General features: G+C 42.5%; 3 protein-coding genes across 5 annotated transcripts; 2 read left to right on the top strand and 1 right to left on the bottom strand.

Moving 5' to 3' along the window:
- Positions 1-73,337: 73,337 nt before the first annotated feature.
- On the bottom strand, positions 73,338-76,398 carry AKAP3 (A-kinase anchoring protein 3). Its single transcript, XM_074901142.1, is given in 8 exon segments — positions 73,338-73,551; positions 73,673-73,772; positions 74,607-74,805; positions 75,307-75,517; positions 75,606-75,718; positions 75,721-75,850; positions 76,059-76,193; positions 76,318-76,398. Coding segments are annotated over 8 exon segments (1,125 nt in total). The 3' UTR covers positions 73,338-73,395.
- A 9,668-nt stretch (positions 76,399-86,066) lies between these two features.
- NDUFA9 (NADH:ubiquinone oxidoreductase subunit A9) lies at positions 86,067-109,910 on the top strand. Of its 3 annotated transcripts, none has more exons than XM_074901843.1 (13): positions 86,067-86,179; positions 90,252-90,422; positions 91,226-91,323; positions 91,515-91,606; positions 94,586-94,727; positions 95,856-95,958; positions 96,610-96,677; positions 96,829-96,905; positions 101,557-101,652; positions 103,601-103,667; positions 106,187-106,368; positions 108,259-108,290; positions 108,387-109,910. In XM_074901843.1, exons 1-11 carry the CDS (start codon positions 86,122-86,124, stop codon positions 106,355-106,357), a joined length of 1,143 nt encoding a protein of 380 aa, XP_074757944.1. In that variant the 5' UTR covers positions 86,067-86,121; the 3' UTR covers positions 106,358-106,368; positions 108,259-108,290; positions 108,387-109,910. The 3 variants fall into 3 exon arrangements, with proteins under 3 accessions (XP_074757944.1, XP_074757943.1, XP_074757942.1); XM_074901842.1 differs by having other exon boundaries at positions 108,382-109,910; XM_074901841.1 differs by lacking the exons at positions 108,259-108,290; positions 108,387-109,910 and having other exon boundaries at positions 106,187-106,467.
- A 4,872-nt stretch (positions 109,911-114,782) lies between these two features.
- On the top strand, positions 114,783-136,817 carry GALNT8 (polypeptide N-acetylgalactosaminyltransferase 8). Its single transcript, XM_074901220.1, has 11 exons — positions 114,783-115,076; positions 118,209-118,497; positions 121,229-121,395; positions 122,477-122,660; positions 124,583-124,780; positions 127,555-127,669; positions 131,064-131,249; positions 132,761-132,898; positions 133,731-133,826; positions 134,403-134,570; positions 136,221-136,817. The coding sequence occupies exons 1-11, from the start codon at positions 114,881-114,883 to the stop codon at positions 136,398-136,400; spliced, it is 1,917 nt and encodes a 638-aa protein (XP_074757321.1). The 5' UTR covers positions 114,783-114,880; the 3' UTR covers positions 136,401-136,817.
- Positions 136,818-144,179: the final 7,362 nt, after the last annotated feature.

The raw sequence follows: 144,179 nt of genomic DNA, 5'->3' as shown, positions 1-144,179 counted from the left end.
AAGACTGAGGTCCTGAGCTTAAAGGCAGCTCCCAAGGGAAGAGGAGAGTCTCCCAGTGAGCTTTCTCCCAGTTCTTTCCCACACAGCTCTTTCCCAGCAGCCAGATCCGAGGTCACACGGCTGCACCACAGCTGAACTGCCCTTGGGCACAGAGAGCCGAACCCGGGGGTTGTGCACTGGGGTCTAGCAAGCAGCTGGATGTGTGCAGAGGTAACACTGTTCTACTACTTCCATAAACCTGCATTGGAAATGGTGGGACCTGCTCTCGTTCAGCTTTGCGACAGCTCTGGCAGTAGCTGTCCTTGCCCAAGAGATGTCCTTTCATGCTGAAGCTGTATGATGGAAGCAGCCACCCCTGTAGACACTCTCGGTTGAGCAAGGCTTTGGCTTCCTGCACTGGCATCCTTTCCCAGTGCTCTGTTTGCTCACCCAGGCTGTGAAGATCAATTACCTCAAAGAGATGCCCCGTCCATATGGCAGCCTAAGGTCATGCTCGCGTGTGGCTGTGCAACCAGTTCTGTGGATATCAAAAGCTAACTCTGTGATCTGCTTCCCTTTGGCTTGCCCCTATCCCCTGTGGAGACCAATCATGGCATGCACCTGGAATAGATGCAAATTTAGGCAACGTGCTATTTGACCAACAGTCTTGTATACGTCTCATTCAAACACGTGTCAGCAGTTTTACTCTAATCCCACTTTTCTTCAGTGGTCCTGAATGTTGTCCATGATGCCAGCGTGTGAGCAAGCACAGTCTTAGCAGAAGGCTTATCTCTTAGCGTTTCCCCCTGAGGGCACGTTTCTCCCAGATAAAAGTGTCTTTCGATCTGGCAGGCTGAAATGAAGAACTCTTACGGTGCTCTGACTCCTCACTGAACAGATGGCAGGGGTAGAGCACAACTCGGTGCAGGATCAACACATTAGAAGGCCGGGATATTTAAGCAACTTTTCCACTGCCTCCTTATGAGCAATGCTTATGAAATATCAGATCAAAAACAATAAATTCTTGTCTCTCCTACTGCAAAGCAGCAGAGTCGAGCTCCCACTCAGATAAATGCTAGACTCTGAGAAAAGTTAATGAGCAAGTTTTTGAGCTTTTTTTTTGTTCTTTACGCAGTCCCAGTGATCCAACACAAGGCAATTTGGTCAGTTATGGACCACACAGTTAGGTTAGCTTTAATAAAATTGTTAAACTGCAATGTTTGGTACTGACAAAACAAGACAATATCAAAAACTGACTAGAATTCAGAGACCAAGTGACATGAACAGAACCCAAGTGAATCTGCTCGTCTTCCTCCTCCTCGCACCAGCAGCTCATGCTTCCTAAAAAAAAAAAAAAAAATAAAAAATTAAGATTTTGGAAAAAAATAACAGGGGCCAGGGTATGTATGCTATAAAATCTTTCTCGGGTTGCTAAAGCAAGTAACCTGTGGAGATTTAAAAAAGGAAAAAAAGGCTGGTATACTGAACTGAGATAGGACTGTTTTTTCATCCTGAGTGTAGCAAGCATCTTTTGGGCCTGCTGTCATTAAGAACTGCAGTGATCTGTTAAAACCCGTTGATTTCAGGTGTTTACAGCTTTCCAAATCCTCCCGTCTCAGTCCAGGAAAAGGTGAATTTTTATAGAAGTTTAGAATCCCAAACATGCAATTTTGTCAGGAGTTTTTGAATAAAGCAATGCTTCTTGCATCAAAAGGAAAGGATGACCTGCTTTTGCTTTGGGAATAATAAAAACTAGGCAAGATTTAAAATTCTTCATAATAAAGACATTCCCAGGTGTATTGCCTTCTTTTTGCTGACCTTCTAACTTCCTGGGTGTGGAGTATCACCACCTCCTGCACAGTGAGAGTGCACAGACAGACCACATCTGTGAGGCTGGATTTTGCTTTCATACCGGTGTAATTCTGAAGGCACACTGGCAATCTTACTGGGCAGGGGGAGCAGAATGAACCCACTGTATTTAAGCTGAGTTACTAGCACAGATGGAATAGCACAAATACATGGGCCGACTGCATGTCCAAAATGTTCCTTTTGTTTTTGATTGAGTACAAGTTGCTTTTGATGCATCCAGCCATCTCTCCTTCGGCTGGAAATTTTCACAGAATCACAGAATTGTCTAGGTTGGAAAAGACCTTGAAGATCATCCACTCCAACCATAACTGTGGTTCTCAGTTTTCTTTCACTTCTCAGCATCATTGATTTAGGAAAACGAAAAGTGCTCTGATTTTTGTCAAGTTTCACTAGTCCTAGCATTTCCCAACTAGCAATATGTGAGTTCCTCAGAATTTTACTGCATCATCAAGTTCTTCATATGGTGGTCCAATGTATCAAGTCTAGTGAAGTACTAGCCAGAGGCATGAGTATACAGAGGTTTACTACAGATGTTATAAAAATCTTCAGGCTTTGGGCTCCCTCCCTCTGAGCAGTTGCTCATGTATCAGGTACTCCCACACCATGTGATACCCTTGCTGCCATATCCCTTCTGATGCTGTGTTAGTCCCAGGGTACAAAATGTTTGTGAAGTTTCTAGATCAAGCTGCTTTTACAATGATTTTTTTTTTCTTTTTATAAGCACATACTTGAAAATTAAATAACTATTTACTTTTTTCCGAAGGGACATACTGTAAAAATACTTTCTTTAATTATCCCATTTTTCTTCGTGTCCTGAGCTCAAAGGAGACCTGTCAGACAGTTATTTCAGATTGAGAAAACTCCTTCCATAATGTGATTCAAAAAGCATGTTATGTCCGTCCAGTAAGATTAACTGAGGTAAAAGAAATAATTTAATTGATGAAGCTTCATTCCTTTAACTTGCAAATGGTGATCATATATTTTTGCTGAATTTCAGCTTCTGTTGGGAAATGCAGTTTCACTGATGTGCAGAGTGCTTTTCTCCATGGTGTCAATTTTGTCTTAGGTGTGGAATGGAATCCTTGTTTCCTGACTAGCTCCAGAAATTATCCCATTGACTTATTTAAAATTTATTTATATCAGTGTTATGATCCATATACATACCCGAATGATCAGCAAAAACATTGTGCTGCAAATATTGGAACTTTAAGATGGTTTACTGGAAAAATGTCATCAGAGCAAATGCTCCCATTCCCTGAGGAATGTAAATTCTGCAGTTAGGGTTTTAGAACAAATCACAAATGTGCATTCCAGCTGGTTCACGAAACTCTTCTGTAGCATTTGCTTAGAATTTCCCCTTCAACAGAAAAGATTTTCCATGAAAAGTTCACTGTACTGATTGCTATGAAGACCAAGCATGGAGGAGATGCAGAATTGAAACTGATGTGCTGGAAACAGTGAATGAGAATTTGCTTTAAAATTGCTACGTTTTTCCTGAAAACACAAAAATCTTTCTCTCAGGTAGATGTAAATCAGTCTTACTTCATTACTTCATGAATGCCAATCGAGATAGCTATCAGTCAATAAGTAACAGCAACAAAAATTGCTGTTAAACTAGTGTACCTAATATAAATTCACAGGATTTGCTTTTCTTTTTTCTTTTTCCTTTTTCCTTTTTTTATTTTTTCATGATGTGAGCCACTTTATTTTGCCTCCAGTTCAAAACTTGATCTAATTCCAGGAATGTCTAAAAACATTTGCAATATCTTTTCTGCTGGGAAAAAAATCTCTCAACTTACTGTTAGCTCCCTGCTCCAAAAATAAAATGTACAGTACGTAACAAATTTGGTCTGACAGCATTTTCCCAGCTGGAAGGATGGAACATTTTAATTGGTGTGTAAATAAATAGAGGTTTGATCCCGCTCTTAAACATATATTAATAAAAAAAAAGAAAAAAAAAAAAAGAAGAAAAAAAAAAAAAGAAGAATTTTGCTCTTGCTGCTAGTGTGCACAAGAACAGCTCTTCCTTTCTAACAAAAACAGCAACAAAAAAGCCCTCTTCATTGAAAACAGTTTAACAGTTAGGTTTAACACACAAATAAATGGAAATCCTGTTGCTGTTGCTGCTGAGGAAGGCCTGTGAAGTTCTCTCTGTCTCTTGACTTTTCCATACCATTCTAGTTCATAAGTCATCATTTCAAATTACTTTAAAGTTTGACATGAGAACCTTAAGTGTTGGTGAATCATGAAATAAGTATCTATTTAGCAAGAAAAAGCTCTTATGGATTTAAATTTATCTTGTGTTTTCAAATTAAAGAAAGCAATAATTTAGGTTGGGAATTCACCTAGAAAAATTGTGTGGTATTCAATTTGCTACCTGAAAATAAATTGGGACAAAACTCAGACACTGATCTGCAAATCCAGAAACTGGAAAAAGAAAGCACACATTGGTCCAAAGCCATAAAATGTATTCGTGTGGTCCTCAAGTCCAGGGCTGGGCACCCTGAGACTCAAATACTCATTCTTATTGCACCTTAGCTCTCCAGGTGCATTGCTTGTCTGAAATTCCTTTGGCGCTGAAGTTTTTGTAACAGGGGGAATGCAGCAAACTCCCATATCCTGAAGCTGTCATCATGCCTCTTCTGCTTTGTGGGGTCACCTTTTCACCCCAATTTGTCTCACCTCTGAGTCTAAACCAGAGGGATCCTCAGAAAAGCTGGCACGCGGGAGAAGCCCGATGGACTGATCTTTGTGGGATGTGTCCTCTTTGTTCCTCACAGGCCAATAATTAAATATTCATATCGAGAAAGGAAGAGGTCTGTTCGGGAAAAAGTGGGAGAAATCAAAACCACATCTCCTATCCCCTGCAAAAGGACAGCCCCACCAAAAGTACTCAGTAAACACATTGCTTTCTGGCCCCATCTCTATGTAGTACATAGCCAAGTGGCTTTGAAAGGGTATCCCCGCCAGAACATGAGATAACCCAGTTGTTAGGGAACTCCCTCACTTCTGTTTCTTGGGTGCAGGCACACCTTTTATTATCTATTCCAGTTTAAAGCAATACACTGGTCTAGGCATGTAGTATTTGTACGGAGCTTAACATGGTCCTGCCATAACACTTCTATCTTCTCCAGCGTGCAAAGTTGGACCAGAAATCTCATGAGAATGAGCTTACTCATGAGATATCTGCTAATTCTGGCTTCCGGTTATGCTGTAAATAGTATGAGAACTGCCTTTCTAGCAGTTTTAGGGAATTTGGCTCCCAGCCATTGCTAGAAAAGCCCAAGCTGTGATCTAAGTGAAAAGCAAGGGGGGAAGAAAACGCTCTCCAGACTTTCAGAAAGCTCTTTATTAGTGCCAGAAGCTTGCTGGAGTAGAGTTTTCTGCTCTATATCCTTCTACTCAGGTGAATGGGCCACTTTTTTTGACTATTGCAGGTACACCTTTGTGAGGCTGGGTACCTTGCAGAAGGCACAGTGATCTGTAAGCATGTACTTTGATGACTTGATACAGCTCTTCTGTGGAGTTTTTGAGGAAGAGAAGGCTATGCCAAAAACTGAGTGGCAGGCTCAGAACTTTGGCTACAGCCCTTCCATAGTGGGTCCCCACAACAGAGAGCCCCTATCCCATTGTTTCTTTCCCTCCCTCCTTCAGAGGTGATGGGATGGTGCCTTTTTCCCCACCCTCTGACTCCATGCCCTGCCAGCTACCTGCCCTGCCTCCCAGGTCTCATTTTCATTTGGGTCCAGAAGCCAAGGCTCTGCCTTTTAGTGAGGACTTTGGGCAGTACTCTAGTACAAACTGTCTCAAAAAGAAGCTGGATATTGGCAGACAGGTGCCTTTTTTACTTTCAAGCAAACGCCCCAGTCTCTGTCAAATTAATCCCAGTACTCCAGAAAGCAAGCCCTGCTTTCAAAACTAAAGGCCAAAGTCATGTGCTATATAGGCCCAAACTTGAAAACTGGATCCTATCTCATATGCAAATTATTCTTAGCCCTGGTATCAGAAATACTAGTAAGCACATATCTGTAAACACCCTTTAGATTTAATTACACTTAATAAGCTTGTGAGGGTGGTTGGGTTACTGACTGGGGAAAGTGTGGTACTAATAGTTTGTAAACCTGAAAAAAAACACTTGCAGAAATTATGATGTGTATCAAAGATGGAACAGATGAATAGTACATCTAATACAGCCCTGTTTGCAGTAGGTAAGATATTGTGCTTTCATAATGACACTAAGGTCTCTTCCAAATAATTTTCAAGTCATCGGAAGTTTGATAGGTAACGTAAACTCACCAGAAAGAGATGGGTCTCTTAAATAAGAAATTAAGTAAGTGAATAATAATTATCACAGAAAGCACCTTGCCTAAAGAGTGCCTCACATTCAAAAGATGGAAACATCAGAGTCAAGGCTACAAATCTAAGTCTAACTCTGTTCCCTTCTCACCCCAGCCCTGTTACAATACAGCCTATGACTATATGACCACACGTTTTCTTTCTTTAAAAAAATTGACTTTCAGAACACAAGACAGTTAGATAACTAGTTATTTAATCATATGTCCTCTAACCCTCTAATTCCTCTGTCTTTAGACAAAGCCTACATTCACTTCCAGGAGAGCCAAAGATAGCAAATCTTTGGGTGCTGAACTCTAGCAGTGAAGGGAGGAAATTTTGATGTAGGCTTCTTCCCTCAGTTACAGAACATGGCTTGGATGACTGATGGACAATATTCAGAGAGCTTGCTATATACGATGGCCAAGGATGACTGCCAAAGGAGGACAAAAGCAGTGGAAGACCAAAAGTTTAAAGCTGTATAGATCAGCATTTGATCCCAGAACACTGGGTCTTGAAATACATGGTAATCCCTACTGAGATGGTCCATGGTGGGGATGCTGTCTTAGAAGAACAGAGCTTAGTTTCTGAGGTACAAGGCAAATGCTCTCTGGCTTATCATTTCTCATTTTTTGATGAATGGTGGTAGGACTTCTTGACAGCTTCCAGAGACCCCTCTTACTCCAACTGCATCTCAGAAAAATGCTATGAAAAAGAATTTTGAGTCTGAATCCCACATGAGACTGTCCCATGACTCTCATGCATGAGAATCTAATGTTGGTTCTACAGCTGTATCTGATTCAGCAATCATTTATTTGTTTCTGGGTTTTGCCCCTGCTGGTTCACAAATTAATTCGTTGTGCAACGGATCACTTTGATCCCAATTCTAGGATAACACTGAAATCAGCTGTCAATTTGTCATTTACTCTTTGTGTCTGTGTCTGTGAATGTTGTGCCCTCTTCCACCTGATAAACTATCTAAAACCCCAGTTCTGTGGTGTGGTTAAGTGTCTAATTGTCAATGTTTTCAATGGGGTTTAGACGACTACACACTTTGGGACTGACTCAGTCATCTAAAATTGGAGTGGATGGGACATGGTACCGAAATGATAGCCTGGCTGGCCTCAGAGGAGCCTCACGTGACTGGAAGGGTCTGAGCATGTGGCACTTCAGACTGGTTGTATAGGAGTCTTTGTAAGGCAAAGACTTTCAACAGTTTATAGAGAGAACCTCTAGAAACCTCCGTACATATGACACACTACCTCCAAATGATTTTCCAGCACCTTGTGTTGAAGAATGTTGTGTCCTGAATTTCTCACTGTATTTATTTTTCATCTTCTTCATGTTGTAGCCAGTAACACACACACACACACACACACAAAGTCTTTGCAAACATCTGTGGGAACAAAAAGTATGCAGATAGTAGCCACAAGAAATTCTTCATAAACAGCCTAGAAGTTGAAATCCATTTTCATAAAATCTTTCTTAAACAGTGAAAATGTTAGCAGACACTGAAGTCTTTATAGTCAGCATGTATCTCCAGAAGGGCTGGATACTAAATATTGTATTTGGTCACACGGAAAGTTCCAGTGCCCATCAGGACATCCTTTACAGCACCAGAGGACCAGAGGCTGTTCCTGCTTCTTTGCAAATAGTACTGCTGGTATCAGACAAGAGAAACTGCAGGGAGACTTTTATGAGAAACAAGTGTGGCAGAATCTAGTAATTTGAAGTTATGTGCAATGGTAACTATCAGACATCAGGCATGTGGAGGAGATCTTTATGAATTGTCATTACTGCACTATCCAAGCATCTCCTAGCTTTTTATGTGATGGTCCTTCCTTAAGCTCCCTGTAACAGGGGAGTACCTACTGATCCCATTTTACAGGTCCAGCACCTGAACACTGCTGCAACAGTTCATAATGTTAAGGCTATGCAAGTGCATAAAGGGGCAGAGGGACATCTAGTGGGATTTCCACTCTCTCTGCACTTGCAGACCATCAGAAATCTTCCCACAGGGTTCACCTTACCCGTGACTTACCACATCAGGAAGAGCTCCCTGCAAGCACAAGGTGAAATGTTGCAGTTCCTATGGAGGATGTTTAAGACAGCATGCTTTTCCTTAATGCTCAGTGGATGTCCAGCAACTTGTTGAGCTGTGCTAACTTCTTCCACACATCAGCCTGAAGCATCTTGTCCAATGACATGGTTGAGGTCCAGTAACAGAGCAATGCATCTTCAGATCAGCGCCCAGATCCCTGAACCACCTTCACTTCGTGAGGATGCGGGGGTTTGACTGTGATTCAGGCTGTGGATCTCGTGTTTTTTGACCTTCTGAAGATTCAGAGCCTGCTGTGAGAAGGCGTAAGAGGAGCTGTGACTAATCTAATTTCTGTAAGAACGCTCACCTTGACAGACTTTAGGTGGTAGTGAGTTCGAAGGCATTTTGAAGGTTATCTTCATAAAAAAAGGACTGGCAACTTACACTGGAAAAAAAAAAAAAAAAGTGTGATTAGCAACTTATTTCTTGACATGACTGATGGCTGAGTGATTACAATACATTATATTGCCCTTCTCAGCTGGCATGGAACAGCACAGCAGAACATCCACTGAAGTCAACAGGCTACAATAGTTCATACCTGCCAAGGGTCTGGGACTAAACTACCATGTCCATGCACCCAGTCTGCCAACATTTCAGTCTCTGCAGATGTCCTCAACTTCTTTGTGTCAGAAGAACGGGATTTCTCTGCTGACCCACATATGAAACCCTTCTAGTCCCTGACCTTGTCTTTAGGTGAGGCATCATGGAAAATGAATAGGAGTTTTTTAGGGACACAATAACTGCACTAGAAGAGAATTCAGCCAGGCTGCAGATACAGTGCAGAATGGCTCTGAAATCCCAGCACACGTTTACCACCATACAGTGACCATTATTTTTTTAGGTGGCAGCAGTGCCTAGGACCCCAAGGATGGGCAAGGCGTGTATTACTGCAGGCTCTGCAAGAAGAAGGTGAGTCTGTATTCTGCCATTTTTACTCATGCTGCACGTTATCAGCAGGGAATTCAATCGATGGAGACCTGACTGTCGTAGCCATTGACTGGGTAATAAAATGACACAAGGATTTCCAGTGCCCCCAGCCAGTTCTGAATGAACAGCTCTTCCACAGCGATGAGGGAGTGGAGTCTTCTGGATGCTCGTCACACAAGAACATGGAAGGGCAGCGAAAGGTACTCAGCCCTGATTTTGCCCTGACTCTGCTGCCTCTTCTTTGACAACTGAAGAATCTGACAGGACACAGGGTAGCCAAATGAGTAAATATTTGCAGGATTAACTCTTTAATTTACTTTCTTCAGGCATCATGGTCAGAATTTATACTTTTATACTGAATCAGTTTTGATGGTATTTGCATATATGACATTTGGTGTGGTCAGTGATGACGTAGAATCCATCGAGAGGGCAGTGTATTTCAGAAAGTTCAGGTTCCTTATTGAGAACTCTCCATATTAAAATTGACCTGCGAAGAAACTGATCATCCTTTACTTTACACCGGGTTTAATTGAAGAACTGACCAAAATATGCTAAAATTTAGATGCATTTTCCTTTCAGTTGGATTATCTTTTGAAACTGTGAGCAAACCCTGCCTGACAACACAAAGGAATTTTCCCATGGATCAGCTAAAGCTGACTCACATGAAAGACTTGCCCAAAGTGGTCATGCCCTCTGAGCAAATACCACAGGCATGAGGATCTCTGCTCTTGGCCTAACAGCACTGTTAGGATTCCAGCGACCCAGCCTAGGAAGGCAGATTTTTATTGGAGGAGGGGAGGTCACCTACCTGTGACCCAGCCAATCTGCTCTGCTATTTATCCATGTTGCTAACTTGGAAGGGAGGAGAACATTTTGCGCTGTCACTGCACGTTGCGAGAAATTTCCTGCTCGGCCCCTGAAATACACCAAATAGCACTCGATGTTTGCTTAAGCAGGTAAAGCACACAACAAAAGTCACTCCTGTGACTCGAAGGGGAACGAACATCATCTGATCGTTAAAGCTTTCAGCACCGGGTTTTAGTGCTGGAGTGAAAACCTAGCGGAAGCTACGCACCCTTCTAAGATAAATATTTCCTCTGCTGGAATTGCTGAGTATATCACAGATCAACAACCAGGAAGGCTTGCTTACTCATCCCTGCCATGCATTTCTGGAGTGGTTTTCTTTTTTAATGCTACAGAGGAGTGCATTGCCCTGGCTGCCCTGGCTTGTTAAAAAGGCAAACACATGCTAAGCAAAGTGTTGGAATAATGCACAAAGCAATGATGCAAATAGAGACAGAGTTTTGATCCACTAAAAAAAAAAAAAAGCTTCTCTCGATCAGAGACACACATATGGAGTGAAAATTTCTGGCCAATGTGCTGCTGATAATTTAAAGCTAAAAGCATTTTGAACTAACGTTTGCATTCTCTCTCTGCACTTTTTGTTTACTCTCTGCACTTTTGCTCAGTGAAAATAAAACAGGAGGGACAACGTCACTTGTTGTTTCCAACTTGCTTCTGCTTTATTTCTAATGCTGCTGCGAAAGACTCTCATTTGAAAACTCACAGCATTTCAGGAGGACGTTTTGTTCATTGGCTATCTGTCCATCACTTTCTCTGGTTGCTCTTAAGAAATATTTGAGCCTAAGTTATTTGTCATTTTCCTTTAGTATTTAATTTGGCCCATTTCTGTGCTGGAATTCAGGTTTTCAGTAAGATCACATGTGATATATGCCAAGATGGAGCCAAAGTCTCTTCCCACATTCCTAAGATGTGTAGCACCGGTGGCTGCAGTCTCAAAATTAAGCGTCAACTTCATTTAAATAGAAAAAGTCCAGTGGGTTTCACTTGGTTGTATATAAACTCAATAGTACGCTTGGTGGTAGTCCCTGTGTTATTTGTTTCAAATTATATTCAATTTCATACTGTCTCCACGTTCTCTGTTTCCAATATCCAGCAGATTTTTGAATTGACAAATGTGTGACATTTACAGGAAGCTGTTGTGGAGAAAACCTGAGGTTTTTCTGTATGGGCTGAGCATAGTTGTGGCTTCTGACCCTGGGGAGAGCTGTTTGAGTTAGGGATTATCCTATTAGATGGATGTTTCTAATAAAACTACCAGCAGCCAGAGAGCTTATCTGTATTACCACAGTGCAGTTTCAGAGCTGACATCCCCTGTGACACGAAGAGGGTAAATCCTGAGTGTTATTGCTCATTTTGGACTTCCTGCGGGCTCAGGTTGTCGCTGAGCTGCCTCAGTTACTGCAGCTGACCTGAACCAGGGCTGCTCTGCCCCTCTTCACTCCCCTTTCATAATCCTTCAAGTAAGCTAGTCCAGCCTGCTAAACCTGCAGCAAACCCCTTCAAACAAGTAATCAAATAATTTTCTTTCAGTTTAGCAAACTGGAACGGTTCTGTATGGGATGAGCATCAGTGCTGGCACAAACAACAGGACAAAAATGTGTAACTATGGGTAGGAATGAGCCAGGGACTAGAGCAGCTCTTAAATTAGGTTGAGTGGGCTGAACGGGAGCTGTGCCTTTTAAGGGAAGTTGCTCTTCTTCAGGTATGTGCTGCCTCTGCTCCCCTTGCACCGAAAGTAGCTGTCGCGTGGCCACTGCATGAGTCACTTCCAGTAGCTTATCTGACCGAAAAACCATTTGGCAACAGCAGAGAATGCAGTTCCTTCACACCAGGGAACCAAAATGACTTTTTATATGGTGGGTTGATGGCTACATTGAACACGAGTGGGAGGAATGGGAATAGGTGGGCTGCGGGGAACAGTGAACAGCTCAACCCTCAGTCTGGCTTGGCTGAAGTCAGTGCACTAAAGGCACAGCTCCCCAAGATCCTGGGGAGGGACTGCTCATCTGTATGCTTCTCTGAGCTGCTGGGATGTGCTAGGGCAGTGGACGGCTCGCTCAGTTGACTAGCCCAGTTGGTTAGCTTTCTGTTGAGTTGGTCAGGTGGCTCACAGAAGTGAAAGCAGTAAATGCTGGAGCACAAAGCTGGGAGATCACGTGTCTGGGCAATGTGAGGAGAGAAGGAGGAGCAAGACATGACAGCAACTACCCTCCCCTGTATAGTGTCCTGAAATGCTGTAGGTCTGATTTTTTAAAATTAAAAATAAACGTTGTCATATGTATTTTTAAATTTAGTGGTTTCAGTTATATAGGAACGCATGAGTAAATGACCTTTTCTGTCAGCGGTGCTCTTCTCCATGTACCTTGTTTCAGTCTCTGCTGAATGCTGTACTGGCAGAATTGATGTGGTGACCTGCAGCACAGGGAGGGGAAAGGTTGACTGGGCCATGCGCGGAAACGCTAAGGGTCAAACTGCCTCATGTTGGTTTTGCTAACTGGGAAAACCTTCATGCAACAGCAGACCACAGGGACCATAGCTCTGCCTCTAATTACCCATCACAACAATGCACCATCATTAATATTGAACATGACCACTCCCTGCTCACTCACCCTCCTTGCGAGATCCCAACTGGGCATGGATGTCTAGTGCCTTTTCTACCAAAGGAGATGGAGTATGTTATATGCCGACGTCATTGCTGTTATGCCAAACATCATCCAGGCCTGCCCTAGTCCAGCACAAAGACTGTCCCTAGAATGCTAACTATCGGGTTTTCTTGGCAAAAGCGAATTAGCAGAGTGAGTTTTGTATAAGATCACAGCTTTGTGCCTCATTTCTTTTGGAGTTTTTTCCAGAAGCCCCAGAGCTGGATTTGTTGCATCACTGAAGAACAGCCCAAGCCCTAGAATGTTTTTAAAATCCAAGCCAAAGTTTAAGGCTTTGGTCACCATCAAACCTCACAGGGTAGGCAAAATCTGCAGAAAGACCACTATAAAATACACTTCTTTTAAGATCATAAAGATTTATTTAATTTAAGGTGAGGGCCCAGTTTCTGGGTTTGAGGGTTTTTTTTGTTGTATTATTTTCAACGTGGAAGCAGAGGATATTTTGTTTTGTTCTGCTGACGGGCTTGTGCTTTACTTTCTGGCACAGACCAACAGGCTGAAGCACTCTGACACTTTTCAGGAAGGGTGACTGGTAAGTGGCACTTGGGAGACCTCACCAAGACCACTGCCCTGGTGTGCAGGAAGAAAAGACTGTTGGTATTGCTAAGCTAGCAGAGGTACCGTTATGACCACCAACATCAACAGGGGAAGCAAGGGGTATAAGATGACAGCCTCTTCTGCTAGAATTCCTGATACCACTGGAGAAACAGAAAAGCTTTCAAACCACCCAAGACCTTTTCTGTTTGTCCCTGAATAAAAATATCTCCATGTTTTTTTCTGTGGAAAGCCATGTCACCCTATGGTGGCAAATCTGTGAGCCTGTGGCTGTGCTTACCCCAGTTATTCTCTAGCCTTTGGCACACTTTTTTTTTCAACAGTGCTTTCGTTAGTGGAGTTGTGATAAGGGAGACCCTGAAACAACCTGCCTTCGCTGAAACCAGGTGTGCTCTCCTACGAAGTGGTGGAGAAAGGGGAGCTGGAGGCAAGCATGTTCCAAAAAGGCAGTTTCTTTCTTCCTCTTATCTTTTTTTTCTGAAAAGAGCCCAGTCCTTCTGTCAGGTGAGTATTTTCTTTCTATGTGCCTATTTTTTATGGGTCCAGAAGAAACTACTGATGAGATCTGGCCAGATAACAGAAACCACATGGGAGCAGAAGTGGAGCAGAGTTTGGAAAAAAGGAAACTGCTGGAAATACTTATCTCCCCTTCCTTTGGGCTGAAACTGTCATGCTCAAGTAGGGCTGTGGCAACTGTCCTTGCTGGAGGAAATATCCTCCTGGATCCTGAGCGGCGCAAGGGCAGCTCTGGCAGCAGCTCCTGGTGCTCCAAAGGCACTGTGAGTGCCCCACTGCCCCAGCTCCACACCTCCCTGTTGCCTCCTCTTTGTTTTCCCTTTGTTATGATTTATTGGGTTGGGTTCTGTGGCTGTTTCCTGGCTGAGTGCAGCTAAGGTATGTAAATGCTTTTTAACAGCTAATATGCACCCACACATACTTAAAAAAAAAAAAAAAAGAAAAGAAAAAAAGGGCAAAACGATATGGTTAGCAGTGAGTTATAGGAGATTAAGAAAGCATAAAGAGGTGAAAGTCAGTGGCTGGATGACCAAGTCCTGCGTGTGGTTAAGGCTCTATTCAGAATAAACTGAGTGGAGAGCAATTTTGATAGATTCAAACTAGGATTTTAAAGGATGGGACTGCCTCTGTGGCTGTAATACATACTTTGTAATCAGGACTTCTTCAAATCAAGCATATTCACATTTTTACAGAAATTTCAAAGCCAAAATCACAGTGTGTCAGTCTCTGACATCTTGCTACTTGCCCCAACTTGGTCAATTTTAAGCAAGGAACAATGACCACAGCAATGTAGCTGTCTAGCTTCTCAATTTCTGTTGTCAAAGCACCAGAAAGAATAGTGCAGGTGTTTTTAAGCATTGTCTGCACTTTAGTTGTCTCCCCAGTGCTCGATGTGGGGAGACTTACTCTCCAACCAGCACTTGTTCTTGTCTCTTGCTATGCTCGATGTTCCTGGTTTCCAGGATGCTCCAGACCATCCAATCTAGGCACATGTTTGGAGTAAAAACATGGCTTTTTACAATTTGGCTCTGCAGATGAAATTTTCTTCTCCTTTCCCAAGGGGGAATTTTTCATTTCTCTGTGTCACCAAGTGGTCCTCTCTGTCTGAGCTCAGTCTCATTTAAAACAGAATGTTAGAGATAAAAAAACCCAAAACAAAACAAAACAAAAAAACCCCAACAATCAACACCAAAAAAACCCCAAAACCCAATGAAATAACAAATCCTGGCTACACATGAAGTCACCTGGATGAAAACCTTCAAGTGGCAGCTGGACTTCAGCTGAAACTGCATGGTCGTGTTCCACTGCCTGGCTGCACTACCTGGCAAGCCCTTGCAGAGGGAGCAGCCTGCAAAGCCCACCGGTCTGTGGGCATGCATCTCTACTTCACAGAACTGCAGAATCACCAAGGTTGGAAAAGACCTTGAAGCTCCTCCAGTCCAACCATGAACCTCCCCCTGACTGTTCCCAACTCCACCAGATCCCTCAGCGCTGGGTCAACCCGACTCTTCAACCCCTCCAGGGATGGGGACTCCCCCCCTGCCCTGGGCAGCCCAATCCAACGCCCAACAGCCCCTTCTGCAAAGAAATGCTTCCTAATATCCAGTTTAAACCTTTCCTGGCGCAGCTTGAGGCCATTCCCTCTTGTCCTATCGCTTGTTCCTTGGTTAAAGAGACTCATCCCCAGCTCTCTGCACCCTCCTGTCAGGGAGTTCTAGAGGGCAGTGAGGTGTCTGGTTATGCACGAAGTGGTGGTATCCATTCTTCTTTCATCATCACCGAGGCCAAATACATATTGTAACATGTTTTCCAGCATGAACACGTGCTAAGCAAAGAATTTCCATACCTCAGGCATGCGTGCCTAAGATCCTTGCACACAGAGCCGACGGTTCACCTCTGCCGTTTCCCATCTGTCAGTCCCAGCTCCAACACCTTGACCGAGCCTGCTGGGGGGTGAGCCAGCCACTTGTGGAGTTACAGGCTTCAAATAGCATGGCCTAACAACCTCGTTACAGGCAAGGTCTTCTGTGAGTGCCTGCTTGCAATAGCTGGGTTTTCCCTTCCTTTTTCTTCACTTCCCACACTGCAGTCCCCCTTCCCCCATCCCAAACGTCCTCTCCAAGACAGCAAGCTCAAGGCTTCTGCTTGGGAAAGATGGTGTCATTCACGTCTTTGAGGTAACGGTGCAACTCTGGGGTACAGACCTGTGGTATTTGGATCCAAGGAGATTCTCTGTTTCTGAGCTCTGTGCCCACAACCACTGATGTTTATACAGCAAATACGATCCGTATCAGTCTGACACGGTGTGAAATGTTACAGTCCTTGGAGAAAAGAAATGAAAGGGGTCACGGCAGGTAGGATCAGGTTTGGAGCTGCAAGAAAGTGCATTTATCTCTACAGTGCAACCTGCTGGCTTTGCTTTTATTGCAGGTAGGGGTAGTTGTTGCTATCATTGTAAAGCTCATGGCTGTTCCTTTAGACCTGGGCTGCAGAAAGCCAGCAAAATGGGCCTGTTAGTGTCAGGACTCACTTGGATATTTTCTTTGTTTTTTCTCCTGCGCTGCCTTTGGTCTTGGTCTCTTTATCCTACTCCTCTGTGCTGCTGAAAACACTCAGCTGTTCTCACTGCAAACCCCACCTTAGCCCCTCTCTCTTCTTCCTTTTTTTATCTTCTCCCCCCTCACTTTTATTTTCTCTTCGACACTCCTTCTACATCCGTTTCTCATCCTCTCTCCCTCTCCAATAACACCTCTATCAGGGATTATTTTTCTAGTATAACTCTGCGAAAGCTCAGCTTTAAAAAATTAATAAAAAAAATGCATGTAGGTTTATAAAAGCCATCAAGTATCTTAATGTGTGCCTAGACACTGCAGTGGCATACAAAATGAAGGGAAGAAGGCACTAAGGGAAGAAGGCACTTAAATTCTGCTAATCCTCCACGGAAGTTAAACACCCAACCCAGTTAATACATTGTATTGTGCATTTTTATTGTGCATTTTTATTGTACATTTGTATTGCTATCTGATGTATCTTTGAGCATCTATATACTTCTGGAAAGCCATGACTGATGTGGTTAACTTTATCCTTGTTCTCACAGCTTTGCTTGTGTGTTTTTCCACACCTTGTGGCTCTTGATGGAGAATAAAATTTCCCCAGGGCTGAGACTGCATCCTTCAGCAAGCTTGTACAAGGCTTGGGGCTTTTTACGGACACTAAGACATTACAAATAAACACAGCCAGTAAGCCCAGTCTTACCATTCAGACTGTCAGCTGTAGAAAGCCACCAAGCCCCAGAGGTCTTCTGGTAAAGGAATGTAAAATAAAAAGCAAACAAATACAGATAATCATGCTTCTGGCTAAGATGTGTTACCAAAACTTACTGATGACAAACCTCAAAATTCGGTGATTCATCCAAGCACCCAAGAAGCACTTACAAGAAACCACATGACTAATTATGCCAGAGGTCAGGGACAGTTCTATACAGTCTACACACATAATTATATACTTTACAGAAAACAACCGTTGTCCTCTCAAGGTAGATAATAAATGTTGTACTATTATTGAAAGAAGGGAATGAATTGCTTGGAAGAACAAACTGCTCCTCTTGGGCCCGTTCTCCTAGTCATTTATTCTTTGCACATCACCTAGCACAATATCTAGAGAGGCAACAAAAACCCCCAAACAGCACAGACTGAAATGTGGAAGGCCAGAATTTCCTCCTGCCCATGCGATTTTAGTGTGGTGGCATGGTGGCATGTGGGTGACTTCAACTGTGTCATGCACATGAAGGCAAAAGCTGATCCTGGCTTCCTAGTTGAAATTGAATGACACAACCCAGATTACTAGGATGGGAATCCAAGCAGAGAGGCTGACGAGCCTCTGTGGAGTCGTAAGTGATGTCCCTGGAAGGGAGGTGAAATGCAGTGACCCCAGCCCTCATGGCGAGGCAGTGCTTCTCCTGTCAGCTGAAACGTGGCTTTGAAAGCGTTAAGATGTTCTCACTTTGGTGGGGAGAAAATTACGTCTAAATTTAAATGCGTTTGATGATACTATAAGCCATAAAAATCTATAAGCTAATTATCACAGGAAACTCCCATTTCAATTATTTCAGCAAAATTTCAGTGCCTATGTCCCTTTGAAGAGCTGGAACAGAGCAAATGGGTTTTGACTTTCACAGTTTACCAAATGTGGCATTGATGGTGAGCTGTATGGTGATGTGAAGGACAGAGCTATATTTGTTTAAGGAACCTTCAGACTGAATTTCCAGCTTTGTGAGTGCTGAGAGAGAGGAAAGGGGGAAGCTCTGAGGAAAACAAATGTTTCCTGAACTTTGAGTTTCTTTGCTTTGATATATTACCAGATTTTTCTGTGATGTGACCAGTCCTCCTTTATAAACTTTGCTTTATCTCAGTGACATTTTGCGTCTAGAAAATGATTAAGCTGTCATATTTGGGGACTGGAAAGAGCAAAGGGCTGAAAGAGTTTGTTCTACCTGTCAAGTTACTCAGTTACAGCTGAGTCCCTTTGCAGACATGCATTTCCATTCCATGCACCATGTGCTGGCCCTTGCCTGCTCCTCACACCATGGGAGCTATAGATATAAAAATATATATGTATAAATCTATATGTATAAAAAAATATAACACCTGATGAGGAGGACTGCGGGACTCGGCAAAGTTCTCTATTACTTATTAGCCAGGCAGTGGTCTGGCCTGTCTGTCTCTGTCCTTGGCAATAAAACAAAGATGAAAGGTAGCCGCTTATTTGGAGGCAGACTTGAAAGTACAGTAGCTATCTCAGGCCCTCGCCTTATCAAAGGCTGGGACAGCAATAACAGTACTAGATGGAGCAACAAGGACGTAGTAGGCTAGGCTGTCAAACAGTTACACCTTGTGCGCAAACAGCAGTTTCACATCCCCGCGGGCACCACAACACAGTTGGCAGCTGAAGGTGGGGCTGGAGCAGATGGTGCTGAACCGTGGTACCAGCCTCCTTCTCCAGGCCTGGGCATGGGAGCAAGGTTGGGCAGGGCATTGCAAGTGGGAGAATCTTTTCAGTAGTTAACTTGCAAGTTCAAGGCTCCTAGGCAGAGCTCAAGCCTCAGGCTACCAGTGGAAACTCAGCTGTCGCCAACCTGTCTCTGCCAAACTGTGAGAGTTGTTTTGCATAGGTGTTCTCGACGGAGAGTCCCACAGATCAGCCCCCACTCAGGCTGAAAACAAGCAGCAGTGAGGACAGCCTTCTTCAGAGATATGAAAACTGTCACCTTGAATGCTGGCAGGAGGGTGGGACGTGGGAACTGTCACACTTGTGTTTTAGGGGCACTGGATCATCCTTTCAGAGGTGACCGAGTTTCAAACCTCGAGCTTCCTCAAGCACCATGTTGAAGCCATGATCCTGGTAGGGAACTCCTGCACTTAGGATTGACTTGAATCAGTAATTTGACCAAAAAGATGGGGCCTTTCTCAGGAAGAAATAGTCTGAGGTACTGAATCAGTCACTGTAGCTTTTGTTGTCCTCAGAATTTTTTTATTTTTTATTTTTACCAGCTGGTTAAATTTGTCCATTCATAGCTCCAATGCACTATGGCTAGAGGTACATGACAAATATTCTTAGACAATTCAGCCAGGAAACATGGCAGAAATAGTAGGAAAAAGTTCTCCATGCAACACTGTAATGCTGGGAGAGTCACCAGAGAATGTCCTGACCGGCAGAGACTGGCCGAGGATCCTGCGCCCATGGGACTGAGACTCAGCAGCTGGATTTTTACAGTAAGGTCAGAGACAAGCATCAACAGGATATCATCTAGAAAGTGAGCGTGGTGGAAGGCAAACTGAAGCCTTTGCTTCAAATGCACCAGGTAACGTGGGTCCAAATGCTGCAATGCATGGTGCTAACGTATGGCTCTTTTGGGAGCATGAGGTCATGCTTCCATTCTTGCTCTCCATCATGCAATTACTAAGTGAAAGTCAGAAGAACTTTTTTTTTTTTTTTTGGTAGGTAAGTCAAACAAATCTTTGGAGCTGGGAGTCCAGTGTTAGTGCTGGAGTTTGAGTGTTTCTTATTGCCATTCCTCTCCACAGATCAGTTTTTTCAGATAGAGAAAGGAAGCAGAAGAGATCTACAGACAAGCTGTTGAAGACACAAAATAAAAACCAGAAGACATTGAACTGACAATAGCAGCATAAAAATATATTTGCCTTGGGTCACAAGGACTTAACCAGTAGAGGACACAATATCTAATACTTGAATACCAAGTTCTGTGGCTTTTCCGCTTTTCCTCTGCAGAGTAATGGTGATGCACTGGGTGAATGGTAAAAATATCTTGATAAGTTTTAAGGAGCTTTTAAGAATTAGTTGAATATAAAATTACTGCTGAATAATTTTCCAAGTCTTGCAGTGATGCTTGAGGTAGCAAAAACTGGGTGTAATAGGTTGTAAAACACCTCTCAGAATAAAATCTCCGAATGTGTTTTCTAAAAGCATGTGTCAGCCTTGCTTAGAAGCCCATCTGCATTACACAGCTGATGCTTCTGGCAGCCTTGAGAGTTACTGGTCCCAGGCTACACAGCGTTATGCAAAGTGGTTTCCTTAATTTCAATCCTGATAAGACAATTCTTGGAAGTTGATTAAAAACCAGTGCCTGTGGTGCTGATTTGTTTCATTTTGTTGCTGCGAAGCAGGGTCCTGAAGACAGCCAACATGATGGGAAGAGATGATGGCTAGTGAGAGATCCTTCCTATGTGTTTTCTCATTCCTAAGGGTAAATGAAGAAAGTTTTTGAAAACTTAAGCTTGGAGGCTTTTTTTCCTACTCTTATCTGTCATGCTAGTGGTCAGCATTAATGTCAAATAACAAGGTTTTATATCACATTTTTAACCTGAAAATATCTGGGGTGGCAAGGAAGGAGGAGGAACATGGGAAATAGGTCTGGAAATGATGTCTGAAGTATAATACCTAAGTCCTGTTTCCTGATGCCATGGCAAACACATAGTGTAATTCTTTTCATGCATTGAACTTTTTTTTCTTTTTTTTTTTTTAAATGGGGTAGAAAGTTTTCTCCTGCTGCTGCTCTTGAAAACTCCTCTAAAACTTCCTTCCTCTGATGGTTTCTTCTCAGAAGGTTCCTTCCTTCTGATTTCCTGCATACATTTCTCTAAGGGTAGCTTATATGCATTACTCTGTACAAACATTGTCTTTAGCTTAAATAGCTCTTCTCTTTCCTGTATTTTTTAAAAAGGAAAGTCATATACCTGCTAAGATATTTTTCCTAGGCTAAAAGACCTAATTAAGCCACTTTTTGTTGGATTTTTAGTGTGAGAACACTTGTTCTATTTGTCTTAATTTCCTTTGATAGAGCTAAGTCAGTTCCGCTTTTGGAAATTATCACTCTTAAAATGGTTCCAACTTTTAGGACCCACTTCTTTTTGATAATTTCCCTTTTTGACCCATCCTTTGCAGCCGTTCCATGTATACCTTCACTGAGGTCCTTTTGTGCAGCTCTTCCAGTCTGAGTTCATCAGCATTTGACTTGAGTGAGCTGCACGCAGCGTGCGGGAGGACCTCTTAAGAGTGCCTGCGATGGAAAATGTTATTATGTATTTGCAACCGGTGACCTACCATTTTAGGATAAAAATTCTCTAAAGGTATGGCCTTAGACTTTGCACTGAATTATTACATATTGGTATTTGCAACATTTTGGAGCCTAACTGTTCTTGACAGTTTTGGTGAACTGAGCTTCATCAGGTTTGCTTTCGCTGTGGATAAACCCACTTTCACACCTATGCAGTGTGTCCCATTTGCCATACTGTCTTTACACTCCCGTGTTTGGCCTTATCCAGGCTGCAGACATCCACAGAGAAAGTATACAGGTTTTAGACCGTGTCTAAGAGGTGCCTAATCTCTGCTTAACGTTCTCCCTCTTTCTACAACAACATCTGCTCTTGTTTTGATTTCCTTTCATGCTCTAACTCAGCTCAGCTTGGAGAAAAAACTCTCACTTTAATCTCTACATGTTTTTGACTCCGAGATATAGCTGTCTTTGCTGATTAGTCTGTTTTCACAATCCTAGTAAGTTACTCAGAATTGATTGTTCATCCAGGGAGATATGAATTAATTTGAAGACAGCAAATGGAGAAAGGTTAGGAACAATACAAGTTGGCAAGTTGGCCTTATATTAGTCTTACCTCCCTATTGCCTGTGGGTAAAACTAATACAGAGATGCTTGACTGTATTTCCTATGAATCAACTGCAAGTGTATCTGTAATTCTGAAAACAGCTTTTCCCCTAGTGAACACCCTCATGATGAAAACAAACTAAATCAAAATTGTCTCCAGGATTGTCTTTTTCCTGTCTTCAGCAGCAGAAGAACCTAGAGGCCTCTCACCGAGGGGAAGGGAGCTGCTGGTTAAAACTCAGAGTGGAGCCCAGCTACCAGTCCTTCATGGTGATTTAGACGCATAATTAGTCAGGTAACAATTCCACTGTTGAAAGGTCTGTGAGGCTGGGATCAAACCAACTCAGCACTGCAGGCAACTGTCATGAGATAAAAAGATAAGATGAATGAGTTTGTGTTTGTATAGCACTTGGAATGCACAGAGCCCACTATAGATGTGAAATATTATTACTAAATGCACTAGCGCTCTGTCATGAGGAGATTTCCTGCAAAAACAACTGAATGGACAAACTCCAGAGACCCGGATGGGTCATGAAAATAAATCATGTCAGTAAAGCAGTACCTTTTCCTGGGCTGTGCCCTACTCTGCTGTAACAATGTCCCCTGGGCAAGGTTTATACCTGCACTCGGTGGCCATAGCAACACCAACGAGGACAAATACAAGAGCTCGCTTGTGCCAGGTAGGTGAAGCCGGGAGGAGCACATCTCTAGGTTTCCATCAGAGCAAGGAACTGCTGATACCAGGTTTCGATCTTTCTGGCAGTGCCAGCCAGAGGCTTGCAGCCTGCCCAGTGAAGAGGAGGCTGTGCAGCCAGCGATGCTAGACCCACCGGGACTCTGGATATTCAACTACACGGCAGCGGGGCATACATCTGTCCAACAAAACACTAAAGAGTCCCTTGGCAGATAACTTCTTCCATGGTGCCCTCTTCAGACAGCTGCTTTGGTCCAGCTGGCAGCATGGGGTGGGTGCTGGAGCAGACCCATGGCCCCAGCGAGCCAACCTGCTGGGAGGCTGGATGCTGTCAGAGCCCGTCCATGGGCAGCGACCGCGCTCGCAGCCTGGTACGCCAAGCGCTTCGCTGGCTGAGTTGCTCTATGTATAAACTTTCCCATGATCATCTGGGCAGCTTTTCTCATCGCCTCAAGCACAAAGCTTGTAAATGGGAACAGTGCCACTAAGACAAATTTCTGTGAGCAGAAAGCAACAGATACGCTCAAGTGACTTATTCACATTTACCACTGCGATTGTCTGTTCTGACAGAGGCATTACAGAATCTCTCCCAGAACGCAGTTAGTTTAGCTGATGTTTCAGACATGTACCAGCAAAGGCAAAAGGATTACTTGTGGATGATGTGGGGATCAATCACACATCCAAGGCACAATTCAGGATTTAGCCTTGCTAAGGTTATTCTTGTACATTGTGCTTTTATCACTCACTTTCTTTCCTATCATGATTTTGTGCCATGGGAAGTTCTCACTGGAAGATTTGACATCCCATGCTTCTTTTCCCAGATGCAGAGAGAAAAAGAAAGGCTGGCTGGAAGCTACCGTAAAGTCACCAGCGTGGATTTTTAATCCCAGGCAGGCTCCTTTGTAACCCTTTGGTATAACCATATTGCTGCAGTGCTGCAAAGAGCCCTGCTGCAAATGAGTACCAGGCTAATTGAGAACACAGGCCTAAAAATAGAGGTGTCTGGGAAGTGATGATTTTTCCACAGAAACATCAGGTTTTCATAAAAAACCTGAAAACACGGAAGTTTTAAGTATAATGCCAAAAGGTTTTGGGTTACCAAGCTTAGGTTTTATGTTCTTCTTTCTGACCAACATGGAAGATTTTTGTTGAAAACTATTTTTAACAAAGAAAATATTGGTTTCCCGAAGAAAAACCACATCTATTGACAAAATAATTTTTAAAAATAAATAAAATTTTAGGTTCAACTTATACTTTTTTCCTGCTTATCTGCTTTCTGCCTTCTTTTATTTTTCTATTTTCTGTTGTCTTCTCACATGCAGCCTACCTGCTGGTTCTTACTTACAAGTCCTACTAAGGAAAACTAGCACTTCCATCTTTCTTCTTAAATCAGGTTTTCCCTCACTGCTTTTTCTCTTTGTTCATATTTGTTGCTGCTCTTTTTATTTCTCTTTTTGAAAAATTATCTTTTCCCCCTTCCTTTTTTGTCTAGCACTTAAATGTCTCTAATAATCTTTGTACCTTCCTGGTTCCACTTTTTATTCTTTCTGGCACCTTTAATACCTGTGCTTTCATTTCTTTGTCTTCTCCCTAGATATTAGTGTCTGTTGGCAATCTTTCTCATCTGTGTCTCTAAATAGCACCTATTCCATAGGGCTTTAAAAGGGAGAAGCAATTTTTATTCACAATACCGCAAGAGCTCAAAATTAAATAATATTATATATATTTTACGTGTGAAAAAAATACAGTCAGAAATATTGACTAGTTTGACCAAAGCCATGAAGCAATTCATCATTAGATCTGATGTCGCCTTCAGACCGTCCCGTTGTCAGTCTATCAGACTCTTTTGCTCCTTCTACTTCTGCCGTACTCTGTTTTAAACCTTTCTGGAAGCACTTTGACACTGGACTTCTGCAGGCTTCAACACTACTTTACTCTTCATCTCCCATCACTCGGAACTTGCCCGAGAAACTCTATGTCATGTCTAGATCACCAGGCAGCAGCAGGAGTGACTTGCCTGAGGACTGCTGGGTAAGAAAGCACAGCCTTCAGTACCTGAGGTCACTTCTTGTGGCCATACAATGAGAAATACAGAAAAAAGAGTTGTGAAGATCCAGGAATCTTCTTTCCCCCATCTCTCTTTGCAGACATGGAAGGATACAGATTTGAGCATATGAGGCAGAGGCATGTGAAGAGAGTCTGAGGAGCTGAAGCCAAACCATCATACTTGCAAAAAACTTCATAGATGGCAGGATAAGCTGGGCTGCTGGGAGAATAAGCAGTCTGCCCCTAAGAGGAGAAACAAGAGTTCATAGAGACACAGCATTTTAATTTGGGTGGCTTAGGCTGAGTTTCAGATTCACTAACCTGGGTATTTTTCATGTGAGTTTGAGTTTCAGAATGAAAGCTTGCATAACGATAACAGGCCTGTGAGAATAGAGAAGGAACTTGTCACTGCTTCAGGCTGTGAAGGGTTAGTACTTGAAGACAGCAAATTACTAACATGTGCATGGTATATGTGAGTGGAGGATTTATTTAATCTTAAAACCAAAGTATGTATCTGGGTCCAGTCTGTTGGGCATGCAAGTACATCATATCTGGGAGGTTTTTTTCACTTGGATGCTGCAGATGAGAGAAATCTGATAAACCTTGGAATGTATTTCCAAGCAAAACTTCCTAACTTTGAGGGAGCACAGTGATTCTATTTCATGTTAGGGCTATGTGTTAAATATAGATCTTCTATTTCTAGCGCAAGATCTCTTCTCACCACCCCAAATGAGTGCAGTAAAGTTTCAAGGAGAAGAGGTAGGCTAAGCACAGTTTGGATCAAATATAGCACGGGTTTTGTGCTTTTCCTCATCTTTTCTGGGAGGCTCAGACATTTCCAGAGGAGAAAGGTGGGAGATAGCTGCATTCCTCAGGCAATTGAATCTTTTCCTCGCATGGCACAAGCTTGGGTTCAGCGATCTGTTCAATGCAGCCCTCACGCAGGCCACGTATGTGGAGGCCCTGGAGAGTCGAGGTGAACATCTACAGCGTGCTGTGTCTCCTTGAGGTGGGCATGGTATTCATACCACAGATCCCACAGCAGACCTCAGGAACAGCAGCTCTCGTGTGGGTTCCCTTGACATGCTGGCACTCACAAGGCTTTCATTCCGTGCCGCCCATCCTTCTCAGGGCTGCAGTCCTGTTAGCTCTTGTATGCTAAGCATGTTTGGGCTCGAGTGGATAACCAGCAGAGAGAAGGCAGCGCTGGAGGAAGCGGGGCCGGTGACTCAGTGGGTAGCTTTCTTCCCTCTGAGTCAGTAGTGAACCAAGCACCCGCACACACACAGAGGGGGGCTCTTCTACTGAAACTGCTGAGTTCTGGACACGACTGAGAAGCCAAGCTCCTAACCACTTACGGCTTTTGAAATGTCTGTGGTCCTTTCTCAGCAGCAGTGGCATTTACCCAGTATCTTGATCACATTCCAGCGTGGGAAATGTATTTCACTCACCTCCAGCTCCCTCTGTTACTTCAGTGAAACACTATATTCTTCGCTACTGCAGCACAGGGCATTAGTAAGGATATGCAGTATTTCATGTTGCCTTTTGGCTTTAATACTGGCCAAAATGGCTTACACACACATGACAAAACATTTTTCATGCAGCATTTTTCATACATATCACAGAGTCACAGAATCATTCAGGTTGGAAAAGACCCCTGGGACCATCAAGTCCAACCATCAGCCCGACTCTACAAAGTTCTCCCCTACCCCACATCCCCCAACATCTCATCCAAACGACCCTTAAACACACCCAGGGATGGGGACTCCACCCCCTCCCTGGGCAGCCTATTCCACTCTCTGACCACTCTTTCTGCGAAAAATTTTTCCCTAATGTCCAGTCTGACCCTCCCCTGTTGCAGTTTAAAGCCGTTCCCTCTTGTTCTGTCACTAATCACCTGTGAGAAGAGACCAGCACCAACCTCTCTGCAACGTCCTTTCAGGGAGCTGCACAGAGTGATGAGGTCTCCCCTCAGCCTTCTCTTCCTCAAACCAAACAGTCCCGGGGATATCCTGGGCAGCCTGCACAGTACTCCCACAGATATTAATCAGAAATCTGCACAGGTAAAAAGAACATCACACTCTTCGAAGGCCATTTTATTTCAGGGCAAATAATGCCAGAGGGCAGCTCTTTATTTCATCGTGCAAAGTCGTTTTGCCCCCATCAGGTCACAGCGAAGTGCAAGTATCACTTAGTGTCACAGAGGCGACAGCCTTTATCACACACAGCTTCTCACGAGGCGGTGTGCCTGGTCTGAATAGGTCCAGATTCTCCTCCAAGTCCTGTTGCCATTACTATCCACAGCAAAAGTGATCTTCAAAGGCGACCAACTCTGAAATATTTGTGCTTGAGCCCACTTTGTACCCGCTTTGCTTGCTTGTCATGGCTGACATGCCTCACTACATACCCACCAGTGATGGAGGAAGAGGCCTTATATGCTAGCACTGAAACACACATGCTGCCTGATATACTTGCTTTGTTTGATATGTGATGACAGCTCTTTATAGGTGCCTGAGAAAAACAAATGAATGAAGAAGCAGTTCCTGGTAGCCTCTGCCAGCTGTTGGCAATACTGAATAATTTGTTTTTCCTGAAACAGACCTGATGCCTCTTGTGGATGATGCAGCACGTAGGTGTTGTGTCAATCAATAAAAATTAAAAGTTGCTGAAGGGCAGGAACAGCAGCTGTGAGATTTCTTACTGTGTTTTGTTCACAGGGAAATGGTATCAGACTCTGCTTAGTGGCTTGTGTGATTTACTGTCACATTTATCTCTCATGCTTTAGCAAGGACTTTCACAAGCAGATTGATTTTAGACCCCAGCTTTTAAAGGTGTAAGACAAATGGTTCATTCATAAAAAACTTATCTGTGAAACCTTGTTTAGCATCTAAGCAGGTGTCATGAGTTGCAAAAACTATTAAGTGGTTTGCTCTGTGAGAACATTTTTATTATTCAAGCCAGGTCAGCATCCCCGATTATGAGATTTTTGCTTAGAAGTCACATGACCCCATAATTTTGGAGTTCATGGGCATACAGGATAAGGGATGAATGGATAAATGATTTCACTCTCCTTGTGTCACAGGGCAACTGCATCATTTATAACAAGCTCTATATAACAACATCACTCTTTATAACAACGTCAAGTTCATCTTGTAGGTAGTTTTTACCCTTGTGACTCTACTCAGAAGTCTGTGCCAGAACATCATGGGTTTGATGACTGTGCATTTCTTCTAATATAGATTAACTGGTATTTGGGAGCAGATGGGTTCTCCATGCACCAAAGGGCTAGAAGCCTGCTACTCTAGTAGGAGGGATCAGATGTCCACGTATTTTTCCAACAGCATCAAGAAATTCTTGCTATCATGGATGTATGTACATACAGCCTAGTGATGTACAGAAGCACCAACTGCTCGAAGACTTCTCTGAATCAATGTGTTTACATTCCAAGAGTACCTCTAGCTCCCTGTACAGGCCAGAAACCCACTTCTTCCCTCCAGCTCTTTTCCCTGAACCACAAGCACCATGAGACTTGCAATGAAATGCTGGGAAATGACAAGACTAGAGCAAAAGGTGACCAGCAGCTTTGAAAGTCAAAGACAGTGACTTGGTACTTTGATGTCTATTAGCCCTGAGCATTTAGGAACTAATTTCTGCAGTCAGGGTGCCATTGTCAGGGCCTGGGATTGGCAGCTTCTTCTGCAGCAGCTGGCATGGCCCCCTTGGGATGCAGGAAGCAGTGCACGCCAACCATGGGATGCCCCAGGTCCCTCTACAGCAGTGGCTCTTAGCAAACATCTCTGGTGCTAAGCAAGCAGGGAGAGAGTAAAGTGGTGATCCCCTCCTGCAATGGTCCCGTGTCAAATACTTCAGCAAAACCCTTGTGCCTTAAAGCAATCGAAGAGATATATTTAGGTATTCCTAAAATAAAAGAGAGCTTATTTTCTGCTTGAAACCTCTTTACCCTGAGGTCTGGTTAAAATGTTTCTACTGAAACTGTTCTTCATCAGGAAGAGGCGTTTCAGACAGAGAAGATCTAACAGAAGAGTGGATTCAGTGAGAAATGTCTTCATGCAACAGAATTTTTAGACGTTTCATGGGAAAACAGAAATGTCTTTGACAAAAGGATACATGCTGTGCAACATGTTATTCTAACGCAACACACCAGAAGTTCTGCCATAGAGCCCTGGAGGTGATACCCCAAGCTGTCCAGTATTGCCATATTGCTTTGTCTCTAAAATAACTTCTCTAAAACCTGCAGGTATAACTGGCCTAATGTGATCCACCACCAGGAGGGCAGAACGGGCACATGAGACACCCAGAATTACACTGTCATAATGTGGCATATCTACCTCATTCCATATTTCATTTACTGGGCAATGTAGCTGAGGTTTTGGCTTTCAGTCAAAACCAAGGATTTTCCCAAGAGGAGAAATTGGATGAGGAATTAAGAAACCCCACAAAATGACCAAAACACCTCCTAAGCACCATTTTCCACGATTCATATTTTAAAGAATTAAATGCGGTTTTAGTGCAAGGAATAACTGTACGCTAGCCCTAGGGTTATGAACTGGATAAGCTATTAGGAATTTTCCATTTCTAACTGATTGTGATCTCACATCAGTGTAACTCTGCTCACTTTAATGGAATTACTTCAGAATTACTCTGATGTGAAAGCAGAACGAGGTCCTGTGATTCTATAACTACTTATACTAAGCTGTTCGCATATGCCTCTGAGAGGAGCAGCTTTTAAGAAAATATAGTGGAATTTAGAGCCCATTTTTCATCAGTTCAGTTAATCAGTTTACTCTGGTCTACTGATCACTTCTGCTGCTTTGCATGTGATTGCCTTTACAAGTGAGGTCAGCTTTATAGGGAAAGAAAATATTCTTTATAAATCCAGTTGGTATCATTAGAAGAACACAGGCAAATTGGGGACTTATAAAGTTTTTTACTAATCTTTTTAAAGACAAAGTTTTACCTGTAATTAAGCATTTATTGTTCTGTGTTATATAGTTTCAAAGAAAATATGGGTTGTAGTTATAAGGCCCCAAGCTGGATCTTGATTACTTCTGCTTCTGTCAATAGTGCTACCTGTCTGGGATGACAATTCATCCTTGAAGGTTTGTAGAAACACCGCAGGATCCTCACTTACAATATGACATATGGTTTTCATCTGACTAAATACATAAGCCTGTGTTAGCTTTCAGCATCATGAATAGCATCACTGAGGTAATGAGTGTGCTTGCGTGCTCTGAGGGACTGTGCTCTGGTTGTGCACCCTCTTCTTCTACAGCAGATGCCCTGAGAGTGTTAGGAGGATCCACTGCCCAGCTGTTCCCTTTTGCTTCAGCCTTACCGCCAAAGGAACACCTCAAACATTGTATTAGCAGAGTTGGCAGGCAGAGGAGTGGTCTTCAATGGTTTCTTTGCTGCACAGCGAGCATGGGGAGACAGGGCAGAAGGGGTTGGAAAGGCTGAAGCTCCTTCTCACTAGCTCCTTCCTGCAAAGGTATATCTAATATATATATGAATGGCAGGATATGGGCCACACAATCAGAAAGTCACAGAATCATTTAAGCCGACAGACATCTCTGAAGTCCAATGCCTCACTTAGAGCAGAGCTAATTTCTGCTCTAAAAAAAGTTTTTCGGGGACTTCTCTAGCCAAGTTCAGAATATCACAATATTCATATATAATATACCAGTAGGTGCAGGACCAGTTATCTATAATGGAACAAAATAGAGATGGGCTTGAGGGCTGGAATCAGATGTGGTTCAGGGCTGGAATCAGATTTCAAATGGACTTAAGCTTCAGGGATTTTGTACTGTTGCCTTCGTCTTTTCTCTAAGGGTCTCATAAAATTACTTTAAATGGAGAGGAACAGTTTAACCAACCTAGTTCCACAGGGCTGAATCCAGCAGTTATCAGTATCCCCAGAGGAAAATAAGTAGCTTCTGCAGTCTCTTGATTAACTGAGCATAAAATGAGCCGCCCTCCTCTTTCTGTTTTAATTAGATATGAATGAACCAGCTCAAACCACATAAAAATTGACTTCTGACTCCTCTGCATGTACATTAACCACTAGGTCACAGTTTTATTCTTTTCCCTGAGAAAACCAATTTTCCCAGAACGCGAATGGCATTTAGAAGCACTCCCACTGTATTTTTCTCCATCCCAGCGCTTTCTTACACACGGCTGTCCAAGTGTCAGGAGGACCAATGGGCCGTGAAAGCCAGTTAGCAGCTGGCAAGCACTGGCAGATGCAGACGTTTAGGTAGGCATCTATCATCCTTAGAGCTGTAAGGGGATGTAAGAGAGCAGGCTTACATGTGCAGGTTGCTTGCCAGCCTAGAGGCAACAGAGGGTGGTTTTTGAGGGGTGTGGGGAGTGAAGGGCCACAGGGCACCACCTCCGCTAGTGGTGGGTCTGGAACCAGCACTTTTGCTGCTTGCTGAGCTCTACCAGGGTCTCTGCAAGCCAGACACCTCCTCTGTGTGCCTCTAGTCCAGGGCAGAGCAGGGGAGGCACAGCTTCTGCAGGGATGGAAACGCTTACCAAGAGGATCATTGCACCAGCTGCAACCACCTGTGTCCTGGCTGTTAGCCCAGCATACCCTCCGGGATGGCAATGCAGCTTCGCTTCTTCCTCAGTGAGTAAAGAAAGCGTGCATGTGTGTGTTTGCTGCGGAGGAAGAGTTGCACTGCAAATTTATCCATCCCATGGTAACTTGTTCCTGTATTCATATCTTAGAAGTCTGTCTCAGATGAACTCAGATTTCATTCCTACAGACACTTTCATTTGTTTGTAATAAATACCTTAAGCCAATATTCCTACCAATGCTCTTGCAGATGTTGGGATATGTTCTGGATAAGCGCTGATGCATCCTGCATTTGGGAAACATGCAGGCTGGAATCACGTCCTGCAACATCTCATCTGACAGGACCAATCACGCAGGAGGAATAGTGAAGTAAGAAGAGACAGCAAATGATGTGGTAAACACGCTGAGAGAAATCTGAAGACAAGTTTCCATACAACCATCTATTGTGTTGTTTGAAGCAGAAAATATATGTAGATCCTTGTATCACGGGGATGTTTCCTGCACAAGAAAAATGCTGTAATTAGGAACTACACAGGGGGAGTGAAGGTAATCCTCTTCACCCTGGACAAGGACAGTTGTTTTGGGGTGAAATTTCTTTGTATTTATGGTACAAAGCAACCTGTGGAGGAGGGAATCTATTCAGATATTAGGCATCTTTGTAGAGATTCAACCAGGCTTGGTAGCAGTGTGAAGTGGATGGTCTTTAAAAAAATGAAAATACACCTTTAAGGTGAGAAGCACAGAGCAGCCTGATGAAGAAAGGAGCAGAGCTCATGTAAATGGTGTGACACCAGCAACTAGTGTGGCTGTGTCGCAGCCCAAGGCCCTAGCCTCAATTTCTTGTAAGTTAGTAGTAAGACCCCTTTAGAGCCCCACGTGAAATCACCAGTCCTTTAGGCAGAGTGACCAAGGGCCAAGAGCTACTTTTGGGAAGCTGATGAAGATCCTGTTAATGGTAAACTGATCATGGGCTGCTCTTATTGAACAGCAGGCTTTGCAAAGGCAGGGCTGCAAGTGCCTTAGCCTTGGTGCCTGCAGAGTGACTGTGACAGCAGAGGGGATGGGGACAGGAGTCAAGAGCGCTTGGCATGCAGGAGTTCATTCCTGGTGGTCCTGCTCTCAGCAAACAGGCTCATTCAGTCTCCTGTGGCCAGGTCACAACTTCTGTGTAAATTGTTGCTGGCTCCCTTCTGCACTCAAGCGGAAGGTGCTCTGTGTCAGTCACTCGCTGTGATGGGCTTGGAGCATTGCAAACCAGACAAGGGCCCAGCTGGGACAGAGACCCATGAGGAGATGGAGACAATCTGCTCCAGGAAAACTAGGGAAAGGAAAAGGGGTCAGAGATCTGGTCCCTGTGGGCTGTACAAAATTTCCCGCAGGTTACCCGAAGCACAAGGGCTGCCAGCTGGCCAGCACTGGACTAGGGGCTTGACCCCCTGCCCTCCAGTACTCAGGCATGCCATCACTTTCCAGGTCAGAAAAAGAGCCACCGTGTGTGACATGCGTTCACATCTGGAAAGGGAGAACTGACCTCTGAGAGTTGCTTGTAGGAATTGGTGCAGGCTGCTCTTTTCTGAAGAACCTTTGAGTTTTGACCTTCCAGGATGGTCAGGATGCTGTAGAGCTCTATCATACTCTCTCTCTCTCACTGCCTCATCCAGTGAGAACATCTACCCATAAAACCAGCCCCTGTGCATTTTGGCTAGCTATAGAAAACTCTATATGGGCTTGCTTCTCCTTTGACAAATACCAAAGTAAGTCTCATCCAACTGAGAACTTTAAAATCATACAAAGCTCTCATAATCAAAGTACAATTTTTAAATCCTCAGCCTTTTAGATAAACCTGTTCAAACCTGACCACATAATTAACGAACAAATATACAAGAGAGGCAGAGCCTTGAAATGAAGTCTGTATCATAAATGATATGAAAACTAAATTCAGCCTAGCTGGGCAGTCAGATACATACATGGAACTGAAAGTTTTTGTGTGAGGGGTAGTACTTAGAGTGTGCTGGACTCTGATGGGAGGTGGACTGCTGTTAAAATTGGTTTTATCTGTAAAGAGGTTTGGGGGTGGGGGATAAGCAGTACGACAAGGTTATGCTGGTGCCTCTTACAGTGCAGAATGGTTATGGAAGGACAGCTTGAACTACTGAAACTTCTGCAAGTAATTGCTAGCTGATATGAGCAAGAAGGTCAAATTTTGGCAGATTAGACAACTGCACAGTGGTGGGGATGGACAGACAGTGCAGCAGGAACTGGAAATACGGTTAGTGAAAAAGAAGTTTCTCACACATCTGGGAGAAAATATTCAGAAATCAACTACTTATCAGGAGGGTGGAATTTGGAAAGCAATCCGTTTTGAGGGACTCCGGGAGGATGAGGGCAAAATAGACAGGAGGTTCCACTGTGATATGGCAGAAGGAAACAAATGCAATGTGGGGCTTTACATGGAGAGACAAGCAAGGAGGAGAGGAGGAGGAGATGGGCAGATCGGTGAAAGGTACCGGAATACTCCGTTGTAGTAAGGCTTGTGAGCAGCCACGGGTTCCTTATTTTGCCAGAGACTCAAGTGTATCATAAATTTGAACAGTTAAGATTTCAGGGGACTTGGGGCACATATGAAAAGCAGAGGATTTTGAAGACATTTAGGCACAATACCTTTACCATGGGAGTTACATTGCTGATGAAGAATAGGTATATATGTCTACTTTTTAAGATAAATACTATCACAACTCCAGCAGTGACAAGAAGACAGAATAATCTGGAGCACTGCTGTTTAACAACTCAGAAGGAAGAGGAAACTCGATGGGCCAAGTTCTGATTTCAGTTTTTGCAGTTTTTGCACCAGAATGATTTCCCAGAAGCCCTGGAAAGGTGGTGCTCTACTCATGAGAACCATCAGTCTTTCATAGCCCATGGTATGGGGAGCAGCTTGTGCATCAGTGGCAACTTCAGAGGAGTCTGAAGCTCTGAGCTGGTATTACACCACAGCATTCCCAATACTAATGCGAGATACTATGTCTCCCAGTTCACCCAAAGGGAAAATAAGTATGGAAAGGTTAAGTGAGTTGCTTTATGTTGCACAAATCCAGGGCCCAGCTAGGAATGGAAATACCACTCTGTCCCTTTATTAACAACACTCAGCCAAGGGAACCTCTACTGGGATCTCCAAGGTTTTCCTCCTACGGCAAAAGCTTTCAGTTCAGTAAAGTGGGGAGGCTGGGGAGGAACAACCAGCGGAATGCCATGCATTATTCACGTGCTTGCAAGCAGTGTGGAATGCGAAGGCTGGGGTGCAGGAGGCAGCAGTGCCTGGCTAGGAGAGCACCGGAGCAGTTCAGGTGGCCAGCTGGCAGGGATCTGCTCAGCAAGCCAAGGGTCACTACATCAGCGGGGACTCAACAAAGCTCTGCCGTGACTCCTGTCTTTGAACCAGCTGATCTGGCTGGTGGAGAGCAATGCCACATCCTGAGGTCACCTCTGGGAAGCTGCATTTCTGAGCAAAGCCGAGGCACTGTTGCTTGAACGATAAACCTCCCCAAATACATGGTCGGAAACCTGAAACCGAGCTCAGCAAACCGTTTAATTTTGTGCTTAAGCCAAGCCCTATATAAATACATATGAACTACAGTTTTGGGCTCAGCCACGCTAGAGTCATGGGTCAGAAAAGTCCGACTAAGGTGTTTAATTAAGGTGGTGCTTGATGAGTTTTAGGAAAGAATTTTGGGATATGTTTGTTGGGGATTGCAATAAGAAAACGAATGTGTCCAAGAGATCTCTACCTGTCTTAAGTATTCTGTGGGTCTTACAGCAGTCATTTAATACTCCTAGGTGTCAGGTTTTTTAGCTACAAAATGTGAAAAATGTTCGTTCTCCAGGTGCTGGTGCTGGATAATGAAACAGCTCTATAAATGGAAGATGCCATAAAACCATGTTCTGTGGTTATTACTATTGTAAGTAATAAGTATATATTCCTTCTTAATGGTGAATGATGAGCAATCGCTTGGTGGTTCAAAGCCTAAGAAAAAGAGAATCCAACTTGTTCTGCTGTTGTATTTGACTTACTGTTAAAGAGCAACTGCCTGAGTGAAGTGCCCAAAGTCTGAATAACTTGAGTCCTGATTTTTAGCAGCAGCAATGCTTGACTCCTATTGAAACCGATGGCATTAAGTACCTTTGCAAATTTGGCCCTACAGCTTTTCTTAATATGTAAAATATCTCTGGGCATAGGTGTCTCAGTAAGTCACATTCTTCTGTTCTCCTGAATCCTGCGGAATAGGATCTCAAAAAATCCTTAATGTTGTCTGAACTCTGCTCTTTTTTTTCTGACAGTGTTAATACGAGTCAAGTGGGAGCTGCCTTAGAATTGCACTAGTGGTTTCTGTCGGATTTAGGCTGCTAAGTGACTTTAAAAAAAATGAGCAAAAACTTGTGAATTCTGACTGCGTGTGTCCTCCCATAACACCAGCATCTCGTCTAAGTGTCTTCGAAATTGTTTAACACTGGAGAAAATAAAATATGATCTCTGGAATGCTCACTGAAATCAAACACTTCCAGAGTGATATTGTTCTCCAGAATGCATTTTTTTTTTTTCTCAGTAAATATTGTAAAAACTTATTTCAGTATTTACACAGTGTTACTGTCATCATTGCAAGTCCAGGAGTTTAAAGGCATAATTGCACCTAATATGCTTTGAATCGAAGAGTCAATTTGGTTTCTGTTAACTAGGTCATATGCAAGTTCTGAAGGCATTTTAGCTCTTTTTCTCTAGCTATATATTTCTGAAGGCATATTAGCTCTTTAGTGTGTCTACTTAATAAATGTTTAACAGAGATCGAAACAGTCATTCAAGATCTTTTTCAGCATCTACAACTACTGGTTAGCTGTTAAAGGCTAAAAATAACATGCATAAATAGGATAAATTACCTTGTTATTCTGACAGTGATTATAACCAGGTGATGCAGCTACTGAATGTTTGTAGTTGATGGTTTATTATTTCGTTTGGACTGTGGTAGTATTGGAGAGCCTGCTGTATAAGGCACCATAGGAAGACAATACAAAATAATTCCTGCTCTGAAGGACCAGCAACTTCAACTGTCTTTTGTAGTTTATTGCTTTCCACCATTTCCTCGTCCCTCTTGTGTCTTCTGTTTCTAAGCTATCTATGCTATCTCCTGCTAGTTTTCTGAAGCTTGAGGTTTTTCTTCTTCCTCTCCACTTGTTCATTTCTTTTCCTGGTAAGTCATCACCTTGTTCATTCTCATTCTTTCACATTCAGCTCACCTGTGACCATCTCTTCCTGTTGAAGGAGTCCAGCTTTCCCTTATCCCTCCTCTGCTACTGTTCACCTTTGTTTCACTGAAGTCAGATTTTCAACAGGCATGAATCAGCAGTTAGCTTACGCCAGTTTATTTCTGCTGTGTCTGGTCACTTGTTCTTCTCTTTGATCTCCATGGCATTTTGCCACCTCCCACCTCCACCATACAGTAGTTAGCAGCTGCATAACACTGTGCAGATACTGTCCAATGAAACATCACAGTGATGGGATAAGGTAGATAAATATTATGCTTATTACACATGTGTAGGCAAAAATGTAACGAGGGGCAAGATGACAGGAGTCAATTTACGAGTTTGTATTAATCCAGCAATCCTTTGTTCTCCACTCTCTGATGTTAGCTTTATTTCATGCTGTTCTTTGAGGCCAATGGCCAGAATGGCTTCTTATCAGAGCAGCCAGAATAATGTCCATGAAGTCAGATCTGTCCTGGGTGTCACTTGTCTCCGCTCTGTGATTTCAGTAGACCCATAAGCTGCCTTCATTTCCAGAGACAGAGTAGCTTTGCCAGTCATTTGCATGTGGTTGAACGCAGTTTTGTTTCTGTGTAGAGTTGTCCTTATCACTCTAAATAGTCTCAAAAGAGACAAGAAGGCCCACAGTGACGTGCTCTGGAAGGTGTTTGAACAGCAAGAAAAAATCTAGATGGAATTTTGCAAATCCACGGGATTACTGCCAACTGCACAGGTGATGTGTGGTTTAGTATGAGCCACTCCCGGGGCTGCCACGGCCAGAGGGAAAATTAAGGAAATAACTCCATTGACTGCCTCCCTCCCCTCCCACCCGCATCTTGATTTCCTTTCCAAAAAGATAATTTGCAACTGAAGTAGGTAGTTTCACAGGTGTTCATGATGATGTAGGTTGTGGAGCACTGAGTTCCTGGGGTCTCACAAGTGTTCCCCCATGGCAGGAAGCTTTCCATGGGAAGAGTCAAGGTCCTTTTCCTTCATGAGGAGTCATGTAGCGATAGAGACCAATCATCACGGTGGATTCGGGAATCCGATTCTTCTTGGAGCAAATTTCATAGGTACCTTTGAGAAAGAGAGAGAGGTGCATTAGAAAGATGTGATAATAGCCCTCTGTTTGGGAGGAAAGGATAAGAAACCAAGAAAAAGGCCACTGAAGCCAGTGTGAGGATTTAATTGTTGACTTTAGGGAATGTAAAGTTCAGGTGAATAATGATGGGGGTAGATGTGAACAAGTATTTTTAGAGGGTAAATGACCCTTTAGAAACTCTTTTGAACAGTGAAGAGCAAGACTAGGTGTGGGCCAACACATTCAGCAGTGGAAGTGTTTGGTAAAGTATCAGGGAATGCTTCCTAGTAGTGAGGTCTGAAACTGGAGCTGGCTCTCAAGGGAGAAATGAACGCCACATCACTTGGGTGAGTTAGGAGTGCATGTTCCTTTCCTGCCCTCTTCCCAAGGGAATGAGGCTTGTCTCATCGATCTAAAGAAGCCTTTCCATCTCTAATTTCCTCTTACTTTGTTTGACTAGGTTATCTGATCTAATTACATAACATTCAAGTGCACAAGTGCAGGAAGAAGTGATAAAATCAAGAACAGCTTTAATGAGGCCAGAAAAGGAAGAAAAATGGAGTAAGCTCGGGGGACCTCTGGGGTCCTTTTGGTGCTATTCAAGCAAAGAAATGGAAACAGTGCTCAGACAGAAGAAGCTGGGTGGAGTCAGAAGGTTGATTTTGAACTAGTAAAGCATTCTGTAGTTTCAGTCTCCAGAAAGAAGTAGGTAGTCATCAGTTAGATGGTGTCAGAAAGTGCAAAGAGGAATTAAGACTGCAGTCATTTGGGTAAGTGGTCCTCTTGTGCAGAAATCACCTCTGCCTGCTGTAGACTGAGGTATCTGTTGCAGTGGGGTGGGACTGAGTGGAGTGAGACAGATCAGAAGGAGTGATGGATGGCCACAGAGGAATGCCCAGGTACACACATCCACACACAGGTCTGGCAAAGAGCGATGGTGACCAGGGAGTGCTGAGAAACATGTTTGTACAGAAAGTATCAGTACTCTTCACTCAGTTCTATTAGCTTATCAGTTCAAATTAAACTTGATAGAAAGGTGGAAAAGGAGGGGAATTTCATCTCATGTAAAGAGTGCATGTTAATATCCAATTATTCCCCAGAAAATGGTGAAGGGTGTCATTGCCTGCTGGACAGAAATTTTGAAAAAGCCTGATGTATGTAGTGGTTCAAGGGTACTGGACACAGCTCTAGGGCCTGAGGGTGAGAGCTGATCCTCAGCTGAGTGAGCTGGGGTGTTGCTCCAGTCTGCCTCCTCCCTAGAAGGTAGACAGACTAAAGCTTCTCTCAGTGATCAGGTTCTGACTAGGGGCCTCTCCTGAGGCACAGATGTGCTTCAAAGGACAACACAATGTAAGCAGTTTGGGAGTTTGGCCACAATCATATGGCTGGAGGTGCTGAATTAGAAGGGAGTAAATGCAGCTGATGTGTCTAAATGGTGGAGACTGACAGAGAAACAGAAAGAAGGCGGTGTCTGAGAAATAACCTGAACAGAAGCATAAGGAAGAAAGACAGTGGGTATCAGATAAACAAGCTCCCAGGACAGGAGGAGGAATGCTTAGATGGCTGCATTCAGTTTCCATCACAAGATAACACAGTCAGGCCCACTGAGATGCCCCCATGCCTAACAGGAAAACAGCAGCATGACCAAACGTGTCACCACAGCTCTTGAACTAATGGGGAGGTAATTCATGATCTCAGAAGCAGGGACCTGATCAGTGGAGAAGTTGCTTGGGATTCACCCTTCCCAACAGCGTTACCATCAGTCTACCAGTGACCATGGGGAACCTGGATTCAGCCTGCTGTCACAGTGAGCTTCAGTGGGCCTCAAGTATTCTATCAGGAGATGCCAACATCTGGGAAATTTAAAAAATGTTGGGTCAGATTCATTTTTTAGGTGCACAACCATGAAGCAGGAGCAAGTGATGAGTTGAGCCCAGTTCTGCTGGTCTGTGATAAGAATCAAGTGCCCATGGGCTGGTTTATGGATTGGTGCTCCCTGCCCTTCTGCTCCAGCGCAGGAACCCAGGGAGGTCCAGGTGTTCGTGTGGGCTGGGCTGGGGGGAAACGGGGTGTCTAATATGGATGGATGCCAGTGGAAAGATCTGCACATGGGGTATGGGATGAGGGCTCAGAAGAACGACCTTCCCGATTCCTTTTTGTGAATCACTGACTCATTTCAAAAGGTGAACTTGTCACTCGGTGGATTCATTTCTGGGGCAAGCTTTGTTAGCTGTGGAGACAAAGAATGAGATGAGGTTTCCCTTGTGTCACCAAAATAAGGTACTTTCTTGTCTCAGGACTTGTTTTCCCACCACACTGATGTGCAAACCTTCAAACAGCGGTGCCCCACGAGACACTCCCAGACACAGGCAAAGCAGGCAGTTACACAGGGCTAAGAGCTGGGATGTGCAAGCTGTGTGCACAAAACAGATGTAACCTTGCTGCCTTCTTTGCCGGTATGAAAGAGCCAGAATGGCCTCTACTGCTGCTGTTGCCGAGGGAAAAGACAAAGGAGCAGCTGCTGCTGAGGTGGGAGGTTGGGCTTCGGTCATCCACATCTCTTGCCACTGTCAGCAGCAACCTGGCTGTGGGCCAGTCCGAGCCCTTCATCCTTAGGGCAGCAAGATCAAGTTTGGTCTCTTCTGCTGAGAGGTTCTGCTGTCTCCTCCCCAGCTGCCACAGGCTGGGGGACACCCTGGCCGGCTTCTTTCCCTCCTGCGTACCTTATTTGATGGCATTCACCATGATATGGTGAAGAAACTTCATCGTGTTTGAAAGTTCTTGCATTCTATTTATTATATAATTTACTTCTATGTAACATCTGTGTTATATATCCCACCTGTATACACAGCTAGATGTTATTCTGACCCAAATGTCTCCCTAAAGTCAAGATGTATTTTGCAGTCAGCTTGTGAGTGAAGATAAGGAAGCCCAGCCCTTTCCTGCAGAGAGAAATGCTGCACTTCAATTTTTGTTGTGCCCATAAGGCATTGCTCTACTCCTGCCTCATGTTTTTACCTGCCTGTAACCCAGGATAAGTAACTAGAGCTAACTAGGATAAGTAGAGAGTAACTAGGTTAGGAGTCAGTACCAACACCTAGACTTGGCTTCTGGCTTCTTGGGTTCTTGAGGTCAAATGACTTCTTTGCTTCTTTTTCTCCCTGTCTAAGACAGGGATAATTTTTGCAACAGGCTACAGAGGTCATGGTCCTTTCCTGTATTTTTCTCAGCTATTTCCATTCATCCAAATTGTTGTTGCAGCTTAGACTTCGTAGGCGAGATATTGTTATTTCCAGCCAGAATAAACAAAAATAAGTAAAAAAGAAAATAAAGATGTATAACTTTTATCTTTATAGAATATCAAGGCAAGCATCTGTTTCAAAAACAAGGACAGTGTTTAATTAAGAGCGAGCACATGGACATCAGAGAGTGTTGCCTAACCACTATCAAAATAGGTGTTAAACAAAGGTTTTCCTCACCAATATTTTCTCTCTGACTAGAAAATAAGTAAAAGGATAATGCAATAAAGCCCAGTTATCACAATCACACACTTCGCCAAAGATTTGCAGCTGGAAAATTAATTTCATTTTTCCTCTGTTCACCAACTACAGTATTTTTGCTAAATTTTTTTCCGCTCCAATGAAAAATATTTTGAGTTCTTTTTCTATAAACCTAAGAAAGGTCTCACCCAATGTCGTTCACTGCTATCCTGAATAACAGGCCAGGTGTAACATTTTTTTATTAGTGTTTTGGTTCTGAAACTGACTTCATAAAAAAGCAGCCAAAGTTCTTGGAGATATTATCAAAACTTGGGGAAAAAGGAAAGCATTTGGCTCACATCGCTCTTAGTGGCAATAATCAATGCCCAGACAAGCATGGCTTCAGAAAATGTGTCAAGAACCCACTTTATATTTTAAACAGACCATGAAAGACGTTCAAATTCTTCATCTGGAAGGAAAAAAAAAAAAAAAAAAGAAGGCGGGAGATGAAGGGAGGATTTCCTTCCACCAGGCAGTGAGAGATCACTTCACGCTTTCCTTTGGTAGGTTACAGGGGCAATTGTAAAGCCATTTCATGTGAACAGATGGAGGCAAAGGATCTCAGCTTTCACTGGGAGTGGGTTAAAGATCTGCTGCCTGGGATGGTGGGAGACAGGGCCCAGCAGCAGGGGCTTTCTGCCCCCTGACAGTCAGACGTCTCCAGGGCCTGCTGGGGTGGCCGCAATCCTTGGGGAGCACCTCGGCAGGTTCTCAGCAGCCCGGCACCAGCTAAGCCTCAGACTTGTATAGGCACTTCACATTTAAGAGCATGTCTAATCCAATCACGGGCAGATTGGAAGCTATCTGTGTACCTCCCATATAGCATATTCTTGTCGGCTTGAAAGCAATCTTCTCTTCATCAGCCTTCCCCCTTGTCTTCCTATCAGTCTGTGCAAGCAGTGGTGCTCCCCCCTTGGGCACACGGAGCTAATCCTATTTACTCAGCCCATCAATTTAACAGCTTTAAATATTTGCATCAGTTAGATAGATGCAGCTGAAAAGTTAGCAGCATCGCTGGGCCAGCAAGAGAGGGGGGAGAACGGTGTGGTGAGCGGTGGGAGGCAGCCTTCCCATGCTGGCAAAAGCAGAAAAAAGTCATTCAAAATGATGATGAAGGCTGAGGCATGTCTCATGCACACACACACACAGACACACAAGGCAGACTACACATGTGCGACTCATTACACACACGTGCACACACCAGCAGAGGGTCACTCTCGCACACCACAGTCCCTGTTTCTGTTAGTTCGCTGTTTCTCTCTGGCTGTAGACGCAGGTTTTGACACGGGTTTTTTACCCTTGACATGCAGGTTTTTTTGACACGCAGGTTTTTTTACCCTTGCTGTACGTGGGCCCGCCAGCATGCCCACACGTGGTGGAGCCAGCGCTGTCTGCTCCTGCTCACAGTGCTCTTGCTGGTATTGGTATGAGTGGTGTGGTCCGGTGGGATTTAGCCCCTGCCCATGTTAGCACGGGCATATGGTCTCACACACACCCATTCCCTCCTCTTGCTTCAACTGGAAGGTGTGTGTGGAAGGATCGAAGCAAGCACAGATGCAGAGGGTGCCAAACATCCCCTCAAGAGAGCACTGACCATGTGTGCCTCCTGCTCCAGCACAGACACACATGCCACTGCAGAGGAGTTCAGTCTGACCTGAGGAGGCTCTACACTTAACTCCGTCATCAGCTATCTGCTTACAAATTCCTGAACTGAAATTCCTCCCTTTAGTTTATCTGTCCTGAGCATCCTTTAGCATCCTTTAGCTATACCTCCTGTGCTCTGGCTATAGATTAGAGCAGTCCTGAGGAGGCAAGTCCTTTTACAAGGAGTCAAGAGGACAATCAGGAAGATGTTACCTGCTCACAACCTCCTGTCACTGCTACAAATGATCCCAGAATTCAGAAAGGACCAGCATCCACCCCTGAAAACTCAGTGGAGACTGTGGAGAGGTTTTGTGTGCTCCTCCTCCAGCACTTGTGCCTTTACTAATCACTTTACTCTGAGTGTGGACCAGCCCTTGGTTTGTGGTTTAACTCACCTGCATGAGTCACACCTGAATTCCTCTCCTTACCCACTGGAGGTTAAATAGAATTGGGGTGGCTGTTGCCTTCCAGGGTATTGCAGTCTTTGATGTGCAAAGGACATGTATCTGTCTGACATTTCGACCTGGCACATTTTTTTACATTTAATCTGCTCTTCTCTGTCTGGTTCTCAAACTCTTAGAAATATTTTTTTTTTCCCTTTTTTTTTACTTGCTGCTTGTGCTAGTGAAGATCTTGTATGCTAACAAAAATCTCAAGAGGCTTCTCGCGCAAGCAAGCGGCAAGCTTGGGGATTGTCTTTGATGATCAAAAGTTGGATTCTGCCCCTAAAAGAGGCAGACATATTTCCATCCCTCTGAACTGAGCCTTAAGACTGAAATGCAATACAAAGAGGATGTGCAGTGCATGCCTCCTTCACTCATTCTCATTCTCAAGACTTAAAGGTACTTCTCTAAAGAGATCACAGTGTTCTGATCTAACGGACACCATTTTTGCCCAGACTGAGAGCACTTTAGGCAAAACCCATGCAGTGACTTTAGAATTCAAGAGGGGTGTTCAGGGCTTGCACCAATAGTATTATGGGGTAAGAAGTCAGATGAAACGAAGGTCCTTTATTCATCCGATTAGCGGTGGGAGGTTATGGCAAAGGAGAGCACTCAGAGTGTGCACTTTCCAGCTGCTGGCATGCTGCTAGCCTGACACGCCCTGAGGAATCCAGAAAAAATTCTTGAAGCATGAGAATTGTTTTTCCCCTAACAACTCTGCCTCCTCTTCTCCTCCAGGGGCCAGGGCAGGCAAGCAAGATCCAAGAGGCTCTGAAATCATTGGCATTCCTTCTGGTGACTTTGCGGGGCTTTGGATCAGGCCTTGACTGTTCAAAGACGGCAAACTTGTAAAAATGTTTGGAGAATGGGAAAGCTGAAAGTTCCCACGTGCTGTTTAGGGCCACATCTTGGTTCCCCGTTGTGCTTATCAGCAATATATGCCATCAGTGCATATTGATGGAGACACAGACACTATCTTTTTGCAGTAGACCCATGTTTAGCCCAATATGCTGGGGTTTGGTGTTTTCTTTTAAAATCTTATTGTCCCATTTCATTTCTTGGCATTGCTCATACTGTCCTCCACCTTGGTACAGTAGGACTAAGCTTTCTCTTGTCCTAAAAGTCTGGGGATGTTTTTGGTAGAGAACAGCAGAAAATTTGGCCAGTGCAGCTTCAATTAATTGTGTCAGCCACGGGAATATTCAACCACCAGGGAGTAATTCACTGGGAAACGACTGGGAAGAACTGCACATCAGAAGCCAAGGTCTAAGGTGAGGAGGCAGAAGATCCAAACTCAGGGGAGAGTGAACGGTCTAGAGCAGCTGGATGGGAGAGAACAGACGGGACTGTGAGGAGAGTGGAAGCAGGATTAGGGACTCAGGGTCTTCAGAATGAAGGCGAAAGCAAGCACATGGTGTTTGCAGCTGACAGAGAATGGCTTTTAGCTAGGAAGCCATTAAAAGTGGTAGCCTTCTCCTTTTTTCCTTTGGTGCTGTTTGCTTGTCCCTACTGCCCATGTCGTAGCTCTGTGGGATCTGTGACAGGGTCAGTTGAATGGGGGGAATAATCTGGCTGAAAAACAAACCCCAGGTTTATCTGTCAGTGGACCAGTTCTCAGACCTGACTCCCATACAGCTCTTCAGGCAAGGATGCTGGCACAGGAGAGGGGCTGCTGTCAGCCAGAGAGACAGGGAGACCCACATTTCACACACTCCCTCCCTGAAAGCATCAGGCTAAAACAGCTAATGGATTGGCAAGAGGAGGCTGGTGCCCACCCTGGTGCATGTGTTTAAAGAGACTACTTGAAGAAGCCAAAAACACTTTAAAGGCTGAGCAGGCCTGGGCAAAAATGAGCAGTCATTTAACTACCACAAACGGCTGCTCTTCAGAGGCTGTGGGTTGCACAAGTTATTGCAGAGCCTGCGAGGAGCCCATGCGGGGAGCCTGATCAGAAGGAGCTGCAAAAGGTGTTCCACGGGGCCCAGCCTGCTAACTTCTGCTCTGGGCATCAACAGCCTGCACCCCCTAGCAGCTTCCCACCAGGGAGCAGCGCCAGCGCAAGCACATGGGCGGGGGGGGGGGAAAAAAAGGGGGAAGAAAAAAAACCCCAAGTACTACTGTTAGACCAGCTTTAGATGGAAGCAGTGATAGAGAGAGCTATATCCCAGAAGGCAAGATTAGTGAGACAGTTAGACAGATTAGAGGCTAGACAGATATTTCATCCAAAAAGGGGGAACTCCTCAGGACATGCTTTTCCAAATAGAGGTTATGTGGCTTTACTGAGTGGATACCGAGCGAGGTGAGCCAAATGCTCACCTGGAGTGAAACAGGGAAGCCCTCCTGCCAATGGGGCTAAGGACTCATCCCAGCTGAGACCAGACCCGGGATACTGATGGCAAGAGCCAGCCTCTCCACGTGTCTCCTGCGCGCTGCTGCTTCCATCTGAGTCCGTGACCACCCCCCACGGGGGAAGAGGTCGAGAAGCCATGCACCTTTGAGGCCACACAATGAATTCATAGGAAGTTCAACCCCAAGACGTCTTCCCTAAGCTGCATTCAGTCACCCCTGCCCTGGTCAGCTGCCTTTTGTTAGAAGTGCTCGCTCTCCATAGGAGAGGCACTGTGACACTGTTGAATTACCCTCCCTTATTCTGGGGACACTGTTTGTTTCTCAAGAGCTTTGATGTGGAGAGGTAAGGGCCGAATGTCCCACACCCGCCCCGCCGCCCATCAGCTGCTGCAGCGTGGTTCAGTGCCTCGCTGGGCGTCAAGCGGAGTTAATCTCCTCTTCCCTTCCATTTCCTCCCACCCCTTCTCAGGCTCTGCTATCTGCTGTGAGTTTAGCTGGAGCTAGATCACACACACGCCCCTGGGCTCCCCTTCCCTGGAAGCAGAAACCGGAGTGACCCCAGCTAGCCGCGGGAGAAGAGACAATCTGCGAGCCCCCGGCGGCTGCGGTGGTTCTGCCTGCCGCTGTGCGCCAGCACGAGCAAGCAAATTCCAAGAAGATGCAGTCATCGGCAGCTCTGTGAAGACAGGAAAGTGGTTACAAATGCTCTCTGCCTCAAAGAGAGAGAGAAGAAACCACAGTCTGGCTGCAACCTTACCTCGTGCTTTCTGATAATCTGCTGTTTAGAAACATTCGCTATGGTAGCCGTGGCTAGGTAGAGGTGAAAACAAACACGCTGATGGATGCAAAGGGACTGGTTTATCTCCGGCCAACTAAAACACAACCTACTTTCAGCATGCATACAATAGCCCTTGTACAAAAGGGAACAAAGACAGAGGTTTCTTCCTCAGAACTGTCAACACAGCGCGTTCTGGGATAGAAAAATTGGCTAGGGCACACGGCGTGACGGTCCACTTCCAGTTGAGCAAGCAGGACTGATTTGTCCCAGTGCAGGATCTAGGGTTTTACATACTGAAGTCCTTGATGATTTGAATGCAGCATCCTCTTTATACACTGATGCTACTCAGCAGGCAAATACATCTCATCATCAGAAGGTTTTCCCCAGTCTTCTGCCTAAATTGTCTCCATTTTGACAATGTGCTGCATTTGCATCCGTTTGCCTGAAAAGCAGGGAGGAAGTATTTACAAGTATCCCTACCATGACAGTAAGTGGCAGAATTAAGAAAGTTGAAAGTTTTCTCAAATATTTAATTAGCAGTTCGGGGGCCAGATTCTCCATCCAGCACAATGTCCACGTATTGTCCAGTTGGAAATTTCTGGGTTGGGTGGGGTGGCAGTGCATAGAGAAAATATTATTAGTGCCTCCCTGGCCAGTTTGTACCACTCCTTCATGAGCTGTTTTACCAGGTGAAGTTACGTGTTCCCATCACATCTCCGAACCTCCCTGGTGAACCCTTTGTTTCGGGAGCTGTACGGGAGGGCACATCCCTGAGCTTCTCTCCCGCCACTCCACTGCTGCAAAACTGCGCGGGCCCATTTCTGCCCCAGTCTGAAAAGGCCACAACAAAACACAGAATCTGGCCTCCATTATCAATATCTGAGATTTCATATTTTCATTATCAAAAGGTTTTACTGAAGCCTGGAATTTGCCACAGTGGGTGTCCTTTCAAAATCTGCCAAGTTTGCTTTAGAAAAAACAGATAACACTACCTTGGTATTTGCGGTATTCCTTGTGCTGCTCTTCCCACTTCAGTGGAAGACTGCTGAGGATGTTTAGGGAAAGGCTAAGATAAATGTACTTCAATATCAAAATAAATAATAGAGGCTAGTATGCAGCTTGTATTATTCATGTTCATACTGGATTCCAGTTTAGGTTTAAAGGGAGCTGCCCCAGAGCTTTTAGGCTGTCGCTCCCAAGTCCAGAAGGATCAAAGGAGCTCTGTCATGAATAACGTCTGGTCTTGTCCATGGGGCACACATGGTTTTGAGCACAGTACACTAAAATTACAGCAGGCGTAATCTGAAGCCTGTGCTGGTAAGAGCTGTTCCACTTCCCACTGTCCCCTCGTGTTGGTCTCCAAGTGCCCTGGGACCATTGCATCTCCTCTGAGAGACATGCACAATGGGATTGCCATTGTTCTTGGCGTGAGGCTGGAAATGGGCAGAGTGGCTCCATCTGGAAGGCAGTCAGCCATGACTGCACAAAATGTGGCTCCTGTTTGGGGCTGCTCTGCACAGCTGGAGGAGGTGGGTCTGATGAGTTTCTCCCACATGAGAGCACTCATTCCAGAAGATAGACACTAACGTTCTTGATCAAGTCCATACGTACCATCTTGGGCTGTCTCTCCATCCAGACATCGCTCCTGTAGGGGCACTTCATGAAGAAACTCACAGAGAAACGATGACTCACTGGACTTTGAGGCAAAAGTGAGGGCATATTCATGTGAATATCGCAGATAAAGAAGTTTCCCCATGTTTCCCCATGCTTCGAGATGGAAGCATGTTGCCAGCACTCAGCAAATAATAAATAATAGTAACAGTACAAGAATTCTTCCACAGAATAATTCATCGGCCACAAAAATTGCCATAACTACTCACCAGCCTCTGGTCTGGCAGAGCAAAAGCCAGAAGCTTAACATGCTGCATAAGGGGAAAAGAGGAATGCTCCAGGGCAGTCCTTTAGTGATGTGGAGGGATCGTGGTTTTCCTGCTTTGAACTGTGTGCAAAGCAAAGAGTGAAGTTCATAGCCAAACAACTGATTATTCAGGCCTAATGTTTGAAAAGACCAGATACCGAATCCTTGATGTTTAGTCTCTCATGCCAGGTTGTTCTTGTTCCCTTGTATTTGTTTTATCAGGCGATGATGGGTATACCATCCTAGCATAAATCACATGGGGTGTGACAGTCCAGGAGAATAAGATTAAGGCAAATGATTGCTAATTCAAGCCAAAATTTGGTGGAGCGGGTCATCATTTCATAGCTAACTGAACAGACAAAACATAAAATTCTATTGGTCCTTTAGGACATATAACATAAACTGCTCTATGGCCTAATCCTGCAACTCCCACAGGATACAATTTGACACCTCAAATACCCTGCTTCTGTTAAAAGGGCCTCTAAGAAGCACCTGATGTGAGACATTGTACAATCATTGTACAATCTGGAGCAAAACAAAGAAGAAAGAGCTTCAGAACTCTGGAAGCACTGGTGCAAAACACAGCCGTGTGAAACAGATTCACATTTGATCTCTTTCTAAGAAGACATTATCTTAGAACCATCTCAGTGCATAAGGCACTAAGTTGATATCTTGCTACTCATGCAGGGCTTGAAAGACTGAGTTGCTGAAGATTTCGTCACAGGCATTATCTTTGAGACATGCTGGTTTTCTCTGTTGCCAAATCTAAGTATTTGGGTTTAGTTTCAGCATGGCTGCTGTCACCTCTGCAATGTTACCTGTAGTCCTGCAGAGAAAGGGGGAGACAGCAGTGTTCTCAGTGCTGCCGCAGCTCCACAGGACAAAATACTGGCTGGTTTCTCCTCTCACTTAGACAGAAATAACTCCACTGGCTTCAACGGAGTAACACGGTCAGCTCCAAATCGGGTCTGTTGACCCTGATGAATATGTCTTCAGAGCACAACATTGCTGCTATTGTTGACGTTACAGGATGGAGCAATGATGACCTGTATTAGTGTTTTCCTTTGTTGCAACGGATCTTTGAAATCTACCTGAGGGAATTTTTGACATGGGAAACCCCACTGTATCCTAAGGAATCCCACATAGATTTAACTAGCACAGAACTGGCTTTAAGATTTCTCTTTCCCCATTATTGTCAGGAAAATCCCAGAATCTCCCACGATACCACTGAACGTGGACGCTTGTAGTCCCCCAGAGCAGTACGAAGCTTCACTTCAGAGCAGTTTCCTTGGGAATATTTGGTGGTAGCTTCTTACAGAGGCAGCTGGCCTTGGTTTTCCATACTATTCCTATTGACACAGCATGCAGAAACCATTCCTGAACTTCTGGAGTGTATTTCTGCTGAGACTGAACACAGGTGGTCCTGAAGACAAAGCCCTAGAGATGAGTGCTGCAGTCCTAGGTATTCTGGGTGTAAAACTCTTCTCTGGTGAGGCTGGTTAGTAAGATCCTGACATAGCAGATCTTAGGGTTTTAACTCTAAATAAGTCCAAGAGAAAAAGGTATAAAACCAGGCTTACTCAACTGACACAGCCACGTGTCTGAAAGTGAAGAAGTGACAGATCCTGATTGTCCAGTCAGTGGAAATGGGACTAAAGAGAGGGTAGGGGGGCTCATCTGTTTCTAGACAAGGCAGAGTCTATCTCCTTTCCTGCCTGACAGATGACTTTGCCCACCTTTTATTTACTGTTGGACCACAGCGTTACAGATAATCACCGTGTAAATGATGTTCTTTCAGTACAGCTTTCATCTGTGTTTTCTGTAGGATGTAGAGTCTCCTTGTGAAATCAGACTGTCACGCCAGGCACTAAAGAAGACACATGTTGAGAGACAGTGCCTGTTCCCAGGCTTTCAGACTAAATAAGACCAGACCAAAGGTGGCGGAAAAGCAGAAGCCTGGGTGAGGGACTTAATGGAGTTCCGACAGCAAGTCCATGGCCAAGGTGGAACAGAGTCCAAACACCTCACAGCCTGCTCCTAACAGTCAGCGTGGGTCTGCTTCCCAACCCCCCTTGCACTGATCAGGAAGTTCTGATTTTCCTGACTGTTGCTATAACGCACAACCTGGTTTGTAAGATATATGAATATTATAGCTTCATTAATAATACGATCCAATTTCTACTTGCTGGCCATCTGGTCTCTTTTGCATAGTCAGGATTACCAGCAGAGATCCCTGATAACCTAAAGAGAACTGCACGTGTTCATTTTGCCTCACTTTTGAAGTCCCGGATGTGTTTATCCTTAACCATAATTCTTTCCCCAGCCTTGCTCCTAGCCCCAGCCCTGACCTTATCCTAGGCTGTCAGAATAAAAGTTTAAAGACAAATATGCAGCCAGTTTTCTTTTTTTTTTTTTTTTCTTTTTCAATACAGCTCAACAGGCTTAAAATACAGAACACAACTCTCCCAGTTATCACAAACTGCTGTGATTGCCTATCTGCTTTGCGTGTTTTTATGCTAATATCCATACGCCCATTTTAATTTAAGAGGAAAGAGGTATCTATCTTCCATTTACAGAGCAGACATGGTAAAAGCACAGGCAGGCTGCTATTTATGCATAGCCTTCAGACACAGAGTAAGCAAAGCTGAGAGAACGATAAAACATTAACATGCTCGTTGTTGTTATCATTTATTGTAATGGCTGTATTGCAAGTTCACAGCTGGTGGTATAGTGCCTGTAATAATTACTACACCGTTATGGTTGTGCCAGGTGTTACATGAGTCCTTGGCAAGTTCAGGGTGAGGAGAAGGACAAGGAACAAAAGTGTAAATGAACTACATGTTGTCTGTCCCATGAGCTGCCTACAGTCAGAGAGCCTTAACTGAGGAACAGAGGACAGTAACTTTCAAAATCAACCACCATACCTTGGAGCTGAAGTACCAATTTCACATGTGACTTGGGATTTTAGGAGCCTACATCCCACAGACTTCACAGGGACCGAGCCTGTTCAGAAGTAAAGACAAAAGTAGTTTTGCTCTTAACTTCGAAGGGAAGAGAATCTGGCCCTATCTGCAATCAGTTCAAAGCTGCAGGTGGAGCAGAGGCTGAGGAGGACTCAGAAGTAGAAAAACCTCAACTCTGTGCCCTCTGTGGTGGGAACTGTCTGTTGGCATGAGTGAGGAACTGACTGGACGAGCAAAACTTGAGCTGCATGTGGTTATGCTGCTTTTTCACGCGCTTGTGCTAGGGTGTGAAGTTGAAATGAACACAATGCTGTTACTCACACTGAGTATGAATGGATAGAAAGATTTTGCCTCATGCGTTTGGCAGAAAAGCTCACCAGAGCCTATACTATAGTCAAGGAGTCCTGAGGGCAGCAACCTTAGAAAGGATGGTAGAAGTTTTATCTGGGAGTATTTGTGCTAAAGACTCTTTTGATGACTTCTAAACTTGCTTTTGCTTACAAATCTCAAGTAGTACACTGGGTGCACTGAGGTACTGAGGAGAACCATGAGAAATTTGGCTGAAAGAAACGGTGCAAGCAGAGGGCCCTGCCCAGGCTTTCCTGTAGCACAAGAGCTGTGGTCTCCCCTTTGGCTGTGTAGCATAGCCCTGGTGTAAACTGTGCCTGTCTGGAGGTAAAAATTGACCTCATAGTTGGCATCTACAAAGTCTGGATGGAGACTTTCTGGTGAATAACTCGGAGGGCACTGGCTGGATGTCTCAGCAGAGCAAACCAGGGTGTGGGGTTTCATCAGCAGGCTGTGCAACGTAACAAGCGGAGAAGCTGCCAGGGGGCTGCCTCCATGGTCACTGACAGTGGCAACAGGGTTGCCAGAGCAAGTTGTACTGGCAGTGCAGGACTAGGGCTGACAGCTAGCATAGCACTGGCTCACTCAGTTCTTTCCAGGTTGCTGGTTTACTTTCCCTGTCAGGTAGGTTCGTTGCATCCCTTTGCTTTGTATTTGCAAGTGTGAAGCGTATCAGGACATGGCTGGGGGATGTGGGGGTTGATTTGTTGTTATTCTCAAGGTTATGATGGGGAGGGGAGAAAAGGAGTTCGAAGGTGACTCAGTTGCCATTTTCTTTACTGTTTTTATCTTGTGTTAGTCACATGCTTCACGCTTCTGCTGTCTGCCTGAGGACTGGGAAGAAATTGTCTTCACAACTGCTATGATTTATCACCTGCCCTGTAGAGTTTAATTTCACTTTTAAAGCACCAGCGTTGCCCTGGCTGAAAAAAAAAAAAAAAAAGGAGGCTGGACAAGCATGCTTATGCTTGTAGTGGTATTGGAAAATTTCTCAAGTACCTGTGGGCAGGTGTGGCTCACATACTTGGGTTAAACCAATCGCCAGATCTAGGGTCAGGAAGGAATTTTGCCCTAGGTCACATTGGCAGGGACTATTGTGTTGTTTTTGTTTTCCTTGCTTTGCAGTGTGGGTTGCGGTTGGCTTCCTACATTATCTACTGCCATTTTAAGAAATGCTAAAGACCCAGGTTTGAGGCCCACAAGTGGAAAAAGTAGGCACAACCCTGCAGGTCTCAGACCTGCCTCATATAGTCACGCAGCCACTTTGTGACTGTAGACTCCAGTCTCGGAAGCGCACAAGGCATCCTCAGGACTGTCAGCATTCTTCAGATTGCCCAGTCATCTGGGCATCTCCACTTAATAAAACCCCTCTAAGTGTGCAACTGAAATCTGGCCATGCTGTTCAACTCTGGTTCTTTCCCTGTGGCCCGGCAGGTTTCGTGGCAAAGGTTTTCAGACACGTTTTGGGTGGTGGAGCATTTTGTGACATGTGCTGGGGGAGGACAGGCCACGGATACTCCGTGGAACTTGTCATACTGCAGTATGCTTGTGACTGCGATGCCCTGCACTTGTTGATGTGGGTGATCTTGCCTGAGTGCCACACAGCTGTCAGTTGGTTTCCTGTGTTGCTGGGGCGTGGCTGTGTTGGTACTGTTCACTTTTGTTAGCGACACCTTGTAGAAATTACTAGAAAGTTTACATTTAAAAACTACTCTATCACTTATGCAGGATGACTGGAATCACATTAAGAGCATCACTGCATGATCCAAGAAAGCCAGAATGAAAGAGCATTACTTTGGAGAGATGGAAACCTCATAAGCAGGCACTTTTCCCTCTTAATCAAAGCACTCCAGGCATAACTGCACTGTTATTTCATTTCAAATATGTTGCTGCATCTGAATTTCCTAACTAACCAGTGATTAAAACAACATGCTTGTTAGAAGTCTCTTGGGGAGTGGCTTGTGTGATGTTGGTATTAATAGGATGAAAACAATCAGAAAGTTAGAGGCATTCTTTTGAGGTATTGAAAACCCTTAATGAGGCCCTTAGTTATGCAATAATTTCTTTGCAAGCAAACACATGCCTATTATCATTATTATTGTGCCGATTGTTGATATCCCACTGACATGAACAATTTAGAGAATTCCAAGTATTATGCAGCTCTCCTGCCAGCTCAGAATAGGCTGACACAGCTACAGCTACCTATTTAAGAAGATTAGCCTGATTTTATTTGCATAAGAATTTAAAGCGACAAAACCACTTACCACACCCAGGAAATGATCATTAAAAATGAATTACTGCGCATTCTTTTATTAGCTGTGTGGTTAACTTCTGAATGCTACAGTAAACGCCAAATCCAAAGAGAGATGCCCTGGAATATTTCCCCCTAGGTTTTCTAGGTTCTTGGATGTGCAGAGCAAATGTGTCATTATCCATTCTGGCAAAAGGGATCTTGTACAACATCCATAAGTGTCCTTAAGTGGTCATTCCCTAGCTAAGATGACAGGTAAATCTTTGCGTGCCCTGGGTTACTCATACGTGGTTCTAATAGCAGTTCCACATGTCTGGGTTGGCCTGTATGTAACACCAGCCAGAACTTGGAGACATCAGACTAAAGCAGACATAAACCAGTGGGTTTCACTCTCTGTTAAAGTTCTCCCAGTCCCGCTAGCAGCAGAAGGGAACCCTTCAGGAAAGATAAACCATTTTATACTGCTGTCTTCTGCTGAAGGGAGGATAGTTGCAGAAGAGAATCCATCGCAGCAGCTCAGGTTTCAGCAGGTAAGTGAAAGCAGAGGAGCAAAAGCAGATGGGAAAGAGAACATAGAAAACTTGTCCCTCTAAAAAGTCCCAACAGTGGGCTGCCCTTGCTGTTATTTTTTGGTACTACAGTAGTAGCCAGAGGCCCCTGCCGAGCCCAGTGCTCTGCTGTGCTGGGAACGAGCCTCAGCTGGGACCATCTCATTCTCTTTTTCAGCTGAAAGTCCCCAAACACGCCCAGGGTCAAAGATCAGGCTGCCCAAGTAGCTTAAACCCCCAGACCCCAGGCGCAGCGCCAGCGCTGAGCATCCATCTCCGGCTGGAGCCCGTCACGCCTGGAACGCCGCCGCGGTTCCGGCAGGAGCGGGGAGCAGAGGTACCGGTACCCCCGGTACCCCCGGTACCCCCGGTACCCCCACCCCGGCGGGGGCCAAGCGCCCAGGGCGCCGGGGCCGGGGGGGCACCGGCCGCTCCGTCCCGCGGCACCGGCGAGCCTTGTCCGCCCTCTGCCGGTACCTTCCCAGAATACAGAAGGATGCCCGAAAGAGATTTACCAAAGGGGAAGCAGGAGCAGCAGCGTTCCGGCCCAACTCCCAGCAATGAGAGCAGGGAACGAAACGGAAAACGTCCACCGAGAGACAGTGACGGTGGTAAGAACGCTTTTTTTTTTTTTTTTTTTTTTTTTCAATGGACTCTGTGACACTTCATAGCTGTGTCGGAGAAATAAGGCTGAAAAGCACCTAGAAAGGAAATGGCACCTGCTGCAGCCCCTGATTGAAGAGGCGGCTCTACCTGTCTGCATTCCTTAAATGCATCTTTGCGGGGAGTTGTGCCTCAGGATCTTCCAGGCTTCCCCAGCCAGGAACTGCGTATGACCGAAAGCAGCACGGCAGTTATCCACACCTGGGAGAGCCAGGGAAGAGGTGCCCTGGGACAGCTATGGAACGGGTGCCTGAGAGTCCCTGCTCCATTCGGGGCTGAGGCAGGCCTGGCCCTGCGGCTGCCTCCCGGGGTGACCTAGGGATGGTTGCTTTCACCTCTCCCACCTTGCTTCCTCCCCCAACTAGGGATTCAGGTTGTTCAGCCGTCCCCGTGAAGTAAAGCCACACGCTTGCAGAGTTTGGGAGCCAAAGGTCGCTTATGCTCTGTGATCCCAGGCAGTGGCAGGGACTGGCTGTGGGACTCACACAGACTAGTCCCCAGGATACTAGCAGGTACATCATCGAAATGCTGAGGCATTCAACATCTTTTCTTGCCACTCTAATGGCAGTTAAGGGACCTAAAAGCAATTAGGTGGCTGACCTGAACTGATTTCCAGGAGAACAGAGCATGAGCATCTGTTTAAATTCTTCAAAAACACCTGCCTGAATGGCCAGGGAAAGTAAAGCCATATCGTTGTAAGGGAGAGCTTCCACCCCAAACCCAGGAATCCGCAGGATCATGCAAGGAGAATTTGTATTTCTGTTCCCACGTCCACAGCTCCTATATGTGGCTAGATGTTTGCTTCTGAAGTTGTCAAGCTTATCATTTATATGGGCCCAAAATTCACTGTAGAAGACTGTCAGGCTGAGCTCCTCAATCTGTGTAATGAGAATGGGAAGATGCTGAACAGCGGTAGGAAGAGTGACACTGCAAGATCATGTCCTGCTACCACTAAAGCCCACAAGTGGAAATGTTCTTCTTGCCAGGGAGGCTGGTGCAGGGTCTGTATAAGGAGGGATGCACTTGTGCTGTTACGAGGCAGGACTTTAGGGCTCCATACTTGTCTTGCCAGAACATTCTGCCATGAATTTAGGAAAGTCACTTAATATGAAATCTTGTTCTCACAGTAGCTGATGGGAGTCTTGCCATGGAATTCAGTCCTTTAATAAACAAAAATGAAAATGTCCCCTGTTTGACATCAGAGAGGAAGTGCTTTGGGGCCAAGACTGTCTCTTGCTTTGATGGTTGGTGGCCCTTTAGTCCATCGGTTACACATGGAACAAGGAGTAAGAGCTATATAATTGAATGAGAGAGAGAATTTAAGGCTCTGATTATGGGAAAAGAAAAGCTTTTTACCCTTGCAAAGACAACTGGTAGGCACCTTCAGCTCTGATTTTCACAAACCATGAATCAGAAGAGAGAAATAGAAGTGCAAACCAAGGGGCCAGATTGGTGGCAGATAGGGCCGACTGATTTAATGTTGCAAGGCGGTCAAAACAGAAACTTTAGCATCAAAGAAAGGAGGAGTGCTGCGAAAGCCCAGTGCTCACAAGTAGCACTTACCAGAGGTATCATATAAACTTAACCCTGCTGTCATTATTCCTATTGGAAAGAAAGGAGGTGAAGGCCACGACCTGTGAAGCAGAGGTCAGATGTTACAGACCATCAGACAAAGGAAGTGACAATGGGGAAAGGTTCTTCTCTGAAGCATTACCAGATGGTAGCTAATCTCAGTCAGAGGGGAAGGCATGGCCACCAAATCTACACGGGATCCCTGAACCTGACACTCAGGCATTATCAAGGGAAAAGACTGTTCTTCCAACTGTTACAAGATGGACTATGCAGTGCAACCCATGCAGTTAATCACAGCGCTGAGCTGATTTGGGACAGAATTTGCCAAGATCAGACATGTAACACATATTTGCTTGTTAGTTGCTTCTGCATAAAAGCTGGCATCTGAAATAGCCTGAAAATTTCTGCCTTAATGGAAATTTTTCCTCCTAACCCCTCTACTTATTCATGAAAACGACTTTATTTTCTGTTGTAGAGGAAAACACAGTCATTCAGATCAAGGGCTGCTATGAACGGGCAGAGCTCTGTGATCAGCACTGGAGTCTGTCCTAGTGACTTCTTTTATGATAGTAGTGGCAGAAATGCTGCTGTCGTTTCATTCAGCTGCAAATGTGCTCACAGATTTCCTGAGAAATCTCTGCGAGCTGAGCTCAGGTAGGACTCCAGCATATTTTCCTACCTGTAGTGAGGACAAGAAACACACAAATACAGGTGGAGGTGAGCTCAGTGGTCCCAGAGAGGCATCTACTCGAGGCAGTAGGGCAGAGACCTGAGAATGGAAACCTAAATGCTTCTTGTGGGGTTCATTACTACATGGCTTGCATTTAATCTTGTCTGAGTAGCTTATGTTTTCACCATGCTTCTGTTTTCCTGCCTGGGTGAGAAGGAATAGAGCCGCCATTGTTGTAAACAGCTGCCACGAGAGCCGCATGCAGAATGCAGAGCTGGGACCTTGTTGTGCCTGGCAAGACCCGTGACAAAGATCGGGTTTGGGTCTCTTCCAGTCATTTCTTCTACAGGTAGGAATAGTGGAGTCGCTAGGACTCTCGGCTAAGTGCTTTTGTTGTCTGTCTTTTGGGAACATCAGTGGTATGATTCGAGTCCCTCAGTTTGGCAGAGGACTCTAAAGCTTTAAAAAAAAATAATCCAGCCCACAAAAAACAACAGCAATTAAGGACCTTTGTGATATTTGGTGTGTGCTTCAGTGCTAAGCCGGGTCTTTCACTGCTGCTACGGTCAGATCTCCTCAGCATTATGCATGGGGGCAGTATCACACATACTTTTTTCCACAACCAGGAAAAGCAGTGAAGACACCGTAGCCCACATGCTTGATGCTCATTGCCTTAACACCTGAAACTGTAATGATTTATGGTCCTCACTTCTTCTGGTCCTCTTGGAAACAGGGTGCATAGCAACATGCACTTCTTAAAAGGATCCACTGCAATGCCTCTGCTTGTACCTACCCGTAATATCATTTTGTATGCCTGCCTTGCGGAATGTCCAGCTCTGAACCATGGAATACAAGCTGCAACACAGGCTGGGGACATGCAGGGATGAAGTTCAGAGCTGTGAGGTAACAAAGCCCTCCTGACCGCGTTGTGGTATACCCCTGAGCGACCCTGCCATGTGGTGGGAGATGTCTTCCCAGCCCGTTTTCTGGGTACCTCAGCCACCCTGCAATGAAGCAAGGTTATCAATACAGCAGAAAAGCAGGTTTTACCCATTATAAAAGCTGTAAAACCTCTCTGAACCTGTGCTGGTTTTGCTGGTGTTACCTTCCGAGACGTTCTGCTTCACGTTTTGAGTGCTGTTAATAATGACATTTCGAAGTGTTTTTCCTGTGCTAAATGTGCATAGCTAACACAGGAAACAGAATATGCACTGCTTGCAAAGGGCTTTGCTCTGCCCGTTGACAGAGTTTACCAATCTTGAAATTCCTTTCAAAATTTGGGTCTGCTGAACCGGGGGCATCTTTCTGGTTTCTTTTAGACACCTTATTTTTATTGTGTGAGATGGACTCAGCAGGGCAGGCAATCCTTTTAAAGAGAATAGACTGTTTTCCCCCCAAAACTGGCAGCTATTTATTATGAAATGGCCACAAAGTGACATTATTTTAGAACTGCAGCAGTGGAGTAGAGCTGGCTGGAACTCAAAGCTTCAGTGAAAACTTTCAGCACTATTTCAGATTTTGTTGGACAACAGAGTTGGAGGTTTTGACTAAAATGTTTCTGAAAATAGCAAAACTATCACCCACTCAGAGAGCTAAATGTGAAACCTCAAATTTTGATGGAGAGGAAAAAAAAAAGCGATGACATTCTCCTTCCAGTTTTGGATCAGCCCCAACAATAAACTTCGCTTTTTATAGGAACCAAATAGACATAATAGGAATTAAACTGTACATAGATCCTAAATAGAAAAGAGACTAATACAAGTACCAGATAGGCACAAGGCAGAAAGTTGAAGAACAGAAGAAAAGAAAATGGAATAAAGGGGGAAGGTATAGCTTATATGTTGTAAAATGAGACCAGAGTAGAGAGAGGTGGAGGCACAGATGTAAGCGAGTTGTGGTGGTGCAGGGGGTAACGCTCTCACCCCAGCAATGGAGAGCTTGCAGTCATGGCCAAGGCAAGGCAGGGAGTCTCTGCAGTCACACCAGTGTACACACAACGTAAACACCACGGTGCCCAGACTGACCGTACGTGCTTCACAGGGCAAGTGAAAGGAGGACTGGTGATACAGAGAGGTGAGATAAAGCCAGGGAAGGTGCAGGAGTTGGGAAGGGGGTAAGGAGGAGTGCTCACTGCGAACAAGAGTTTTCATGGAGCTGGGCTGAGCAGGGTCAGGAGAGGAGGGGAGCCACCTGCTCAGGTTGAGCTGGAAAGTCTGATCGCATTGTGCAAACTGGTGGCAAATGGCACCTGGCTAGGAACTGAAGACATACCCATGCTCTCCCTGGGGATGTGGGGGACCCGATGCCTCCTCTGGACACACAGAAGCTGCTCCTCCATAGGCCTGGCTCTGCTGCAGCCCTGGGGCAGATACCTGCCCTCGCTCGCCCCAACCGGGGCCAAGGGAGCTCCAGGGCAGTGCCAGGGGTGTCTGGCACCTGCCGTGAGGAGCCTCGTCCTGCTGCCAACCGCCCGCAGACTTGTCCACCCGCCAGGCCCGGGGCCCCGGGAGGTGCTACCAGGGAGTAGCAGCCGTACACTGGAGAGGCAGGAGCTCTTTTGGGAAGGACTGATGACCTCCTTGGCCACAAGAGTTGGCTGGAACCTGAGAGCTCCGCGCTCAGCTCCTGGCTCTGCCTGAAGCTTTTTGGGTGCCTTTGCTGCCACTGCCCCGGGGTCTTGCGTTTGGTGACTGCAAAATGGAAATAATAAATATCATCTCCCTCTTGTTTATCTGCTCAACTGATTTGCGAGCGGTTCAGGGCTTGGGCTGGGTGTTTGCTCGCTGTCCCTCTGCACTCCGTGCAGGGGATCCTGGGGGCACCGCCGCAGGACAAAACAGCCAGAACAACAATAACTGCACGGTCCTGGCACAGGAGGGGGGAGGATTGTTTTCAGCCTTCGCAGCTCACGAGCGTTGGTACAAATGACAGATACAATCGGGCCTCAGGGTTTTTTTTTACATTTATATGTCTGGGGAAGGATGTCAGCGGCTGTTCTCAGCCACTCTGTCGAACTGAAGCTAAAGATTTGGGCAGGTGGGGGAGAGAGAGGGAGAAACGCATTGAATTGCCATCGAAAGAAACATGCATAATTCCTAGAAATGCTTTGTGTCAACTTCAAAGATCCTACTGGGAATGCAGCTTATTCTCTGACCAACACATTTCCTTTGCAAAAGGCAGCAACTGCTGTCTTTTCCCCCCCCCCCCCCCCCAGTCTCCAGCAGCAGTCAGTACCTATGTTTTTTTCATCTGAAATGCCTGTAAGTTCAATCAGCTGAAATGGCTTAATGTAGTAAGGGATGGAGCAAGTTCACACATTGCTCTAATAGGACCTGGAGACAAAATGTGTTCTCACTGATATAACTGGAGGTTTTGCTTCAGATCTCTGCTGATCTGTGAAGGATGAAGAAGGAAATACTTAACCCTTCTGGTAGAAAACACCATGAGAAGCAGAGAAACTAAGACAACTTTCCCTTAAAGCCCATCGCAGAGCTGTGGCTAAATCTGAATAAAGTTATTTCTCTTCCCACTACCTTTACAAGAGTATAAAACTGGTATTTCTGAAATTTTGATGGTGTTGGACATGGGCAAAAGCAAACAAACAAACAACAAAAACCCTGCAATAGTTAAGCATTATTACTTAATAGAGCTTTAAATGCTAACAGCATCTAGTGTAAAGGTATCAACTTTAAAAACATATTTTCTGACCATGGTTAAGTCCAAGGTTTAACTTCAACCAGTGATTTTTTGCTTAAGCCTTGATGTGTTTATGGCATACTGCTTGTGGTGACAATCTTACTTTCAATAGCAGTATCTCTGCTTCAAAGCCAGGTCTGTCTTCTCCTTTCACTGAACTCAGCACTCTCCTGAAAAAATTCCTGTGGATTTAAAAAAAAAAAACAAAAACAAAAACGAAAAAGAAGTTGTTTTAAAAAGAGCCAAGAAACAAACGTATTTCTGAAATTATTTTTTAAAAAAGAATATATCTTTTCTGTATTTATCCTAGCATTATACAGACTAGTGCCATCACTTCATAGTCTCTGCTGAACCAGACAATTTGTGAAGCCTAAAGCCTTTATCCAGTTTCTCTGATGAACACTCAGTGCCTGTTTTTGGAATTTTGTTTATTTTTCTCACTGAGGGAAGTGCTGGCACCATCTGCTGGGATTTTTGTCACTGCAACCAGTAACTTTAGGACTTCAGTCCTTGCACTTTTAAACATACCAGATATTCCCGGTTTGACCTGTACGGCTACTGTTTTTTTCAGATACACCTCGATTTCATCGGAGCCTTTGGTGAGCCTGGCACACAAGGTAAGGCAGGCACATGGCTGGATTTTGGGATGCGGGTAGGTCCGCTGGCTCCTGTGCAACAATCACCACCTATAGTGCAGGGGCATCAAATGCAGCCAGTTACTGTTGGTTAATGAGCGCCTAAGTGTTTGAAGACAGGGAACTGTTTCTTAATCATTACTGAGATGAAGACAAAATTCCAGGCAGTTCAAAAATCCTCTGTACAGTTTGGTGCTGAGACGAAAAAGGATTAATGAAGGTATTTTGCGACAGGACAAGGGGTAATGGATTTAAACTGAAAAAGGGTAGATTCAGACTAGATATAAGGAAGGAATTCTTTACTGTGAGGGTGGTGAAACACTGGAACAGGTTGCTCAGAGAAGTGGTAGATGCTCCACCCCTGGAAACAGTCAAGGTCAGGCTGGATGGGCCTTTCAGCAAGCTGATCTAGTGGAAGATGTCCCTGATCATTGCAGGAGGGTTGGACTAAATGACCCTTAAATGTCCCTTCCAACCCAAAGTACTCTATGATTCTGTGATGAATCTGCTGATTAGTTTTACAGTAGCCACACAAGGAGCCAATATGACTTGAGTCTTATTGTCCAGGTCCTCGAAAAACAGATTTTATCTGCCCATGAGGCCACTGAGTTTCAATGGAGAAGACAGAAAAAGGCTGGAATGAAAAGTCGCAGCAATTGAAGATGGAAGCATTTCCTCAAGGTTGCGTAAGATTCGGAGGAGGAAACAGATAGCAGTCTGTGACAGTATAACCAAACTCTTTTCCTGTAGACTGTAAGATTTTAATAAGTAAAGAACTGTGGGAACAGGGAGTCACAGTGGCAAAGAAAGGTCTTCTCTTTTTTTACCATTTTCAACCTAAAATATAAACTTGTAACTGGAAATTATTTTAGTCATTAGATCTGGAAATTACTATAGAAATTAAATTCACAATCTTGTAGGGAATGTAGAAGTAGAAGAATGTGTTAAGCATCATCTATGCTTGTGTCATATCCCTCATTTTTAGGAAAACAACAAAAATGTATTAAAAAAGAATGCATACAAAAGTATGTTTTTTACTAGATATATTTACACTGGATATTATGGCTTGTGATAAATTAAGAGATACTTGAATCCTTATGACAGGTGGCTCATACATTAAATCCTAAATATAAAAACCTGTTCTATTTCGAGGACAATTTCCCATTTGACTCTTCAGATTTAACAAGGACGATTTAGGTTTTTTGTGGATTCAAAATGAAATTATTCCCCCTTAGGGTTCATAAGCAGTTTTTAGGACGGTACAATCAAAACAAAATTAATCTAATGAGGGTTTGTACTCTAGGGTGATAAAGTCACTCGACTCTGATTTAATGTGTCATATAAAGAAAATAAGCAGAAACATTCTACTGAGAATAATCATATTGCAAGTCTTTCCGATCCTTTATACTGACTCGATCACTAGGGATCGCCAGTCCCTGAAGAGTATTGACATTCTGAGGCATTTTTGGGAACTTCTAAAAGGAGGCATAACAGTTGTGTGGTTGAACAAGGTATATGAGGTCTTGCCTTTGGAGCTGAATTTCATCTCCAATCTAAGTATGTACCCATGTTTGGAAAACTTAAAAAATGTGATACTGGGCAATTCACATTCAAGCTTTGCCTCCTTGCTGATTTTGTCAAGATTTCGAACGTTGCTTTGGCAAATTTTAAAGCACAAAAAAACTTGTTAACGGTTGACAAAATTCACCCTTAATAATTTGAAACAGATGCCAGAGCTACCTGCATTCAGATTTACGCAGTATGAATAGGTCTATTGGAAGAAACGGTGGCGGCACCTGCCAGTTATCAGGAAAATGGTCTGACATTCAGTTTTTAGAGCCATTTCTTCAGTGCAGTCTGAGACACTGTTCAGTGCTTCTTCCAGCCTCATCTTCAATGTACTGTGGAGCACATTGTACTGAGGAATCTGACGGCCCTGGGCAGATGGAGCGGTGATGTCATTGGGCTTTTCCATTTCTACTTCCTATGAACATTTGCCTTATTCTTACATCCCAGCTCTTTCTCGACATGTTTTAGACTAGAAACATTTTTCTTTTTTTTGGACGCAGAGAAGGAATCACTTCTTTTTGATTTCAGACAAGATCTGGCAAGTGAGCTCTTGTTGCTGGTCAAAGAAAAAGCCTTAAAAAAATTAACACAGAATCTGTGTTTAGCAAAGTGATTTGCATAAGCTGTACACTTGGTTCTTAGAGTTGGAACAGTTCTAACCTATGACAAATTCCTCTGTCTGGGCTGTCTTCCAAAATCATTTTCATCTACCCTGGCAAAAGAACTGAAGTCTGCGTTCTGCACTAATTAACGGCCTTCAGGAGAAGGGCCCCAGTTGAAATGCTGACACACTTTGTACACGCTTTATTTGTGAAAGGGGATACTGAGCCCATTTGATGGCGCCTCCTGCTCCGTCATGCCGTGCAAAATTTTAAGTGGGGGAAAAAAATGGGTACAGTTATGTTCTGTTAAGAGTCTGAGTTACTGAAACACCGCAGTTTTCCCCATTAAAAAGCATGATATTGGGATTTTTTAATCTTCAAATAATATTAATAAGCAGTAAAAAGACTAAAACTATGGCAGTTCCTTGGTGAATATGAACTGACATTCACAATTTTTACGAAGCATTATGGCTTAATGCAGCTGAGTTTCTGTCTCACTAAATGTCTTAATTTTAGAAACAGCAGAATATACACCCAATGTCCCTTTTACATAAAACTGGAAACTGCTGAAAAGGGAAGACAGGGAGAACAGCTGTCCTGATAACTCTGTCGAGTTCTTCTAGGAGAATGGCCCAGTCCCATGAGGAAGCTTTCCATGCCAGATCCATGAAAGGATTCATAGCTTTTAGACATCCAAAATATTCAATGAAATTCAGAGTCCTTGACTGAGCAAGAAAATAACACATGTGGAGAGTCAGGCATACCAAAACAGAGTATCCCAAAAAACTAGGGGAGGCATGTGTGTTGTCATCAATAAACGGGAGATGGCATAATATTGGTCTTCTACAGGAGAGCATCCATCCTTGTTCGGGCTTCCCATCAATGAGCTCTTCTGGAGCTTTGAGTTTGAGGCAAGAAAGCTCCTGCTTGCAAGCTACAGCCTTCTACAAGAGGAACAGCCTGTAGCAGGTTTAGATTGAGTCCCTGCTCTGTGTGTTACGATTACCACCTTTGAGCTGAACATCCAACCACAGAGCTATGTGTGGAAGGGAGGCTGTCTTCCTCTCTTCTTCTGAAGTTGTTGACCTGAGTATTCACCATCTGCTTTGGAGCTATGAATACACAAGTGCTTGGGCTAAAGAGAGATCTGACCCTGGATGTTAACTATTTCATCCAAGTGCCCAGCATGAGGCAAGGAAAGAAACTCCTTTTCTGGCTTCTGTGTGTGGAGCCTCACCTAGGAAGTGTGCTCTGAAAACATTGATTAGACTCAACTCTGCAGCTGAACTACATGGAGAGCTCCTGTGGAGACTAATAGAGCTTAACTAGGGTTCAATGCACTCACCCTGGTCGGGGAAAGGAGTGAAGTACATCTATCCAGCAGCGGATGTTCAGATGCTTAGTGACCTGTAGGAAAACACTTGGTAGAGGCAAGGGCATTTAGGCAGCTGCATGGTGTTTGAGGAATTTAAGGAATCCCAGCCCATGTCTTAGGCTTTTCTCCTTGCTCCTTTGTGATGAGAACCGAAAAGAAAAAAGGGAAGAACAGAAGGATTTCTCTCTCAGATATTCCTGCAGCAGTTTCTCTCAGGCTTCACCATGCTTGCCTGCTGCAGCCCTCAGTAAACTATTTCATTGTGAAGCAGGAATGCGGTGCTTCTGTGGCCACTGAGACAGACCCAGGGTTTTCGCTAGCAAATAAACTAGCAAACATAATCAACATTCTTTGTGAAACCTCATCGTTGCCTTAGGAGGAGGAATTTCAAGTCTATTTTCTATGAACCTTAAATGTGAAGTTTCCGCAAGCACAAATGCTCCAATATTTTCCCTTCTTCTCGGGTACAGAGGACAATTCTGTCTTGTTTTTGTCCCTAAAAGTATTGACTGTGCTAAACACTAGGCACGTGCTTTCAAAAGAAAAGCACCATGAATGCTTACATGTCCCTGTATTATCAGCCACGTGCTCCATCACTGGGAGACAAACGGTCCACTGAAATGCGGCTGGCCTGGACGTTCCACATACCAAGCAGATGCAAGCAGAATGCCATAGGGAAATAAGAAACACATTGTATGTGATTTAAAAGGCTTACAGCTATGGAATATCCTTCTGAAAGCCTAATGAATATCTCCAACACATACGCAATCGAAATACAAAACGCGCCCTGCATCGGAATACAAAACCACGGAACTGGAGATAATCTCTGAAGAAACCCACAAAATAAATCTACTGACAGCAGCACCTATAATCATACAACCCCAGCATTTGGCTTGTCAAAATGTCTCCAAGTTCAGGATTTTCTGTGGAGAGGAAACTGTCCATGGAGATTCTTTCTTAATTTTATGCCTTCTGTTTGCCACTCAAATAAGCTTGTGTGCTGGGTTTGGGGTTTTACTTTGTTTTGCTTTCTTAGATGCTAATATGGTCCAGACTGACTTCGACAAAGTTTCTGATTATAAATTCAGATTTCTTTCCACAGGGCTGGAAAAGGACCATTTAAACAAGCACTTGTTCAAGTGACTGAAAACGCAGGCTTTTTTTAACCTGGTGACTGTTGAAATGAAAATACCCTATGTTTAGATCCAGTGAGGAGAATATTTAGGAAAAAAGAGGAGGAAGAGGAGAAAACCTCTCAGGATTAGTCTTGTAAAAATGCTTTTTTGCATGGACCTCCCTGGTTATTTCACATATGAGCTCCGGGAAGTGCGCCTGCAGAGTTTCCACCAAAAGCTGAGGTGGCCAAGGTGGCAAAGGCAAGGTGGAAGAGGTTAAGAAGATAATTTCATCCCTCATTCTCAAAAGGAAGAACAGCTCTGAAGCAATTTATTCTAGAAATGTGTTCATTCCCAAGTTCTCCCAGATGCTGCAGTGAGTAGAGGAATGGCTGGTGTTACAGCTGTATTGCGAGGTGAGAAAGTAGGGTTAAGCAGGCCAGGCTCAGTGACTTTCCATCCACAAGACTGGTTGCAACAAGGGCTCAGAGTGTCTGCTCTGTGGTTAAGCAAGCTGAACCCAAGATAGGTAAACAGCATAGGCTGCATTGTTTCTCCTTATTCCTGTGTCATATGCCTTACGTAAAGGAGCTATGGCACACCTTAAGGAGCAGAAAGCATTCAGACTCTCCTCCTCCAGAGAGTGCTAAAAGCTTATAAGCACGCTTGAAAAGCAGTGGGCAAGTCTGGCTTTGAGAACAGGTTCAGCCTTGCTTATAGAGTGCACCAAGCGTATCAAGGCTTCGGAGCAAAAGCAGACACAGCGTAGCACTTTTATATGCAAATCCCAGGAGATGTCAACTGCGGGGACCTTCCCCAGGTTGGTCCTGCATGGACAGATGATGAAGACTGCCAGGGACAAAATATGTACTTTCACACACATAAAAAAAGAAGAGAAATAACAGGTATAATAGACAGGGACTATGCTGAGACTCAGGACACCAAGCTGAGAGACTCCAGCACTAATTTCTGCTCTGACACTGATCTGCTGTAGGACGTTGGGAAACTCATTTTGTTTCTCTTTCCTTGCCCGCTCATAGTACAAACTCTTCAGGGTGGGGACTGTTTCTTTCTATAGATTTAAACTATACAGCGGGAACACAGTCTTAGTTAGGCCTGTTGGTGCTACCGCAATTGAAATAATGACATGTAAATAAACAGATTATAAGAAACAACTAAATCAATTGGTGGAAGGGTGCAGATGGCAGTGGAAAGAGATATGGGTGAAAGAATGTGAAGGAGCAGAAAAGAGTACAGAGAAATCTTTCCATCGACTTTAAAAAGCATTAGCTTGGGCCGCCTCTCTTTAAAGACCCAGCACAACTATATCCCCAGGGCACTGTTATGCCAGCATTTATTAGTCCTCCAGGGATCATCTCTGACCTGTGCTAATGTAATCCTGCTAAAACCTTCTGGCATGTCTGGGGCCTGACTGTCTTCAGCCACACACCAGTGTGAAATATATATGGATTAAGGTAAAATTAAAATAGAATTTTCAGGAATTTTTAGAGGAATTCTTTAGCTTTACTTATGGCTAAGGGATAGATAGACTCTGAAAGGTTGCAAGTAACAGCTAAGTGGCTCAGAATATTGTGATAGAAGGTGAAGTCTATGGAGACAGCCAAAGCTAATGCTTTTTAAAGTCGATGGAAAGATTTCTCTGTCTCTCTGAGCGTTGAATTGGTCTGTGAGAGACTGGATGAGTTCCAATTGAGGCCCATAGTTACCAGAAGTTGCTACCAACCAATGGCTATTCAGTGAGTCACATTAAGTGAAAAGATGGTTGCAACGTGCTCAGTGACCAATGGCTGCAGACACAAAATATTTTTCATTCTTCATAGTGGTCTGGGGTCAGAAGACCAGGAAGGAAAGGGCATGAAGGCAATAAGAACGAATTTATCAGTCCACGCGTGCCCCCCACCGAGGAGTCTGGAGGAACAGTCAGATAAATGTAAACCACACTCTGTTTTCCGAAAGGTATTTGGTCCAGAGGGCTGCAGGCTGACGTCACTGTGCCTGTCAGCCTGACTCCCTTTACCAGCAGTGAACTGCTGCTTCAAAATAAAAATCCAAGAATTGACCTAAAAACGCTACACTGCCAAATGCAACTGAGATTTCTTAGACTCTGCTCTAACTGTGTCTTTTGTGTAAAATGTTTCCTAAGATGTCTTTGTGTGGCTATTAGCTGTTGTAGTTGCTGTGCTGTTAAACTATTTTAAATGGAAAGTCAGAGTGTTTCCTTGAGAACTTTTCCGAAATCCTCTTTTGTTATGGACCACTCTCAAGCTAAACCTGGAAAACAACAAAAAAATGTAATAATGAGACTGTTAAGGAATGGATAATATTCCTTTCTTTCACCCTCACTGAAAATTACTCAGAAGCATATCTTTAAGGGGGCATGGATTGCAGGTCAACCTGAAAGAAGACACTGGAATGAAACTGGTTAAGATGAAGGATCAAGGTGGTGATTATTTAGCCATTGCAAGTCTTTCAGGGGAAAGTTAAACTAAACACTGCAATACTTTTTTTTATCAGTAAGGCTGGTTAAGAGAATAGGACAGAATACATCATGAAATTTTTAATTTTGGAGATTTTTTACGCAGAGACGAGACAAATGTTTGCTATGAACAATTTAGGTAAGCGATGATGCTATGGTGGATCTGGGGAATAGACCAGGAGACCTCTTCAGGTTCCTGTAAATTTATCTTGTTTGATTCTGTGCCCACAAACAGAAAGGAGTGTTAGCCAAGAACATGCTAAACTTGGGAAGGTGTGCAGTAATGTTTTAAATCCATTTATATACAAACTAAAGTTTAAGAAAATATACATATGAGATGAAGAACTGCAAATGAAAGATGACAGAGAAATAACACACAGGCATTTGAAATGTGGGCTGAAAATAAAACAGGATTCAGCTTGGAAAATGCATGCTAACATACTTGGGGAAATATAATCTGAAATAATATTCTCAGTGGGAAAGCGAAACCTGGAAATCATTTATGTTACAAAGGAGTCTTCTGGCTGATTGAGGACAGCGAATTAGATAGATGCGTTTAAAGCACCACTGTAATGGATGGAGCTCAGCTGGGACTTTCAAATTCAGGTTTGCTGCTGCTGCAACTGAGGCACACAAATAAATCCCCCAGCACTCATGGTAACAGTCTACCAGCTGATTTATACCTCCACTGAAAATTTGGCTGAGAGCGTTTAGAAATTCATGCTATTTTAACAATGCAAAATTAAACTGACCACCTGCCCTGGGAAACAGCTTTGGTGTTGAGTCCCCAAAGCTTCACCTGGAGACCAACAGGCAGCTCTAGAGATACGGCCTGGTGACAGTCTGGCTGAACACTGTTTTCCAACAGAGTGAGTAAGGTAGCAGGCACCCTTCCACTCCCCTCCCAGCTTATGTGTAGTAAGGCAATCTGAGCAAGGTCCTGAATCACTGACATCGGTAAACATTAAAATTCTTCTTTCTGGCTTCTACGGACACAGAATTTTACCGATACTGAATATTCAAAATTTCTGAGATTAGCTGGAAGAAAAACTAGATGAGTAGGTGGGAAGAATTCAGGTGATAAATCATAGAAAGCAGAACTGATAAAAAACCCATGAACACAGATATCGACAGACTATTTTTCAATTCTTGCAAATTATTACACATAGAAACTTTTACCTGCCTTGGCTACAAGGTATGTTCCCTACCTGCCTGTTCAACAAGGAGATCTAAAGCCATTGAGGAAAATTCCTTCTACACCTGATAAGAGCAATCAGTTCAAACTCCAGACCCTTGCTTATGCAAGGAACTTTAAAATGTGGGTAGACAGAGATGACAGAAATACGACACCCCACCCGCTGTACTGTTGGCAGCACTTTTTTACCTAGTTACAGAGAAAAACAACGTATTAATTTCAGAGACTTTTATTTCCTCAGAGTCCAGGAGCAATAATTTTGTTTCAGGTGTTTTTTTTAACACAAAGTTTTCCATTCTGTCAGTGGCGCACTCAGCAGCTCCTGCCATAAGCACAAGTCCAAGCACAGTATGACTTCATGAAAGACCTTACATCAGCTGATGGCAGCAATGAGAAAGTCTGTGTTTGCTCTGCGTGAGACCTACGGACTCCCATAGTGAACCCATTTGTACTTACGTGCAGGAGTTAGATGTGCCGTTACCAGATACAAAAATTAGCTTGGTCCCCTTTGCCTCCAATAACTTTGTGACTGTTGTGTCCTTTCTTAACTACTGCAATTGGATGTTCCCAGGGGCTCTTGACAGCTCTTACTTTCCCGTTTGGAAGGAAACGGAAAGTAACGTTTCCAAAGGAACTAACCTACAATCTGAGAAATCTGTCTCCTAGCTCTGTTAAGATGATAGCCAGAGGGTAAACCAATCCTTCCACTTCTCCCTGCTCTTGATAATATTTCTCCATCCAAAGCAAGCTTTAATTAGACCTCCCTGTTTTAACTACATCATGCACTGAAATGAGATCATCGCTGTACTCTGGCAAATGAGGTTGATCTGTGTGGTCCTCCAGCTGTGCAGAGTGCTTTTCTCCACGAAACTTTTCCTGTTCACTGTGAAAGGAATTCTGTTATCTGATATTTTTTCTTTCTATCACTGTATCTTACAAACACACGGAGAGGGTCTGATGTTGGACTTTACCAGATTAAGCACAGAGCAGCTGTGTTGGACAAAATCATTCACGGAGTTTGTTGTTCAGGATCCTCTCCGAGGGCCTTCACTGGTGGAAAATACAGCACGAGCACTGGCATCAGACATGCCAATTTCCTGCTGAGAAATACTGGATCGGCAAAATCTGCCCATGCGGGGACCTGAGCCATCTGGGAAGATACAGCCCAGATCACCTAAGACTCATGCTGTCTCCCCACTATGGTCCTAGTTCTGTCACAGAAGCCCTTTAGGCTTTCTTTACTGAACTGAATGGAATAATTCCCGATTTAACGCCAGTGCAAACACGAGCAAACTTGGGCAAAAATGCATTCAAGGAACAGAAATGTGTGAGTTCTCAAGTCACTGACATTCTCTGTAACCTTAATGTATATCTACCGGCTATGTAAGTGTTCATAAAGTAACACAAATGACTGGCCAGGATCAGCTACGAAGTACACAGTTATAAATCTTGGTGAAGGGTAGCGATTACTTACTGGTATTTACTTTACCTCTGTTATTTTAGTTATGCCTTCTAGTACATTTATAAATAAATTCCCTTCTTGCTTTTATATTTAAAGATCTGTTGCACAAGCAGACATCAAGTTTTACATCCATTCATATGAAATCTTGTAACCCACACAGGTATAATTAATTATTCAAAAAACCACATCTTGTAGCCAGTTATCATTTATCTGTCTTCTAAATATGTTCCATTATTTCAGTATTTTTCTGTTAAAGTAGTTTCTTGGAGCAGATTTACTATTCAAGGAGTAATCTTATGAGGGTGTACAAGTGAGGACTGTGATACCCTCGTACTTTGGTAAGTCAGGTCTTAACATATTTCCCTATACCTTCTCTACCTCTGTATAATATTGTATTGAAAGCACATCTCACTTAATCTTCACTGTCACTCCTTGGTCTCTTTTGCTGTTTTTCTGGCTTCTGCTTTCCACTGTGTATTTGTATTTCAGAGTTTTTTTACAGCTGCCTTACATTTTCCTAAATTCTGTCATTCCTGATATTATAAATTATACTATAAATATTATATTATTCTGTCTCTCCTGGTACTATATGCAATCTCTCCTTATGTGTAAATTTAATTTTTTTCTGGGTCATATTTCATGCCATTAGTAGTAATTTTTGTCTTTTTTCTTATGGGCATTATCTAAAAATTTCAATAATATACTCTTTTCCACATTGTATAAAATCATTCTTAACCTCCAGTCCCTGACTTTGTGTCACAGCATGCTCTCCCTGGATGTCTGTGATTTTTCTCATGTCACTATGCAGATTTCTAAAGAACAGAAAATTTGGTCGTTTAGACACCAGTCTCAAACTCGCAAATGCTTTCAGGTGGATAAAGAGCGAAGTTTGAGGAGTGCTAAAACCAAAGTTCTTGCTGGGGGACAAGGACCGGCCGGAGTGCACGAGTGAGAGGCTGGTTTGCTGCAAAACCCGAGTTGCTCCAGAGAGCAAGGAGCTTCCCTTTCCTTGGGTGTTCCCACTTTCTCATTCCATTCATGGGCAGTTACCTAAGAAACGGAGGGAGAATGATGCTATATTGCATTTAGCGTGTACAGAGGAGCAACAAACCTGGTAACGACTCGGTATCTCCTGGGCTTAACTTCAAGCACAGTGACACCTCGAGGTAAAGAGCTTAGGTCCCTCTGCACTGGGCCAAGCTCTGCCTGAAGAAAGATATGCGGGAAGGATAGGAACTCTGTGGTGGAAGCAACCAAGAAGAGCACATAAATTTTTCTTCAAGGAGGCGGATAGACAACAGTTTTTGTGACCAACATTTTTTCAGACAGATTTCCGCAGCTGTTCTTCATGCTTTTTCAATTCGTACATTTGCCAAGCAGGAGTAGTACAACTAATATCAGCCTCTACAAATCACTGGTGTATAAATGAGTCTGAGATGGTGGAGTTCTGCTAAGTGCTTGGCTGACATTAAGATGCTGTGCTTTGCTGGCCCAGTATCATGCTAAGAAGGCTGAGGTGAGATCTCATCACTCTCTACAGCTCCCTGAAAGGGCATTGTAGAGAGGTTGCTGGACTCTTCTTACAGGTAATTAGTGACAGAACAACGGGGAATGGCTTTAAACTGCAATAGGGGAGGGTCAGACTGGACATTAGGAAAAAATTTTCACAGAAAGAGTGGTCAGAGAGTGGAATAGGCTGCCCAGGGAGGGGGTGGAGTCCCCATCCCTGGGTGTGTTTAAGGGCTGTTTGGATGAGATGTTGGGGGATGTGGTGTAGGGGAGAACTTTGTAGAGTTGGGCTGAGGGTTGGACTCGATGGTCCCAAGGGTCTTTTCAACCTGAATGATTCTGTGACAGGCAATGGCCCTGCTCACGACCTATTAAGCAGCCAGTTCAAGACTGGCAACCGAACAGAGGTGCCTACAGCCTCACCAGACTGCCTTTCCTTCTTGTATTTCAGCATTGCTTGTAAAATTTCTCCTCCTTTGTACCCATTCTTCACTGCTACTGATGACAGTTTCTGAAGCTGCGGAAAACCAGAAAGACAACAGAAGTGTGTCATGCACCAACAGCAATATACAGGTGTGTTATAGCAGATGCACTGATAAGGTCAACTATTTTAAAGGGGAACTGAAGAGACTGTGCACGTGCATGTCTGTGGGTGTGATGTGGCAGATGCATCTCAGTCCTCTACTTCCATCCTGCTGTTGGAGGCTTGTGTGCTCCATGGCTGGATTCTGTAAGTGGCTGCCAAGCGGAACGATCGCAAGAGGTGAAGAGCTGCTGTCTGCTGGGTCATTAATAAAGGGGAGAAGACTCCAAACACAGCCCAGACTGCTCTTCATTGTCCAAGTTGAAAAAAATATAATAAATACAGACTGAAAAGTAATTTGGGATTCTGTATTATTTAGATACTCAGAATCCAATAGCAATTCAGTAACATGGGTAAAAATGTTTGTGAACACCTCTTAATGTTTATAATGTAAAGATTTCTTTATTAAATGGCATTGCCATTAGAACATTTCTGAATGTAAACGTCTTAATTTATGAAATAAAAGTTGAAAGCAAATGTATTTATTTACCTTCAAAATTAGACCCACTTAATTTGTGGGAAATACAGCATGTAAGATAATTTCGCACATCTTTGTGTTGAGCTAAAAGTATGCTTTTTCTGTGCATCTTTATTTCCTGTTAGTTTACTATTTTGTAACAAGACAGTAGATTAGTAGTAGCCCCCATTGTTACTCAGGGCACTATTTTAAGAAGAGAAATGTCTAGAAAAAATTTTTCTAGAAAAAAAGACTTTTGTTCTTCATCAGGCAGTAAGATTGGAGCAACCGACCAAATAACTAAGTCCGATCGTGTTCTAATTTCTGCCTTTCTCATTCATGAACTCATCGCCATCTGAGAAGTAGCGTGCAGGCAGGTCTGCCCGAGAGGCAGCCATCCGCTGCAAGAGGGCTCGGAGCTGTTACACACTTTTTCAGGATTCTGATTCATGACTACCACCCTGTGTCCTGATACAGTACCTTTACTCGATCCAGCCACGGAGTCAGCAGTTCCCATGCTCTTAGAGCCTACCGATCCTCCCTGCTCCCTGACTCCGCCAGAAGTGACTCAGGGTTGCTGTATTTAACTATCATAAGACACAGCTTTAGCACTGTATCCACCAGACTGCCAATAAATTGTGCACTGCTGCTGTCTTCTCTGCTGAGGTCGAGTTGATCAGTAAGCATTTTAGTCAGTCCAGACACAACCTCTTCACAGGATTGCTCAGCGTCTGAAAGGCCACTGTGTTCCTTAGTGGTTTTGCCAGTATTTTGGTTTGCTTCATTAAGAATTGGATCTCCAGGCTGACCTTCTACTCTGCAAACAAAAAAACCTCTTCTATTTTTATTAACTTCTGGATTAGCATTAATACAGCACCGGGCATGTCACTTTTGGGCTTCTGCTATTCACTGTCTGACTTCTGTGAATCTGGTTCCTCAGCTTCTTTAGATGGATCCTGACATCTTTGTGAAAATGTGTGGAAGGTGGGATCATGGGACCCATGTAATAACAACCCAAAGGCAGTGGGACCTGCTTTACTAGCACGGCCACTTTCTGTTGCTTTCTTGTTGGCATTGTTCTGCTAGATTAGATGACAATCTATAGGCAATAATGCAATCACAATCAAGCCCATGAATCTGGTAACATTTTGGTTACATCCCAAATTTCTGAACCCCAGGGCATGTTCTTTGGTGATCTTGTTTCAGCTCCCTTCTTGGTTGTGATTTTGAACATTGGATGCTTTGGATTTGGTTTTCATGCCAGAGGGTAAACCCTTGCTTAATAATGTGGTTACCGACTGTATCTGCACAGGTCATTTCTTTTTCTTTTGGCAATATTTCAGTCCTTGTTGCTGCAGACCTCAATTCTGAGCTTTTGCATCTGCTCCTGAACCCTTCTTCATAGAGGCATATGCTAGACGTTATCTCCTCCAGGTTTTTGCACTACCAAGGTAGAAAGAAAATTATTCAACATTGCTTGTACCGTTTCTGCAGCCTTATGACTGCCTAGGGTGAACAGAGTCAGCTTCACTGAAGAAGCAAAATCTGAATTAGTCAAGAGCTTCCCTGCTATGTCATGTAAGTTTTTCATACAGGAGTCTGCTAAGTCTGAAATCACAGCCTTAGAGCGCTTCAGTAACAAGTTTTCAGCACAATACAAGCTATATTTGAGTCATTTGCCTGACTTTCCATGGTCTTCATAATTGAGACCACCATGACTGAAAACACATTATTTGCATAAATTGGTATCTCTTTACTTAAATTATTTACAAATTCCTCTTGGCCAAAACATTTTTTGTGATGGCATTTTTCCTTCTCCTGTTGTCCTACCCTTCCCTTCTGGAAAAGCTCATTTCTATTGGAAGACTGATTTATTTCTTTATAAAAAATGTCTTCTTGGAAGATGGACTCTCTTCATATTTAGTTTCTTTCATATTGACATGAGTAACATTTGCCGATGGATTATTTTTATCGTTATTTGTACCCAGTCCAATGGATTTATCTTTATCTTGTTTCCAAGAACAGCAAAACATGGATCAGGGCCATCTGACTTTTCATTAATCTCTTTATGTGCCACTGCAATGACAAGGTTAGAGAGTCTGTCAGCATAAAAGGAAACCTATTCTAACTCTCACTTGCCTTCAAGTAGTGGCCTCACCCTCTGCGCCCTTAGGCTTCTTTGGATTTGGAGTGGTTTTCATCTTCAAGTGAAAATCTGGTGGCATCCACACTAATATGCTCACCGTAGACACTAAATCCTCCTGGCGATATATTGCACTGTTGGAAGCTCTGCCCCTCAGCAGATGGTTGTCTCGAATTTCCATCACCCTTATGCTTTTCAGTGCATCATCAATGCTAGCGAACACCTTTCAGGGTGCTTTTGAAACCAGCTCAAGATTCTGAGTGGATCATATTCCTGAATCAGTCTCAGGAATAAAACAAAATGGAAATGCATAAAGATTCATTATCCACACCTTTTTTCCTTGGCACAAAGGCTCTTTCCATGTCAAGAAGGTGTGCGTGAGTACCAGGTGAAATTCTGATTGGTCTTGGCGACTACAGAAGAATCAGTATGGATACTGATCGCAGCAGTACGTTGTCAGTGGTAGCAACTAGCTCCAGAAGTGGCATAAACTATGTCAGTACTAATATGAATAAAGGTTAGGTGGTTTTGCCATAGTGCCACTAAAGCTTGTCTTAATTTTTTCTGTTGAGGGCTACTGTTTCTATGTAAGTGATGGCTACTGCTATCTGAGAGGCTCTGTTGCAGCCTCATTACTAAGAACACTTCTAATTTCAGGTTAGGTTAAAACCATAGACTCTAAATGACTACTCCTCTGTGTTTTTATTACTTACAATCAGTGTACAGTCAGACAGCTACTCCAACTCTATACATTTCCACCATATGAAGGAGACACGTATTTAAAAAGGAGAGTCACAGGAGAAGCCCAGAACAGTTATGAGATTTATGGACAGGTATCTCAGAATATTTTGCATTTTCTGAAGCTGTCTGGGGACTTGAAACAACTAGTCCTTTTGCTTAGCATTTCTCCTGAACAGGCATTTGCAGCAAGATTGTATGAAAAATTGTGTACGTGTGAGTATAAACAATACAGTGAGTACTGGGAACAACATGGAGACAGGTCATATGTCCAATTCCTCTTCCATTTCAGCAGACAGCACTAACTCTAGTGGCAGAATTTCCTGGGCCCATCCCCTCTGAATGCCTAAAAATGGCTTTGGCATAAGAAGGGTTTGCATCTGGAGAATATCTTTTACACTTAGTACTGACGCAAGCATAAGGTTGTGGTAGACTTCAAAATTGTAGGCATAGCTACAGGTATGCTCATCAAGATAGGCATAGGCTTATTTATGTATTTGTAGCTCAGTTAGGTAACAACAGAATGGCAGGGACTTGTTTTAGCCTGCTAGAATTCAGGATAAGTCATCTTAACCAGTAGCGCTCTCATCCACACAGTATTTCTGCAGCCACAGCAGAAATATGAGGCAGCTTACAGCTGTGCTACTCCTTATCGTTTGAAAGCTTCAAGTTTTTTAGACTGGCATTGAACTACTTTTGGGTGTTTCTGACTGCACTAGGTGGAACAACCAGTATATTTGGCATTCACTCCAGCAGCCAGCTGCCTCTTCTCAGCTAGACCCCTTCCATGCTGCCGCTGTGCCACAGATGATTACCTTCTTCCTTAACTTTCTATCATAGAGTATGGATTTATATGCCTACCTGGCTGTTTGAATGGTGTAGATTTTTTATTTACCCTGCCATGCACCAGTGGACATAGGACAAAGAATTGCAATCCTTCACTATGTTCCATTTTATTTTCTCATCTCTTCTCTTTTAGTGACTCCCTTGAATATAGTGATCTCCTCCTACCTTCCTCAGACTGTCTCCTTTCAAACTCTACCACCTTTTCTGTCATTTGTGAAAGGTGTATATTATATTGGAAGCTGAAATATCAGCGATTATCACAAAGGTTCAATGGGCAAACCATTATTTGTTCACAGCCTCTTCTTCTTTCTACTTATTTTTCCTCTCCCGTGTTCTTTAATTTCAATTTAGAAATGGGATTTTCCAGTTATCCTGTATCTAGTTTATCTCTAAATCCATTGCAAATCATCCACAATGCAGAGTTTTGCCAGTTTTTTTTTCCCTATCAATCTTTGTATCAATATTTGGTCGTTAAACAAAATCCAAACTTTCTGTTAAACTCAGGGTATGTGGCTGCATAAATGTAAAGAGATGACAGAAAATTAGTACTGTGTCAAAGAATGTTCAGTCAAAATTCTGAATATGTGATCACTACACAGAGAGTGCAAACTGAACTATACATGCTTCTAGAAATACTCTTTCATCCACGTCCTCACACACAGGAAACGAACCTTTATAGTTCCTCTAAGAAATCAGAGCACCTTTGCTGAGCGGTCTGAAAGAGCTAGTCTGGAAGCACCCAGGTCTAGCTTCAACTCAAAATTACTTAGTTTGGATTTACACACTAAATATTAATTGAAATACTCTTGGCTTGTGCCAAGGATAATGTTATTAAGCACTGAGGAACATGGTCTGAAAAAGTATGCAATGGTTTACTTTGGCTGATAAGAAAACATGTATATATCAGATGAGGAATTCTAAGTCTCAGTTCTCTGCATGTGCTTACCCAGTTTATAGCAGAAGAAACTGAAGAATTTTGCTTTCCCTTATTTAGACAACAAATTCCTTACTGCAAAGCAGCAATAACTACTGTATGTAAGCAACAGTGACATTCCTACACTCAAGGCATGGCAGTCCTAGAATTAAGCACTGAGAAGAATCCAAAGTTGTGTTGCACACGTACAAGTATTTGTTATTTGGTAGCAGAGACTGTTGCTTTTATTAGCAAATTTAACAAGGAAAAGGTGTAACTGTCTTAAAAAAATTTAACCAGACACAATCCTCTTTCTTGCTTTCTTGGATGCTTTTTTCTACATGCAGATGCAGATACAAAATTATTGAAAGAAACACATTTCTTACTGACCAATTCTGTTCTGTGTTCCTCCAAGAGCATAACAATCCACTTCATAGATCTCTCTGGCTCTGCAGCCAGTCAATATTATCAGATATCAATGAATAAAAAAATAAAAACCCAAGACAGGCATGGATATAAAAAGCAGTGTTTGCAGTGTGTAGTGAATTACGGAAATATGAGGTTTTCAGTTTTTCACTAGAGAAAAGTCAGAATTTAACTTGGTAGCTTTATATTTGATTTGCATTTATGGACAGACTCACACGCTGAAACTGGTATTTTGCAGAGAAAATGAAGGTCTTCCAAAAATCTCTGTCTGAATGAAAACACAAGTATCAAAAATAAAAGAAGCTTTTGTAGGATGAGCTTGCAAATTTTTAAATTAATGCAAGTGAGCACATTACATACAGATTTCTAAAGGAGTAGAAAGTTGTAATTTAATGTCTTAGCTCCAGAAAATGCCTCTTGGCTTTTCTGGAGATGAGCTGAATTTAAATTAAGTTTTTGAAATAATTTACCTTTTTGTTCCTGCAACAAGCTGAAAGATTGTGATTTACTTCAGCATTTCCAAGAAAAACTCCTGTAGGCAGCCATGTGTAATTAGAGTCTAAAATGGACAAAAATGGTTTTTAAGATATCTTTGTGAATGGCCACACCAGCACTCTCCTTTTGCTAATTTTTATCTTTACTAGGGGTGTCACAGTGCATTTGAGAACAACATAAATCAAATGCAGCAATATTGTTAGTATTTGGAAAATCTTGTTAACTGAGGAGTGTGAAAAAGAGTGAGGCAGCAAACCAAGAACCTATCAAATTCTCTCTTGTTCTCACTTCTTAAAAAGTGACAGCTTAGATGTAGATAATCTGCTGGCTTCAACTGGGCTCTCCTTCAATCCATGGGCATGGATTTGCTGAAGCGATGTACTCCAGAACTCTAGTCTTGTGCACATGGAGGCATCTATCTGCCTGCCCAGGTGAGCAGTAGCTCTAATACGTGTTGTCTGAAAATCAATTTTTGCAGAGAGAGCACCCACTTTGTTAAATATTACGATAGCCTCTTCTTTTTGTAGCATGTGTAATTCAAATGCCAACTGCCTTTCACGCTGTATAAAATACTTCTGCCCCAATATCCTACGTTCATCTTTCTCCAAAGACAGCCTCCCTCCAATTTTCTGTTTGGTTTGGTTTTATTTTTTTTCATTTTCTATATAAACTACTCTGTGACAATTGCAATTATGGCAAAGTATGAACCGAAATATAGTTAACTGAGCAGACATTATATTACTAGTGTTATTCAACAGTATTGAGAAAGAGTTGGGCTTCAATGTTTTAAATGCTGCAGATCCATCAAAGTCTTATGCAGATGGCTAATTTTACAATTTTGAAGATTTTCTGCTAATTTCAGTGAGCCTTGACCATGAAGGGTACTTGAGCAAATGTTCATGTTTGAAAGAGAATGCTACTGCATTCACATAACACATGCTGTCTTATCCTACTGCACTTATGAAATCTTATTTTTCAAAAATATCACAAAATGACACAGAAATTCTAGTCTGCAGCATGACTGCTGCAGAATTTTCATGAATTGTTCTGCCATGACTTGCTTATCGATACAGTGAAATAGAGGAAGGCTGCCAAATGCATAGTTATGCTTTTCCACGGATGTTTTTTATGTATTTAATGCTACAAAAAACACCTAATATTACTAACAGTAGCCATGAGGGGAATTTGGATTCTCTATTAGGTATTCTGTACATTTGACATATATTTTGAGTGCTTTTTCAATCATATCATCTTATCCAATTTCCTACTTTATCTGAGTGTTCCATATTGTTAGAGGTGGAATAAAAAGTTTACAGCTCGGATTACAAAATCCTGATAAGGAAATCTCAAGAATATGGTACCTGTAATTCTTTTTATTCATTTTACTTTGGAAATGACTAATTTTCAAGTTGACTACGTCCTTTCAAATTAGTAAAAAAAAAAAAAACCCTCCAGCTCAATTCATGCCACCCTGCTTATGGTGGCATGAAGTCTACCTTGACAGAGAGCAAAGGGGACCAAGAAAAACAGTTCTGTCAGTGCAATTGAGCAAGAGGATAAATGGGAATGGGAAGTCTCAGGGATGTCTTGCTGTCATTGAACCTAACTGTAAAGGAAGATTAGTTCACCCCGACCTATCCGGAAAGTGAATCTCTTACCAGATAAGGTAATTAGTGCTGGCTGAGGAAGAGTTGCTGGAAATTAAGATTTATGAATCACAAACATAAATAGAGGCATTCTGATAATTGTTTGAAGCAATGTTTTACACAGATCCTGGTGTGACCGATCACTGAACCTCAACAATGGAAAAAGCCTCTGAGGAGACAGGCGAGGGCAGCGTGCTCATGAAGCCCAGGGAAGAATGCATGGAGTGAGTGACCACAGCTGTTGTGCAGAAAGCTGAACTTCCCCTGACACAGAGGGGACCGGAGGGTGGCCTTTGTTCTAGATAAATGGCTACATCAGCTGCGTGAATCAACCGGCTGTAGAACTGCTCATCCCCGACTTAAACAAAAGAGCGCAAATGTCTTCCTGTCTTAGCCAGACCAGGATGAGGACTGTATACATGAGAAACCTCTTTGAAATTGTTCTAGACTATTCACTTCTGGGACTTTTCAGGATATTTTTCCTTGTATCCATGCCTGAGCTGGCTTCAAACCATCTATTACTTCCCAGCAGCAGAGGCTGCCCACCACCATGAGGGTGAGTGTATCAGAGACCCATGGTGAGAAACACGTTTGTACTGTGAGCCAGCTGCCTCCTGCAATTGCTGAGTGTAACTCGTATTGTGATTTACGTATATTGCTGTATCATTCTGCTAAATCAAAATCCCATGTAACATCAAATGATTTCAGGGAAGTAAATATGGTGTTAAACGTTAACTCCGAGCCCAAAATATGGTATTAAACATTAACCCCGAGCCCAAGTATGGAATATCTAAAAGCATCTAATTAGGGAGTATTGGACCCTGACACTGGGTCAGATGTGCCGAGCGGGGTCCAGGAAAGTGCAAGCATCAACTACCCTTTAGCTTACATCCAAGATCTGGTGGAAGGAGAAAGGATGTAGGTGCTCACTGTTTTCCCTAGGGTTATCACTGGAGCAAGAAATAGCCACAAATTCACACCAGTGGCATAACAATGCTGTGGGCACCCCCTATCCCTTCTGCCCCCCGCTCTGAGTTCCAGGAGATGTGGTTGCCGTGTGCCCTCACCCTCCCCTTCCTATGACACTTCTGTCACACGTTTAGGTGTAACAACAATTTCAACCAAGGCCGCATTTAACCTGCTGTAGTTTTATCTAAGAACAAGGTTTTATTGTCAGCACTAAAACATTTTATTCAGGTCTTAATGTGAGATGGTCATACCTGTTTTTCTCAAAGTTATTTATTGCTGTGTACTATGAGGAACACAATTTGTCTGGAGTCTGGAATAACTTTGGATACCAATCTTCAGAAAAAGAAAACAACAACAGTATCACACTACTAAGAACCAATTTAAAAAGCAAAACAGGTGTTATAAAAGTTATAATTCTACATAAAAAGAAGAAGGATTGGGATATTAACCTAAAAATATGCTACCTATAGGAAATAAAGTTAAGCAATAATATCAGTACTTTATTCTGAGATAGTGCTTTTCATTACTGTATTTCTAAGCATTTCACAAAGTAGGCATCATTATCCCACTTTATGGATGGGGAAGCTGAGACGTGACAATGTGACATGATTTCTGTACGTCATAGAGCAGACCAGCAGCGAAACTGGGAACTTGATCCACTGTGCCTGATCCACTGGCAATGCTGTGATCCCCTTCTGCCATCTACAGTATATAGTGTAGCTTCGACTAAGTCAAATTTGTAATTAGCATCACAGGAAACAAAGATCTCTGCAGCATACGTCTGTTTTCTTGCGCTCAGAAATGGCTTTCATTCTGATTCAGGGAGTGCTTCAATTGAGCATGAGAAGTTAACACCTTGGGGAAATGACATAACATCTTACAAATCAAACACTGTTAGCAAATGAAACAGATGCAAGATACCACAGAGGAGATGAAACACAGCATGTACGGAGCAGAGGTACTTCCCACCTTCCACGCCGCACCCCTCCTGACTGCTGGCCTAAGCCACCCAAACTCCTTGGCAGAGAAATGCAGCAGAAAAGGAGGGAGGAGTTTTCAGAGGAAACTGCTGGCTCTTCACACACCTCTCCAAAAAAGCCACATTAGGGACAAGGGTGACTATGGCGAGGGGAAGTCTTGGAAGGGAACAGTCTAGAGAGGTTTCTTACACGTCTGAAACACACCCGTTCATTCAAAGGATGGTGAAATCAGAGAACAAATGGAGACTCCAGCATTAACTCGTGTTCTTATTTATCCCTTACATGCACTGAACAATCTGAAAGATTGACAGGACTTTCCTACCTCAGCAGCACCGGTATGTCTGCTAGGCCAGGGCGCTTTCAAAGGATGGTTTTAGAACTAAGCTCTTCAGTCTTCTCACCAGACAGGCAATTTGGGCTCCTGCTTATCTTGCTCCAGCCAGAAAGCAGAGTGACATCAGTATTTCCATAACAACAGTAAGGCCAGAAGGGGACCAAGGGTGGTGCAGGGTTGTGTGGAAACCGAGACATCCCATTCATACCTGCCAGCCCTTAAAGTCAGCATTTGCAACTAGCCTGCTGCTCCCCGACGTGAGAGAGCTGAGAGAGACCAGAAACCCTCAGCACGGGACTCTTAATAAATCCTCACACATTTTTGGTGATCGGTAGCCCCGAGGCTGCTTTTAGACGTTTGGCTCTAACTGCCCTGGGATTCAAATACAGTGAGATAGTCCTCAATCAGCAATATGATGTTCCAATTTGGTTTTAAAATCAAATTCAGCTCTCTGTAAATTGCACATTTAACCTAGTTAACTCGTAATTGGAGCTGTAACAAGTTGGATGTGTCCATTATCTTACTGCTTTTTTTTATGATTACGTCACTATAAGACATAAGTATCTGGTCAACTAGCACATCTTATCCCTGCAGTAGCACTGCCGAAATAGGAAAATACTCTTTTAAAAATGGAGAGTGGAAACCACAGAGCTCTGGTGTCTGGAGCAGAAGACACATCTCCTGATTTATAGTGCTTTGCCTTAACCTTAATTCATCCTTCTCCTTCTAGTCCATGCTTAGAATTTGTTATAAGATCACTTCCCATGGACATTTATGTCACTGTATGGAACAGTTAAGGGTCAAGTCCCTACAGAAGGAGTCTCAGACTTGGATCAAGAACAAGATGTGCGTGTGAGGTGCAGGAACTTGACAGACATTCATGTAGGTGTGCACCATTTCTGAAACGAAGCTATGTGCCCACTCCTGCTTGGTAAATTCCCACTGCTTTCCATGAGCACCCATTACATTTGTAGGTTGTGAGCATCGGCTTTCTTGTACCGTATCTAAGCATGACCCCGCACACTGGATTTCCTGAAGGTGTTGAGGCAGGCTGGGTCACTCAGAAAAGCTGTGGAGAGGCCATCGGGCATGATGAAGGTGGAGAGAGCAGTGGTGGGGAGGTAGTTTAGAGGTGGGAGGTGGAGGGGGCCTGCTGCTGTGGTTCCCAGCTACCAGCAACAAGAGATGAGCACATTTAGTTCAGTGTGCACCTGGCTTACGCGTCAAATAAGAAAAGGTGCGTTGTAGCAGAGAACCGAAGATGACCAGAGTTCACAGAGCATCCAGATTTTCACTCCAAACCCCAAATCACCTGCTATGCCACAGGTCTGGCAGAACTGCCATTTGGATTTGCGTCAGAACAGAAGTTGAGTTAAAATCATTTTGGAATCTGTCCAAATTGCCAGAAATATTCCCCGACTGTTCTGGCCTTTTATTGCACTGATGTTTTAAAAACTTTTTGGTGAATACGAGCACCAGCTACAGTGGTGTAAGCCAGGTTACAAAAGAATGGCCATTTGTATTCAACACAGACCAAAAAAGCAATGGGAACCCATGGGAAAAACAAGGCTATAATAGTGCCAGTGGCAGATTTAGAGTGCCCTGTGTGTGATCGTGATGCAACATTCACAGCGGCACTTGCTTAGGGGAAAATGTCTCAGTGAAACGTTGGAAGACCTATGATGACAGAGGGAGACAGGAATTTTAAGAGTGGTTGCATGTCTGTAACCATAAAATTGTTTAATCCCCATTTAAGGCTAATTTAATGAGGCCAGGTAATTAAAGGCATAAGTAATGAGTTACTGAAAATGTTTTCAATCAGTCCAGCTCAGTAGTGGCCAAAGTTTACTGTCATTTAATTGTTGGATTTGGCTCATCTCCCACCAGGCACTCGGAAGCAGGCGCAAGGACCTGCGAAGCAGCAGCTGCCCTAGAAAGATTCATATTCCAACTCAGGGTTTTCAAATGGAAGCGCTGGGGGGGTGGTGTATCATCCTCCCTCTGCAATCGCTCCCTTAGGCGCTTCTAAACTTCTCTCCCACCCTCTGGCCTGCGACCTCAAGCATCTTTCCCTACTCGGGCCCAGACCGGGCACCACACGGGGCCGCGGAGCTCACGGCCCGGCCTCCACCGGCCCGCTTGCCTCCAGCCCACCGGATCGGGAGCCGCTCGGCTACGAAGGGCTACGCCTGCCCGCGGCTCAGCGGCCGGAGCGGCGGGCGCACGGCGGCCCGGCCCCGCCTGAGGGGAGCCCCGGCCCCGGCCCCGGCCCCGGCCCCAGCCGCCGCCGCCGCCGCCGGCTCCCGCCACCGGCCCTGGGCGGGGCCCACCCGTCGGGCGGGGGCCGCACGTGCCGAGGCTCCGCCCCCCGCCCGGTCCCGCCTCCCGCGGGAGCGCTTGTCACGGCGCCGCGCATGCGCGCTGCGGGAGCCGGCTCTGCGCGTGCGCACTCCCCCCCACCCGCCCTCCCGGCGCTTCGCTCCTGCGCGCGCAGCGGGCGGAGAGGTTTGACCCCGTCCGCGCGCCGTCGGGCGCGGGGGTTTGTGGGTAACGCAAGATGGCGGCCGTGGCTCGCTGCTGCCGGCCTCCCCGCGGCCTCTTGTTGCCAAGGGCAGGTGAGTGTCACCGCCGCTGAGGGGCTGGTGCCGCGGCGCCGCTTCTCCCCGCGGGGAGCCGGGCTGCCGTCGCGCTCTCTGCTTGAGCCTGTACGGGGCTGCGCCTGCCCGCGGGCCTCCCTTCGCTCCCTGCGGCGCCCCCGCGGCAGGGCTGGGGGAGGAAGCTCCCAGGGCAGCGTCTGAAAGGCAGCTGGCTAAAATAACTCTTTGTAGCATAAGTGGTTGGTTTTCTGCCTTCCTCCTTTTTAGGGAACTCGGGTTTGTAGCTCAAAGGGCTGCATGGGATTGGCTCGGGCTACCGGTGTGGCTGTATGCTGGGCTGTCTCGTTGGGACTGTCACAATCTCAGGCGATGAAATGCTGCCCTGTAGGCTAAAAGTTTGGATCCTTTTACCATTTCTTAGGTGACCTTTGCGTTTTGGTCGTGGTCTATAAACCCCCTCAAGTACCAAAATTACATTTAAAGCTTGTCTTTGGGCCTTTGCCACCAAAACAGAACCGATATTTTGTTAAATTGATTGAGCTTGTGCTTCTCTGTTGAGTAAAATGGGAGATGGCAAACAGGTTTTGTTGGTTGATAAAGGTGAGGAAAAAATTGAACATACTTTAGTGAGAGCAGTGTGTTTTTTCAAGAAAAAGACGGTTCTGGCTTACTGCGAATATTAGAGGTTTAATTCAAGCCAGTGTTTATAAACTGCTTCGAATATGGATTGTAAAAATAAACTTCCAGTGACAAATAGATTAGGGTTAGTGGAGAAGATGATATCCTGTTTTCTGGGAAAGAATCCCTGTGCAGGGCTGTTACACAGAAGCACAAGAGCTTTAAACATTGCTGCTCTATCTGGAGATATTAACATGGGCTGTGAAAGCTGTCTGGCTCTGTTAAGTTATGTTCTCCAGAGTTACTAAATATTGCATTTTGATAGGGCTCCACACCGTGTGGAAGGTCCTTCACTGGCTGGGAATCTGTATATTGATCTCTAGCTTGCTTTTTTGAGTCTCATGGATACCACTAAATCTTAACTTTTTAAAATAATATAGTAGTAATTGGGCATGTAGCCATAGATGGTGCTAATTTGTGACAGATCTTGTACAGTTCTGGAACAAGAAAAGATGTACACCGCTAAAGACCTTGTGGTGTAAGGCAAGCACCGACAGGTGTATACAACCAGTGGGAGAAAACAAAACATTAATTGGGTGTTATACATTAGTGTGACAGTGATAGCATCATGAAGAGCCTGTCATTAATAGTTTTTGCAGAAACGACAGCAAAACCAACACAGCATTTGAAAGATGTGATGGAGGTTTGTTTTTTTCATATTAACTTTCTTGTCATTCTTACGTGGGTTGATGTGTTTAATAATACTTTTCAACAGGTGCTCATAGTGGACTGAAATCTGTTGCTTTTAGGTTTTATATTGTAAAGACTGAAATGTGTTCATGTCTAAAAGTAACAGAGGTAGCGTTAATTCTGTAAATATGAATGTTACGGGATTTTTTTAACAAACCTTTAGAAAGAGAAATGTATGTCAACAAAGTACTGAGGAATATAACATCAGCAAACTTTCTCTTTCACTTTCTTGGCATACCGTGTAGCTTTTTTGCATACTTGAAGGAATCCTGCTCATCATGAACAACCCAGTCATTTTTCAGTGCTTTTCCTAAAAAATAAATAACAAAACCCTAGTTATCAGAATACTACAAGAATGAAGGTAACGAGATCATCCAGCTGTCTCCTTCAGTGTTATCCTTTACACTTGCACTTTTACTGAGCTTGGTTAATCTCTACTCCAGGTACCTGTTACATACATACAGGCTTTATTCTGTACAGAGTATTTAGTATATATTGCTATTTTCATTTACGAGTTTATTCTGTTGCTGTTTAAAAGAATAAGGAAAGAAAGCAACACCCCTCCCCAAGAGTTTTGACCGTAAAAATGTAGGGTATGGTCTGTGTAGTCTGTGTCAGGTAACATTGTAGGGGTAGTGTGGTAATGTGTTTTAAGATGTGCAGTATTGGAAATCCATTGAAATTACTGTCTTCACCTTCACTGTAATTCTGCAGAAGTATACACAAAGATTTTAGAGGGCAATGTGAGATTAACTGGGTGACAGAAAAAGCCCACAGTGAAGTTAAGTGGTGAATATGGCAGTGATGAGTCGTCACATTCCTTAAAATTTCAGTTTGAGGTATTACAATTTTTAATATGAACATACTGTGTCACTTTTAAAACTGCATGTCAGGTTTTCAGGCACAGAATTGTGTATTTCAGTTAAACTCCGGCAGATCTTTGACAAGCAGGGTGATTTATTTTTTGTTTGAGGTTTTTTTGTGTGTGTTGTTTTTTTTTTTTTATTTTAATGAGTGCTTATCATAGAGTGTATTTTCCTTCTTTCTCATAGTTAGTCAGAAGGTCTCTGCCTCAGTAATGGAGAGGCCCTACATATTTGCCACTTTAAGACAGATACTCTGCCTACTTTAACTGTTGCTGAGCTTGGACCTATTTTGTAGGAGAGTTGCTTTTTAGGAATTCATATACCTACTTGAAGCTTGCATAGGTAATATCTTATTTTGTCCTATTTCTATCAGCCAATTTGGCGTATAGTTGCTAGACATAGTATATTTATTTGATAAATAAGTTTGATAAGTACAATTTTGATTAGTACAGTATTTGATACAAGTGTATCTGTGTGATTGCTTTATTTAGTTAAGTGGGTGTCAAACTACCTTTCAGGACAAAATTGGAGATATGCTATCTTTTATTATTCCATTTTGTGGGGTTTGGAGAGAGGAGGAGGGATAGACAGATTTTTTTTTTGGGGTAGAGAAACACCTCCTTCAGGCACTGAAATATTGCTGGCTTTTCTAGTTTGAAATGGCCAAACATACCATATCCTTTTGATCTATTTAACATCATGGCTACATCATCAGTGCTGCTTTAACTGGTAATACCTAACTGTACTGGGATGAAATGTACTCCTTCAGTGTACAGTTGGGACTTTTTGTTGTTTCTTAATGCATCTGTCATTCTGATATCAAATACTAATCTTGGTTTTGTTACGATTCTTGCTATTTAGATTTATATGGGGAATATTAAACTTGCTTATTCTTAGTCAGAAAATGTTTATGGCCACAATTTACTAGAAGTTGAAGGTCTGTTCCTAGGTTTCTGTTATATCCTCAGGCTAGTTTCCCAATGCCAGCGCTTACATTTTGCTCTTCTCAACAGCCAGATGTCTGCAATGTGTTTATGCAATCTATATTTCATCTGTTCCTTTCTTTTTGAGCATGGATGCGTAGTAACACTAAACATTTCTGATTTTAAAAATCTTTTACAAGCAGTTTACTTCTTGCTTTTGGCTAACTTGGTTGGAGAGGACATGTGTTTCTTCTTTTCAAACTCCCTGTTGGAGCTACCTTGTCAACTTATGTCAGTGTCCTAGTGACGTCCAATATCTGTGGCTTTTAAGTTTTCATAGCTCCTTGAGGAAAGGAACAGCTTTGAAGCAATATTCTATGCATCATGGATCTGGCTCTTTTGCCTCTCTTCATTTCCCTTCGCTCCAGAGCTATAATATAGGAGGATTGCTGCCTCTTCCAACATTTGGGTCTGCTATTTTTAGGCTGAGGTAAAAAAATCTGGTTAACTGCATCTAGAGTGATTCTGAGGTCTTTGTCCCGCACATCCCAGATCTGGGAGCAGGATGTGGATGTGCTTGGGTGGGACCTGTAGCAAGCATTCCTTATTTGTTTAACCTCTGTGCTTCACCCACCTTATACATCAAGTGCTAGCCATTTAAGCTTTACTTGCTGTTTAGGAACTGATAACCTTAGTCTGCTCCTTTTGTGTCTTAGTTTGGTCTTTGACTTTTATTAACAACTCCCTCAAGCCTCCTGTCCTCTGACCTATCCAGATGTCTCTGAAATAGCCTGTCAGGAGTCTTGATGTGGGAAATTTAGCTAAGGGAGATTAGAGAAAATAGATCTGTAATGAGAAAAATAACACTAACTATGGTTTGGGACTCCTAACTTTTAGCTTACATCACATGCTCTCTCTCATTTTGTGTTTTAGGCCCTGGCACTTCTGTGTTAGCTGCAGCACCATCTGTGTTGCAGCAGCACCGCCAAGTTCATCATGCCGTGATACCTCATGGAAGAAGTGGACGATCCTCTGTTAGTGGCATCGTGGCCACTGTCTTTGGGGCTACAGGTTTCCTAGGACGCTATGTTGTCAACCGTTTAGGTAATATGCCCCAGGAGTGCTAATTAAAACATTAATTGTTTAATGAAACTCTAGGGTTTTTTCCAGGTTGCAGGATAATCTATAAAACTCTGGCATTTTGGATCTTAAAAGTGCTTTGTATGATATTTTCATAGTGTTTGGTCAGCTAAAGTGCCAAGATGTGACAATTAGTAAAAACTGTTTTAATCTAGGAAATTTAGAATCTTTTGAAGATGGTTCAAGTCATTAAAATAAGTAATTCCCTTTCAAGTACTGTTTTTCAGTCTGTAAAATGCAGATCTGAGGAGAGGTACAGCATGGATTTGATTCTTCAGGTTTTGGCCTTATTAGGACATGTTACTAAAATGTTTGCAGGAGTTTGATTGGAATTCTTTAAAATTGCCCTTTTGAATAGAAGTTTTAGAAAATAACTCTTGCTTTTTTTTCCTTCTCCTTTCCATGCAACTTAAAAAATGCAAATATCCTTAGATGTGACACCTTTTTAGGTATCGTACTATGGTTATAGCACACAGAGCAATTTTTTTTGTTGTTGTTGTTCTTTGTTAACAAGCTTCTTGCAGGCTTCTGTATTTTGTCTTACAAGCCCAAATACTCAAATATGTCCCTGCTTAATAACTCCAGTGATGTAGGTTCAGAAACTTACTTCTACTTTTAGCTTTGCAGATAACTATCCAAGATATCTATATTTGTCGTGTTTTAGTGCCAGAGGAAAAAAAAAGGAAGTTTTGTATATTCAGAAGTTCATTTACTTAAAGTTATGTAGTACTTTGAGATAAATGAAACTTTATTTTTTGAACAATTAGGTCGCATTGGATCTCAAGTAATCATACCCTATCGCTGTGATCAGTATGACCTCATGTATCTGCGGCCGATGGGTGACCTGGGGCAACTTCTCTTCTTAGTAAGTCTTTTTCTTTGGCCTTAGATCAAATACAATACCATTGCTATACAAGGAAGTCTGTTAATCATTCTCAAAGTCAGAACTCCAACTATTGTTTAGCCTCTAAATGGAAATGGTGTGAAAGAGCTTTCTTTGATTATGCCTATTTACACATTATCTCATCTTTTTCCCATTTGATGTTCTGGTTACAGGAGTGGGACTGTAAGGACAAAGACTCTATCCGAAGAGCCGTGGAGCACAGCAATGTGGTCATTAATCTTGTTGGAAAGGAATGGGAGACAAAGTAATTTTCCTTTCTCTTTTTTTTTTTTTTTTTTTTTCCTATTTAGATAGATTTGCACCAGGTATTGGACATTGTAGCCATGTTTTACAGCATACATAAGGATGCAGTGATGCTGACATTATTCTTGACTTCTGTGAAAAGGCAAAACTGAAATTTTGCATATAAAACTTCTTCCATTTCTTTAAATGGTTAAATAGAGTCCTGGTTATGATCTGCTCTTAAAAAGTGCATTCTTTTGATAATTTTCTAGTGTACAACTTCTGTTCTCTCTGAGAACAGTTCAGTGTGTTGTTTTCATACACCATTCGTACAGATGTTTCATAGGTGTCTTCCTGTAGTTGACAAAGGCTCTCCACTTCCCGTAAACTCATATTTACATTATTAAGAAGTGGCGTAGTGATGGATTGTAGCCTACTAGAATAAGTTTCTCCCATTCTCTGGTAAACGTTAGTAAACAGGAATAGTTGATGGAGAGTTCCTAAGATTACAATTAATAACATCGTTCCGTGATAGAATTTTGGCACAGAGACTATTAGCTACATAAGCATTTTTTGCAATAATTAAAAAAAAAAATTAAAAAAAGTTCCTGTTTGAAATCCATTTTAAAAAATCTCACTTTTTTAAATTTTAAAAATACCTATAGGACTCTCATTTTTGTGTGTGTGCAATTATATCCACTTTATTTAAAGCCTTGTGCAGAATTGCCAGACAGAAACTCATTAGCTGTGTGATATGCCTTTATACGGTACACAGTCTTGCTATTATTGTGGACAGAAACAAATGTAGATATTAGTTTCATCTACATTTACAAGCCTAATGCCTTTGTTGCTCCTTTTGAACAGCCATTTGATGTTGAAATTGTAGAATTAGGAGTCAAATTGTATTAATAGAACTAGTGGTCTCAGATTGTACAGTTATTTTTCTTAAACTAGGTGCTTGCCAACAGGCATACCATTTCAGCTGTTTTTTTGTCTAGTCAAATATCAGACTTAGCTTCTGGGAGACACTTTGATGTCACATTCAAATTTGTAGAGGTACTTTCTTTTTCTCATAGTCACTTAGCAATTTGTCCCACTGTTGGAGTCTGTAACATAGTTTATTTGAGGAAAAGCCCACCAAACCTAAACTAACTTTGGTCTTGTGCATCTGACAAGGTTTTTGGTTCTTTTTATATCTTCAGAATTGAGGATATAGGTAAAAATGTGCAAACCAACCTGTCAGGATTGTTTTGCATTATTATTAAATTATGAGCATAAGAGTTCAAATGCTTATTGCTTTCAAAACAGAAGTAATTTCTTTGTAATGTAGAAGTGAGGGAAGAAAAGAAATCCTGTACAGTTGGCCCAAGGGCAATGTAAACTCTATTTATCTTTCAGGTACATGTTTCACATGTACTTCTACTTTAAAATTTCTGAACTTGTGTAAAAAGTATGCTTTATATAAGGGAGGGTTTCTTTGTTATTTGAGAGGAAGTGTGATGACAACAAGAAAAAGTGATCACAACAAGAAGAAGTTTCTTTCTAATTAAAACCCCCCAAACCTTGTCACTCTGTTCAGTTCTAACAGATTCAAAAGCAGAGGAGACTTGATACGTATTAAAGACTTTTGGATGTTCCAAAACTTACTTTGTGCAATTTGTATTGCACAGATGTTCTTACCATGTATTTTATACATGTTGGTATCACTGGTGGTGCTGGAACTTTGAGATACAATTCTATGGTCTGTTACACATGAGGTCAGACTAATCATTGTAATCATCCCAAAGTCTATGAAAAACTCACACAGGAAAAAAAAAAAAAGTAATGTTAGAAGTAGAGATCAGTCAAAAAAAAAAAAAGCCTGCCATTAAATACTTTCCTCCTTGCCTAGTACTAGTGTACAGTCTCATCTGTGTATATGATGTTGTTTAAAAACTCCATAGTTACAGGAGAGATGTTGTTCGTTCTTGTGTGTTTCTAAAATCTATTTTTGTGAGTAGAACAGGAGTGATGGTTCCCAGGATCAGATTAGTTATTGAAGGGTCAAAAATAACTTTTTATTTTTAAGGCTTTCTTTAGACTCCAGTGGGATCTGAAGAGCTGTGGGAGTAGATAAGGACAGAGGGAGAGAGGCATTTGGACGAGATGTTTGTTACCCAAAGCAAATGGAAAAGATGGAGCGGGGTGCTTGCAAGGACAATATAAAGACATGAGAAGCCAGTTCTCTTTCTTGCAGTCTTGGGATAGCTGGAAAGAATTTTGGGATTGTTGCCAGCCTATAGTGTCAGTTCTGCTTGGAGACAGAGCTTCTGTATTGTTCTTGATCAGATGCCAAACTAGATTAGAATTGAACCCCCTAATTTAGGCCCCTTGAATGCCATAAAGTGAGTGGAGTTGTTCTTTCTGCATACTTCGCCCTGAAGTCCCTTACAGCTACTATGAAGTGGTTCTGTTTTTTCAATGCAAGTTTTTCCATCTGCATAAGTACCTGTGTGTTTTTTGGTCTGTTTTTTTTTTTTTTTTTTTTTTTTCTACTTCCCCAGTACCTAGCATCAGCCTTAACTTAGGCTGCTCAAAATTTTTGAGCTGCTTTGTAGTGTAATTGAGTGCATCAAAACAAGTCAAATTTTGAGCAGGTGTTGAAATCTGAGCAAAGCTGTCTTTTTACAAGATGCAGCACTTCTCTTAAAATAATCTCGTTTCACTCGGGAAGAGTTTAAGATTGTCACAGACAAGTGAGCAAGAGGATTTTTGTCATACTGATTAATCTTAACAGGTGAAAAAGCAGACAGTACTAAAGCTGTGACTGAAACTTACTGTTGCATTTAATTTTCCACTAGTTTTTATCATATGAAGAGTCCCTCATGAAAGAAAGTTTGTTTTCTAGCATCAAGAGAGGTTTTTGAAATATATTCAGGGAATATGTAATGACTGCAGTTTGGTTGGTAGGTAGTCACTGTTGATTGCTCTTAAAGTAAAATTTGTTTTTGCTTTGTTGTAGAAACTTCAGTTTTGAAGATGAATTTGTAAATATTCCTAAAAGCATTGCGCGGATAACTAGGGAAGCTGGTGTGGAAACACTCATTCACGTCTCTCACCTGAATGCTAGCATGAAGAGTCCTTCCAAATACCTCAGGAGTAAAGTAAGTCTGGAATCCTTTTGAATATATTTTCTGAGAGCCTGCTTTTTGGTTTAGGCTTTTTTTTTCCCCAACTGGATCTGTTTGAAGGAAATCTGTGTATGAATTTACTATGGAATGTTTTCTGCAGCTGAGGAATTTCTGAGTTACTGTGCTTGTTGGAGCTAGAAATCCTCCTTAGTACTTCATGTGCTTTGAAGGGAAATAGATCTTGTATTCCTAAAAACCCTTTCTTCTTTGTATATCTTTGCATCTAAAATTACTGTCATTAAGAAAGAGGAACTAGTTTGACGGTTTGGGATCCAATATCAGGCCTAACATCTAAGGCTGGAGTGACCTAGCAAAGTAAGTAGTTGATGCCAAAATTAATGTTGCAAAGGCCTATCAGTATCATGATTACAGGCCCTTGGAGTGGGATTGTTACCTGCTCTTGTACAAAAAAAAATATGGTTTTGGTATCCTATTTTTTTTTCTTTACTAGGAGGTATAATTTTCTATTACTGACTTTGTTTGTTGTTTTAATATAGCTGTTGTCCCAGTTTCAGCTATTTTTGTTTTGTTTAAGCTCACTGTACTCTGCCTTGTCTTTAGTATAAAAACTTTTTAAAATCAGGGTTAAAATTTGGTCGCTCTCAATGTGTAACAACTCTATACAATAGTTAGGCCTTACTGTATTGGCCAGTCCCATGGGAAGAGTAGATACCTCCCACTGAAACTTCTTACTGTACTTAAGCAGTTCTTGGAGTGTTCTGGTAACATAGCAGGGGTTATGTAAATCCTTTGTTTTCTTCCAAGCTCTGGTCTGACATAAGCCAGAGAAGTACTTTAGGCTTCTTCTTTTTTGAACTTTGTCACTTTAAATTTGTGTCACTTCACTAGTAAGACTGTATTGTATCTCAAATAGGAGAAATTATCTAAATGTTTGTGACACTTCTGGGACGTTCTGTGAGACCTTTATCTTAGCATAGCATGTCAAAGATCAAATGGCTCAGATATAAATAATTTTTGTGCTACTGATGGTGTCATTTCTTTCAGTGCTATAGTCAGGATGTGTAAAGTTCTGAAAAAACATCTTCTTCTGGTCTGTTGAGATTGGATCTAATGAATGTGTTTATTTTAATTGAATGATAGGCTGTTGGAGAGAAAGCAGTGAGGGAAGAATTTCCAGATGCTATAATTTTGAAGCCCTCTGAGATGTTTGGGAGAGAGGACCAATTTCTCAATCATTATGCAAGTATGCACTCTTGAAATAATAAAACAATGTATGATCTGTATACCTGTCTGTAGAGAACAGAGGAAAAATGTGATTTGCTTTAGAAAAGCAGAGGTATGTTTTTATCAGAATTGTATTTTGGTAGCTGAAGATGTGTTATGGGAAACATAATATTCATCTCGTGACTGAATTATTTCTGAATCTAGTTATACTTCGATATTTTTTTATTTTTTTTTTTAATTTGGATTGTTCTGAGCTAAGGTCTGGTCATCTTAACCCTCAAAGTAGTTTACTCTGAAAGTATTTTTTTCAAGTTGGTAAGGCTCAAATGTAAAAATTGACCTGAGTTCTTATGGTCTCAGAAGCAACACCAAAGACTAATGTATTATCAACGAAATTGCTAGACAGAATAGAGTGGAATCTCTTTCTATCTTGCCAAGTTGAAATATCTCCCAACCACTTTAAGTAAATAGTAAATATAGCCTCGCCATCATTTTTAATAAAAAACCTAAATGTGTGTTGAAAAACCACACTACTGAAATTGAATGGTAATTCTTTCCAATTTTTTTAAAAATCAGTTTTCAGAAGAGATGCACACTCAGTATTGGTTATCTGCTTACTGAAAGGATTCACAGATTTTATTCTGAAGTTATGTATGTGTCTTTCTCTCAGACATGCGCTGGTTTGGTGGTGTGCCTCTTATTTCTCTGGGCAAAAAAACAGTGAAGCAACCAGTATATGTAAGTTTTCAATAAAACAAGACAATCCCAAATCCTCTCTGTGTATGTTAGGTTGGTTTATTCTTTTCCCCTTGTAAATCACTTCTGAAAGAGGAGTGTGTGCATGCATTCCTGTTTTCTGTTGGTAATTGTCTGAATTTGTTTCTCACAGGTGGTTGATGTAGCAAAGGCAATTATTAATGCAATTAAGGATCCTGATGCTAAAGGAAAAACATACGCCTTGGCTGGGTAGGTTACTTTTCTGATTCCAATTAACTCAAGTACTTCTTTTTGGTGTCATTTTTTGGCATGCTGCACAGTACATTTAATTTCTCCATCCATGCACACAGTTTGAGCTGCAATAAATTCCACCTCCTTTTTGGGAGGAAAAATGACTCAAGCTGTTATTGTGAGTACTCTGAAAATCCTAGTTTGGGCCCCATTGCATTTAATGTTATGTATGTGCACACAAAGAAATAGGCAAGTCTTGGGAAACATGCTAGACAACATAGATGGGGAGAAAATTCTGCTAAAACTGTGTGGAAACCACCTGGAATTAGAATGGCTAGAGACAGTGGATCTCTTGGAATATTTTGTGTACAAAAGTTCCGTAGGTCATCAGCATTAAGAATAAACATGACAAATGTCAGTGTAATGGGTCCATGTTTTGATAGTGTGACATAGCACTGGAACTGGTCTTCACCCAATATATGTGGTAAAAGGAACATTAGATTCTTTGATAGAGAAAATAATTGCTAATTAGTCGAGATACAAGTGATGCTGAACAGCTCTCTTTTTCCTGTTGCATGCGTATCTCTGTCTTTCGTGCCTTATACACTGAAAGTGTGCATAGCACCTGGATTTTGCAAAAGGCTTATCCGAGATTACATTGTTTCTTCCCCTGTTCATTTTGTGACTCAGTTGCAGTGACAGCTCTTTATTCCCCTAATGCAGAGAACATTGCTGGTTCATCTTTTACTCATGTGATGTCCCTTTCTTCAGTGCTGTAACTGAGCTGTTGAGGAAGATGTTACCCTGGCAGCTAGGCTGGCTGTGCTGTATGCTGGTGTTCTGGAAAAGGCAGCAAGCAGGTCTTCAACTTCTTTTGGATCATGCTGAAGAACTTCTCAAAAACTAGCAAAATAAGGGAAAGAAGCTAACAGTGGTCTGAAGGGACTACTGACAGCAACAATAAGGTTATTAAGTAACTCAAAGCTGCTTTCAGATCACTGGCATGATAAAGTGTCACAGTAAAGAACAAGTGGAAACAAATGCTAGACAGCCATTCAAAACTCTTTTTTTAATCACAAAGTAAAGATACATAGGTGTCAGATGGACACAACTAATGCAAAAGTACAAACTGTGACTGTGAGCGACTATTTTGTCTCTTGGGGGCAGACTTGAAGATGGATGTGCACCAAAGGTGCCTGTCTCAAAAGGGAATGATGCTTGTTTTTAGGTGCATCTCTTTCTCAGCAGAAGCAACTGCTCCAACTGCAGGAGAAATTGAGAATTACACACCAAATAGAACATTATTTGCAGCCAAATGGAAGGGCAATTGGCTAAACTTTGAATGCATTGTTACGGTTTCAAAGGCTCATTTTTTGGCAATTTACAGAAGGCCGGGAGGTCAGTGCCCAGGTTTCAGAGGCAGGAATTCCAGCAAAGATGCCAGGCTCTCACTGCAAGGAATACGTTTTCAGGCACCTAACAATGTCTGAAAAGACTTTGCATAAATGATGATCTAAACCAAAGATCCAAAACAGTGTTGAAAAACCAAAGGAACTCTGCAGCATAACCCTAGACTTATAGCTGTATGAGATGCTTTTTTATTCTTTTTAAAAGGAGTTACAGATTTGAGTTTAAATACTAATTTTGTAAAAGAGCATTCTATTTCTGTGGTTGTTTGTGGGGTTTTTGGTGTGAGTTGTTTGTTTTTTTTTTTTCCTTCTTGCTATATGGTAGAATAGTGTTTTAACTACGATAGTTAAGGGTGTTGTTGCTATTCCTGAATGGCTGAGTGTTTTTTTATGGTTCTTTACCTGTTCCTCTCTTTCCCCCATGGCATTTGTTTTGCTGTGCTTCATGCACTCATTAAATCTTCCATCCTGAATGCTAATGCTCTCTAGGGCTTGCTGTCTGCTAGTATTGTGATTAATGTAATGATACTTCAGTGTGATCCTATTCTTGGTGAAGTTTTATTGTTAATTTTTGCTAATTTGTAAAGGAACAAACAGTATTTATTTTCACATTTTTAAGTTTGGCTGTACTATACATACTTATGTGGTTCTTATGCAGCAGGAATAAAAGTTAAATTGGCTTATACTACCTTTGGATAGGCATGAGGATGTTAGTAAAAAACGCTCTAATAAGAAATGAAAACAGAGAGGTTTTATTTTCTCAGCTGAGTAAGTAAATTTGATACTACCACTTTTTGCTCTGTTCTCTTGTAAGTTCTATTAACAGAAGAAAACTAAATATCTTGGTTTTGGTGGTAGTCCTTTAGTTTAATTTGTTTAGTGTGATTTCAGAAATGCAGATTTCTCTCAGGTTCTATAATCCAGCCATCTGGATGAAGCTGATAAAGAGTTTTGGGTGCTAATTTCTAAATCCTCCCAAATATGCTGACCTACCTTTAAGTATATCCATTGGAATGTTTTGCCCTAATTTGTTTTTACAAACTAAAGTAGTAGCAATTTGGGGTTCTGTCTTTTTTTCCAACATTTATCAAAAAAATATGTTTGTGGTTATTACATTCCTGTTCTTTCTGAAGACCGTGTCAGTTGAAGGCTCAGTTTTCATGTGTGCAACCTCAGACCTTGACATTTTTGAGATTTTGGGTTTATCAACTGAAATTCATGTTCTTTGTATCAGAGTTCTGGATTTTTGGACTGCTTGAAGTTTTGTGTACTGAGACAGTTTTGGTCCTAGCATGAATTCTTTTTTTTTTTTTTTTTTGGGGGGGGGGGGGAGGGGTTTGATTCCAACAGTAATTCAGTGTCTCCTATTAAAAACAACAAAGCAACAACAAAACCCAACAAAAAAATGTGGGGGGGAGACTGAGGATGAAAAAAACCTACAGTCTTATTTTTAGGAGGCCCCTACCTGAAAGTAATCAGTCTCAAAATGATTATTGTGTCGCTGAGATCTTTGCCTTAGCTGAAAATTGTATAGCGAGTCGTTAGGAGACACACATTTTTGGTGTATTCATTGCTGCTTTGATCACGATCAGCAGGATGTAATTGTGAAGGCTGAAACACCAGTGACACACCAGTGCTCAGCAGTGTGCTCTTGTGTGGTGTTGTGAAGATTTTCAGAATGTTTGAGAGTACCGGCAAGTTGCCTTGAAAGCTTAGGGATATATCTGTTTAAGTCTGAACCATCTATAAAGAGATGAGTATTAAAATGCTAAGGCAAAGTCTGAACAAGAAAGGAATGGGAAGTCTCAATGGTATGTGTTTCTCTTAAACTACTGCAGATGTGCAGGAGACTGACTGCTTCCTTCCCTCCATCTGGAGAGGGGGAATGCATTCTTTTGGGGGAATTTACCTGGGTTTCTTCCTCTTGCTTTTGAACAGAACAGTCTGTTCTTAGTCAAGTAAAGGCAAGTGAATCAGTTTCCTTGCAGCCATTTGCTACCAAAGATGGGTTGTCTTGTTAACAAACCTGTCTGAATTTTACCATTTGCTTTCTGGCTCCCTTCTATTACAAACTGCCAAGTGGGCTTGTACAAATTCAGTCCTGTCACAGTGCTAAAAATCTTGTATTCAGAGTTTGAGTCAGCATGAAGGAGGCACATTAAAGGTGTGATTTAAAAGTACACAGAATGCACTTTATTCAGTATGACTGTGGTGGGTTAGCCTTGGCCAGCAGCCAGATGCCCACCCAGCTGCTCACTCCTCCTCCTCACAGGACAGACAGGGAAAATAGTATGAAAAGCTTATGGGTTGAGATAAAGACAGGGAGATTCCTTACCAGTTACAGTCATGGGCCAAACAGACTCAACTTGGGAAAAATTGATTTAATGTACTGTCAATTAAAATAAATTTGAATAGTGTGAAATAAAGGCAAAAATAATAAAACAACACCTTCTCCCCTCCACCCTTTTCCCAGGCTCATCTTCACTTCTTCACTCCCAACTCCTCTACCTCCTGCCACCTCAAGCAGTGCAGGAGGATGGGGAACAGCAGGTTATGGGGTCAGTCCATAACGGCTCCTCTCTGCCTCTCCTTCCACTTTTGCTCAGCTCCATCGTGGACCCTTCCACAGGCTGAGTTGTTCAGGAAAAACCTGCTCCAGCGTGGACTCCATGAACCACAGGGGAATCTCTGCTCGGGTGCCTGAACACCACCTCCTGCTCTCACCTTGGTGTCTGCAGGGCTGTTTCTCACAGTTTTTTTTCTTCACTCCTCTCTGCCTGTGTCTGGCAATTTTGCCCTTCCTTAAACATATTTTCCCAGAGGTGCCACCATCTTGTCTGGGGGGCTCAGCTGTGCCCTGCAGTGGGTCTGCTGGAGCTGACTGTGCCCAGCACGGGGCAGCCCCAACCCCTCTTTATAGGCTGCCCCTGCAGCCCTCCCTGCCAGCACATGGCCACCGGCATCCAACGCAGTGACGAAACAATTCTGCAATTTGTCACTTACACTCTTACTGTCGCTGATGTTGGATGATAACGTTTTTCTAACTTAATCCCTCTTTATTTCAAGCAGTACAGAATCTGGAGAGCCAAAATTTATTCTTCTCTTGTGAGGAAAATGACAGATCTGGCAAATCATTTAGACTGAAGAAAACAGGCCCTTGGTAGGCTTAGGGGTGGAGGGCTTTAAAATTTTTGTCACTTGCTGCTAATATTTAAATATACCTAGTTTACCTATAATGTTTGTTGCTTTTTTTTCCCCAGACCTAACCGGTACCTTCTGTATGACATGGTAGAATACATCTACGCAGTTGCCTTTCGAACCTTTCTTCCCTATCCACTTCCACGTCCTCTCTACCAGTAAGTGAGACCCTTTCTTCACTAAGAACTTGTGATCCATCAGGCGGCACAGAAGCATAAATAACCATTGCATTGGTTATTTAATATTGCCAGTTGTGACTTAACGTGGTAGGATTGTAGAAACTGGCTTTCCCTAGGTACTCATTGAAGGCTTTGAGTCTTCTGCTTAGGCACAGGCCTGCATTTGATGAGCTACGATATGAAATGTGTACTTGTAATAAACTTAACTATTTATTCCAGAGCGATTGAATGGTTTTGCTGAGTCAAGAAGTAGCAAGAGGTCCAAGGTAGAGACAGTAATGAATTAAATGAACTTTTAATAGTACCACAGGGAAAAATCTATGTGTATGTTGCTGACCATAGGCACTGACAGATTTTTCTGCAGCTGTTTAAGCTATTGCTGTTGTCAGCTGTCCTTCCAGTCTGGTGAGCACTGCTGCTCAGGAATGGGCAGAGTTGGGTAAGGGTGGGTCTGTGTATTGACTTTCTAGTTCAGTCTGTTGTATTGATTTGAGCCAGTCTTGGAGGTAAGTTTGTACTGAGATCTTGTCCTGGGAATTTGAGCGGTGCAGTTGTGAGCAAGCATTTCTACGATATGAGGGAAATAATATCTAGAAGATGGTAATAAATTGAGAGATAAGAAGGGAAAGGTGTAACATCACTTCAGTTGACTACGCTGGATGGGCTGCGAAGGCTCTGCCGTGCTGAGCTGCCTCTGCAGGTGTGTGTTTTGGCCTCAGGGCAAATCATAGAAGATGATTTGCTGAATTGCAGCTACTGAATAATACTCTATCACAAAGCGCAGTATAAATCTGAGCTTGGGCCAAGTCCTTAAGACATAACCACATCCTCTTGAAGACCTACCTCAAACAGCAAATGCCATTTCAGAAGTTGTTCTCAGCGTGGTTGAGATGTGTTAATATTTGGAGTGCTGGTCCTTCTCAATTTTACTACAATGCAAACTAATAAGGTAAAAAAGTCACCAGTGTTAGAACCCTCTTACCAGTCTGCTAATAGGACTTCACACTGTATTCATGTAACTGATGATGGGTAATGCTAGAACATCTTAAACTGTTGTGTCTGTTTCTGAATTGGCTGTAGAGGCATCAGGTTAACATGGCTCAGGTGACAAAGAGCAGCTTGTTAAAAAGTAACTGTGTGGGTGCTTATTAATTTTATTCACGTTTGCTGCAGCCCCTGTTATGCTTTTTTCTTTATGGGCTAAACTATGTAGTATTTAATATTTTTGAGAAAAGAGTCCATCTAAAAGGTGGATAAGCTTAGTGTGTTTATATGTAGTGACTTAGTAATGCCCTAGTCTGCCAGGTGAGCACTTCAGTAAGAGATTCTACCTTGAATACTGTTGGTCCTGAGACACTGAGCAAGAGCTGTAGTGTTTTCTCGGCCAGATTTTCTTTTTTTCAAGGAAAACTTCATTTCTGGAAACAGCAAATATACCAATCCTCATCCTTTTTATAGATGCAGATTGCTTCAGATTCCATCATCTTGTTTGTACTGCTGTTAACTCATTTAGTTGTCAGCAAGCATGTTTTTTCATGGAGACATTGGATCAAACTTCGTGACTAATGGGATTACTGCCTACATTACTAGGAAGCAGTTTGGAGGAAGGCAGGGGCAAGACTGAACCCTCTGGTGTGTAGGGAATTGGATGGATTTTTACTTCTAGATATCTGCTCCTCCATTCCCTTCCAAAGTAAAAGAATAGGAGATCAAATAATGAATTAGTAAATGACCAAACTTACCAGAAACATAACTAAGAACTTGCTGGCTGGCACATTTACTGCCTTAATGTATTCATAGCTTGCAAGAACAGCTACAGAAGAAGCTCTTGCCCACTGTCTATTAAGTGTGAAATTTTTTTACCAGTTGTTTTCTTCTGTGCGTCTGGATAATGACTATACTTTTGCAATACTCTTTCTGATTACAGTTTAGTTGCAAGATTCTTTGAGATTAGTCCATTTGAACCATGGTTAACGCGAGACAAAGTGGACCGGGTAAGTGTAGGAGAATCCACAAGTTCTTCCTGGGAAATGTTTCACTGTGTATTTGTATCTTGTCTTTGCACTGTGTATTTGTATCTTGTCTTTGTAGTTTTGCATTTAAGGAGTGCTGAAATGTGTGTACATCATGTGGTATAGTATTTCAGTCAGTCCAATGGCTAGAATTTGATTATAAAGAATAGCTTTCAGACTTTTCGGATACTACAAAAAAAAATTTAAAGATGTCTGTATACAACCTTCCTCAAAAATGGTTATGATTCCTGTCATACAATTGATGCTGTTCTGCAGTCTTGCTCTTTAACTGATCTGTCCAGACCTGTTATAGTGCCAGAGGGATACACTGTCAAAGCAGTCTGGAGGTTCCTCTGGAATGACTTAATAAGAGAGGGACTAACAAATTTTTTTTTTTAAAAGGCATCATTATGATCCAGTCTTTCCCCTAGCATTGATAGAGGAACAGTAATTAACATATTTCTCTAAATACATTTAAGAAAGTGATTGAAACAATTGGTGAGAGGGCTGTGTATCAAGAAGTAATGTGATGGGAGTGGGGAAAGGGATTAACCTTCTTAAGTGTTAACGATGGTCAAGGCTTCAGGCTTTGCTGTGCCCCCTCCCCCAAAACACATATCAAAGTCAAAGTAGAGATTAGATGTGCAGTGTGCACCTAAGTGATGGGCACAGGAGGTGTTCCCCACTTTTAGGTAACTAGTGAGTTTATGTACCTCTAGATGCATTAGAATCACTTACACCATCCAGATAATGGCATTTTTGACAACTCAAGTTGAACTGTCAGCACTAGATACAGCCCGAATTCTCACTTAACGTTTAGACTGCATTTCTCGTGAACATGTTGTAGCTTCATGTTTATTCCTAACTTCTCAGAGCGTCTAAGTGGGGGTGGAGAAATAACTTGCAAAAAACCAACTGCAAGTGAGGAAAAAGTAGGATTTAGCAAGTATTAATGTCAAAACTGTTGGCATATGTATAGGTTAGCAAAGATAGTCATGTACTCTTGACAGTCTCTAAGCTTGCTGCTCTCTGAAGGTATCACAACTATTTTGCAGAGTTGGAGTTTTAATACCTTTTGTTATGATGCAGCAGCCATAGCCTATTTTGACCTGATTGTCACCAAATTAATTTGAGATAGGAATCTACTGTGAATCTGGGAGAATTGGGTCCTATACTTAGAGCTGTTTGCTGCATAGCTGTAAGCAATTAATCTCTATGTTTACATTTCTCCATCTGTTAAATAAACTGGTTTCCTATTCTGTTTGGAAATAATTGTGAAAAACTGTGGACAGTATGGGTAATAAAGGAGGTAAGCTTATTCACATTCTAGTGTAAAACTGTTTTTTTTCTTTTCCCCCAAACCACTGAGTCATCCCACATACTAGAGAGAGTTGGCATGGTAGTTTTATTAGTTGTATTAGCTCAGTATGTAGATGCAACATCTGAAAACCTTACTTCTAGCTGCCTTTGTAGTTTATGGAGTTACATTTCATAAAACAACCCCGCACCAAATCGGTAAAGCTACTGAAATTCAGCTATAGCATGGGTGATGTGAGAGGGGAGTTTTTCCATGTCACTTCCGTGTCTGATTATTCCTGTTTCCCAGCTTTTCATCCTTAAGTAATCTACACAAAATTAGATGTGGTTGACTTAAAGACCTTTCAAGGAGTAATAGCATAAGAGAAATCCTCATTTTCTAAGATACAGGTTATTTGTGTTGCAAATATGGTAACAGAATTAAATATTTGTCCTGTACAGGACCCTGTTCTAAACCATAAATCGAGAAGAACAACCTTCCAGAGGTGATAATTTAACACGCGTTTTCTTGACAAAACAGAATGTATATAATTGAAATATGCCCTTACAAGTTTGGTTTAATTCCATGGTTGCAACGCAGTCATCTTCCTGATAATGTATACCTGATGGAGGAAAAAACGAAGATGTTTTCTGTATGTCTTACTGCTATTTATTCCTGAATCTAAATCTGAAGGACTTCTTGCCAGATGCAGAACATCTGTATCTCCTGTCAAAGTACACTGGGTACTCAATACCTTGTATAATTATGCCGTAGTTCTGTAGGGCCATATTGAATCTTCCTCCTAAGGAAAAAATATAGACAAAATGAGTCAATGAATTGGGACTGACACACAGTTGACTTGAGCCCACATTTGTGTCTGTATAGATCTTCAGACCTACTACAAGATACAGCTGTGTATTCTGTTGTGGGGTTCTTTCTTGGGGAAGCAGTCTTACGTCAGCAGCCTTGAAATTGTAGTAGAATCTCCCAAGAGGTGCCATTTGTAGAAAATTTTGAGACATAAAATGTTTCTAGTACTATGGATTTATGCAAGTTTGTTTCTGTAAAAGAAAAAAGGTGGCCTCAGGTATAAGTAGATAATACTTTTTTTTTAGTATGTGAATAATGACATTGGGTGTAATGCTGTTTATTTTATCAAATGAATTCCCTCTTCTCCCCTGTCCCCTCTCCCTTCTTGTTAAAGTTTCACACCACAGACATGACACTTCCCGACCTTCCTGGTTTCGAAGACCTGGGTATTCAACCAACACCTCTAGAACAAAAAGCAATTGAAGTTCTACGCCGTCACCGCAGATACCGCTGGTTGGATACTGAGCTGGAGGAAGCAAGACCACCTAAGACATGTCCTGTGTAACAGCTGATAAGGTGGTTACTTAATGCTCCTTAAACTGCCTTTGTTATGACCCAGTTTGTTTGGAGAGCTGTGTACATACTGAGTAAAATATATTAATCATGTAAACTATATTTCACCAGTGTTGTCTTTTTCAGTTATAGAAGACTGTCACTGAAATGCAATTTCTCTCTTTGAACGGTCACAAAAACAAATTACATACTGTTACTTAGCTGGTAAGCGTTAAAATATTTTGAAGGTTGGGACTAGAGGGAATGTGTCTTAACACCAGCCAGTTTCTCCCTTGCCCCTCGAGGCAAGTGTGTCACTGAACTTTAGTAAGTGCTCAACTGATCTGAAGAACGTTTCAGTTCAGGACTATGACTCCTAGAACATTTCCAGTAGGGATTGCTGGTCCTGCCACCTATTCAGATTATGAGGTCTCAGATAAAGACCCTTTTTTAAGTTTTTGACTCTTCTGAGCTTTGTTTTCTGCCCTGAGCACAACTATTATAGAAAATGCTAACCAAAATGACACAAGCAGTTTCTAAGGTCAAGGAACCTCAATCAGACATATAAACAAGTTACTGCGTGTCGCCTGATCTCTTGTGATAATTGTGTGCTGTGGCTCATAGACATGAGGAAATGTGTCATTTCTTCCATTTTTAAATGAGAAAGTCGATGCTCAAAGCTTTTATGTGCTGGGGCATTGTCTTTTGGTAAGAGGGATAATCTTTGCTTCAGGATTCAATACTTTTAATTGTTTCAAGATCAAAAAAAGGTCCATGTCTGAGTTTGATCAAGAACTTTTTGTTTCCCTATCCAAAGAATTGCTGGAGGCTTTTGGTTAAATTTTTCAGGGACATTGTTTGCTAGGGTGCATCTTAGAGCTGAGTTAGTCTGCTCACAGGGCTGAGAGCAGAGATCTAGATTTTCTGTATGCAGTGCAGTGTTCTGATGGCTTCAAGATGTGAAAGAAGGCAGTTCTTGACTCAAGGAGTGAGCTGCTAGTTCTGGGAGCAGGACAAATCACATGAACTAGGATGAGTGGAGATTGGTGGGGAAACTGGTGTTAAACTGGGGCTGAGAGGGGATAAAATGAGGGACAGAACATTTTGTGTTTTCACCTCCAAGCTTCCTACTACTTGCCTTTGGATGTGAAATCGGAGGGAAGGATCTGCAGCAAGTTGAACAAATGGGTATCAAAGGTAGAGGCCTAATAGAGGGGAAATATGAAGTGAAGAATGAGATGGAGTAGGTGATGGAAAAGGAGAGTAGGAAAGAGAGGACAGATTGAAAAGAACAAAAAGGTCAAGGTTAGGGAAAGCACAGAAGTCTCTTGGTTAAATCACACTGATTGCTGGCAAGACCAGAATCTCACTATTTCTGTATTATTGCCGAACTACGTGAAACTCCTGGGCAAAGTGTTTCCTAAATTTCAAGAGCTTCCACATTTTTCTCTTCCACATAAAACTCAGTGCTGCTAATGTGGATCTGTTAGGAAGAGGTAGGCTTTTGTGATAATATGAATTTTTGATCCTGCCTACTATGTATTCAGTTTGGCTCCCATGAATTGTTTGTTTTTCTTCTGATAACGTAAGTTTGTTTGTTTTAAAATAAACCTGCCAATCCAAACGTTCAAAAGCTAGGACAAACTAGAAGCGAAGTGCATATTGTTAATAATTTGATCGTTTTATTGTTTTTCTGACTACACTTTTTTCTATAAGACCCTAACTATAAATAAGTAGCCTCGTTAGTGCTCAATTAATATGTGTAGCCCTAATCTTGACTTATTGCATGCTATATTCACATCCTGCTCTGAAAACAGTAGTATTTCTGAGCTGTTTCACAAGTGCACATGAAGTACAGGGATTTGCAATTATCATGATAGTCCTGCGTGGCTAACCAGCAGTTTCCATTTTCAGATGGCAGACTGAGGCAGAAAAAGCCATTGAAGGTAATGCTGTAATGCTAGGTGCCAATTCTGGGATTGCTTAGAATAATGCAGTGATTTTAATTTTTTTTTTTTTTTTTTCCCCCCATTTAAGCACAGCTTTTCCAGTGGCTTCAGTTACACCACAGACCACTCCTACAGGATCATAATTCAGACAGCCATTAGATGGAGAACATGCAGGTGATGAACACCCGTGAAAAATTTGCTTTAAGCAGCCTGTTCCACATCAGGTAGTAATACTGGTAGAGTGGAGTATCCCATTAGTGCTCAGCTGCTGCTGCTGCAAGTTTTGTTTCCCACAATACTTTGCCTTACATAACACTTCTGTTTCCTACCTTGTAGAAACTACAGTGCGATTTCTCATTATTTATCCTTCCAAAGCAATTTCTTTAGGGGTCTTGAATGTTAGAAAAAAAGTCACTTATTTTGTAGTACAGTCCAGAATACAGAACTTCTATAAATCAGTTTCATCAGTGATTTTTATTCCTGCTCGTTTATCTATAAGGATCTTCTTTCTTATCCCTAGTTTCTCAGCTTGCAATAGTTTTTCAGCCAATCTGCAATTTGTGAAGCACTGAAGATCCTTTAAACGTGCGGTCTCGGGGCTCTTGCTAAAAACACCGTTGTGGAGGAAAGGAGGGGCTGTTGTTTTGCATCTTCCCCACAAGAGGTCAGTGGTGGAGCAGAAAGTGGCAACGGTCTTTAAGCTTTCTGGGTGCCTCTCCTTGCAACCTGTCTCCTGCTCAGACTTTACTGTTTCTCATCTCTGTTCCTTGCCTGCATGCAGCCAGAAGGCTTGTCCAGAAAGGGATTTTTCAGCTCAACAAATTTAGGTAGAGTGGCATAATAGTACATGGCACTGGTACCATCTGTGGCTGAAAGGGAACCTGTGTTGGTCCTTTCCCAGCATGTAGTTTTCTAAGCTGTAGCCCACCTTCAGCCTGCTCGAGAGGGTCTTATGAGAAAGTAGACCCTTGGCAGCATCTCTCTATGGACTAGGTGAATTATTTGCATGGCTGCGTTGAGTATGTGTGCAAACCATACAGAAAACATTCCTATTGCCAAAGTAGTATTTTGTTGGTGCTTTTAACCAAACATTGGGTATTTAAAAAATAAATATTTAAAAATGCACAGTATTTATGATAGATACTATTGTACTAGTACTATTAAGGTAATCCTATGCATTTACAGTGCACAGTATGGAACTTGTGGTTTAACCGTGATATGTGCTCTCTGCTCCCTCCAGTTCTTTTTTTTTTTTTTTTTTTAATGACTCTGAAATGGGCTGTGCACTAGTATCAGCATAATATTTCAGATGTTGTCTGAGCAGAGTTTATAGCCAACAGACTTACCTTCCTGTGTGTGGTTGCATGTGAACCCTGGACTGCCCTGCCTTTTCTTCCTGGCATTTCACACTAGTTAATTTGATGGGAGTTGTTCATTTCCTGTTACACTGTTTACTGGATTTCACAATACAGACTGCCGTGTCCTTGCTATCTTAGTTTTTAATTTCCCAAGATGAATCTCATTGTGTCATTTTTTTCTAACCCTGTTTCTGTCCAGAGGTCCTTTATTTTTCTCTTTCCCGATTTCCATAAAATTTCAACATAAGCATAACCTGTATGTTTCATGAAAATACTTTTGTCTTCTCTTTGTAAGTGCTCATGGAAAAAGTAAAATTGAATTTTTTTTTTTTTTTCAAGACAATCAATCTAATGTGATGCTGGGATTCATCTTTTTATTTCTGCTTCCCTGTTCCTGACTGTCCCCTCCCCAGAAAAACCCCAAACAATACAAAAAAAAGGTTCTGAAAGTCTAATAGAAGCAGGAGTATCTAAGCACACTGTCTTTTTTGCATCAGGAATAAAACCTCAGATTAATTACCATTATTCCTTTCCATTTGAAGATCAGCTTTTTAACATTATGAATCAACCTTATCAGCCCATCTCAGTTGTGTATTCTTGAAGCTGTCAAAACCCTAACCAAAACAAGTTACTCCCTTGCATATTTTTTTCTCTGCATCATTATTTATTCCTTTGTATCATTAATGAAATACAGGGCATCTATTTTTCTGGCTTGGTTGGAGTCACTGAGGAGTAGGAGGTGCAGTGTTTTGCGTATGGAGTTACCTCTCTGTTATTGTGAAAGACCAGTTGTCAGGTTCTCCTCGGGTCTTGGAAGTAAGTGAAAGGCCAGAGAGCTATTGGTGGCACACCGCACTGGGTTTGCATGGCGAGGATTTGGGGAGTTGGGGTGGCTTCTGTGAGAAGCTGCTGGAAGCTTCCCCTGTGTCTGAATGAGCCAGTGCCAGCCGGCTCCAAGTCAGACCCACCGCTGGCCAAGGCCGAGCCCCGCAGCGATGGCAGTAGTGCCTGGGTCATAACCTTTCAGAGGGGGAAAAAGTTACTGCACAGTAGCAACTGCACCCGGAAGAGGGTGAGAATATATGAAAGAAACAACTCTGCAGACGCCAAGGGCAGTGCAGAAGGAGGGGGAGGAGATGCTCCAGGTGCCGGAGCAGAGATTCCCCTGCAGCCTGTGGTGAAGACCATGGTGAGGCAGCTGTGCCTGCACCCATGGAAGTCTATGGGGAGCAGTTCTCCACCTGCAGCCCGGGGAGGACCCTACTCCAGAGCAGGGGGATGCCCCGAAGGAGGCTGTGACCCCATGGGAAACCCACGCTGGAGCAGTTCGTGAAGAGCTACAGTCTGTGGGAAGGACTCACATTGGAGAAGTTCATGGAGGACTGTCTGCTGTGGGAGGGACCCCACGCTGGAGCAGGGGAAGGGTGTGAGGAGTCCTGCCCTTGAGGAGGAAGGAGCGGCAGAGACAACGGGTGATGAACTGACCACAACCCCCATTCCCTGTCCCTCTCTGCCACTGGAGGGGAGAAGGTAGAGAAAAATCAGGAGTAAAGTTAAGCCTAAGGAGAAGGGGGGGGGAAGTGTCTTTAAGATTTGATTTTATTTATCATTATCTTATTCTGATTTGATTAGTAATAAATTAATTTTTCCCAAGTTGAATCTGTTCTGCTGTGACAGTAACTGGTGAATGATCTGTCCCCGTTCTTATCTTGACCCACAAGTGTTTTGTTATATCTTCTCTCCCCTGTCCAGCTGAGGAGGGGAGTGATAAAGTGGCTTTAGGGGGCACCTGACATCCAGCCAGGGTCAACCCACCACACACACCTCCCCTCCCCTGCATGCTGACCAGAACACACTGGGCTTGAGTTATTCCCACGGGGAAACGTTCCTGGTAAGTCTTACTCCACAAACCGTGGCAGGTGTTGTGTGGGAAAGTCCTAGATGGTGCAGGCAGGAATACGTGAACAATTACAGTGTTGGCAATGATGGGGAAATTAATTACTTTTTTTTTTTTTTCCTCAGTGAAGGTTTATTTGCTGGTGTGGTTGTATCCCATGACTTTTCTCTACCATGCACTTTTTGGTCTTGGCCAACAGCATGCTTTGACAAGAGCAACTTGTCTATTTTGGCAATAGAGGGTCTGTGTTCCCTGCTTTAAAACTCTTGAGTTTGCTTGTCTCAAGAGTATCCCTGCACCTGGCTATTGCAGACTGACTGACTGGAGGAAATGCCCCTCAGTTTCTGGTCCCTGGCCAAAGCTGTCTGTACTATCCAGTAGAGAACCCAGACCTGTCAGAGCAGAAACCCAGTGCTCTAAATGGTTGCTTGGTGTGTCCAGCTGCCTGCAGCTGAGGAGCCTGTCCAGTGTGGTCAGGTGCAGCTGTCAGGAAGGTTGAGAGCAAAGGTGACTACAAGCTCCTTGGAGAAGCCCTACTTGGTGGTAAGGGAGTCACATGGGTGGAGAGGAGTCAGCACAGTGTTGGAAGCTCTGTGAAGCTACTATCACCTTTGCAAGCTACTCCTGGAGCTTCTTCATCACTTCAGCCAGCAGCGCACATGGTAAGTCAGTCTTTTGACTCTTCGCTATGTAAAAAATTTGCCACGGGTGTTAAAGAATCAAGGTTGTCCAAACTTCCTTGGCTTGGAGTGTTTTGTAAACAGGAGATTCACCGAGCAGCTGAAGGTTTCTAGCCTAAAGGAATATAGTTTCTTCTGTATTTGTCTTGTGTTTGGTTTCTCAGGTGTCTAACAGGGCATCAACACTTCATTTTGTTCCTGTTACAGTGTTTGTGGCATCTCTGTGCCATTGAATTAACTGGTGTGTAAGGCTTAGACTTATGCTACAGTCTTTCTGCAAGTGGGTAGATGGCAGGGTCTCTTCTCTGTGAAGTTGCCTACTGTCTTTGGCCAACAGGATCGGGACTTACTAGGGGAAGGATGGATAAATAGGAACACATACACATTCTACAGATACAATTTTCTTAGGAACTCCACCTCAAACAGATACTGGTGCAACTTAAAATAAAGCCGTCTGCCACTGCATTCAGTGAGGTGCTGAAGGCTGAGGCCATCCTGGGCAAAATACAGGGTTGTGTTCCAGGAAAGTGTTAAACAGAGCAGTAACTTGTCATAGTGACAGAACTGAGTGAAAATGAAAGCAAAGGGCATTTGCTTGTTTCCAATTTTGCCAGCATGATCCTTACTTGTTTCTCATATGTACACTCCTGTGCTGTATGGCTTTTGGTTGGTTTTGGATAGGAAAGAGCTATCAATTTGTGATTAAACTCCAGGTCACCAGTTCATTGCCAAGACTTGATTTTACTCACTCTGGTCATTCCAGTTGTTGGCACCACAGCCACACAGTCCCTCTGATCTGTAATCTCCAGTTGCTGGCACTTAGACCTCAGGCACACAAATGCACACGGAACAGAGAGTCCCTCACCCAGGAATATGCTTAGAAACGGAGTTTAATAAGAAGACAGGACAGATCAGGTGCAGGGCATGGCCAGACAAGCATATGGACCAGCCACTCATGTTTGTTCCTCCCCAAACCACCTTATTTTCTTTTTCTTGCCTTTAGTTTCTTTCCTAAGCATCATAACAAGCCTTAGACAATCCCCAAATGCTCTTCCTGGTATCACATATGCCCCATACCCTTAGGAAGTAACTCACCCATGACTCGGACAGCATCTGAACTTCAGGAAACACTGTGGGGGTGACTTTTCACTTGCCCAAGTTGCCCAGAGAGGTTGTGGAGTCTCCATCCTTGGAGACATTCAGAAGCTGTCTGGCTGTGGTCTTGGGCTACCAGCTAGAGGTGGCCCTGCTTGGCTGGACAAGATGACCTCCAGAGGTGCCTTCCAACTTCAGGCTTTGTGACTCTGCAGGTGGGCTTGTCAGGTGAATGGTCACACTGCTTACGAGCAATACACAGGTCTTGGGAAGACCTGTGAGACAAATAAATGGAAGTGAATAGCAAGAAGATCCACAGATCCATATATCCTGCCATTTATTTCTTGAGAAAGGATGTATTTTTGTCTTTTTTTAAAAAAATTTCTCCCCCCCTCCCCCTGCTTTCATTTCCATCAGCAATTAACATAGTGGAGGGATCTTGGTGTACATGACTGATTTGTTTTTCAGTAGTCTTGATCCTTCTCTTTTCATATGAATTGAGGTCAAAGTTTGATGGTTTTCACGGGGGGGGGGGGGGGGAGAGGATTATATACTAGTGATGTGAATTTGAAGAAATGTTTACAGCAATATGTACCTGGCATAACTTAGGGTTTCTGTATCAGGGGGCTGCAGGGCTGCCCTGTGGTAGAAGAGGCCATGAAGGGATAGAGATAAGAAAGATCATCAGTCCTTAAGGCAGGAGACACCCAGGGGGGATCGCTGAGCAAGCGGCGTGGGGCTGCAGACACACCTTTGGCAGGAGATGCCTCTGAAGGTGCTGTGTGTGGCCCTCGGGGGACACATGCCAGGGCAGGGACAGCCTTCGGGGACTGTGGCCAGCAGAAGACCCACACTGGGACAGCAATGCTGGGAAGCCTGAAGAAGCTTGATGTTATGGAAAGAAAAGCTCCATGAGCTAGTTGTTGTGAGTGCTACTTCCAATTCACATATGTGTACTAGGCAAAACCCTGCCAGTTGTGGTAGTGGTGAGCTGCAGGAGTGGCCTGTGTGGGAGAGGGCTGTGAAGTGCTCTATACCAGTCACAATTCCTTACAGCCAGCTCAAAAACTGATGGGAAATCCATTTTAATCTATTTTCACATTTTTGATTACTTAGATTCACAACTCCCCCACTGTGAATGACCAGGAAGCGTAGCATTAGCTTGCAGTTTATTCTGACTGTGTGTACATGTGCTTTGTTGCATGACAGGCTTTCTGACATCTACCCAACTAGTCCTTCACTTCCTACAGCATCACCCCAGGTGCTCACTCGCTTCACGTGACTCGTTACACAAGCCGGTGAGAGCTGCATGCTTTCTCCAACATAGATAACTTGTACAGATACATATAAACATGCCCGTGGAAACACCTGTAAGCTGTACCTTATCATCATCAGTTCTATGACTCATTAGACTCGGTTAATTACTTCATCTGTGCAGCCTTAGCTCTCAGTCAAGCAGAGGCAATTTGAAACTGCATTTGGAGAGAAGACCCAGTGCAGAACCAGAACCACAAACTCCAACCAGCAGCAGAACACTTGAGTTTCTTTAAGCTTACAATGGCACCCTGGAAGAGACCGCATCAAGTTGCACTGTTAATCGTGAACGCAGGTTTTGTGTGTTATCTTGTGCACTTACTGCAAGAGCAAAGAAAGGGAAGACTTGATTCCGTGGAAGTTAATCCTAGATTTCTGAACCAAGAGTATAACATCCTTCAGAGACTGGACCATTTGGACTGGAACATTCAGAACCTCTGTAAGTACAATGGCATGCTGCTTAATTTTCTGAGAATTAGGTATCTAGATTTCCTGAAGGACAGAATAATAGATAGCAGTGATAATGTTTGGGTTTTCCTGGACACTTCTGATTGTGGGGTGGGTTGGTTGTTTTTTTTCTTGTAGTCTTGAAAAAGATTTTATAACTTCTCTACTTACACACAAAACAATAAAGTCTTTCACAGTCATCATGGTGTTTTTGACATATCAGACAGCTCCTGACCCTGAATTCTTTTAAAAGTGTTAAGCAATTTTAGGGTGATTCTACCAGCATACTTATGTCAGGTGGCTATTACTCTTGTCACTATTTTGTTTGCCATAAAAAGCTATTTTTGAGAGAAACTGGAAATGCCCCGTTTCCTCAGCCTCTGCTGTGGGGATGAACAACAAGGGGAACTGCGACTCTGACTCTGTCTTTTTTTCTTTGTGTACCTTGAGCACAGACACAGTAGAGTTGCTGTGAGTAAAAGACGTTGATGAACTCTGAGTCACCTGATCGATTGGACTCTGTTCCCAAGCAGCATTAGCTGAAATCTGCTGCCAGGACTGTGTCTCTTATCCTGTAACAGTGAAAGGCCAACAGCATCCCAGCAGATGTGCTTGTATATAAGCAATATTGATTTAGAAAGGGATTTTTTTCTTTCTCACAGCAGGGTTTGTGAATTTTGACCTTGTTTTCAGGTATCTGTTGTAGGTTGGACTGTTGGGAAGTGGACGCAATAGAGCCATTTGAGTAAGGGCTGAAAAATCCACCTCTTCTCCTTTGGACCCCTTGACTCCCTACTTCTGTCATGTTGTTTGAATCTCATCACCTCATGGGGCAGTGGTAGGAGGGCTAAAGCAGACAGAACCCTGCTGGCTGGCATGGCTTTGTCTGTCATGTTGTCCACATCTCCTCACATTAGAGCTAGATGCACGCTGTGTAAAACAGGAGAAGAAACTGAGAATGTCTCAATCATCCAAGCCTGAAACTAGCTGTTTGAAATGCCACTTGAGGCACTCTTGAACTTGGTGAGAAATTTTCTCTGTACAGTTTGGTCAGGTTTAGTATCTCCTATCCCAAAGACCAGTATCCCATAATGTCACATTTATTGATGACTGTCTTCACTGGCACCTCTTTGAATGGGCATCAATACTGGGTCATATTTTTGTAGGTTATTTTAGAGCCATTTGAAAGAAAGCTGAAGAATTCACTTCAGTACTTAGTCACGGAATGAACCTAAGAGTTGAGGTTGGGAGGCACCTCTGGAGATGGTCTGTTCTACTGATTCATCTGCTCGAAGCATGATCAGCTAGAGGAGGGTGCCCAGGACATCACTGGGGTTTGAATATTTCTAAGGGTGGAGATTTAATGACCTATCTGCTTTATCTGTTCCAGTGTTTTATCAACCCAGCACTTTAAAAAAAAAAAAAATCTTATGTTTAATTGGAATTCCCTGTATTTTAGGCTCTTGTCCTTTCACTAGACACCAGAAGGAGACTCTTCCTTCATCTTTGCTAGACCCTCTCATAAGATATTTGTATGCATCAGTAAGTTCCCCCCCAACCCCCAAGCCTTCTCAGGGTCTCTCAGCTTCTCCTTGCATAACAGATGCTCCAGTCTCATAATCATCTTAGTGGCTCTTTGTAGGATTTTTCCCCAGTATGTCCATGCCTCTTGTACTGAGGAGCCCAGAAGTGGGCACAGGACTCCAGGTGTGGCCTCACCAGTGCTGAGTAGAGGGGAGGGATCACCACCCTTGACCTGCTGTCAATGCTCTTCCTACTTCACCCCAGGGTACTGTTGGCCTTCTTTTCCCCAGGGGCACACTGTTGTCTCATGGTCAACTTGGTGTTCACCAGGGCCCTCAGGTCCTTGTCTGCAAAGCTGCTTTCCAGCTAGTGCTGGTCCGTGGGGTTGTTCCTCCTCAGGTGAAGGACTTTACACCTGCCCTTGTTGAACCTCGTGAGGTTCCTGTTGATCTATTTGTCCAGCCTGCTCGGGTCCCTCTGAATGGCAGCAGGACTCTCTGGTGTATCAGCTGCTCCTTGCAGTTTGATATCATGCACAAGCTAGCTGAGGGTGCACTCTGCCATATTTTCAACATCATTAATGACCATATTAAACCAGTATTAGAACGAGTATTGACCCCTGGGGTACACTAGTGACTTTGTGCCACTGATCACAACTTTCTGATCCTGGCAGTTCAAACCTCCTTGCTATCCACTTACTTAGTGGATAATAGAATACTCTTCCTTATCTTGTGCATGAAGATATTGTGAGAGACAGTGTCAGAAATCTTACTTGAGTTTAAACAACATCCACTCATCTCATTCACCAATACAGTAATTTAATTGTAGAAAGCTTTAACTCACACAGGTTTTCTGTGCCTTTTTTATATGGCACAGTCCGATATTGTAAACTTAACAAGACCTTGAGAGATAAGGATTCGCCCTGTTCAAAGGTTTCTGACAGAGCGGAAATCAAAACTAACAATAAGCTTTTCAAAAGACACTGCAGAGGGCTTGTTTATTGTATTTATTTTCAGGAACAATATGTCCTAAACAACCTCACACAGACTATTTGTGCCTTTTCTTTATGGCACAATATTGTGAGCCTAATAAAGCCTTGAGAGATTAGGGCTTGCTTTTCTGCTCTTTCTGTGTGGAAGATTCAAAAGAATCCAGGAAGCTTATTAAAGGAGGTAGCAAAGGGTTTGCTTACTGTATTTACCTTCAAGATAAATATGGTATCAACAGCCTGACTTAGATAGGGATCCATTATGGATCACTAACACATTAATGTAACTGAAGCATAACATCATGGAAATGATTTGAGCTTGATTTAACATTTTTTGTGTTGCTTCTACTCCCAGATTTCTCCACTAATGCCAGCACAATGTCCCTTGTTTGTGCAGTTGAAAGCAGAATCTGACGCAGGGTACTGTGATGCTTATAAACTGTTCTCAAGGAGGAAGAAGGGTTTGATGCTATTCTCATGTGAACGTCAATTTAGCTGTAACTTCACATATTTCTTGACCTGAAGTGTTATAAGGAGAGTTGGGCTCAGTTATGATGATGAAGAGTGTTCTCAATTGCTGTTATAATCAATCCTCTTTTATTTTTCAATCAGCAAAATCAGTGGAAGCATTCCGTGAAAATATAAAACAAATAGAACATGATCTGAAGCTGCAAGATAACTCCAAGACTGAAGTACACAAAGCTGATAATGCAAAGGAGGAAAAGGAAATTGTACACCGTTTGCTGTACCCAGACTCAGCTTTGTTCAAACGCTGGGGTGCAGATTTAAGGGAGGAGGAGCAAACTGTTGCACAGAATCTGTTCTTAAATTATGGGTATAATGTTTATCTCAGTGATCATCTACCTCTGGATCGACCTATCAGAGACACCAGATCTCCCAGGTGCAGTATAAGACCTTTCTACATTCACAGGGAGACATGAAATTAAAGGGAAAGGGATCCTCATTGCTTAGACTAAGTTTAAATAATCTACTAACAGACCTTAATTTGTGCTGTTAGTTTAGGGATTTTTTTTTCTATGATTTTCTTCCAAATTTTGCTTAGACTTGTGGTACTCTGAAGACTGTAAAAAGAAGTCACAGTTTAGAGATGACACTTAGGAAAAAGAATATCATGTTAATATTATAATTGATACAGGATTTCTAACTGTTGGTAAAAAGGGGAAAAACTAACCATAGTATTCAGAAGATATGAGACCTTCCGGTCTGTTTACATTCTGTTTATGCCCCAAAGGCAGAACATCTGAAGCATTCTTTCTCTTGTCTCTTATTTTCTCTTGTGTAAGCCTTTTATATGCTGAGATATCCAAAGTGGTGTTTTTTAACACACACACACACCCCACCCCACTCTGGAAAACCCCCAAAATATAATCAATGAAGAAATAAACCCCTACATTGTAAAATTCTGTTCTTTTTAACAAAATGCTTGTTTTTCTTAGTTATGTTGCAGACTGTAAGTGGGCAAAACCTATACTGCTTATTAAAAGATGATATGAAATCAAACAGGAGAGGTGGCTGGAACTAATTATTGGCCAGTGAGTCCCATGAAGAGTGAGAGAAGATTCAGCACTTTACCTGAATCCCTAGCACTCTTATCTTTAGCACTGTAGGCACAGCACTGTTATCTTTAGTATTGTAGGCAGAGTCATGATGGCCTGGTGACCTTGTGAGCTTCCTCATAGCTTTATTTTCTCTCTCTGTTTCCCTCTCAAGTTATCAAAGAATCTAAGGATTAATTAATTGATTAAGGAAAAATATAGTGGGGTGAACATCTAAATGATTAAGATGTAGGTAAGCAGTCCATAAGAGGAAGCTTAAGGGATTTTTCCAGGAATTCATTGGTTCTTGAAGCCCATACTTAATACTTTTTAAGCAGACCAGTGGTGCTGTGGGAACTGGCATAAATACCCATTAAAAACCTCATTAAAAACCAAGTATCTGATTAAAAAAAGAGGACATTTTGTTCTTGTATAGTATGATAAGGTATACAATTTACTGCAAAAGATAATAGTAAGCTTTACAGGACTTAACTGCTGTCAATGTGCAAAAAAGCCACAGATATCCTGCAAGCCTACACCTTCGTACCTATGGTCACCTGTGCTAAATGTGATGGAGTGTTTCAGAAGAGGATGTGAGGGGCAGAGAGGATTGCAAACTGGGCATGAATTAACGATGTCGCACTTGGGGAAAAGGTGAATTGTCTTACTGGCAGCCCTCTGGAAGATGTAAAGAGCATGTTTATGCAACTGGGTCCTCATCGTACTGCTTGGATGGAGCCAGTTTTGTCTAAGGCAGACAGTAATAAGTTGCCCGTGACTGTGGGTGTCTGTGGAGCAGTGTTGCAGAGAAGGAGAAGGTTGAGAGAGATGGGCCTTGTGCACCAGTGATCCAGCCACAGATCCTCCCCAGACAGCCCTGAGCTGAACGATCCCCACGCTGCTGAGGGATTGTTTTGGGGAGCTGTCTGGAGCAGACGCCGCAGAGGTGGCTGGAGGAAGCGTGTGATGAGTCTGCATTGTCCTAAAGAATGGGTGAGGTGCTTGGCGCTCCTCTGCTTGGCATTGTAAAGAAATACATCATAGAGACGTATTTGCAGAGACTGCCTTTTGCAGATATTCGCTCAGGCTCTTGAGCTAATGGGTAATAAAGCTAATGGAGAAATTCCAACAGAAATGCATTCCCTTCTTGCACAGTTGCCACTGTAAAGGTCTACCTGGAGCGTGAGCTCATCTCTCAGACAGCTGCGTTATCTAGGTGCATGTCTCATGCAGTCTGAGTGTTGCTTTCATGAGCATGTTTCTAAGGATAGGGAGTGATCAGGCTGAGAATCCAGCCATGTGCTGTCGTCTGCTCTAGAGAGAGCTAATGCTGAGCACTGTGAAGAAGACCCAGTCCCCACCATCTGACTGGTGGCCAGGATGTTAGTTAGCAGAGCTTACAAATATCCCAAATATATAGTTAAAAAAAAAAAAAATAAAAAATTACAAAACCTTTTGACAGTAAACAGGCAAGTTTGTTTCAGTACTGGGAACAACAGACTCTGGGGTTGCATGGAATTCCACAAGACCGAGTTTACTCTGAAAGAAGGATTTTTTGAAGCTCTTTCAAGAATTTTTGAAGGGATCCCTTGTCCAGGGGAATCCTTCTTGCATGTCAGTTTACAAGTATAGCTAGACCTACTTTGTTCTTTATTGCACATGAAAAGGGATTATTCTCCAATTTGCTTTTGTCTGCTGTTAGATTTGGTTGTTGTCATCTCCTGTAAATGCAAAAAGACAAATTTCATTCACGTGACCGCTGCCATACAAGCTAATCATCACTGGCTGAGTTAGTTGCATACTTTATCTTAAATATTTTATAACCATTTTGGATTGAGAAACAGTAATTGTTCTTTTTGTTTTAACAGAAATTTTAACTTTACCCCAATGGTTTATACACATGCGTAACACAACTTGAATAATGAAACTTGGATTTGAGAATTCCTTTTTTTCTAGTCTTACACTGATTTTCACAATATGTTTTAAGCCAAACATCCCAATTCTGCCTTCTTGCAGCTGCCTTGCTCCCTGACTTTCTTTAGAACCTGTGCTAAAGTTGTTTGTCTTCTCTTACAGCTGTAAAATGAAAACCTATCCAAAAGATCTTCCAACACTCAGTGTTGTACTCATATTTATGAATGAAGCCCTGTCAATCATCTTACGTGCAATTACTAGTATAATTAACCGAACACCTTCTCATTTATTGAAAGAAATCCTCCTGGTAGATGATTACAGTTCTAATGGTAAGTGACCCAGGGAAAGTAGGAGTCTTGCTAATTTATGCCACTATTGTGTTAAATGAATATTGGCCTTTTGGGTGCACACGCAGTAGACCGTGTGCAATTAAGAAGTAAATTGCGTACAGGAAAAAAACCTAAAACACCTTAATAGCCTGAAAAAAGACAGCTAATAAGAAACAGGATGATGCTCTGCAGGTATTTTAAAAGGTTAAAAATTGAAGTGGGAGATTATTTATCATCACTGGCTCATCAGGCACAGTACCAAATTAAGAGTATGCTAAGAAAACTATCTCTATAGGTATCTGAAATAACTCCTTGAAGAGTGGTGTCTTGGGTTGTGGAAAATACTCGTAAGGGAAGCAGCGGGTGCACTGTTGCTCTTAAAATTGAACTGAACAAAGCGTTGTAAAATCATCTGTAAGAGACTGTCATGCCTCTGATCTTGAGTGCTCTTTTTTTTTTTTTTTCCTTTGCCTGATGAGATGTGTTTGATTTCTCATTTTTCTAAGGCTTTGTAGCTTCTAGAAAAACATGTCAGTCTGAGTCGAGTAAGAGTTTAAGTGAGTTTCCAAAATGATGCTAAGAGGTCCCAACTTTCTATTCCTTTTTTTCTGACACTATTTTTTTTCTTTGGTGAGGGAGTTGACATGCCTACAGCTCTTACAAGGAGCATTTCACATTTTCAGGGCTTGTTTATTTTCTCTTTTATTTTCCACATGGTAGAAGATAAACCCAGAAATTACTGCATAAGACACCTAATTGTTATGGCACACATCTGAAGTTTCTACGTACTGATGTGTTTATGTACAATTTAGAAGCCATACAATGGCACTATATGGAAATGAAATTTAGGTGCTTAATTGAAATCCTGGAATCGAAGCTGGCTTTAAAAATAAACCTCTTGGTTTCATGAGTACCTGAACAATTCTACCTGTTCTATTGCAAAGAACAAATCATTTTTCAGTCTGGAACTGGGAGAAGCTAGAAAGCCATTACTTACATAATCTTTTCCATTTCTTAATATTGATTCACTTTTTTTTTTTTTTTTTTTGATAAACCATTATAATGCGGGGTCTGGTTTTAGATGATTTAAAAGGACCTTTGGAAACACACGTCAAAAATTACAATGCAAAGCATCCTGGACTGCTGAAGATCATCAGACATCAGAAAAGACAAGGCCTAACACAAGCCCGAATTACTGGCTGGGAGGCATCAACTGCAGATGTTGTTGCAATTTTGGATGCCCATATTGAAGTGAACACGGCTTGGTAAGACTATGAAGACTTGGGGGTTTCTGAAGTGGGGAGAGGGAGTTGGACAAGGACTATAACTGTGTAGTTGGGACAAGTATCCCATATATGACTCTCCTTGCAGGCCTGCCACATGTTACTTAACAGCCACCAAGTAATCTATTTCTGAGAGGTGAAAGGATAATATTTTAAATAAATAGCAAAGCAAACAGGTAAGGGAGTAAGCTTTAGTGAAGAGGAAGAGAGAAGTGCCTTCCTTCTCTTTGTATTTATTACATTTCTAGGAAAAAAAGAATTCATGCAGTGAAATAACATAAGAATGATGCAGGTTATTCCACTGTCAGCAGCTGTGGCCCTTTATAAGCATATTAGACATCCGTAATACCCTATGACTTTAAACTGGGTTGGCTTTTATTCCAGCTTTGGCTAATGTTTATCTGCTGTTGCCTGTTAGTTTAACAGGGTATCATAGTTCTGCAGAACTCTTTTGCAAATGGAGACAAAACAAGTGGCTGATGATGGATATTTACATTCCGTTAGGTAGTGATATCTGTGGTACTGTTTTGTGTGAAATCTCTTTACGTTCTCCCCACTCTCAGTTGTTGAATTCACTGACTGACTATCGTCCGTGTTGTCTCAATTTCTGGGAGCGAGGTTCTTCTCCCAGCCCTTCTCAGGCCAAAATGACTCTATGTGGTCCAGGTCTCTCCTTCTCTCTTGATAACATACTAACTGACGCTCCCTAGCTGTTACAGTCTTAAAGGTAACGCTGAAGTCCTTTAGTCATGGCTTTCAGGACTCATCAGGCTGTCAAGAGTACGTAGGGAGAGATAAGGTCAGTTCTTTTAAGCTTAACAATAGGGGTCCAGTAAAAAAACTCCCTCTGTCAGAGTCCGGTATTCTCTGGCCAGGTTCTTTTGAATATTCCACATGAGGAGGGTTTAAAGTTTTCATACTAGATTTACTTATTTGAAGATACATGGGATTTCAGTTTAGAAAAGTGATACAGCAATATGCTGAAATCACAACGCAAGCGCAATGCAGCAGTTGCAATATACACCATACAAATGAGATTCACATTACTATAGGCTCACCATCAAGATGCTGGGCATCCCTAGTTGGGAAGGAATACATGGGTTGAAGCCAACTCAAGCATGTTGCTTTCTTCAAAGTTAATTTTTCAGGGTGTTCAATTTCTATACCGTATTTTGGGCTAAGCCATGTATAGACTTCCCCCATGTTGGTCTGGCTGACTTAGGAAGGTAATACTTTGTACTGATTATTTTAGGAAGGCCATGTACACAACCAGCTGACCCACTCAACTGATACTGCTGTTTATCTGCCACAAAGGCCACTCTCCAATCCCCTTGGTGTTGGGATAAGTTCAGTTTCCTTTACTATAGCTGTGGTCACTCCCTGTGTTCTTCTCTGAGCTTTATGAGCACATCATCCTTGCCTGTCTTCTCTGAGCCTTCTCCCATTGTAGGGGTTCATCGATCAGTCACATCCTTCCCTCATACAGCAGCCATGCCATCAAGGCACAGGGAAAAGATGGTGAATGGTCAACTTCAGGGCTTACAGCACCCCTCAGAGCCTCCTTCTTTTCCTTTTCCCTTCTTGTCTCTTCATGCAGATATTGAATATTCTCTGGAGCCTTTAGGAAGCAGACCCAGGTAGCAATAAACCCAGCAAGTTCAGTGTGGAACCTATGGTTAGTTTATTAGTGACAGTCAAATTGCAGAAGCAGCCTAATGAAAGGGAGAATTGAGCCATGGCATTAGCAATTTGGGTTACTAGAAGTCCAAGTATATAACTTTTTGTAAAGGCCAAAGTCAGTGACTTAAAGTAGCTAACCCAGTTTTAGAAACAGGTGCTCAAGTTAGTACTGTTCATTAGTTTTCCACTTTTTCAAGCTGAATAGACTCTGTTAATTTTGGTAGGGCTGAACCTATTTTGTCTCGACTAAAAGAAGATCGCACTGTTATAATATCACCAGTATTTGACAATATTCGTTTTGATGACTTTGAGCTTCTTCAGTATGCAGTGGCTGCAGATGGATTTGACTGGGCACTCTGGTGCCTTTATGAACCTTTACCAGCTGAATGGTATTCTCTGAAAGATGAAACAGCTCCAGTCCGGTAAGTATGGATAGCATTTGAGAGCAAGTCAAGATACATGCTATCGAATGTAGAGCTAGCAGATGGAAGGAGTTGTTTCACAGGTGGTGGGATAGATACCTACGAAACACATTATCTACATAGTTGGTTTGGAAGTTGGGACCTTTAGCAGTCCTGAGAAATCTCAGTACACCAGTTGCAGAGTTATGTTACAGAATCTGCTCTGTGCTGATCCTGCTGTCAGATTTTCAGGCAATCCCTGAGTCATTGATTTTTCTGTCTTATGTTCTTTAGCTAGGAATGTGGTAGGAATATTTAATGACTGTACAAGATGAACTGTGGTCCTTCTCCATGCTTTCCCAACAGTATGGAGTGAATCTCACAATTTTGCTGGGCAATTGCATGTCTGAGCTGTGAGGACTCACATGGATTCAAGTTGTGCAGTTTTTTCTTTGAAGATGTTGGGGTGACATATGATTACAGTGATCTTGGGCAGGCTTTTTCAGCCCTTATCACTTGTGTATCATACAAAAGCAAGAAAAAGACATGAACACAATACACACAGTTGTTAAAATTAAAGTGACCCCTTACTGCTAGGCTTAGGATCCAATATATTTGCTTCTGTTCCTGATACCTTCCTTAACTGCTCAGATTAGTTTATGTATTCAACACAAGATGGTTCTGGTAGTATGATACCAGCAGCCTTCTCGTGTTGAATACATACAGCCATTTGTTTCCTTGTTCTACAAGGATGTCAGACGTTGTTGACTGTCCTTTAGCTATTAACAGCCATCTATCAAACAATATTAAAAAAAGTGACATGACTTAAGATACAGTTATCAGATTTTTCTATTCCTATCTTACTTTATTGGGTTTACGTGACAAGGTTTTGCTAGGAAGGGCTGCAGGGCTGGCTTCTGTGAGAAGAGGTGAGGAGTTTCCCCTATGTTGAACACAGCCTGTTCCATCTGGCTCCAAAACGGACATGGTGGTGCCCAAAGCTGAGCCAAGCAGCAACACTGCTGGTGCCTCTTTGATAACGCATTTAAAACAGGGTAAAAAAATGTTGTGCAGCAGCTATGAGTGAGAGAAGTGAGGAAGAAATATGAAACAGCCCTGCAGACACAGGTCAGTGAAGGAGGAGGGGGAGGAGGTGTTCCAGGCACCAGAGCAGAGATTCCCCTGCAGCCTATGCAGAAGATCTTTGTGGAGCACACTGCCCCGCTGCAGTGTGTGGAGGACCATGCCAGAGCAAATGTCCATGTGGCAGCCCCTGGAGGACCCCAACTGGAGCCCGTGGATGTGCCCTGAAGGAAGATGCAACCTGTGGGGAGCCCATGCTGGAGCAGGCTCCTGGCAGGAGCTACAGCCTGTGGAGGAATGATCAGGCAGGAGCAGGTTTTCTGGCAAGAATTACAGCCTGGGTAGGACCCATGCTGGAGCAGTCTTCTCCTGAGTAACTGTACCCTGTGGAAAAGGACCCATTCTGGAGCAGTTCTTGAAGGACTCCATCCCATGGGAAGGACCCCTGGAGCAGGGGAAACATGCGAGGAGGAAAGAGTGGCAGAGATGAAGTGTTATGAATTCACTAGAACCCTCATTTTCCATCCCTATGCCCTACTTGGGGAAGAGGGAGGAGGTAGAAGAGTCAGTAGTGAAGTTGAACCTGGAAAGAAGGGGGGGATGGAAGGAAAGTGGTTTATTTTTGGGTTTATATTATTTCGCTATCCTCCTTTATTTTTAATTGGCAATAAATTAAATTAGTATTCCCCAAATTGAGTCTATCTTGCTGCTCATGACAACTGGTGAATGACCTCCCTATCCTTATCTCAACCCATGAGTTTTTTCATTTAATTATCTTCCCCTGTCTTGCTACGAAGCCGCCAATGAAAGAGCGGCTTCGTGGACACCTGGTGCCTCCAGCCAAGATTAAACCACCATACTTATTTACATAAAGGGCTTTAAAATTTACTGTGAAGGAAAGGCACTGTGAAAATATTTGAAAATAATGTACTGTGTTGTCAGTTGAGATGGAAGATTTCTTAATTTGTATAATACTACACCTGGTAGCCAAGAATTGGAGATAAGGTTGCACAGATACCTAGATAAGGAACTCTGGGTCAAATTGTCACTTCGTATGTGTTAAAAACATTATATAGTGAGCATTGTTTGGGCAGGAGAATGGAATGAAAGCAAACCGAATGTACATTGAAGAACGTTTCATAGAGGGTTATCCACGTTTAGACCAGAGAAAATAGAAGTGGGTTTGGTCATAGAGAATGGGGATGTCAAACTATCACCAAACTCCCTTTCAGTCCCCTTTCCCCCACTGGATTCATCTACAGTGGAACTGGTCCTGCCAGTCAATTGTCTCCTCTGTCTTTCAAAATCTTGATTGACAGTGATTCCACAATCCACCTTGGCAATGGGCTTTAAAGTTTCTTTAATGTTAGGTAAAAAATTTGTAATGTCCGATCTCATTCTTCTTTGCTATAATTTAATCTGTTTTCCTTCGTCACATTTTGAAAATATGAAAACATGTAACATCATCTCTCAAAATAGATTTAATTATTTAAAAACTAACTAGATCATGCTTTTTAGACCATTGGTTAGGTTATTTGCTGTTTTCTGATTCTTTAATATTGATCTAAATGTTGTTTTGAATTAAATCTACTACTCTCTCTTGGATACAACTGGAGTCCTTTTGGAAGTTCAAGATGTGACTGATGGCTAATTGACATTACTTATTTCCATCACTGTTGCTCCTTTCTAATTTTACCTCTTGGGTTCTCCAGGAGCCCATCTATAATGGGGATTCTTGCTGCAGATAGGAAATTTCTGGGTGAGATTGGTGTACTGGATGGTGGAATGCACATATATGGAGGAGAAAATGTGGAACTTGGCCTGAGGGTAAGCCTATTTTTTAATCTTTTTCTGAAAGACAGGGAAAATTAGTATGTGATTTTTTTGAAGCACTCAAGCAGATGGTTATTGTCCAAAGCAGGAGTTGATATTTCAGAACAATTCTCTTTTAGTTTGGGTACCAAAGGGAAGTGATGGATTTCCAAACATGTTTAAGGCTCATCAGTAGGCTTTTGTTGATACTTAAGGATTTTGCCTCTTGACTCAAGAACCTAGTTCAGTGAGGAAATACTGAGTCTTGCAAGATGTGGTTCTCTGCAGAAATTTAAGGCATGTATTTCTTGGCTCAGCAAAAGAATCAAATAAGATGAAGTCAAATGAAGCTATGTATTAGGAAAAAAACCAAAAAACCCCCAAACCCAAACTAGAAAGAGGTCTGTCTGCCCTTAGAGGTAATGTGTTCTTCAACTTTGGATGTCTTCAAATCAAGAATGGAGGCCTGGTTTTGGTTTGGTTGGTTTTGGTTTGGGTTTGGGTTAGTTTTGGTTTGTTTTTGGTTGGGTTGGGGGTTTGGGTTTGGTTTGTTTTTTCTCCAGAATACTTTTATCTGGAGTGATATTAGGGAACATGTGAGAACACTAAAAATTCCATTGATGACTATTTTTTAAAAGTAGCGGTGGCTGGAGATATTCTAGAAGACCCGAGGAAAAAATAAAAAATAAAGAACGTAGCAGTTATCTCTATAAAGAAGAGAAAGGATGGCAGGATGTGAGAATTATACACCTGCTAGCAAGACTTAAATGTATAGGAAAAAAGGTCGATTATTCTCTTTCTCTGTAAACATGAAAGCTAAGGGGCTTTAAAAGAAGTCAGTAACTAGTTTCAAAACATGAGGAGGAGGTACTTCATTCTTCCAGTAGCAGACCAGACCAACAGAGCAGGAGCAGAGCTCCTTCCAAAGGGTATTGTGGGTCTTAAAAACTTGCAGTCATTTGTAGCAAGACTGAACAGTTATGGAATAAAAATCTACTCAGAGTTAGTAAACAAAAGTGAATCATGGGAATATGGAGAAAGTCCCCTGACCTGAAAATAATTGGGGGCCATGAGAGGTAACATACATGCTTGTCTTGTTCTTAACCTTCCTCAGGAATAAGTTTGCAGTCACTGTGGGATACAGAATACTAGGCTAGATGAACCATTGGTCCACTATGGGCATTTTATCATGTTCTTTTTTCTTTTTTTGTTCTGGTATTTCTTAGGAAGCACATAAACAATAACACAGACAACATAATTTTGTCTGAACAAATCACATGAAACAAGTTAGGGTTTTTTTTCTATAACAGAGTAGCCTGCTTTGTGCAAAGAAGAAAACCAGCACGAATTAGGAGAAACATGAAGAATAAACAGCTGCAGAGGTGTAGGTGGGGAAACATCCAGTTAGAAAAGAACTGGGAGTAACAGACTTTGTATGAGTCAACATGGCTCTGCAGCTAGATGGGAAATGATGGTGTTGATGATCCTTTTCTTCTACTACTAAGTTCTCTTCTGGAGTTGTGTTTTGAGTTCTGAGGCTACACATCAGGAAATACATGGAGCAATTGAATAATCTGAAGGAAAGGAAAGAGAACAAATAGAGTTCCTGCAATATGTGACATTATAGTAGAAATAGGCCTAAATGAGGTTTTTTGATTTCAAAGAATTGTAGAATCATTTGGGTTGGAAGGGACCTTAAAGATCATCTCATCCCAACCCCCTGCCATGTGCAGGGACACCTTCCACTAGCCCAGGTTGCCCAAAGCCCCGTCCAACCTGGACTTGAACCCTTCCAGGGAGGGGGCAGCCACAGCTGCTCTGGGCAACCTGTGCCAGGGTCTCACCACCCTCACAGGGAAGAATTTCTTCCTCATAGCTATTTTAAATCTATCCTCTGTCAGTTAAAACCTGCTAACCCTTGTCTTAACACTACATGCCCTTGTAAAAAGCCCCTCCCCAGCTTTCCTGTAGCCCCTTTAAGTACTGGAAGGCTGCTCTAAGGTCTCCCCAGAGCCTTCTCTTCCCCAGGCTGAACACCCCCAACCCTCTCAGCCTGTCCTCACAGGGGAGGTGCTCCAGCCCCCTGATCATCTTTGTGGCCTCCTCTGGATTTGTAGAAGAGACGATCAAGAGAAAATGTGCAACAGTCATCCAAACATGTTAAGTGCTATGTTAAACAAAGCCCTTGTGTGTGAGGCACCACACTGAGTCATGTGGATGTACTAACTTGGGTTGATACTATATCGGAGCTGTTGTCAGATTTCTCCATTACTGGTGGTGGACATGGCCAAAGACCCCACGCTTCAGATTCTGTCTGTGAGACTGAAATGTCACATGTCGTTATCTCATGTCTTGTGAGGCAGGTTGTAAATTAATATTTCAGTTCTGTTGCTTGGAAAAACATTTGCGCTATTCACAGCAGTGGCAACGTATGTCTACTCTGTAGTCATTTACAGAAGTGCTGGGGGTGAAAATAATGGAGAAGTCAGTTCAGTTAAAACACAAAGCTTCTCTGAAAATTGACTGTAAAAATAGTATTAAAGATCTCTGTTTATTTCCATCCTGAGGGTTTCTTGTGTCAAATATTCTTGGTTAGCATGCAAGCAGCCTCTCATGTTTTCCTTTACTCAGCTGCCAGTCCTGGAAAATTTAATGTGCACAGGTGAAAGAATTCTATAGCACATAACGGAGCATTGTGTGATGATCCCTGAACTAGGACAATAAATCCACATCGTGCAGTGTCATGTGGACTTGCCACCTTGAGTTCAGCTCTGCATAGCTGCTCACCTTTTGAAGAGCTTCCACACTTACACTGGTTCGTGTATAGTCAGGTTGAGTGTGTTTGTTCTCAGCCTTCTGTACTTTAGAATTATTGGTTGTGGCCTGCTTAGGTATCTCTCTAAATTTCATGTAGGTATTTTCCAGGAATCCACTGGATTTTTTCTTTCTTCTGAATTCTCCCTAGGGTGTAAGATTTTGCATGACCAGTTTTGCTCTTGACATGTCCTGGGCAATGTCAGTGCTTCTGAAGGATTTAAGCCCATAACCACCACAGTATTTAGCAGTCTAGCTCCTAGTGAGATCAGTTGGAGGTATGTACCAGTTTGTCTTTGTGCATCTATGCCAACTGATCTGGATGCCTTGTCACAGGAAATCAGTGAGTAGTTTTGTTAATGGTGATGGCAAAGAAAAAGAAGAAATAATATACCTTTACTCTCTTGGACCTGTGATAGGGCTACACACAGTAGAAATGAAAGGTAGTGAAAAGTTTTTTTCTTTCACTCAAGCCAGGAAATAGAGCTTTGAATGTTGAGCTGGTGGGGAGCAGAAATAGGAGCACTTCAACAAAAAATGCAAAGAGTTCGAATAAATAGGCAACTTTACCTCAAATTCTCTCTCCTTGACCTAGGCTTGGCAGTGTGGAGGTAAAGTAGAAGTTCTGCCCTGTTCAAGAATCGCTCATTTGGAAAGAGCTCACAAGCCTTACTTGCCGGACTTGAGCGTTGCAGTGAAACGCAACGCCTTGCGGGTAGCTGAAGTGTGGATGGATGACTACAAGAACATGGTCTACTTTGCATGGAATCTTCCAATGGAGGTGGGAGTGTTTCTCTGTGTTTCAAATTGGAATCCAAAGTCTAAAAGTGGTCAGATAAGAGTATGTAGTCACACAAAAAGAAGCATAGTGTGGTTATAAGAGTCACTATGAAAAAAAATAAATTGATTTGTTAATAATTATTGATACGGATATGGACAGATTTATAATTATTTATAAGGTCACAGACATGTTTCTCTTAGACCAAGAGCTGATGCCTAACTTAAAGAATAGAAAATTAAATTGTTTAACATTTATTTTAACTTTTTTAGGGAAAGTAGGGAATATTTTACCTGGTACAGTCATAATTTTGCATGAAAAAGAAAGCCTCTAGTGATCTATATGTCCCTCAATATCTTTTAAATAAGCAAAACTGAACTCTAAATAGAGAATTCAATTATTCTTCATCACATACCAAATGATGGCGAATGATCACTTTTATTAAGTGAGCTCTTCTCTCTGCAGCCCAAATTTCTGCTTTTTATTTTTTTCCTGAAAGAAAAAGGCAAAAGTCTTATAGCGTCCTTGGAAGGTTGAGAAATTGTAATGCCAGGAAATGAAGAACTTTCCTTTAATGATAATTATAATGATCTAAGTCCTTTAAATTGCAGGGTTTTTCTTCTCCTTTTGATTAATTTCAGTACTTCTGAATATGTTTTTAACTTCTCCCCTGCACACTGTTGAAGATACTGGAAGTGTTACGACCAAGTCTTTTGAATATTGGTCATTTCAGTTAATAAAAGAAAACTATGATTTTTTTTCCAGACTGCACTTCAGTGGGTTTATGAATATAACAATGAAAGAATAACCTCCTATTTAGGAGGCTTGTGTTTTCTTGAATAGATATTAAAGAAACAAATTTAAAAATACAGTGATGTATCATAAGTTAATACTTCAGAACAATCCACTTCCCTTCCCCATTTTACTGTAAATATTTGGAATATTTCATCTGAAAATGCTAGTCATCAAAACCTGCTTCAAGTCTATTTGAAATTACTGACCTAACTTATTCAAGCCACAGACTGTGTTTTAGAAAACCCCTTAAAGACAAGCTGTAAGCTCCTGTTGATCTCTACTAAACTTTTCTGCTGGAGCTGTTCCACTTTGTATAAGAAGTTACGTAGTCTTGGAAACAATAGTTTGAATCTTAATTGCTCCCATGAAGTGAGTGTCACAGTCAACAGACTGTTGATCAGACTAAGTGCTGTGTTATTTCTCACGTTGAGCTAAATTATTTTTTGTCAGTATGAAATAAGAAAACTACTTCCTAGCCGTATCTAACTTTCATATTCTTTATATTTATGAAGTCATAACATGTTTGTTTTTCAGTAATTTATTGGTGTCTCTAGGAAAAACATGTTCTGAAATTCTAAAGTTGAAAAAACATATATTTTAGTTAACTGTTAAATATATTTTTTATGTTATGAATAGACAATATGGAGAAATAAGTCTGTATTTTCCCTAGTGTCTCATGCCACTTTAATGTTCTGAAACTAAATGTGGTGTTCTTGCAGAATCCTGGAATAGACTTTGGTGATGTTTCTTCCAGAAAAGAGCTAAGGAAAAAACTAAACTGTAAAGGCTTTGACTGGTACATAAAAAACATTTACCCTAATTTAATATCTCTTCCCAACATTGTTGGCTATGGAACAGTAAGTACTGAGTCTAATTATTTGAAATACGGAACAACTCATTAGCTTCACCGTTATGAAGAATTGTTGTGAACATTGTTTTGCTGATTATGGTATATTTTCCTAGAAACTTTTAAAAGACTTTTACATGTCTTTCTAGACACTAAAGCTTTTTAAAGTCTTTTTCATACTAATTGTCAGTTTAGAATTTCTAAACTGTGTTTATTGTTATGTACTGATGGGAGCACAACAGTTTGGGAGAGTGCTTAACATGCTTTCTTTTTAATTTTAATTGCATTCAGAATTCACCTATTGACCAACAAGAATGGATTAATATCTTCTTGTAAGGGCCTGAATTTTTCAATGGAATAGTGTAGATTTTTTTTCTTCAGAGATTAGCAGGATAATTTGGAAAGCACGTAGATGTGAATCAAGATAACATATAGTACGTTGGAAGTCAGGCAAAAGAGAGAACTAATCATCCAGGCCGCAGTGGCTTCTTGGTGTAGGGTAGGCATTTTCTGGACCCGAGGTTGCATACCTTGCTGTATCTGGGCAGTGGTACTCACCCGTTCGGAGCTGCCTGGTGACCTGTGCACGTGCTACCTGGCAGGATATCAATGAGTCTCTGAAGTACCTTAGATTTACTTTTGATTTTTGCTGTGATGAATCATTTCTACAAAGGAAATCTGAGATTTATTTTCTAAACCCAGATTGTATCTCCCACTTCAGGATTCAATGCAGAGCTCTGAATAAAGTAGCCTTGCTCTCGGGACAGTTTCTAAAATTAGCGGTGAGGAGTTGAAAACGGGATTGTGGTTCCTCACAGTAACTTTCCTATTTTATTCTGCAGATGAAAAACACATTGAAAGAAGACATCTGTATTGATCAAGGGCCTGTCCCTGGAAACACACCAATTATGTATCCCTGTCATGCATATTCACCACAGGTAACGCAAGCAACTGATCAGATCTTCACATATGAGCTGCTGCTAACTGTTCCTTTCCACCCTCCACAGAGCCACTTCAAACCTATTATCTCTGTGCTATCTAAAGGGGAATATTAACCTTTATTCCATTAAATCCTGCCCCCTAATGCAACTGGCAGCAGAGCAGGTTCCCATGAGGATCTAAGTGCATTAAACTAAGGCTTTTGGTTTAGCCTTGCCAAAAAATTGTGAGGCCTCCTGTTGATACTGAGTTGATCTTGTTGATTAACAGAAGATCAGTGGGATGAATGGGAGAGAGGTGGAACTCTTCCTCACACCTCATTGCCCATCCTCTCAGTAGAGGGGAAGCTAAGGGTTACCGTTCAATTGCAAGCGTCTTGCTTTTTTTCATTGGAAAGCAGAAAGATGATGTATAGAGTTAAATTCATCCTGGTTTAATTACTGAGAGATCAGTGAATGCTGATGCTGTACAGCTGATACCTCTCAATACCAGTTTTGGAACTGTCTGCTATCATTTGCTGATGAGATTTCCCTGGTATTTTAACTCACTGACAGTGGTGTCACCTTCCCTTTCAGCACATCTTTTATCACAGCACTGGAGAAATGTATGTAGGAGGTTTACGTGCCCGACGGAATACAGTTGATAGATGTCTAACAGACCCTGGGAATGGGGATCAGCCACTTTTAGAGCAATGTGACACAGCTGTGAATAAAGGCCTGAACTTGCATTGGGATTTTAAGCAGGTAGGTGGATTTCTATAACCCCACATTTCAATAAGCTTTCCCATTATCATGAATCCTTAGACGCTTTCCTTGCAAAGCAGTTTGCTTCTGAAAAGCATTGCCTCAATCTCAAGACTTGCAGGTGCCACTGCAGGAACCACGGTGAAGGTGACTGAGTCTTCAGGGATCTGTGATGTTAAAAATGAGGGAATGGTAACACCACCGAAGTTAACCAGTTCTCACTTGTTATCTGAACCATAGCCACTTATTTTTTCAATTGTCTGTCTGAGTGGAATCAGCGGGTTTAAGCCTTTACTTAAAGGTTTAAGTCTTTTGATTTTTAGCTGGCCTGACTACAAACACTCACTCGCTCATTTACCACAGTTCAGCTAATGGGCAGGAAATGTGCAAGCCCAGGTGCCTCTGCTTTTGATGGTGTGATTATAACATTGTGAACTCTCTCCACTGTCTGTTTTTCCAGCCTTTTCATGGGACCTGCTGGTCTTAGGGAAAAAGTGGGCTGATGCCTCATCCTGCTTGTTCTCTGGTACCACCTTCTGTAACGGCATCTGAGCATGGGAATCCTTGTTGGAGATGAGGTTAGGTTCATCCTTTCAGAGCTCAGGTTATAGCTGGTGATTAGAGCATTCACCCCATGGTCACTTGTCTCCATCTGTGCAGGATTTATGCCAGCTGATGCCGACATGCTTAAGATCCCAAGTGATACTTTCATATTCTGTTTTCAGTGCCTCTGAATACGGAATATGATAATGCTGGCTTAGCTAGTCTAAGACAGATACTGCTGTGCTGCTGGGGCAGGATAAACAGGCAGCAGCAACAATGACCGAGGGAGAGGTGGGAAAGGAAGCCATGCAGCTTCTCCCCTCTCAGGCAATACAAACCTTATTAGCTTTATGTAATTAATAATTAATTTTACATGTAGCATATGGGCCTGTTTACTGTATCCCTCTCTCAATGCAAAACCAAGCAGGAGACAAATCTTTGCGAGAGCGTGTTGGAGAACAGAGGAGCTGAATTAAAGGTGAAGATTTCAGTGATGTGCACCAAATAATATAGACCCACGCGGTCTCCAGAAATTCCGCTAACATGGGATTTTCTTTATCTTTAGTCTGGTCTGTAACCACAAAATTTAGCAAAAAGTGCACGTATGTTTCTGGAAGGTTTAAACCCACCTTAAAAGTAAACCTTCAGTTCCTTGTGTGCATCAAGCATTATCATAGTGGAACAACTGGCTGCTTGAAGGAGCCGGGTTGGATCCTGTTTGCTCTGGAGCCCAACCCCTTAGGAAAATCTTCATTTCCGGCATGATGAGTTGACTTAATCACGCCCTACCCCATTCACAACAGTTAGTACTGAAATATTGACTTAGAGATAAGAGATGAATATTCTTACTTGTTATTAGCTCTCTTCTTTCAAAACAGGATACAGTACAGACACAAAATAAACCTCTAAATATATTTTAATATGCCTTGGAGACTTCCATAAGCTGTCACACATCATTAGCCTGAGTAAAATGGAACACTCTTCTTTCAGGTCTGTGACCTACTAGAGTTTCTCAAACACATTTGTGGAGTCCAAGAGACTTGCTTCCTGACTGAGCACTAAATTTATAAGCCCTCAGTTTCCCTCATACTTCCTTTCCTTTTGTAGGGATCAGCTGTAATCAACAGGAGCACTAAAAGATGCCTCGAAATCACAACAAATGATCGAGCTTCACACAGACTCGTAATGCGGACATGCACAGGACAAAGGTGGAATATCCAACACACAGTTAAGGACTGGGGAAAGAAAAAAGGCCATGAACAAAAGACACAGCAGTCAAAGCATTGACTAAAGGACATTTTCCCTTGAAAATTGCTACGTTCATAATACAGCACTGAAGGCCATGATTTCAAGAGTTTGTTTACACAGGATCCTACGATGTAGTAATTTCAAGAGCTACGAGCTACTCGTACAAAGGTGCAAGTTCATCTCTTCACACTCTTGGGGTATCACCCCCAGAGTTTCCTCAGTTAGGAAAATGATTGTTTTTGCTCTTTTTTATTATCACCAGAGAAAAGCAGTTACGTCTAAGAGTGTTTCAACTCACCTGAGTTCCTTATGTTGTCCTTTGGAAGTGCCTATCTCTGCTCATTAGTGAAAGACTAGTGTAAGGTCTCTAACTTTTGAACTTTGGCATTTTGGCTAGATGTGAAAATTAAAAAGAAACGAAAGTATGTCTGACTTCCTGTTGTACACAGTTTGTCTCGTGCTGAAACGGACCATTTTTCCTGTCTTGTGTCATATAGATAATGCAAAACTTCTTGTCCACATGTGTTCATGCAAGTTTGTGAAATGAAATACATCCCTGTACTTCTGTTCCTGTAATTTGCCTGAGTATGATTCAGTTTCTCAGTAAAGTTTATTAGATTCAGCAGTGTGCCACACTAAGGCTGTTTTATGTTTACCTATATGAAGTTTGCTTGTGCTAGCCAGCTCACAGCATGGATAAAATCCAGTCGAGCCCTTGGAAACAAGAGGATTCAACTCAATATTTTCCAAAAACCAATATGAGACCAATGCAGTAGCATATCTCTGTCAAAGAAACCAAATAAAATACAGAATGAGTTGCTAAAGGGACGCAACTTCCAAATAGACACAATATGAGTTCCTGTAGAAATAGGATTAGGTGGAATTGGCTCTCCTACTTCTTAGAGTAACCACTCCTAGGACCTATGCTTATTTGTTAAAAGGAACTCCTGCAAAATAAACATTGAAACATACAGAGTTTCAGCCTGGAGTAATTCTGTTTATCAAAAGGGTGCCAAGCATTTAATTGGAATAGAAAGTATATTCAACATTTGTTTGAAAATAAGCCAATATAATTTGTTTTTTCTTTTCTAATTTCTCTGTAAACTTGATGTGAACAATCTGGCCCTGATATTCAGGACTGGAATTGGACAAGCTCTTCTTAAAGGAGAGTCTTTGATCCTTAGGGTCCATATTTTTCTGTTCTGGAAACTGATTCTTGAAAATGCCACACTTTAACCAGATTCAATTTAAATTTCTAAAATCGACTTCTATTCCCATGTCCTGGGTCAAAGCCAACACCACTGAAGAAAGGAGAGTATGTGCTCTGGTTGTTTTCTGCATCTTCAACAGCGTGTCTTACCAAAGCCAAAGGACTAGCATTTGGCAAGCACAATGAAGACAGCTGGAATTTTGCTAGTACAACTGAAATGATAATCTGGCCTACTGGTGATGATGAATAAGAAGTGTTTACATAATCATTTTTCCACTTTAATCTGCCACTTCAATAGAATGTAATAGACATATGAAGAATTTTGTTTTGAACTTAAAGTTTGGAAAACATTAAAAGGTCTAGATTCAGAATGTCTAGATTTTCTGGTTCTTAACATATGGCCTCTAGTTATACATGGGTGTCAACACTGAAACAAAATGCTTCAAATATTTTGATTTATCTCAAGTGTGAGTTTTTTTAATTTCCTGAAGTCCCTCCATAAATGTGACTTTCTGGCTAGTTTTGTAATGAGGGAAGATAGATAAGAACTCAATTTTAAGACTAGCGTTTTCTGGTGATGCTTGATGAGACATAAATAACAATTCAATATTTTTGGTGCTACAGTAGTAATACATTGCTCTCACTAGTAATACTTACAAACTTGGAAATTCACTGCCTGCTGAAGGAACTGATGTGTGATTCCTCAGCAAGTCAGCAGCAGAGGTTGGACTCTACTCCCATGGTGTACCACAAGAATGCAGCTATGACTGTGGCACAGCATAGAGTGGGATCTCTTCATGACCTGAAAACCAGTCATTAGCTGAACTTTCAGACATGCCGAAAATCACCTTAGGTCCTGCAAAATGACATGAGAGTACTGCAGTAGCCTGTGCTGAAGACAGGTAGTAAATAATAGCATATTATAGGCAGGAGGTTTAATGGGTGTGCGGCTGCAAAAGAACAGGGGACAGCTTAATTCAGAGCAAATATAAACAGAAGGACCAACATACATACTGCTGGGCAAGTAGGCCCTAAGGGCCTCTACAGAACAGTAAAGCTTTCCTCCTTGGTTTTGTGCTCAAGCAAGCTTGGCTTTACTGAATGTGCAACAGGAATCCACCTTGGGAAGAAGGATTAGAAGAGGAAAAAAGGCTTTTTTATTTAGTGTCTGGTAGAATGAGGACAAGAGCCAGGCTGGAGACAGGAAAATTCAAGAGACTATTAATTGTCAATCTCTTTAAGGGGAAACAGTCAGAGAACAGACAGAATCATTTAATCTGTCACCTGGGCATTTGTTTAGTTCTGACCAAACCATGTGTGGTGGAACTGTGATAATCAACAATAAGATAGTTAAAAACCCCACTGCTTTCATCCACAGTTCTTTGCCTGACTTTAGAAAAGTCAGGAGGTAAATTTAGATTTACTTCCTCATTTTCACCCCTCTTTGAAACTAGCCCTTTTGAAGCATAAAGCCTCTGTGTTATCAGTGCGGTATAGCACTCTGCTTGCATTGTGAGTCATCCAGTGAAGATCAGTGGTCAACCTTCAACCACATGATTATTTAGATTTTATATCTTGTGTCAAAAGCAAGAGTAGCTTATTAGGCACGGGAGAGTTTGTCAGAAAATTTGCAATTTTCAGAAAGCTAGGTGGTTTACTACTGGTTTCACCTGTTTGCCGCTCTGCCTGTCCCTGTCACAGCACAATTTTTCCATTCTCACACAAGACATGAGTAGATCGCTTTGTTCTCTGGTTTGATTTGGTATTCCTGGGCTTTGTTCACCCTATTTAAGCTGCTATATACCTGTTTTCCTGCACACATCTTCCAGCACAGTGTATTTTTCTTCTACATAACCTATGAATACATGATTTTTGAAATCTTCAGCAGACTGGGAGCCTTTTTCCCCTCTGCTGAGAGATCCAGGTGAGGTGAGGACATCTGCCAGTTTTGACGATTAATTGCCAGCACTGAGAAGACTGAAGGGTAGAACTGCTCACAGTCAGACACCCAGAAACCCTCAGTAAACCGTGAAAGCCTGAGCACTGCCCACGAGATAACGGGTCCATCAATCACACAGCGTGGGTCAGGGTCGTGTTCTGTCCCTCATGCCTGCAATGTATGGCACTGGGGCTTTGCATAAAACTTCATCCTTGAATCTATGCACCAACAGCAATTCAGTATTGAACTCAGCTCCCTGTAAGCAGGCCCCTCACTACAAAAGGCCATTGAATGACTCGGGCGTGTCCAGAGAAGGGCGATGGAGCAGGTGCAGGGTCTGGAGCACAGGTCTGCTGGGGAGCGGCTGGGGGAACTGGGGGGGTTTAGTCTGGAGAAGAGGAGGCTGAGGGGAGACCTCATCGCCCTCTAGAGCTACCTGAGAGGAGGGTGCAGAGAAGGGGGATGAGTCTCTTTAACCAAGTAACAAGCGATAGGACAAGAGTTAATAACCTCAAGTTGCACCAGGGAAGGTTTAGACTGGCTCTGAGGAAGGATTTCTGTGCAGAAGGGGCTGTTGGGCGTTGGAATGGGCTGCCCAGGGCAGGGGGGAGTCCCCGGGATCCCTGGAGGGGTTGAAGAGTCGGGCTGACCCAGCGCTGAGGGATCTGGTGGAGCTGGGAACGGTCAGGGGGAGGTTAATGGCTGGACCAGGTGATCTTCAAGGTCTTTTCCAACCTTGATGATTCTATGATTAAGCAAATGTGGTTTCAGCATTTGTTTTATACTCCCCCAACACTGCTAAATTCTGTCCACTCAGATATGGTAGTTACCAGTCATGTTTGTAATCTCAGATTTCAAGCTGGTTTTTTTCTGATTTTTGGGAGACTCACTGTTACTTCAGAGTATGTTTTTCCATCTGTTCACCATGAATTTATTTGCAATCCCTAGTCCTCCCAAACGCCCCTCCCAGACAAGGCAAAATGGTACCTTTCAGTGCGTGTGTTTTCCTGCAAAAGTCCCCAGAAATGGGCCATCTGTTGCTAAGTGTCCAAAGCAACCATGATAAAGGCGGCAGCTTTGAAGCAAAACCACACTTACTTGAGCTCTACTGTGGTGAATGCACAGAGCCCTGAATTCAGTCTCATGATAGCTGTTTGCTTTTGATGTCACCTGTATTTTTGTTACAGTGGTTCAGAGGAAATTTGCAAATGTAGGCCAGTTTTGTGTGCATTATTTAAGAGAAAATCTCACTGTAAACATTATTTATGCAAGTGTCACTATTCAAATCTAGGAACTGCATGGTGTAATGGCACACATCCTGAAACTGCTGCTTTTTTTTGAGGAGTTTGATAAAGGGGAAATATTTGTGTTACACAGACAACTTTGAAAGATATTGTCAGTTCACCATATTTTAAAGAAAACAGATGCAGTATTAGAGCTCTACATTAGCCACATCCAGAAAAGACTGAGACAAATATGTACAAGCCTATGATGCACAGACAGTCTATGTGGTATCTGCCACTGCACAGGATTGCCCAAGTTTGCTTCTGCATCTCCGTTAGACTTTGAATTTCTGTGTGTCTGGCATCTTTTTTGTTGGATGTGTGCAGGTGTCATTAGCCTGGATGAACTAAGCCTGGATCATTCTTCACCTCTGCTGGAAATGGTCCCTGATGTGTTCAGGTCAGTCTGCATCTTGTGCCATGTTTCTGGGACTGCCATGCTTCTGGTATGCAAGTCAATGGATTTAAGTAATAACATACTGTGTTGCAGTCTGCTGTATAATTACACACTGAATTAGATTCACAGTTTGTTACCTGTGTCACACTGTGACAGGGCTTGTTGCTCTTTAGGAGGGGAAAAAAATTCTCCTGGCTATAACTTAGAAAAGCACCACGAGGGTTGATTTTCTACCTGAAAGTGTGAGTTCCTTTTAGAAGAACCTGCAGAACAGATTAAAGCTCAAGTAATCACCCTTTATTAAATGTGTCTGCTTAACACCCCCCAATTAAAGGTATGCCTTTGGACTTGTAGAGATAAAGCCAGACTTGCAGAGATAAAGCCCAGAGAACAAAATGATGATGTCACACACGCTTAGTGCTGTGGGATAAGCGAAGAGGAAATATTAGTGTGTGAATTTTAGGGTAGCTGACTGGTGGTGAGGTCTTGCGTTACACCGTGAGATGGTTTATCATCTCGAGGGACGAACTGTCTCCTACTTCACAGGGGACAAATATGCTATTACCTGCTATTCTACAGTATACCTTACTTCAAATTATCTTCCTCATGTACCTTAAATCTGTGTTAAAACTGTATGTGATGGGTGCTGCTTGTGTGTGTAAGTGAACATGTAACAACATGTTTAACGTTGTTCTTCTAAAACAACAATGTGTTTTGGAATGGACGTATTTATTCCTGAAACCTTGTCACCGGTGCTTGTTGGATGGTCTTTAAAGCCTGTGAAAGGAGTGCAGGGCTTTTTAGAACAAGGAAATAAGATTTCATAGAATCATAGAATGGTTTGGGTTGGAAGGGACCTTAAAGATTATCTAGTCCCAACCCCCTGCCATGGGCAGGGACACCTTCCACTAGCCCAGGTTGCCCAAAGCCCTGTCCAACCTTGCCTTGAACCCTTCCAGGGAAGGGGCAGCCACAGCTTCTCTGGGGAACCTGTGCCAGTGTCTCACCACCCTCACAGTGAAGAATTTCTTCTTTATAATTCATCTAAATCTACCCTCTTTCAGTTTAAAACCCTTGCCCTATCCCTACACTCCCTGATAAAGAGTCCCTCCCTATCTTTCCTGTAGCCGTCTTTAAATACTGGAAAGCTGCTATAACGTCTCTCTGGAAGTTTCTCTAGGCTGAGCAACACCTACTCTCTCAGCCTGTCCTCACAGGGGAGGTGCTTCAGCCCCCTGATCATCTTCATGGCCTCCTCTGGGCTCACTCACAGAATCACAGAAACATCTCGGTTGGAAAAGACCTTGAAGTTCCTCCAGTCCAACCATTAACCTAACATTGACAGTTCCCAACTCCACCAGATCCCTCAGCGCTATGTTGACCTGACTTTTCAACCCCTCCAGGGATGGGGACTCCCCCCCTGCCCTGGGCAGCCCATTCCAACGCCCAACAACCCCTTCTGCAAAGAAATCCTTCCTCAGAGCCAGTCTAAAAGTTCCCTGGTGCAACTTGAGGCCATTCCCTCTTGTTCTGTCGCTTGTTTCTTGGTTAAAGAGGCTCATCCCCCCTCTCTGCACCCTCCTTTCAGGGAGCTGTAGAGGTCGATGAGGTCTCCCCTCAGCCTCCTCTTCTCCAGACTGAACCCCCCCAGTTCCCTCAGCCGCTCCCCAGCAGACCTGTGCTCCAGACCCTGCACCAGCTCCATTGCCCTTCTCTGGACACGCTCGAGTCATTCAATGGCCTTTTTGGGGTGAGGGGCCCAAAACTGAACCCAGACATTGAAGTGCAGCCTCCAGTAGGTCCATGCCCTAGTTCATTTACCTTGTGCTGGCAACTACAGGTAGAAGTTTAAGGAAGTAAAGACAATATGAATGTTCATTGCCATTATTTGTCTAGTAATACTGTACAGAAGATAAACTATTAGTTTTTTAATTTGGCAGTTCCCCAGTGGTTGAAATTCAAATAAGTTTATGTGCTGTTGTAGTAGCTCATACTGAATCCATTGTATAGTCACTTGCTAGCTTAAACAGAATCAATTATATAGCATTAATAAAGAGACTCACTAAAGCCTTAGGCCACAGTGGTGAACTTATGCTGAGTTTATACTTAGTTACATGAAGGGGGGCCCTGAGACCAGTGCATCCTATGAAAAATAAGGTAGCCACATCCACCAGCAGAAGCTTCATCCTGTGAAAAACAAGGTAGCCGCATCTGTCAACTGAAGCTGCATCCTTGAGATAAGGAAAGGAATGACCAGCCTAGAGACAGAGGCAGGATCCATTGAGGAACAAGACCTCAGACCAAAATATTGTTATTTGACCAAACTGTCATGTGAAGGGAGGGGAACTTAAGACTGTAAGGGTATGATTGCCCAGGGATTTCTTTGTTCAGCATCCCTCTCTGAAGGCACTCAGCTTGAGCAGGTTCTCCACTCTACCATCTGAATAAATTATTTTTATAAGATTCAGTGCCTGAGACTCTGCTACAGGGAACCTAAGGTAAATTTTTTAACAGTTCATGTACAGTAAGGAAGTTGGTAATTGTGTGGTTAATATAGAATATTATAAAATATTATTTCATATAAAAATGAAAATACATAATTATTTCATATATTTCATATAAAATGAAAATACATAATTATCTAGCGAAAATGACTCACCAAATCAAGCTATTTGCTTTGAATAAAGATTCATCCACGTAAAAAAATCAGAGTAGCATTTTTGCACAAGCGATATAGTTATCAACCATGATTCAGAGACTGCAAATTGTCAGACTTCCTGAGGGACATCCATCTTGGCCCAGCCCTGCGTGACAAACTCAAGCTATTATCATGAGGTTAAGTGTGTTGCAATGGGATGTAGTGGGGTTATACAATTAATCAACATGAATTTTATTTGCTCTGGTGGAGACTGGAAAGATTCAAGGGAACTGTGAGGTAACAACAGCAGCGGTTTCTTCCTTCTCCCCTGGTGATCAGCAAGATGCCGAA

The sequence above is a fragment of the Athene noctua genome, chromosome 3 (assembly GCF_965140245.1).
Source record: "Athene noctua chromosome 3, bAthNoc1.hap1.1, whole genome shotgun sequence".
NCBI classification, from domain to species: Eukaryota; Metazoa; Chordata; class Aves; order Strigiformes; family Strigidae; genus Athene; species Athene noctua.
The sequence above is the reverse complement of the archived record's forward strand: the minus strand, read 5'-3'. Positions and strand labels throughout refer to the sequence as shown.

Bases quoted from the DNA above. Each gene is read 5' to 3' on its own strand.
- GALNT8 (XM_074901220.1), top strand. From the start codon at position 114,881: ATGGCACCCTGGAAGAGACCGCATCAAGTTGCACTGTTAATCGTGAAC. The intron at 124,781-127,554 runs GTAAGTATGGAT...TGGGTTCTCCAG, and splicing joins GATGAAACAGCTCCAGTCCG to GAGCCCATCTATAATGGGGA. The intron at 131,250-132,760 runs GTGGGAGTGTTT...GTGTTCTTGCAG, and splicing joins CATGGAATCTTCCAATGGAG to AATCCTGGAATAGACTTTGG.
- NDUFA9 (XM_074901843.1), top strand. From the start codon at position 86,122: ATGGCGGCCGTGGCTCGCTGCTGCCGGCCTCCCCGCGGCCTCTTGTTG. The intron at 91,324-91,514 runs GTAAGTCTTTTT...TTCTGGTTACAG, and splicing joins TGGGGCAACTTCTCTTCTTA to GAGTGGGACTGTAAGGACAA. The intron at 103,668-106,186 runs GTAAGTGTAGGA...TTCTTGTTAAAG, and splicing joins CGCGAGACAAAGTGGACCGG to TTTCACACCACAGACATGAC.